This window comes from Haliotis cracherodii, unplaced genomic scaffold (assembly GCF_022045235.1).
Source record: "Haliotis cracherodii isolate W230 unplaced genomic scaffold, xgHalCrac1.p SCAF_4, whole genome shotgun sequence".
In the NCBI taxonomy this organism is placed as follows: Eukaryota; Metazoa; Mollusca; class Gastropoda; order Lepetellida; family Haliotidae; genus Haliotis; species Haliotis cracherodii.
The window spans coordinates 67,817,808-67,961,986 of NW_027266297.1; the positions used below are offsets into that span (position 1 = coordinate 67,817,808).

Below are 144,179 nucleotides of genomic sequence, written 5' to 3' on the forward strand. Positions count from 1 at the left end.
CCGTTGTCAAGCAAGCTTAGATCCTTATACCGGTGTCAAGCAAGCCTTGTTTGACAAGGGTACAATGATCTATACCGAACGCCGCCTTTACGGTAAAATGTGTCTACTTTACCTGAGGTTGTTTGTGGCAGCGTATCCTGGACATTAAATCTCATTTCACTCTTCCTTGACGTCAATATATTTCATATAGTCAACGTAAGAGGCGACTAACGGGATCGGGTGGTCACGCTCGCTGACTTGGTTGATGCATGTCATCGTATCCCAATTGCGTGGATCGATGTTCATGATGTCAATCACTGGATTGTCTGGACCAGACTCGATTATTTACACACTGACGTCATATAGCTGGAATATTGCTGTGTGCGGCGTTAAACAACAAACCAAGAAAATATTTTCAGACTAAGCCTTCATCTATCAACACACTAGAAACTATCTTTGAACAGCGACTCATTTGCTCTATGAAGCTGCTGTTTACTTCCTTTATTCAATCAGTATATAAGAACGATAAATTACTTGTCTAGCTTGGTCTGTGTCAAGTGATTCAATTCACCCTGATGTTCTGTGTGATTAATTATCCAGGGTCTTGGACCTCGCGAGACGCTGACACCTCGGTTTCCTGTTTGGGGTCACGTGGTGCTTTGATAGTATGAACCACAGCCAGCAACAATGGCCGATGTGACGCACACCTATACATATATATCCTTCCACTGAAATTTAAATGTCATGGAAACCTTTCCCCGCCCCCGTACGTGCTGGGTTTTCACTTCTGGAACAACATGCATTGTCCGCTGTCTTCCTCCTTGCGATCCGTGATCTCGCACGCTTGTCAGGTGCAGTATCATTCAGACATGCGCACTGCACGTGGGTTGCCAAGGTCAAGGTTGACGCCGCCCCTCGCGTTGATTGACAGTTCGTGACGTAACAAGTTGCTAGGCATTTCCCCTGCAGATACGACCTACAGAGACACAGGTGGGCATGAGGTGATAGGATTCATACACCCACCCCCTAGGCCAAGCTCTGACAGATCCCCACCCCCCAGGCCAAACGCTGACAGATTGCTGGGGGAGAGGAGACAAGGTTGCCAGTCTTTTCCACCGAGCGATACTTTATAAGTAAACCTGCGCGACTGCATCAATCCATTAATGTTTTACCAAGAACCTCGACAAGCTAGTTATTTTGCGAATAATGATCAAGATATAGACTGCTGTTCGAGCCTCGGTATATTATCATGAAATGTGGAGTAGAGAGGAGGAAATTGTACTGTCAGGCTCTAAATGGGATGTTTAAAATCTTAAATGAGTAGTTCACACAGAATTATTAGTAATACACCCCCACCCCACCCCACCCCTACCCCCCTCTGAGTCTATAGGTGAGTGGATGCGTGTTTCACCATCGCTTTGAGTGATACTTCAGCACATGATGGAGGACCGAGTGGGCTTCAGACATTGTTCTTGTATGGAAGACAGAAACTAGGTCCTGTTGAGTGTCGCTTCATTTTACAATGCTACAACATTCATGACGTGCACAGTACTTCACCATGACGTGTACAATACTTCACCATGACGTGTACAATACTTCACCATGACGTGTACAATATTTCACCATGACGTGTACAATATTTCACCATGGCGTGTAAAATATTTCACCATGACGTGAACAGTTGTTCACCATGACGTGTCTAGTACTTCACCATGACGTGTACAGTACTTCACCATGACGTGCACAGTACTTCACCATGACGCGTACATTACTTCACCATCACATGTTCAATACTTCACCATGACGTGTACAGTACTTCACCATGACGTGTACAATACTTCACCATGGCGTGCACAATACTTCACCATGACGTGTACAATTCTTCACCATGACATGTACAGTACTTCACCATGGCGTGCACAGTACTTCACCATGACGTGCACAGTACTTCACCATGGCGTGCACAGTACTTCACCATGACGTGTACAATACTTAACCATGACGTGCACAGTACTTCACCATGATGTGTACAGTACTTCACCATGACGTGTACAGTACTTCAGCACAATACTTCAGCACATGATGGAGGACCGAGTGGGCTTCAGACATTGTTCTTGTATGGAAGACAGAAACTAGGTCCTGTTGAGTGTCGCTTCATTTTACAATGCTACAACATTCATGACGTGTACAGTACTTCACCATGACGTGTACAGTACTTCACCATGACGTGTACAGTACTTCACCATGACGTGTACAATACTTCACCATGACGTGTATACGATTACGTTACATGTTAGGCTTACAAAATGCGTGGAATCTGTATTAAGTGAAAAAGAAATGTATTAAACACAAACAAGTTAGATATAAGTGAAATGTACACGTTAATAGCGATCTAATGAAATGCACAAGCAAGCAATACCTGCAAAAACACGCTTTCTAAGATGTTATGATGTCCCATTAAGACTTCGTGACAGCTTGAAGCAGAATATAACTGTTTCTTGAGACAATTGTGTAAGGGGCTAACGCGCATTGTGTTCATATATATATATGAACGCAATACGCGTTAGCCACTTAAATAATTTTTATCATATATATATGAACGCAATAACTTTACGCAATGCGCGTTAACAGATATATATATCTGTTAACGCGCATTGCGTAAAGTTATTGCGTTCATATATATATGATAAAAATTATTTAAGTGGCTAACGCGTATTGCGTTCAACACGAGCACCTGCTAGGCATTGCGTTCATATATATATATATATATATATATATATATATATATATATATATATATATGAACGCAATGCCTAGCAGGTGCTCGTGTTGTGCGTCATGGATACAAGACCTTGGCCCTTGTGATGGTCATGCACAGACATTAAGAACATGGTACGTACTCCGGAATTGTTTGCAATATAGAAGCCACGTTACTGGTACAAATCTATCTTTTCATTCGGCGAAAAGTAATTTTAACTGCGAAACCGAACGACCAATTGGAAAAAAGCTATTTCCTTACAACGGTGTTACACAAGTTTTCAATTAAGCCTCGGTTATCGCAATGTAGGTTCCCCAATCAGTCTAATTGATGTGCTGCCGAATGTCACTTGCGAAAAAGTCATCCATATTGATTTGAGGCGACTGTCTACAGTCGACCTACTGCCTGAGGTACAGGTCTCATATATACGGAGCCTGCTGTAGGCGGCGTAGACCGCCCCTGCGTGAGGTCAGTTTCTGAACTTGGATCTATACGTCGTACCCCTGTGGCATGGGGACATGTTTTATTTAATTTCATTACATGTTTTTCATTTTTTTTTTGTGTTTATGTACTACCCCAGAAATTTAAGATACTGCCCCTTTCGAACTTTGTGTACAGGCGTTTAAAGCTGAAAGAACTTAAAACAATCACATTCAGAAATACCCTTTCCCTTTGTTAAAATGCGCGGTGAAGCAAAAAAGATGCTTCTTTCTCATTTAGTATTTCGTGTATACTATTGTATGATGAAGTGCGGCATGACTGTAGATGTTGACATAAGTATACCTTTACCTATATCAATATTTGCACACTTTCCTTAACGCTGACGTATGTTTTTACGTAGCTGAAATATGTTTTGGCTGTCCCTTCAGATGGCGTCATCACAGAATCCTATGTTAGCCAGTTTGAAAATAATATTTGTCTATATGCTTCTAAGGCGTGTGTCACTGAGCACGGCCATACCATAATAAGTGTGATGGATGTATACGTAGTTATGATTGTTTTGTAAAACACATTCTGTCTATGTCAACTGCAGTAACTCGAGTCCACTAATCATATCTCATAACACTTGTACTAGACTACTCCTGTACCATGACTGTGGTTGGTTGGTTTGTTGTTTAACGCCGCACTCAGCAATATGCCAGCTATATGACGGCGGTCTGTAAATAATCGAGTCTGGACCACACAATCCAGTGATTAATATAATGAGCATCGATCCACGCAATTGGGATCAATGACATGCTTCAACAAAGTCAGCGAGCCTTGACCACCCGACCCCGTTAGTCGCCTCTTACGACAAGCATAGTCGCCTTTTACAGCAAGCATGGGTTGCTGAAGACCCATTCTATCCAGGATCTTCACAGGTTCTATGACCGTAGAGTATATGTATTTTATGAAAACAAAACCATATCTATATATACTACTCAAAAGAAGTTAAGGATCACCTGATTCTTTCCAATTACAATAGTTAATCTCTCATGTCATGACAGATTAACTTTACCATTTTGAAAGAATCGGGTGATCCTTAACTTCTTTTGAGTAGTATATATAGATATGGTTTTGTTTTCATGAAATAGATATACTCTACAGTCATAGACCACGGAGGCGGTCACCCAAGGTATGTCATGATATATATGAGTCAAAGTGTATCAAGTGTATCAGGTGTATCAAGTGTATCAAAGTCTCGCGTGTTACTAGATTAAGACTGCTATACGTGTAGTTATACTGAGGTGTGCTGTCACACATCCGCTTATTAGTCAATACAGTGCCTTGCCATTAGTCTTTCATACAGACCCTGAAACAAATATATCCAATACAGCCCATGCAAGTCTTAAATGTTTGGTGAGTCTAGATTATTGCAGTAATGAAGAAAGTCTCTGGGCTCTTTTTTATTATATCTTATAACTATAATTTTACAACCGTTTTTTTTTCTGTAAAATATGTTTATTTCCGAGACTAGATGTTAGTCTACATTTCCCTGGGAATGATATTCTGATTGTGGTGTGGTCCTTTTTATCTCATGGGAACAATATCAAACTTTTAAATCGTTTAATAACTGCTGTAGCTAAGGCTTTGGTTGGTTGGTTTGTTGTTTAACGCCGCACTCAGCAATATTCCAGCTATATGACGGCGGTCTGTAAATAATCGAGCCTGGACCAGACAATCCAGTGATTAATATAATGAGCATCGATCCACGCAATTGGGATCGATGACATGCTTCAACAAAGTCAGCGAGCCTTGACCACCCGATCCCGTTAGTCGCCTTTTACGACAAGCATAGTCGCCTTTTACAGCAAGCATGGGTTGGTGAAGACCTATTCTACCCCGGAATATTTACGAGTCTGTAGCTAAGGCGACAATCATTTTATAGATAATTAACGATCCAGTATAACATCACCCAGAACACACATGTGTGCCGAGGATGATCTCAAATTACGTGTCCCATTGTGTTCCACGTTACAATTTTCCACTCAGTTTTGACATGGATGTATATTTCATGACCTACTGCTGACATATGCATGTCAGTTGGATGTGTCGTGAAATGGGAATCTCCGTATTAATCAATCCCTCTGCATGTTGCACGCACCCGGTCACCTGCATACCGCGACCCGCTCAGCGATTAGTAATGATTAATATTGACTACTCTGGGGGATGCTAATGAACGGTGACCTACATGTTGCCGTGTCGCAATTTGTCACGTGATCAGCTGAGCCGGCAACACACCCTAGCTGTTGTCGGAAGCTGTATGATGTCAGCTGTGTTTGTGATCGTGACGCGGAGCACGACGAAATAAGCATACCCTTCCAAAATCGTATTTTAAGTTTTGTTAGCAAATTGAACCATATGCCTTGAGGGCTTTCGTGTAGTATGTATTAGGGTTTTTTAAACGTTTAGCTCACCTGACCCAGCACCTGAGTCAGTCGACGCTTTTTCGACGTCTTCCCAACACAAGGGCTATGACGTCGATACTGCAACGCCATGCAATAATGAAGGGTCTAAGGCGGTATATAACCACATATATATAAGATGGCCACCACACGGCGGCCATATTGGAAATGTCATTTTCGCTCCATAGTCAGTTATTCGCGTACAACTTTGTTACATCACCGAAATATCCAACGTGGTAGCCACTATAGCATATGTAATGCCGTTTTTTGTATTATTGCGTTTACAGTTTAACCTTGCTTTAACCTTTGATCTATTATTCATAGATGCTCATTTTCGGACATCTCCTGCTTAGTTAGACTAACATATAGTCTCTGAAATGAACATATCGTACAGAAAAAACAGTTGCTCAGTTATCTTAATAAAAATATAATAAAAAGGGAGCCCAGTGATTCTCTTCATTTTCAGATACTGCAGTAATCTAGACTTGCCAAACATTATAGACTTGCATGGGCTGTAGTTGATATATTTGTATCAGGGTCTGTAAGACAGACTACTGCTTAGTGTATGAAGCCGATTCTGTAACATGATAATGATTTACAAACAGAGTGCGTACAGGCCCCCGATCCTATTTTAAAATGCCCGTCGTTTGACTACCATGAACGAATTCTAGTGTCCATAGAGAGAAAACTAAGCTTGGATATTTCTCAAGTTCATAATTTAACACCGACACAGCCACTTCCAAATATGTTTTACTAACGAATGTGACAAATTACACAACTTTCTTTTCCGCTAAGTCTGCCTCATTGGCCTTATTGTACCCCAGATAAGATTTATCTGAGGCTATGTCTGGTCTCGAATATGAGAAATGACACCAGTTCATTTCTAATTTTGCTTCATTGACCCTCTTGTACCGTAGATAAAATTTATCAGATTCAAAGTCTCGCCTGTCTCTTGATTTAGACTGCTACTGGCGTACATTCCCACACACCCGCTTGTTATCCACTTTATTAGTGAGTGAGTGAGTGAGTGAGTACGGTTTTACGCCGCTTTTAGCAATATTCCAGCAATATCACGGCGGGGGACACCAGAAATGGGCTTCACACATTGTACCCATGTCGGGAATCGAACCCGGGTCTTCGGCGTGACGAGCGAACGCTTTAACCACGAGGCTACCCGACCGCCCCTCTTACAGAGTAAAATCGGTAATGACACAAAACAAGGAACCATTTTGGGGGGTTGGGTAGGGGTGTGTATCCTGGGTGTGTGTCCCAATCTCAAGGGTCACACCGTCGACCCGGGTTCGATTCCCCCCACACGCCAGTCTGTGAAGCCCAATGTCTCGCGTGATCACCTGGCTAGACTGTTGTATGACCCCACTCACTCACTCACTCACCCATTCACATCACGGGCGATACATTAGTGATCAAACATGGTTAGGTTCCAATGTGGCCAAGACCGCCCCCGTGGTCTAGTGGTAGAGCGTCCGCCCGGAGAGCGGAAGGTCCGGAGTTCGATCCCCGACCGTGTCATACCAAAAGACGTTAAAAGATGGTACTTGTTGTTACCCTGTCTGGCGCTCGGCATTAAGGGGCTAAAACAAGGACTGGTCGGCTCGGAGTCAGTATACTGTGTCTGAGTGGGGTATTCATGTTAAACTGTGGCATGGTATCTCAGTGAGCTAGCACTATAAATCGGCATCAGTCCGGACTAGTACAAGCAGCCATACAAACACACACACACACACACACACGTGCATGCACGTCGCTATATAAGTGCAATAATCTTGGACGCGACGTTAAACCCCATTTCACCTCACCTCCAATGTGGCCATGTTTATTGGGTGACGGCAACTTCATCTGTTGGCGCCATCTCTCCCCCTATGTTGCTATTTTGGCAGATAATCAGAAACCTGGAATCAGGACGAGCGCGGACTGTTACCTCGGCATATACGGTAAAGAGTAATGTACTATATTATATTACTCATACATAAAATTAATATGCCGTAAAGAATTACATATGAAACCTTGTTCCAGTATTTGTACATTGTGTAGTAAGCCTCATTTAACTGTGCAACTATAGTTATCTGTATCGAATTCTTATACGTCAAGTTTGAATAATCCATGCGTGTAACATGTGAATATACGCCTTTGTCTGCGTTAAAAAAAAATCAGCTCTGCGCGCGCAGCTGTGTATAATGACGAACATTTAACCCAGCTATTTCAATCAATATTCTCCCTCGAAGGCTTGTAACACGGTCGTGTTGCGTGACATTACGTGTCGCGGAGCCCGGAAAACCAACCTCAGCTGCTTGTGTTTACCTGTCAGACGTGGCTTGGCTCAGAGCCAAGACCCACTGACCCACTGACCCAATGCAAGAGTCACGTGACATGCTAACCAAAGTTACGCATTCTTGCTTTGTACAGCTTTGTTTGCGCCGTGACCTTGTTTCAGTGTTAGCTATTAGAATGTGAATTATGTGCATGTTCTGTGCAGAGGCGCTCACTGACTAGACTGACATGTCACGTTATGAGAGGAGGTTCAATAAAATTGATAATTACATAGCATGCATCACCCGGCACATATGCATTCAATCAGATATCAGCGTGTATGCATGCGTGAAACAATGAGTGAGTGAGTGAGTTGGGTTCAACGCCGCTTTTATGAGTGAGTGAGTATGGTTTTACGCCGCTTTTAGCAATATTCCAGCAATATCACGGCGGGGGACACCAAAAATGGGCTTCACACATTGTACCCAAGTGGGGAGTCGAACCCGGGTCTTCGGCGTGACGAGCGGACGCTTTAACCACCAGGCTACACGACCACCCCCACATTGGAAGTGAAATAGGCAACGGTACTCAGTGACTTAGATGTAACTGATTCAAAATATGCCATCAATATAATTAAGGAAATAATTATTCAAGCTTTTTTAGAGCCTTCCCAACTGAGGTTGAGAGACAATATGACATCTAGATAGCGTCATCGGTGCAGTAGTCAGGGAAGTAGACTTTCATAAGTCTCTAATGCAGTAATTATTAGTTTATATCATAATTTTTAGATTATTTATATAATAAGAACAAGTTGTCCATGAAAGAGACTGGAGTCCTTATACTGTCCACACATCTAGACTTGCCTATTAGGAGGATAAAAATACTACACATCCATGGACTTTTGTTTCAGTATAGCCTTGGAGAAAGGCTATCGGGGAAGAGACATTGATACCATGACGTCACGTACACTATATTAAACGTGTGGAAGTATATACAACAGCTGTAGACTTGAACTTATGTATAAATAACATGATATCCAACAATAAACGCAATATACGTGACGTATACGTCGAAATCTACTTTCATATTATATGTCAATTCAGTGGTAGTGTATCTATATGTTAAATACATGGCAGAATATCGATCACACATAAGCGCACTTTAAAATCACCAGAACTATATACATGTATATTGAGTGTATTATTTTTGTACCTACAGTGGCGTCATCACTACAATGCCCTTGGGTTTCAGGGAGGAGTTAATTGTCCACCGATTTCTGTCATATCAGGCGTTGAAGCTGTCACACAGTGACATAACTGAAATACTGTTCAACGTGGCGTAATACACTCAGCTTACTGACCCACTTACCTCGAGTTTCGGATGCAGCGACACACGGATATAAACTGGATCACACATGTCAGGGAATATATACGTGTGTGTGTGTGTGTGCGTGCTTGCGTGCGTGTGTGAGTGTGTGCGTGCGTGCGTGCATGTGTGTGTGTGTGCGCACGCGCGTGTGTGCATGTTTGTGTGTGTGCACATGTGTGCGTACATGTGTGTGTGTGTGTGTTCATGTGTTTGTGTGCGTGCATGTGTGTGTGCGCGCGTGTGTGTGTGCATGTGTGTTTGTGTGGGTGCATGTGTTTGTGTGTGCATGTGTGTGTGTGTGTGCATGTGCAATATATATAGGGTATCCACACACAATGTATGTATGTATGTATGTATGTATGTATGTATGTATGTATGTATGTATGTATGTATGTATGTGTGTATGTATGTATGTGGTCTCTGATAACATCTACATGAAATTGGGGGATTGGACATTTAGGCAAGGACTTGGCATCCCTATTGACACCAATTGTGCCCTCTCCTCACTAACTCCATCTGTTTCTGTAATGGCAAAACTGAAACAAGGGAATTTGGCCAAGATGTTTATCTTTGCATAAAGATTCAGAATGACAAAAAAATCTCCACAAAAGTGAATGAAAAGAGGGATGATTTCAACTTTCCCTTCATGTCGAGCAATATTCTAGCTGCTCCAGCCTTCGGTGTCTAAATTTCACAACTTTTGAGAAACATACGAGCATGCATGCTCTTTCCACGGCGATTTTAAAGAGCCTTATATCACTCTCCTCAAACGGTTTTTTATCAGGGTTACGACATTCAAGGGCTTGGTAAAGTTTTCAAAAAGTTTTATGGTAGACATTTGGAGGACGTTTCCAAATTTGACCCATTTGTGAACAAATTGATGTCCGATGCAATGCCTTATTTTGACTTGGACCATATGTTCGTTCCCCTGTTTTCTCAGGTGAACAATTGACCTGCCATTGCATGTGTTAGTGACGAGTGCCACCGGTGGGTCAGAATAAGGTCATCTTTCCACGAACACGTGGTTTCATCACTATGTGATAGTGATTCATAGACACGTGCTCATAGAAGATGACATCATGGTTTATGATTATGATGATGATAATAACAATAATTATAATAATACTATTTCTTTAAGGCAAAATTCCACATCACCGAGGGACATGTTCCATGCGCAAACACAGCATATGTACATATATACACCAGAGAGTGACAGTAAGATAATAAAATATACACATTCAGTTTTAGCGTTCAAAAAGGTAAGTTATGAGTCCAGGCTTACACACACTGATACTTGGTGCACTTTTGAGGCTGAAGGTAATGGAGTCAGCATGAGAGAAGGATCGAGCACTGAAGGACTTTGGTGTGTATTTTTGTACAGACAGGAGAAGTTGGTCCTTTGATCGCAGATTTCTGGTAGATTGGTAGTGGGGAAACATACCTTGAAGATAGGCAGGACCTGTACTATGAAGAGACTGGTGAGGTTAGGTGAAATGGGGTTTAACGTCGCGTCCAAGATTATTGCTCTTATATAGCGCCGTTCATGGACGTGTGTGTGGCTGCTTGTACTAGTCCGGACTGATGCCGATTTATAGTGCTAGCACACTGAGATACCTTGCCGCAGTTTAACATGAATACCCCACTCAGACACAGTATACTGACTCCGAGCCAACCAGTACTTGTTTTAGCCCCTTAATGCCGAGCGCCAGACATGGTAACAACAAGTACCATCTTAAAATGTCTTTGGGTATGACGCGGCCGGGGATCGAACCCCGGACCTTCCGCTCTCCGGGCGGACGCTCTACCACTAGACCACGGAGGCGGTTGAAGAGACTGGTAGACACGAGAGAGGATACATACTCAACATATTCTGAGGCAAAGACGTGAACATCTCACTACATGTACTAGACTAACACTTAGTCAATGAAAACATTTCTTTCAAACAATTATATATATTTTTCTTCGAAAGAACCTTTCCTCTTCTGCCGTTTTCATATCAAGCAAACTAGACTTGGTTAGTTTGACCTAGACCAGACCCTCGCTTTTAGTAAAGAAAAATACCTAAAAAATATAAATTCCACAGTCATGGCGCAGGACATACATGAATCAACGGTATTATTTCCTGGAAGCAATCAGTCCACATGGAGTTGTGTTGATATCACTGGATGGTAGATGGTGGTTTATAAAGAGTTCAGTGCTAAAAGTCGTGGCTCAAACTTTTGCTTAATATTTTACCGAACTATCGCAATATTTTTACATAAACTGAAAAAAACAATGGCTATGTCGGACCATTCTGGAATCACGGATTTCTTGTCAATATTTTCTCATGCAAGAAGGAAGGAAAACAGAAATAGATTGTCGTGATAGAGAATAATTCGAAATTTATATGTGAAATACAATAATTGAAACAGGATATTATTTGTTAATTTTTGTTTGATGTTTATAGATATTACATAAAATTATTTTTATATCTAGTTAGTGACTCTACTTTATTTTCTCTACTTAGGGACTCAACCCCCAAGAGAACTAGAATATGTACTTTCCTAAGAAAGTGTTATCCAAATATAACATTTGTGACATGTGTTCATGTATTGCGTCGTTAATAGTCACCGACATCGGGGATTGTATAAACCTAAACTGGTTGTTTCTTTGACCTGTGCGACCGTTATGTCGTTTAACCGAGTTACAACACATTCACGCAATGCTAATGCCTAGGTTATTGACATAGGCTTGGTTCCATTCTTTCCTTGAAATACCCGTATGATTCTGGATATATAGTCTAAATAGTTCTAAATAGCAGACAGAGAGAGAGAGAGAGAGAGAGAGAGAGAAGAGGGGGGGTCACATATATTTATTCGTATACAATACCCTGGTTCTGCACCATGACTGTGGAGGGGGTGGGGGGTGGAGTGGGGGGTGCGTCACATATATTTATTCGTATACAATACACTGGTCCTGCACCATGACTGTTGAATTTATATCTTTTAGGTATATTCGTTTTACTAAAAGCCTAGGTAAGTCTATATCACACTAACCAGGTCTAGTTTGCTTGATTCCACACAGAAGAAGAGGAAAGGTTCTTTCGAAAAAGATTTTTTTCATTATTTTAAAGACTTGTTTTCATTGACTAATTTAAGTGTTAGTCTAACAATACACATGTATTAATAATGCAAACCAATATCTATACATTTAGATGCAAATTCCAAAATACAAAACCTTATTTTCATGTTTATAAAAAGGAAGCTTTTACACCATACAACATTGAAAAAGACTTTGCTTTCAAGACAGGTAATCAGCAGAAATTCTATGGTGCTTGGATTCTGTATCATAAACTTTCCGAAAATGAGGAACAGCTTTCATCTTAATTTTAGTTTTGTACTTAAGACTTTAATGTTTGAGACCAAAGTCCTTTCCTGCACTGCAATATGATATTGGTTGGCCCAGTCGTCTAAGGCGCCGCGATTCGCTGTGCAGAGTTGCGTCCCTTGGGCACGCCAGAAACCTATGATTGTGGGTTCGAATCCCGGTTCGCCCCGATTATGTTTCTAGGTTTGTCAGTACCATACCCGTGCTTGTGGGTTTCACCGAAGTGGTAAACGTCTGAGACCTGCATCACTTCGGGCTTTCCTCCCACATTAAGCTGACACGCCGTGACATAACTGGAGTACTGTTAAAAGCGGCGTTAAACCCAACTCACTCACTCACTCACTCTTTTTATTAACAATTAAACAAAATAAAATACACATGAATTAGTAACGCTAACCAAAAACAGGTGGAATTGGGACTTTTATATACTTTTCTACCAGGAATCTGACGAACAGCAAAAGATAAGTGGACAGGTAGTAATTCCTCGCTATCTCATTACATCTTATTTATTTTATTCTTTCTAGTCGTGTCGGGGTTGAAGATCTGATTTGAAAGAGGCTGTAATTCGTCGCTTTAAACAATGGCTGTTCACACATAATGCATTTGTTGAGGCCACGGTGACGTAATAGTGAGAACTGTCGCATGGCATTTATGTGATTGTGTCAACGGTATGGGTATTATATGCCACACTATATGTCGTGAAGAGTGGAAGGATTACACACTATCCATCATTATGGTTCTTTCTTACTCTGTGCCCCCACAGCAATGAATTATAGCTTATGTTGTTTGTTTGTTTGTTTGTTTGTTTGTTGTTTAACGCCGACTCAGCAATATTCCAGCTACGTGATGGCAGTCTGTAAATAATCCAGTCTAGACCAGACAATCCAGTGATTGATATCATGAGCATCGATCCACGCAATTGGGATCGATGGCATGCATCAACCAAGTCAGCAGCCTGACCACCCGATCCCATTAGTCGCCTCCTACGATAAGCATAGTCGCCTTTAACGGCAAGCATGGGTTGCAGAAGACCTTTTCTCCCCGGATCTTCAAGGGTCTATAGCTTATGCAATGAAGTAATAAATATATGAATACATAGTCGCCGGAACACTGCCAGCTTAAGGCCCCCAAATGGAGATATAACACGAGCTTGTGTTTCATACAGATTTTACGAAACGAGTGTCAGAAGTTCCCGAGCGACAGCAAACGTAATACATGAAGTCTTACATGAGCTTCGTAAAATCAGCGACACACGTTTGCGAGGATAATATTTTTTTGTATGACCCATTATTCCATTATCCTTTTGAGCTCCCCCTTAGAAAAATATGCACAATTGTCGAATGACGTCAATAATATTCAGCTATGATGTCGTGTCTAGTGTGCGTCATTCCGACATTACGTCACAATAAGATTTGAATGACTCCGGATGACGTAACAGTATATCGGTGCGAGTGAAGTGATATTTGCACTAGTGCACATACAATTTTTATGAACTCGGTTATTTTTAACCCTATGGGTAATTAACGCAACTATCGAAAAGCCACTTCTTGTTTGTTTAATCTCTCTCTCTCTCTCTCTCTCTCTCTCTCTCTCAAACACACACACACACACACACACGCACTCACACTCCGAATGAGTCCTGAAGTTTCCATATTACTTCCAACAGAGACGGTCAAAGGGAGATAATTCGCGGATGACTTGCAAGCATACTCGCACCTCGTCATGTACATACAGCATATGAGTTGTCCATGAATGCATCGTAACCTGATTCATGTGAACCACAGATGAGATCAGCATAAAGACAATGCATGCGTGTCCAGACCTGGCATTATAATGACCTGACATCACCTGGACAGGATAATAAAACCAGGGAAACATTGATAACCTGCGGGAGACAGACGCCCGTTTATCCATCGTGTGTGTAATCACGTGTTTCTAAACTGCTGTGCAGATGAAACTAGCACTTGCATACATGTTTTGTTTGTTTGTTGTTTACCGCCGCACCCAGCAATATTCCAGCTATATGACGGCGGTCTGTAAATAATCGAGTATAGATCAGACAATCCAGTCCATAAGCATTGATCCATACAATTGGGATACGGTGGCACGCATCAACCAAGTCAACGAGCCTTGACCCCCCAATCCCGTTAGTCGCCTCTTACGACAAGCATAGTCGCCTTTTAAAGCAAGCATGGGTTGCTGAAGACCTATTCCACCCCGTATCTTCACGGGTCCTTACCAATGCTGGCGCTAGTGTTTGATTGGATGGCACTAGTCTCCAGTCCTTTAGTGCTTTTTGGTTTTATTTATTTGAAGAATATCTGTTTAAGTCTAATTAAATGTAACTATACGGAAAGACATGAACTGCCGCAGCAAAGATGTGGTGTATGTTATGAGATGTTCGGGATGCGGCGAAAAATACATCGGTGAAACCGGCATGGAATTAAAAGATAGAGTCACTGTACACAAACAGCAGATTAGAGACCCTGATGTTCGACGCATAGGTGTCAGCAAACACATTGTTGATTGCAGAAACGGGAAATTTACCATTTTTCCGTTTTACAAATTGTATACAAGTAACAAGCAGCTGACACTGGAAAAAGAACAGATAATTATCCAATTGATGAAACCCAAATTGAACTCTAGAATGTATTAATACATTTCTCCTTTCAATCGTAAATGTTACACTGCTACTTTACAAATACTGTATACTTTAATTCAAATGTCTCCCTACAATTAGGAGATAAACATACTGTGTTTTCAATGTAGAGCTAGGTTACCTGTAGATTTAACCCCGCTAAATTGAATTTGGAACCGAACGCGCAGCGTATGTTTATCTCCATTCTACTATGACTAAATAAAACGCGAACTCTTTGGTGTTGGCAAATATACTGAGTGAAGCAGCTTGGGTTGAGTTCTTTGTTTTGGGTGGGTTTTCGATCTAAATTACAGAATCACCCAACAAAATATGGCGCTGTATATACTCAAGCAGTTTGTTTACACCGTAATACTTCACTCGACCATATGACAGGCATTGAAAGCATATAAGCACGGCAACTTGGTAAGCTAACATGAGGTGGGCATCCCTAAAGAAAACAAAGCAAGCTTTGCAAGGCTTTCGCTCTATATCGCGCATCACCATTATGACGTCATATCGCTCATTGTGACGCAAAAGATATGACGTCACAGTCGTATATAGAAAAGCGCCAAAATGTCAAGCTCTCTGTTGTCTCCAAAACGTAAATACATTCCCCTTGTAGATTTCTGTCGTGTTTTTCTGCACGAAATGTATTGCCACACATCCTTTGAATATTGTAGTAACCGTATCTGTGCATTTTGTAACCTGTAATTAGGAGATAAACATACTGTGTTATCAATGTAGAGCTAGGTTACCTGTAGATTTAACCCCGCTAAATTTAACATTTGAAACCTCACGCTGCGCGTTCGGTTCCAAATTCAATTTAGCGGGGTTAAATCTACAGGTAACCTAGCTCTACATTGAAAACACAGTATGTTTATCTCCATTCTACCATGACTAAATAAAACGCGAACTCTTTGGTGTTAGCAAATATACTGAGTGAAGCGGCATGGGTTGAGTTCAGTGTTTTGAGTGGGTTATCGATATGAATTACGGAATCACCGAACAAAATATGGTGCTGTGTATACTCAAGCAGTTTGTTTACACCGTAATACTTCGCTCGAACATATGACAGGCATTGAAAGTATATAATCACGGCAACTTGGTAAGCTAACATGAGGTGGGCATCCCTAAAGAAAACAAAGCAAGCTTCGCAAGGCTTTCGCTCTACATCGCAAGTCACCATTATGACGTCACATCGCTCATTGTGACGCAAAAGATATGACGTCACAGTCGTATATAGAAAAGCGCCAAAATTTCAAGCTCTCTGTTGTCTCCAAAACGTAAATACATTTCCCTTTGTAGATTTCTGTTGTGTTTTTCTGCACGAAATGTATTGCCACACATCCTTTGAATATTGTAGTAACCGCATCTGTGCATTTTGTAACCTGTAATTGTAGATATAATTATTTAAATGTGCCTACCGACAATGACTGAAAATAGTACTATTCTATCAATTTTAGCTTCCGCGGTGATGCGGCCGTCAAAACAGCTGTTTCAATCAGAGGGGGTTTATTGTGATTTAATAGCCTCTGATTGACCAATCAGAATCGAGTAAATTCCAAATTCATGGTAGAATTGTTAAATTACTTGGTGTCGTCGCTGGAGTGTGTAAATACATTATGACGTCACAGTTGTAATTTATGACGTCATAATAAGTATAACGTCATATTATATGTCATTGTCAGTTACACTGAAGAGCTGTCATGAGACAGCGAAAGTACTATGTCTGAAACTGATATAAAGAAGATGATGGACTAACGTGGACTTTATTATTTTATTATATATTACATGTACACCGAGTGAGTAATAATTAAAAAAGTGGAGTAAGATTGAACACAGTTTTAATAGGCTAGCGCTTTCAACTCGTACCACGTACGAGTCTCATCAAGCCATAAAACATGAACATCACTTATATTTTGGAAATTAGGGTGTATTTCGAACAACTTTGACACTGATCTAACGCTTTGACAACAATTCCTCAGCTGCATGCACGAATTTAAACAGGGGCTATGCGGAAGTAATTGTAGCGTTAGTGGGATTCCTAACGTGTTTTCATCTGTTATACTAAGCTCTGTGTTATGGAGCATAAGAAACAACGGGATACCATGAAGTCTTACAAAAAGCCAAGCCACACACATGTGGACGTCCAGTTAGGTCTGAGACAGCATGCTTCAAGGCACCTTGCATCTGATGAACCAGAGAGTGTGATGTAATGTGGCACAAATGGCAATATAACAGTAATAAGCTAAGCTCTCTCTCTGTGTGCGTGCGTGCGTGCTGCGGGGCTCAGTTCGGTAGGGCATCAAGATATAAAACTGTCACCGCAATTGTCAATTATATATCATTTCAAACAGTGACATTTTCCTATTTGAAACAATATTGGATATCACAATAGAAACATGATGTTACATATCTATTATAATATTAGTACACGAAGTACTATCGTGTAGCGCGAAGGGTTATACGCATGGGAAAGGTAGGTCACGTGTGTGTATGAACAACTGACACTGAATCTGTCAGATGGGTGTAGTCTATAGACAAAAACTCAATGCGATGTAGAACCAATCGCTAAAATGGTCAATGTGCAGTCCACATATTTTTGATCAAGAAATGCTTACTGCATTTCGATAACGTGAGAGCTACCAAGAAACACACACACCTAATTGTCTACAGAACAACACGGATAGAGTTATCTCCCTTTAAAATGAATAATAAGGCCCGACAGCGCAGCAAACCCAAGGAATGGGCTGTAAAGCCCAAGTGGTAGCCCAGCTTTTCAACTCAGACAAGTGCACCGCCACAAAGAAACAAAAGCACAACAGATTTACTGGAAGCGTCATTTGACAAATTGTCGGACATGACACTGTCAATCGGCTGTTCTGTTCTGGGCCGTTTCTATCAGCTCGACGCAGATGGAGTTTCAGCTTACTCAAAGACGTATATACGTCCGTGGCTTACTTTAACCCTCAGTCCTTTGTCTTTGATCGTGTATTAACTCACTGAATTGTCAGGTAAACACCACTTGGCAGTGACGGAATTTCTTTCCCCCTATCATACACCGTGATAATGGAACAATTTCATAAAAAACGTTGGTCGCCAGCGGGATTCGAACTCGCAAAGTCCGCACTGAAGACTAACGAATGTAGTCTTCTGACATGACATGACATGACGACATGGGAGAAATTTTTATGAAATTAAAAACTAAATATTTACTTACATCAGGACTTATAGTTTATCCGTTTTTTAACTGCGAAATATATGTTTTATGGAGTACGTTATATGTTCCTCGTTGCATTTTACGTACTTATGATTTGGTAGCTCTTCGTTCAACGAAACAAACACATAGTGCGGAAATTACTATTATCTTGATCAGGGCTACGTTTGCTCATAATAGGCCCGTCAACATGGGCAAGTACTATTAATATAAATGTGCTCGACTTGGTCCAAAATGAATGTACATACAAGTTAGCGCAGATGATTTTTTCAGCCCGCTCAACCCGTAGGAGAACTTCCACTGAGATTGACCAGAGGTTGTCGAGACGCGGGGACCAGTACAGAGCGGGATTGAAGACAGCACTTGAATTCCTCAGTGCAGCTAGTTGACATTGTTAGTCAAGTTATCCTAGTGATTAGGACTTTCGCATGTGGGATCAATTTCGTGACACATGTCATAAGGATATGTATTAAAGTGACAATACATAAACGTTTTTCGTATTCCTCTCAGTGAGACATGTTTTATTAGATATTACATAATATTTGTCTGTCGATAACGTAATAGTAGAACCATAACAATTTCAAATGTTATTGTGACATTTTATATTTGTTACTCAATGTTTGAAAGGGCGACATATGAAAAAAATAAAGAAGTGTGCTGATGTGTTTTGTTTGTGTAGGACCCGTGAAGATCCGGGGTAGAATATAGGTCTTCAGCAACCCATGCTTGCCGTAACGGCGGCTATGCTTGTCGTAAAAGGCGACTAACGGGATCGGGTGGTCAGGCTCGCTGACTTGGTTGAAGCATGTCATCGATCCCAACTGCGTGGATCGATGCTCATGATGTCAATAACTGGATTGTCTGGTCCAGACTCGATTATTTGCAGACCGCCGTCATATAGCTGATTGCGGCGTTAAACAAACAAACAAACTACGTCTCTCTCCCTGTATATAAAAGTGTGTGCGAGCGTGCGCGCGCGTGCGTGCTAGTGTGTGTGTGTGTGTGTGTGTGTGAACCATATATAACTCAGTGTGCATACTAGTTCAAATATACTTTGTTACCATATTGAAGAATCTGTGATAGTGGATGAGGGGTTGCTGTGTGTAGGCTGTGGGGTAGAGACAGGGGTTCCCACTAAACACAACCCACGTCACTTGCGGGAGGCAGGATCACGTTTCCAAATATCGATCAGATTGAACTGGGCATTCGTCCAACCCCTAAATTGTCCGAGGCCCCGTGCGTTCACTTGTCCCGATGTTCGTTGTATGTGCTAAATGCCAAGACATATGCAACCTTTATATATAGTCACAGAACCACGGTATAGTTAGCTTTCATATTCTGCCACCATTGTAGGGAAAGCTCAGTATCGCCAACCCCTGTCACCATGACAACACGATGTGGCGTAGTAGAATAAACTGTTAGCATTGGTTTAATCACCATGTCTGTTAAAACAACTTATGGTGCGCTTTCCAGTTATATTTATGGCACAATGAAGCCTAGTCATGCAGAGCGGTTAGCTGATCAGCCACTGTATTAGACGGCAAGGATTGGGCCTAAAGAAGGTTAAGGCTGTTTACATATTTCGATGGCATGGATAAACATTTTTTTCCTTTTGTGAAATGAACCTTATTCTCTATATATTTTACATTCTCTGACTAACGAAAACGCCGCCCTAGAACCACAGAACTTTGTGATGTATTTTGGAATGCGCGTCTCACGCAGTGGTGAGGGTTTGATAATAACAAAGTCGCTCAAAATGTGCAGAATCAAGAAGTTTTAGACCTGTGAAGATCCGGGTAGAGAATAGGACTTCAGCAACCCATGTTTGTCGTAAAATGAGACTATATGTTTGTCGTAAGAGGCGACTAACGGGATGGGGTGGTCAGGCTCGCTGACATCAACTGAAATACTATTTGAAGCAGCGGTAAACTCTACCCTCAATCGACCCGCAAAAATCCGGCGTAGAATGGGTTTTCAGCAACCCATGCTTGCCATAACAGGCGACTATGCCTGTCGTAAGAGGCGACTAACGGGATCGGGTGGTCAGGCTCGCTGACTTGGTTGATGCATATCATGGTATCCCAGCTGGGAAGATTGATGCTCATAATTTCAATCACTGGATTGTCTGGTCCAGACTCGATTATTTGTTTGTTGGTTAACGCCGCAATCAGCAATATTCCAGCTATATGACAGCGGTCTGTAAATAATCGAGTCTCGACCAGACGACTCGATTAGTAACAGACCGCCGTGATACAGCTAGAATATTGCTGATTGCGGCGTTAAACATCAAACAAACAAACAAACAAATGATGTTTATTGTACAGAACACGTATTCTCATGGGCCAGGGTACAAACGACTTACATTTTGGAGTAAAGTAAGTGAGTTCAAATTTAACGTCACATCGGCATTACTTCAGCCATAAAGCGACGAGACCAAGTTCATATATTCACAAGTTCTGATTCAACAATCCGTGGAATTAATTCGAATTTAGCAAGAATCGGATTTCCATAATGATAATCTTTCTCAAACGGACGGCGACCATAGGGTGAGTGAGTATTGTTTTACGCCGCTTTAGCAGTATTCCAGCAATGGTGGGGGACACATTGTACTCATGTGTGGAATCGAACCGAGGTCATCGGCGTGACAAGCGAACGCTTTACCCACTAGGCTAGCCTAGGCTACTAGGCTACTCCACATTTAATACGAAAACGACAAAATATGCAAATGGAAATCAAACTAAAATAGAACATCATAACCTTCAAAATCACAATCATGCATCCTGTGAAGATCCGGGGTAGAATATATATAGGTCTTCAGCAACCCATGCCTGTTGTAAATGGCGACTATGCTTGTCGTAAGAGGCGACTAACGGGATCAGGTGGTCAGGCTCACTGACTTGGTTGATGCATGTCATCGATCCCAATTGCGTTGATCGATGCTCATGATGTCAAACACTGGATTGTCTGGTCCAGACTCGATTATCTCCATAACACCGTCATATAGCTCGAATGTTGCTGAGTGCGGCGTCCACTTAAACAATGTAACCACACCATACTAAGGGACTGTGTCTTTTAAACAAAATAACTTAATCCTACGCAAAAACCCGAACCCAGAACAAGCATAAAAACTTGTGTAGGAAAGCTCAAACTATGGAACATGAACAATGGAATGGAATAATATAGTTCCGCAGAAGTTTATATTTAGATCTAGCAACATAGAAACAAATATGTGTTGTTGTGTTAAGCACTGGTCTAAATAAGCGTTGCTTGTATGTACGATGTATGTACGTACGCTCGTATGTTGCATAATAAAAATGTTTGAAATAAGGAAATAATCGTAATACCTTTATGTAATGAAACCACACATTGTACCAGAGCATGCTGTGTGACGTCACGCATTTACATCACAATACGGGCTTGGTAGAGTCTAGAAGAATAATCTCTATATTTACTTCTGACACTTATATTTAGAGCAAAAATTAGTTTGTCAGCTTTGGGAACCTGCATGTGCTAATAACTTCTCGATGCAGCTCTTATTTCTACATGTACTTACATTCCTTAACATCTGCTACCCTATCCCAAACTGGAAGAGATTTCCGGCATCTGCTTGTATGTAGGCCATTGTCAAACTCGACTCAAGTAATAGAAAACGACATAGAAATAGCAAACGTGGACTTGTGCGATGTCGAACAATTATCATCAAAGTCTCCATAATGACTACGATACACATGTGCACACATTGTTGCAAGTTTCGGTACATTCAATAGTATTTATGGGAGAGATTTTCTCTGTTCGAAATGAATATTGTTTGTTTTGCTTGTACGTGCCTGTCAGTTGGCAGTTGAAAAACGCTCATTCCCATCACTTCTGTTCATCAGATTGGGTTCAAACTTTACTGACACACGCCACATACATCGAAGTAAACTTAATCTATATCAAAACACAAATAAATCATTCAAAAAGTTGTACATTAATGCAAAACAAGATTTGTTTTTCTCCGACACGAACAGAACAAACCGCCATCTTTCTGATGACCTGACAAACGGGTCACGGGATAAAATTTCTGAAATCTTTAAATCAGCGTAGATTTAAGTTCAACAACTTGCTATATATCGTGACGAATTCATCTTAGAATGCATTTCAATTATTATTTAGGTATATGCTTATGTGATTTTTAATAAAAACGCCAGAAAACATACGCGATCATTTACCATTATAATGAAAATGGCGGCCGAGATTTCCGAGTTTGTGCTTGTTGACTGAAATGTATCTGAAAGTTATTTGTACTCCATTGTCAATTAGCAGTGTTGAATGATAGAATCTGAAAGAAGGATGATTGAATTTCATATTTTAATTGAATTGTTTCTCGTAGGATGCACCAGTTCTTAAATATACGATAAGAAATCCAAGTGTATCAAGATAGCACGCTTCAGTCACTTCAGCTAAAAGTGAAATATCTATTTTATCATTGAATACAATTTTATAATATTTTGCTGTCAATCAGCCTAATATATGCACTATACAAAACAGTTGTTGTCATGAAGATTGTCTGTAAGTCTGAAGAGAAAAATGACTGACAAGTTAAGGTAGGAAGCACATATATTCTGACAGAAGGCAAAGCTTCGCTGTCGGCGGGCGCCTAGTGCGTGTTGTCTTCTCCGACGTCCGCGCGTTGTATTTATAAGCGGCGAGCAGGGTAGTGGCTTCATACTGCAACTGCTCTTGATCGCTGACAGTTTGTCGACGGACCTCTGAAACTCTCACAATGTCTGACGCCGAAGTCGCCGCTGCTCCCGCTCCTGCCGCCCCGGCAAAGAAGGTGCCTAAGAAGAAGGCACCAGCAAAGCAAAAGAAGGCAGCAAGTCACCCTAAATACTGTGACATGATAAAGAAAGCCATATCCTCTCTGAAAGAACGTGGTGGTTCTTCTCGTCAGGCAATCCTCAAGTACATCGTGGCCAACTACAAAGTTGAAAGCAAAGCCGCTCAACTTCACCTCAAGTTTGCTCTCCGCGCTGGTGTAAAGAATGGTAAACTAAAGCAGTCCAAGGGAACCGGTGCCTCTGGATCCTTCAGACTGGGAGACAAGGCCGAGAAGGCAAAACCCAAGGCCAAGAAAGCTGCCAAGCCGAAAGCGGCCGGAGCTAAGCCCAAAGCCAAGAAAGTGAAGAAGCCAAAGGCTGCTGTTGCCAAGAAATCTCCAAAGAAGGCAAAGAAGGCAAAGGCAAAGAAACCAGCTGCTGCAGCCAAGCCAAAGACAGCTAAGGCAAAGTCAGCCAAGCCAAAGACAGCCAAGAAGGCAAAGCCATCCAAGAAGACAAAGCCCGCAAAGAAGTGAAGTGCGAGATGCTAGACTTTATGAGATTAATTCATAGACATTAGAGTGAACTCATCCGTATGTTTCATCGCTACATCATGGGCTAAAATGCCTTTCATCGTAGAAATCATCGACTGAGAGACACTAATCCAGTCCAGTCAACGCCGTGGTCCCAACATCATATGACGCGTTCCCTTCATCGTAGATTCATGCATCGTTCATTCACCATGCTATCACCATCTACATCATCATTCCTGTCCGTCGTGCAAGAGTACCTTCCCTCGGACTGAACAAGTGCCCCGCCCTAGGGGAGTGAAATGTGACAATCGTGCTCTCGGAACTCTTGTCTTCATAGGCAGCCATTATGAGACTGATACAAGTGCTAATGACTGAAAGTATCACGTTCTCGTACCATTATTTATCGTTGCATATTATTCATCTGTAAATACTCATTGAACACCCTTGTCGTTGTAAATAGAATCTCAAAAATTAAAATATTGAAATGTGATTTCTTGTCTGTGATTAAATCATAATATTATTTATTTAAATGGGGTCGGCCATGTTTTTAGAAAAGCAAGTTTGTTCCAGGTTTTTCCCTGGCTATCATGGCTTACCCCATTTTATGACATCCATTGGATTCCCTTGGTGTGTGCAGTCCACTGCACGGGGTCAGGAACTAATTACTTAATGGGTGTCTTGTCAAAGCATTGAATCCGAGAAAAGTGGGAATTGTTATAGTCTAGAGACAACTAATTTGTAAAAATAAAATTCTCGGATTTTAATGTTTTCACAAGGACACCCAATCATCCAAGAGATCAAAGGTGATTCTCAAATAATTCACCTAATGAAGGCGATTCTGACATTGTTATTCCAAACGAGTAAAATATGTCGGGATATTATAATGCATTACACTCGTACGTACATTATGATGCGAGTTTCACAACGCCAACTAACACGTAACAGTTATTTTCAATAGTGAGCAATGTTGTTGGTAGCCGCACTCCGCATTAGTGCTACATATACATCTGTATGCAGATCACGATGCTTGAAAAATACAATTTTGTTGGCACCATTACTTTTTTTCCATTCTAAATAACATTGTCTTAATACATTTCTCGCGGTTCATGCATATTACATGATACGGATTTTGACTATTACCCTAGCCACGAATTCCACAAAACAAGCAACAAAACAAATAATAAATTAATAAAAAGTTAGAAAATGGCGATCCCATGTCAATTTGCGAAATTAGAATTACCTGGCTAAAACAGGTATGTCCTGTAATAAGTAGCCTTATAAAAACCACAAAACAAATAAATACAAAAAAAATAGGAAAAGGCGACACTGAGCTTCACAACCATTGATACGAATATAGCTGAGGTCAATAGCTACACTAATGTCAACGTCAATTTGAGAGATTAGATTACTAGTACATGTATACTTACACTCCCACTGTGGATCATACAATAAATGTGTTAAATTAATTATCATAACAGTTACTTTTATGTAACTAGTTTGTTTGTTGTTTAACGCCGAACTCTGCAATATTCCAGCTCTAGGACGGCGGTCTGTTAATAATCGGGTCAGAGCCTGTTCGGGACCAGAGAATCGACATCACAAGCATCGATCCACGCAATTGGGATACGATGACATGCATGAACCAAGTCAGCGAGTCTGACCACCCGATCCCGTTAGTCGCCTCTTACAACATGCGTGTAACTAGTGCGCTATATATGAATATATGTACATGCAGGCAATCGCACGCATCAGATTTGCTGCAATGGATGGTCTGCATTTTATATTTGGAATGAGCTACAAATAGATATACGATCTTCTAGGTAGAGTTACTTCCCTTAGACCAGTCGCCGTGAAACATGAGCATGACGATTAACTGTGGACTAACATCTAGTCTCTGAAATGAATATATAACAAATGAATATATAAAACATACAGTTGTTAAATTATCTTAATAATATAATAAAAGGGAGCCCAGAGACTCTTAATTTTCAGAAACTGAAACTGCAGTGATCTGGACTTGCCCACTGTTATAGACTTGCCTAGATATATTTGTCTCAGGGACTTTATGGCGGACTAGATTAAGTGATGTCGATAACGGTGTAAATTCCAAGCTTAAGCGCATTTACCTTACATCCAAACTTGGATACACTTATGATAATAGTGCATAATGCACTCTGCGCGTTGATAGTTTCATGATATTCTATAGACTTATCTAATTAACGCTAGGCATGAAAGATTTTTCCAGCTACACCTTAACACGTCGGCTATTATAACCAGTTTTGTGAAAAGTACTATCCAGCCATTCCAACGTCTCTGTATAGCTTGTAGATTATAACAATTTCCCTTTGAACATGATACATCGCCAGACACATATCCAAAATCTTGCTTGTCAAACAGTTGAGCGGCCATGTCCATCACAGACAAGGCACAACCGCTGAACCCAGAGGAGTGTAGATATATTACGCTGAGAACAGAATATTTCTATAAACATTATGTTTATATACATAACTTTACTAATCCCCCACCCACACAAACTAAGAGGTTTTCACTATTCCAACACATTCTATTCAAAAGCAAAAATAAATCTTTTGGATTTTCACATCACATATAGGTTTTGAGTAGTTACCTAAAATTTTATAAACCCCTTTAATTTGTACCCTGAGTGCCTCAAGTGGAGTCATTTAGGGGGGCATGATTTTGTGAATATTCTTAATTTCTAATGTAGTTTTCTCTCATATAGTTATAAAATATAACTAAAGTGTTACCTTTTAATTATTTTTAAAAATACCTAAAAAGACATAAAAACCTATCCCAAATTGTCACTTATTTATCCGAACCTAGATTGATTGGACAGTGATGATGATGTGAGGTGAAATTGGGTTTAACGTCGCGTCCAAGATTATTGCACTTACATAGCGACGTGCATGCACGTGTGTGTGTGTGTGGCTTCTTGTACTAGCCCGGACTGATGCCGATTTATAGTGCTAGCTCACTGAGATAGCATGCCGCAGTTTTAACATGAATACCCCACTCAGACACAGTATGCCGACTCCGAGCCGACAAGTCCTTGTTTTAGCCCCTTGATAGCGCCAGACAGGGTACCATCTTTTGGTATGACGCGGCCGGGGATCGAACCCCGGACCTTCCGCTCTCCGGGCGGACGCTCTACCACTAGACCACGGAGGCGGTCTGTTCCTGATGGGAAGGTATATTGATATACACATGTATTATTCCTGGAAGAATATGCGGGTATATTTGTAAAGATACACAGGCAATCGGACGTATTTCCAGTTGAGCGAGAATAGCGTTTCCTGAAAGACTTGATTAGTTTTGAATTACTATGATGTAGACATACATGTCTCAATTTTATGTATGTCACAAAATGACGAATTCTACCAAAGTGAGAAGTAGATCTTCCAGCACTTGTGTACATCTGTAAAATAATCAGTTAACACCAGTTTAGGAATAATGTCTACATTACCAGTGATGCAAACTGTGTCGCCTTTTAGGGCCATTTGTTTTGTTTTTGTCTTGAAATTTCAAGATATTAAGTTGAAATTTCAAGATACTAACTTGTAATATAAAGATAATAAGTTGAAATTTCAAGTTAGTATCTTGAATCTTCAACTTATGATACTGAGATTTCATGATCATTATCTTTTTTAATTAAATGTTTAACTTATAAAACTTGACATTTCAACTTAGTATCTTGACATTTCAACTTAGTATCTTGTAATTTCAAGATAACATCTTGAAATTTTAAGATACTAACTAAATAAAAATAAAAAAACGACAAAACATATGTCCCTAAAAGGCTTCCGTAATAACATGTCCTGCAAACCATGTTGAGAAGATTATCTATCAATTAGACAAAACATCAAATCGTTAAAAATTAATTAAATTCGAGTTTCGTCTATTCCTGATCCTAGATGTACAGCTCATTCCTGATTCTAGATGAACAGCTCATTCCTGATTCTAGATGTACAGCCTATTCATAATCCTAGATGTACAGCTGATTCCTGATCCTAGATGTACAGCTCATTCCTGATTCTAGATGTACAGCTGATTCCTGATTCTATATGTACAGCTCATTCCTGATTCTAAATGTACAGCTGATTCCTGATTCCAGATGTACAGCTCATTCATAATCCTAGATGTACAGCTCATTCCTGATTCTAGATATACAGCTGATTCCTGATTCTAGATGTACAGCTCATTCCTGATTCTAGATGTACAGCTCATTCCTGAACCTAGATGTAGAGCTCATTCCTGATTCTAGATGTACAGCTGATTCCTGATTCTAGATGAACAGCTGATTCCTGATTCTAGATGTACAGCTCATTCCCGATCCTAGATGTACAGCTCATTCCTGATTCTAGATGTACAGCTCATTCCTGATTCTAGATGTACAGCTGATTCCTGATCCTAGATGTACAGCTGATTCCTGATTCTAGATGTAAAGCTCATTCCTGATTGTAGATGAACAGCTCATTCCTGATTCTAGATGTACAGCCTATTCATAATCCTAGATGTAGAGCTCATTCCTGACCCTAGATGTACAGCTCATTCCTGACCCTAGATGTACAGCTGATTCCTGATTCTAGATGTACAGCTGATTCCTGATTCTAAATGTACAGCTCATTCCTGATTATAGATGTACAGCTGATTCCTGATCCTAGATGTACAGCTCATTCCTGGTCCTACATGGTGAGCTGATTCCTGATTCTAGATGTACAGCCTATTCATAATCCTAGATATACAGCCTATTCATAATCCTAGATGTACAGCTGATTCCTAATCCTAGATGTACAGCTGATTCCTGATTCTAGATGTACAGCTGATTCCTAATCCTAGATGTACAGCTCATTCCTGATCCTAGATGTACAGCTCATTCCTGATTCTAGCTGTACAGCTCATTCCCGATTCTAGATGAACAGCTGATTCCTGATCCTAGATGTACAGCTGATTCCTGATTCTAGATGTACAGCCTATTCATAATCCTAGATATACAGCCTATTCATAATCCTAGATGTACAGCTGATTCCTAATCCTAGATGTACAGCTGATTCCTGATTCTAGATGTACAGCTGATTCCTGATTCTAGATGTACAGCTCATTCCTGATTCTAGATGTACAGCCTATTCATAATCCTATATGTACAGCTGATTCCTGATTCTAGATGTACAGCTCATTCCTGACCCTAGATGTACAGCTGATTCCTGATTCTAGATGTACAGCTCATTCCTGATTCTAGATGTACAGCTGATTCCTGATTCTAGATGTACAGCTGATTCCTGATTCTAGATGTGCAGCTCATTCCTGATTTTAGATGTAGAGCTCATTCCTAATCCTAGATGTACAGCTCATCCATACTCCTAGAGGTACAGCTCATTCATAATCCTAGATGTACAGCTCATTCCTGATCCTAGATGTACAGCTGATTCCTAATTCTAGATGTACAGGTCATTCCTAATCCTAGATGTACAGCTGATTCCTAATTCTAGATGTACAGGTCATTCCTAATCCTAGATGTACAGCTGATTCCTGGTCCTACATGGTGAGCTCATTCCTGATTGTAGATGATCAGCTCATTCCTGATTCTAGATGTACAGCTCATTCCTAATCCTAGATGTACAGCTGATTCCTAATTCTAGATGTACAGGTCATTCCTAATCCTAGATGTACAGCTGATTCCTGGCCCTACATGGTGAGCTCATTCCTGATTGTAGATGAACAGCTCATTCCTGATTCTAGATGTACAGCTCATTCCTAATCCTAGATGTACAGCTCATTCCTGATCCTAGATGTACAGCTCATTCCTGGTCCTACATGGTGAGCTCATTCCTGATTCTAGGTGCACAGCCTATTCGTAATCTAGCTTATTTATTATCCTATTTGCACAGCTTATTTATTATCCTATTTGCACAGCTTACTTATTATTCTAGATGCACAGCTTATTTATTAGTCTAGATTTACAGCTTATTTATTAGCCTGGATGTACAGCTTATTTATTAGTCTAGATGCATAGCTTATTGATTAGTCTAGATGTACAGCTTATTTATTAGCCTGGATGTACAGCTTATTTATTAGTCTAGATGTATAGCTTATTTATTAGCCTGGATGTACAGCTTATTTATTAGTCTAGATGTACAGCTTATTATTAGTCTAGAGGCATAGCTTATTTATTATCCTAAATGTACAGCTTATATTTTATCCTAGATGCACAGCTATTTATTATTCTAGAGATGTACAGCCTATTTATTAGCCTGGATGTACAGCCTATTTATTAGCCTGGATGTACAGCCTATTTTTAGCCTGGATGCACAGCTTATTTATGAGCCTGGATGTAGAGCCTATTTATTAGCCTGGATGTACAGCTTATTTATTAATCTGGATGTAGAGCCTATTTATTAGCCTGGATGTACAGCTTATTTATTGGTCTGGATGTACAGTCTATTTTATAGCCTGGATGCACAGCTTATTTATTAGCCTGGATGTACAAGCTATTTTTTAGCCTGGATGTACAGCTCATTTATTAGTCTAGATGCACAGCTTATTTATTAGCCTGGATGTAGAGCTTATTTATTATCCTAGATGCACAGCTTATTAGCCTGGATGTACAGCTTATTTATTAGTCTAGATTTATAGCTTATTTATCAGCCTGGATGTACAGCTTATTTATTAGTCTAGATTTACAACTTATTTATTAGCCTGGATGTACAGCTTATTTATTAGTCTAGATTTACAGCTTATTTATTAGCCTGGATGTACAGCTTATTTACTAGTCTAGATGCATAGCTGATTTATTATCCTAAATGCACAGCTATTTATTATTCTAAATGCACAGCCCATTTATTAGCCTGGATGTACAGCTTATTTATTAGCCTGGATGTACAGCTTATTTATTAGTCTAGATTTACATCTTATTTATTAGCCTGGATGTACAGCTTATTTATTAGTCTAGATGCACAGCTTAATTTTTGAGCCTGGATGTACAGCTTGTTTATTAGTCTAGATGTACAGCTTATTTATTAGTCTGGATGTACAGCTTATATACTATTCTAGATGTACAGTCTTTCTTTTAGCCTGGATATACAGCCCATTTAAAAGCCTGGATGTACAGCCTATTTATTAGCCTGGATGTAAAGCCCATTTTTTAGCCTGGATGTACAGCTTATTTATTAGCCTGGATGTACAGCTTATTTATTAGTCTGGATGTACAGCCTATTTATTAGCCTGGATGTACAGCCTATTTTATAGCCTGGATGTACAGCTTATTAATTAGTCTGGATGTACAGCTTATTTATTAGCCTGGATGTACAGCTTATTTTTTAGCCTGGATGTACAGCCTATTTATTAGCCTGGATGTAAAGCCTATTTATTAGCCTGGATGTACAGCTTATTTATTAGTCTGGATGTACAGCTTATTTATCATTCTAGATGTACAGCCTATTTTATAGCCTGGATGTACAGCCTATTTATTAGCCTGGATGTACAGCTTATTTATTAGCCTGGATGTACAGCTTATTTTTTAGCCTGGATGTACAGCCTATTTATTAGCCTGGATGTACAGCCTATTTATTAGCCTGGGTGTACAGCTTATTTATTAGCCTGGATGTACAGCCTATTTATTAGCCTGGATGTACAGCCTATTTATTAGTCTGGATGTACAGCTTATTTATTATTCTAGATGTACAGCCTATTTTATAGCCTGGATGTACAGCCTATTTATTAGCCTGGATGTACAGCTTATTTATTAGCCTGGATGTACAGCTTATTTTTTAGCCTGGATGTACAGCCTATTTATTAGCCTGGATGTAAAGCCTATTTATTAGCCTGGATGTACAGCCTATTTATTAGTCTGGATGTACAGCTTATTTATCATTCTAGATGTACAGCCTATTTTATAGCCTGGATGTACAGCCTATTTATTAACCTGGATGTACAGCTGATTTATTAGCCTGGATGTACAGCTTATTTTTTAGCCTGGATGTACAGCCTATTTATTAGCCTGGATGTACAGCCTATTTATTAGCCTGGATGTACAGCCTATTTATTAGCCTGGGTGTACAGCTTATTTATTAGCCTGGATGTACAGCCTATTTATTAGCCTGGATGTACAGCCTATTTATTAGCCTGGATGTACAGCCTATTTATTAGCCTGGATGTACAGCCTATTTATTAGCCTGGATGTACAGCCTATTTATTAGCCTGGATGTACAGCCTATTTATTAGCCTGGATGTACAGCCCATTTTTTAGCCTGGATGTACAGCTTATTTATTAGCCTGGATGTACAGCTTATCTATTAGTCTGGATGTACAGCTTATTTATTATTCTAGATGTACAGCCTATTTTATAGCCTGGATGTACAGCCTATTTATTAGCCTGGATGTACAGCTTATTTATTAGCCTGGATGTACAGCTTATTTTTTAGCCTGGATGTACAGCCTATTTATTAGCCTGGATGTAAAGCCTATTTATTAGCCTGGATGTACAGCTTATTTATTAGTCTGGATGTACAGCTTATTTATCATTCTAGATGTACAGCCTATTTTATAGCCTGGATGTACAGCCTATTTATTAGCCTGGATGTACAGCTTATTTATTAGCCTGGATGTACAGCTTATTTTTTAGTCTGGATTTACAGCCTATTTATTAGCCTGGATGTACAGCCTATTTATTAGCCTGGGTGTACAGCTTATTTATTAGCCTGGATGTACAGCCTATTTTGTAGCCTGGATGTACAGCTTATTTATTAGCCTGGATGTACAGACTATTTTTTTAGCCTGGATGTATAGCCTATTTATTAGTCAGGATGTACAGACTATTGTTTAGCCTGGATGTACAGCCTATTTATTAGCCTGGATGTACAGCCTATTTATTAGTCTGGATGTACAGCCTATTTATTAGTCTAGATGTACAGCCTATTTATTAGTCAGGATGTACAGCCTATTCATTTGTCAGGATGTACAGCTTATTTATTAGCCTGGCCTTTTTCGTTCCGCGGGTCCACAGATTGTTGTTTGTTTCAATATGGCCTGCCTGACAACGGTGGCGACTGCTAGACCGCGTATGACGCGCAGCAGCCCACTGTAGCCTTGTCCTGCATCGGAATGTCATGACAGCCTGTAGCCAGCTGAGTCCCAGCTGACCAGTTCCTGCTCGGTCCAGTGAACATCACAGCCAGAGCATTCCAAGTACGTCGTGTTCCCATACAGACCCGCGTATTAGGGATCGACCATATTATGATGTTCTGGGGTGGAGGTGGGTGGGCAGAGATGTTGAATTGAGACCAGATATAATTTCATGAATACCATCAGTCATACTATAATTTTCTGAAAGACACATTGCAAAAATGTCAGCTTTGTTACCTGACAATTCTTTTTCAATTATTATCCTCTTAGTGTTTATATAAAAGGATGTTTTCGAATGTTTACATTTGAAGCAGATTTCTGGACAGACGGAAAAGTAGTCTGTCACCCAGATTATATCAAAAAAGGAACTCAAGTTTAGAAGAATTGGCAAGTTTAGATTGCCTCTAAATTAAGCATTTTCTGGGCTCCATTTGGATTTCATTTTGCTTATTGTAGATAAATGTAGTTAGATAAGATACTTTTATTTCTGTGACCAAATTTTAATCTAACCGTGTAGAAGACTTAGAGAATAACCTACTGAATATAAGTCCATCTTGAAAATTAATTATGCAAATCCTGCGACTTCCGGAAATCCGGAAATTTACTTGACACTCGACCGTATCCGTAAGTCCGTGTCGCGAATAGGCCTGATTAGATTATATATGTTAGCATACGTGTGTTCTGAACGTAGGAAAATTAGTGATAATTAATTAATGGCAGCGTCTCTATTATGTAAGGAACACCTACATCTAAGGCGCCCCACAGTTGCGTCTCTTGGCCACGCCAGAAACCTATGATTGTGGATTCGAATCTCGGTTCGCCCCGATTATGTTTCTGGGTTTGTCAGCACCATACCCGTGCTCGTGGGTTTCACCAAAGTGTTAAAGACCTGCATCACTTTGTGCCTTCCACAGACATTAAGCTGACACGCCGTGATATAGCTGGAATACTGTTAAAAGCAGCGTTAAACATAACGCACTCACTCACTCACTCACTCACTATATGCCTGCTATATGTATAGACAGTATGGTCCGTGCTATAGACCGTCTCACAGTCCCTGAACCATATTTTTTCCCCTTCAGCTGTAATGTTAGAGCCCTACATGAAGCAAGTCTAGATTTTCCAAGGCTTCTAAATATCCCATCTCACTGGGGCTCCGTTTCAATGGAGTTTTATGTTTCTATCAAAATGGTTTAATGCTAGACAGTAAGCGTTTGCCATGGTCCTTGATGTAAATACTGGAATAAAATCACGCAATTTTCATGTCATCCTCATTGAAAGCCCATATAAACACGTAAACACAGTTTTTTCAGTATAGTATATACTCATCGTACATAAAGAAAGAGACAACGTTTGACGATAATGTTTATTTGGAAGCATATCTTCACGTGGCATAACAATATTATGTAAATATTGAACACTAAACAAAGGGACAACGTAATTGAATTCACGTATAAACTTTATTTTACATAAATATACTCTCAGTTTGTAAAGTGTATTTTTCCTTGTGGCATGCTGTGATAAAATCTAAACATGGGCTTTACTGGGCGAATAAATGAAAGAAGGGTACATTTCAACCCAAACAGTATACGCAGATTAAAGTTGACGTACTTCTATATCAGCCTGGGTGGTTTGACGAACGTATGCTGCACGAAATAATCATTTGAATTGTCTTTCTGTAAGAATATTAATAACAATGGTAATAAAAAATATTTTTGACAGATTACATTATCTGCGAGATTTGCATGAATGTGCGGCCTATATATAGCGTGCCGGCTATAGTTCTGTCAAATGTATTGCCCACATCTCACAAATTAAATTAGTAAGACTGCAAATGAACGTGGTCACGTCATCTGACGTCCCACGAGGCGAGTGTGTATCTCTACTGTTGCTAAAAACGTATTCAGCATGCATGAAGTAGAGTTTGCCTGGACCTGCTTGATCACCTATGAGAAGAAACGAGACTACATGATCCTGCATTGCACAACTATATTAGAACACATTGCAAGTATTGTGCAGCCGTTTGTGACAATAGGCTACTATTCACATTTTGTATCCAACTGATTATTTTGTAACTATCGTTATGAATTACTTTGAGGGATTCATGATATCAGTCTTTTAAACATCACATTGTTTTATCTGACATGGCTGGGATTGAACAGATGACGTCATCAAATCGTAACGACCTGAGAGTATACCTTCACAGCATGATCACTGAAACAGGGTTGCCTCAAATTTAAGTGTTATTGACAAATATCTGTTAAAATAAAGTATAGTTTTATGTTTTCTTTTGGCATAACAGTAAGGTTTTATTTTGACATTTTGCCACGTCCCAATGCTGGATGGGTCGTAGAGAAGGGAACTTGGGTCGAGCTAGGTGAAACGTTTCATTTGGTGAACAAAATACAATATAATGTTCAAAACATGGAATCATCCCCAGAACTAAAACAATAATAATTTGAAGTTTACATTTACAAGAACTTAAAACTACACATAGACGCAATAAATACGAAAAAATTGTATCAACAAATATATGGAACGAGCATTTGTAACACTGGGCGAGTGGAAATTTTCCACATGCTTTATGCACAAAATTCCATGGGTTTTGAGTTAATTTGTTCATACACACGTGACAACATAGCCTGGTGCATGTTTAATACATTTACAAGAGATGTAAGTAATGATAATATTTTAAAAATCCTCTTTTGCGCACTATAAATGTTGGATTCTGTTGTCAACTCCCAATTATATGTCCCGGTGAACGACGCGTAATATTTTAACGGATACACCAGTTTCTGAGTTCTAAAGTATAATGAATTAGTACATATTTTAACCCTGGGTGATATTAAATGTATATGTGAAAGAAATTCTGTTGATTTGTACGTAAATTAAGGAGAAATAGTGTATTTAGTGGAGTGATTTGCGTCCGATATGAAGAAAAATGGCGGCCGAAATTGACAACTTGTGTTTGTTGCTTCGAAAGTTTACATCGATCATGAGATAATTTTTCGATAAATTCAGTATATGATCGTTTTCTTCAAGAGATAAATGATTGAAAAATGGACCAACATCAGATTTTTAGTGCCGAGGCGATGGAGTTTTCTACAAAAGGCATCAAGTTTGGTAGAGCTAGCCATTCGCATATACAGACATCGCTCATTAAAATGAGTTTTCTCAGAAAATAAACAGTGAATATTGTTCAAATTTCACAGTATGATAGCATTTTCATATGACTTTCTATAAATATTGATGCCTATGTGCGTCAGTGTTGGGGTAATAATCTGCAAGCGCTCAAAGAGAATGGAGGAAGCACACTCTTGTGTATAAGCAGTCATAACACTAGCGAAGCCATTGCGAGTTGTTGGTTGTCTTCTCCGACGTCCGCGCGAAGCCAATATATATGGGTCAGCGCTCCGCTGTCAGCATACTCGCTTTCTCGCCGGTAACACGAAGTAGCAGAACTCGCTGTCAAGCAAAACTCTGAAAATGGCCGACGCCGCACAAACAAAATCACCTGCTAAGGCACCAGCAAAGAAGAGGGCATCCAAGCCCAAGAAGCCTTCAAGTCACCCCAAATACTGTGACATGATCGCAAAGGCCATCGCCTATCTGAAAGAACGTGGTGGTTCTTCTCGTCAGGCTATCCTCAAGTACATCTTGGCCAACTTCAAAGTTGATGCTAACTCCGCCAGAAATCACTTGAAGATGGCTCTCCGCGCTGGTGTAAAGAATGGTACCCTGAAGCAGTCCAAGGGAGTCGGTGCCTCCGGATCCTTCAGACTCGGAGACAAGGCCGAGAAGGCAAAGAAGCCAAAGGCCAAGAAGGCCACCAAGCCCAAAGCCGCCGGAGCTAAGAAGGTGAAGAAGCCAAAGGCAGCTGGCGCCAAGAAGTCTCCCGCTAAGGCAAAGAAGCCAAAGGCCAAGAAGTCACCCGCGAAGAAGGCACCTAAACCCAAGGCAGCCAGGAAGTCTCCCGCTAAGAAGGCAGCTAAACCCAAGAAGGCGAAGGCCCCCAAGAAGAAGGCCGCAGCGAAGAAGTAAATACTGATGTTGTGAAACAAACTTGTGTAATTATGTACAAACTTTCACACATAGTGCTATCATCATCATCATCATCATCATCATCATCATCATCACCGCCTCATCAAGTGTCGTACATTAACTCATCCTACCATTGTGTTCACATTCGCTCTGCATCAGGGCATAACTGGACAGGCAGCAGATTGACTTCAGTGTGATGAGAGGATGTTGACATCCCTCATACGGGTCATCGACAGACAGTATCAAAAGTGCTCAGACTTTTTCATTTGTGCAATTTTGTTTATTATTTATTGTTATGCAAAATGCGCACATCATTGCTCATATCATTGATATCGCGATTCATTGTGTATATATTCCATTTCATGATATAAAAGAACAAAGTGAAGCTTGCATTTTTTGTTTTTATTCTCGTATATTATAGAGTGCAGATTTCCGTACTGAAATGGCGACGGTATATGGATGTGGTTAGTGAGTACGTGTAGTTTCGTTGTCGACTAAACAATAAATGCATGTCATTTATCTTCGCCATTTTAGCGTGACGTACTCAATTATTCGGTGTAATTTGATAATAGAATTGCACCAGGGATTATGTGGTTACGTTTAAAACAGTTTGTATTTGTATGTTGATGCTAGGTGGGCACCTAAAGGAGATGTTCATACAGACGCACGCACGCACACAAACACAAAACACATCTGGGCCCACTTGCACAAAGCGATCTTAGCACTAAGACTATTGTAAGCCTATGTTAAAGTATGCGAGTTATGATCATCTTAGCGCTAAGATCGCTTTGTGCAAGTGGGTGCAGGTAAATATAATCTTTATACTACTGTGGTCCATAGATAATACAATAATATGCTTAGGAAATTTTTAGTTCACTGCGTCTTGTGTATCCCCCTACACATGAGGTGCACATATCGCAGCCTCACCGTGTAATATCTGGTCATTCATGGGCCGGGTCGTCGAAATTGTACGTCTACGTCTGTGTGAAAACAGCGTTACTCCTTTAGTATCACAACACGGCGAAGTGGACTACATACTACCCAGGCGATTGATACTCGACAGGCCATCTTTTTTTTATGTTTTTCCATCTCCGACCTCAATCAGCAAGTGGGCGGGCAAGCGAGATAAAAAAAACCCGGGTTTTTTCGTTTAGGAGGTTAAAATTCTTGTATCACACTTTATATAAATTAATTCATGACTTAGATCGTGTGGCTTTACTCCCGATAAACATAGCTGAAGAATTTCTGTGAGTGCGATGGTAGTGTTTTTTGTGTGTTTCATGACATCGGGGCATAATTTTACACGATTGAGATTCGAAAACTTTGTGTTATTCACATCGGAATGAAGTATATTCAGGGCGGATAGGAAATGGGGAAAACCCAGAAAAAATACGGACATCCTAAAAAATGTTATTTTGGCAGTTAAACGTGATATTTATCTCCGGTGTCATTCATGTCGCATTTCCCATCGGAAAATGATGTTTTACGGTAGTATTTGAGGTTCCGAATATCAAGAAATGTCGCCAATATTCTCTTCTAGATTAAATGAAATTAAAAGATACATTCATCTTTCGTAGAACTCTTGAAGGCCATGTTTGTTGAAAGGCATTGTTTCACTATGGATTCAATTTGTAATGTATTGTTTCCCTATTCGGGTAAAGTATCATATATCTTTATGGCCAAGACGGTGAAAACTATTTTTGACGTACGCCATACATTTTTTACTTTCTTTCTGATTTATTATAATAGAATATAGTTTTTAAGGTTCGGGCTTATGTTAATTTTCCCAAGGTTTTATCAGTTTTAGAGGGCATAACAGCGGATACCTTTCAAATTCTCCCAATATAATAACATTTGTGTTCGTCTTTCTTAAAGATGCTGCTTTTAAAACGATTACTTTTGAGTGGGTTGGATTTAACGCCGCTTTTAACAGTATTCCACTGCTATCACGGTGTGTCAGCTTGATGCGGGAGGAAAACCCGAAGTGATGCAGATCTCAGACGTTTAGTACTTTGGCGATAGTCACGAGCACTGGTATGGTGCTGATAACCTAGTATCCTTGCGACCTCTGATTATAGTAACATACAATTAACGCACACGAAGTAGAACTCTTGGATTTTGATAAGGTGTGCCTTGTGCAAGGACTACTTTCACCATTTACATGAGGATTAAAAATACGAAAGACTTAGCTGATGTATTTATAACAAGCTAATCCGGATTATCTACAGAACTGCACAGCTCGTTAGCATCAGCGTATGTAAACTTTCGGTTTTTAATTATAAAAAAAAATCTTTGTCCTAATTTATGAATTAAATAAATGTGACACACAAACCCTTAATTCCACAATCAAAGGTCGATTCAAAACTAATTTCATCTTTAATTATTTAACATTACAATTTACTTAATTGAGAACTCATATTCAGTTCAACATTTCTGTTCTGCGTTTGTTCATATTAACACTATTACTATTTCAAAACGGAGGAGGGGGCACGGGTGGCCCAGTCGTCTTAGCCGCCGCGAATCGCCGTGGGCACGCCAGAAACCTATGATTGTGGGTTCGAATCCCGGTTCGCCCCGATTATGTTTCGAGGTTTGTCAGCACCATACCCGTTCTCGTGGGTTTAACGGAAGTGGTAAAAGTCCGAGACCTGAATCACTTTGGGCTTTCCTCCCACATTAAGCTGACACGCTGTGATATAACTGGAATACTGTTAAAAACGCGTTAAACCCAACTCCCTCCCTCAAAACGGACGTCTTCCTTACAGCTAAAGGTTGTTGACTGTTCATGTCAAATGTCCAATCACTGGGCAGCAGATATGAGACGATATTAGTTGACGAATGCCGCGTCCGATATTTTGATTAGCATAACAATACCCGTGTATTATCAAGACTGGTGTCAACTTCCCGGTTGACTTGAGAACATTTTAACTGTGGTGTTTTTTGGTAGTAAAATGCGTCAGTCGCCCCGTGAACATCCCTGTTAGATTTCGTCTTCAGTATACATGACTAACGAGATCGGGTGGTCAGACGCTGACTTGCTTGATGTATGTCATCGTATTCTAATGTAAATAAATGTTCATGATGTCAAGCACTGAATTGTCTGACCGCATGTCCACACACTGATATTTACAGACCGCCGTAGCTGGGATAGTGCTGAGCGCGGCGTTAAAACAACAAATCTTCCAATTCAAACTTCCTGTCTTTATTTTTTGCGACATGACGTCGTCTTTATGTTTGTTTGTTGTTTAGCGCCACACTCAGCAATTTTGCACCAGCTATATGACGGCGGTCTGTAAATAATCGAGTCTGGACCAGACAATCCAGTGATTGACATCATGAGCATTTATCCACGCAGTTGGGATACGATGACAAGTATGGACGGATACAATCGAAAAAAAATCTTTATTTCTGTATAAATTACCACCAAAGACAATAAATAGATCTTAATTGTACCCCCCCCCCCCCCCCCCCTCTTTTAAAAAAAGCTGTATCCGCCCATGTCAAGTATCAACCAAGTCAGCGAACCTGACCACCCGATCCCATTAGTCGCCTTTTACGGCAAACATGGGTTGCTGGAGATCTGTTCCTTCCCGAATCTTAACGGGTCACGACGTCTTTATAGCAGTCTGCAGTTTCCTCTGTTGATAAGATGAGGATGAGTGGAATATAGTATTATGCATGTATTATTTTAAACCTGTGAAGAATGTTTGCTTTAAAAACGAATGGTATAGTATTTTCCGAAGGTGTATATTATTCGTATGTTTTATTTAAAATTGAATAACTAGATCGTTACCAGCCTTCTTGGCAGTACAATAATACAACATAGGGAATAGTTCCTCAATGTGGGATACAAAACGTGATTCCTTAGAGTTTCAGATATATCCCACTTATGTGAAAATTTTGGCATTCTCAACTAAATTCTTTTGTCAAGTGAATCCTGCTTCTGATTTATAAAACTTTTAGTGCGAGTTACAAAAACAAATTTCAGTGAAAAGGAAGTAAAAACATGCTATCTTATTAAACCTATGATTTAAACTGATGGAGAATTCGGAGTTCCTACAGAAACTTAACGACCAAAACATTTCCTTGTTCATTTCTCATCTAATTCTATTCTATTATTACATTCTATTATTATATGAAAAGATAATTCCTTGTTAATATTCTTATTTTAGCGAGTAAAGGGAAACACACGGTTTTTAAATCTTAAATATATATTTATAATCACCACAAATAGCATCAGCAATGGTTTTTTTAACTTGCCATATTTTTTAAAGCGCAATGTGGGTCCAGTCGGCCATGGCCCGTGGTCACGTGATAAACTTAAAATGACCTCGTTTTCGATACTAAACTCTACTTCCGGGTTGTGAATGTCACTGTTTTTGCGAAGTAGAGAACCACCTATTTCCTTGTTTTGGCAGAACCATGAAGTGATTTCGATAGATGTAGAGACAAATACCAAGTCTCATGTCTGGCGAAGATTCACAGGTAAATGGAGTGTGTATGCCTTTGTTCCATATGTGAAATTGATTGAAACTCTTTTTAGAGGCGAGCCGAAATCAGAAACAACCGAGAAGGAAAAAAATAGGTCACGCCGACAATATGCCGTCTGATTGTTCGCTTTGGTTCTCTAACATTTTGTGAGGGCGACATTTCATAAATCCTCAAAAATACAGTGGTCGGAAGTGGTCATCATCTGTTATTAATGTTTTCATACACGACTTATTACCTTTGGAAAATGGAAAAGAGTTAGATCTAGACCCTGTCTCAGATACGAGATATTCTTGTTGGATCATTCACTATTTCATTGTTTTCATGGATTAGTGTTATTTGCTGGCCGAAAACGTGTTAAATTAACTATCACCAAGGTGTTAAAGGTAGGTGTGCTTACAGTTTAAGCATGTAATCCAAACTAATAGGTAGTGGAGAAATTCAAAATTAGTACAAGTGTACCCTAGCATGGGCGGATACAGAGGGGGGTGCGGGGGTGCCCACCCCCCCTTTTTATTTCGAAAAAAATCTTTATTTCTGTATAAATTGCCACCAAAGACAATAAATAGATCTTAATCGTGCACCCCCCTTTTAAAAAAAGCTGTATCCGCCCATGCCTAGCTGCGGTTACGAGATCCTGTCACTGTTAAAAGTTTGTATGTGTCACCACGCAGTTGGGATACGATGTCATTCATCAACCAAGTCAGCTGCCTGACCACCCAGCAAAACCGTAACATAGTCCATCAGTTTGAGTATATCTACGCCAGTTAGGAAAGGCACAACAACCAAAACACTTCCAATATTTCAACCTGATCTGAAGTGATTATGGCACTGATTGTGATCGTGGCTGAGCTCACTTTTGATTCACTGACTAACTCGGCTACCAACATGAACATAATATGAACTGTATTGCTGTGTCTAACTAACTGGTCACATACTTACAAAAGATAATTTATTCTTTATCATAAAAAAACGAAAACAAAAAACGGTAGTGCTTATGGTTAGTGAACTTCTGGTTATCATTAGCACTATAAAATAACTAACGTATTCGACATAAAATGCGCCCAGTGCGCTCTCAAAATTAGAAATAGGGGACTCTTACTAGAATATCATTTTGTGGATAAACAAAAGTTGAAAGATCGTAAATTTTGTGGTTTATGCTGACAGCCTGAATGTCTGTGCGTATTATACACGACAGATATATTTTTCCAGAATTTAATTGCCCATAATTAAGAGTGCATATAACATGTATAACACACGAGTGATTTTTCATACACGAATAAATAAGTCTTGTGTTAGCAAAATATTGCAGTGGTCAGTTATTAGAGCGGTTGCTTATTACGTCGAATACGGTAATCACAAAGAAAACTTCACTAATGTGAAAACATGGGTTTCATTATCATGTGATCATGTCTGTATATATGGTATATCTAGATGTTTCACCAACATTCATTTCATTCTGTTGTCTACATGGTCTTCAGCAACCCATGTTTATTGTGAGAATCAGCTTAATGTTTCGCTGACATGAATGATTGCATGTCATCATATTCTGACTGCAATGGTTTATAGGCCACTGTCATGTAGGTAAAAAGTTTCTGAGGGCAGCGTTAAACGCTGAATAAAAAACCAAAGAAAGTCATGATTCAGAGTAGGGGGCACGGGTGGCCCTGTCATATATGGTGCCGCAATTCGCAGTGCAGAGTTGCGTCTCTTGGGCACGACCGCAACCTGTGATCGTGGGTTTGAACTCTGGTTTGCCCCGATTATGTTTCTAGGTTTGTCAGCACCATACCCGTGCTCGTGGGTTTCACCAGAGCAGTAAACGTCTAAGACCTGCATCACTTCAGGCTTTCCTCCCACTTTAAGCTGACACACTGTGATATAACTGGAATACTGCTGAATAGGGGTGACTATTGGTCTGATAATCACTATTGCGATAACTATTGATATTGAAAGAAACTATTGCGATAACTATTGTTATTGCAAGCAAGTATTGCGAAACATATTGATAGTTTTCAGTGTATCATTTTAGATGGATTTTAGAGTTGAATTAAACCTTGGAACTGAAGTTTCCTTTGAATGTGATAACCATAACAACAACAAAAAAGCAAAGTTTGAGATATGTCTGATTTGTTTTGTCTTTACCCGAACAATTTAAGAAACTTCCACATTACCATGCATGTGTGAATTACTACCACTCATGATCAAAAGAAAAACAAATTTGACCAGCTTTGCATGTATTTTATTGATATGGTAAATACAATCGAAACTATCGGTATTCCTAACTAAAATCGATACTATTGATCGGAAACTGATTTAACAATCGATTTATTGACTTTAAGTGCTTACCAATAGCAATATATGGATATTTCGATTTATTGTGACACCCCTACTGCTGAGAGCAGTGTTAAACTCATGCACTAACTCTTCCCGGAGTAGTAAACATTAACTGACTAAGGGCAATACTCAGCTCCTGGCCCTAACCTAATGAATGGAAAAAGGCCCCCGGAACCTAGAGTGGCAAGTGTGTGTGAAAATGGTAGCATGTTGTGTCAGTGCTAAGATGAATAATTAACTCTAATTAAGAAAATAAACTTCGCTTGTGGTTCTCTTTTATTGCATGCATGCACTTCTAAGATCAAAGGATGTATTGTGTGAAAAGTTAACTAGTAGAACAATCGTATTTCCGGGACTTGCCGCGGATGTTTTCAAACAGATTTTTAGAACTCCATTCAGCGATAAACGGTTGATTATGCAATAAGAAGCGTTATGTGCAAATGAACAACGAACAACAATACAATCATGTCTGTGTAAAACTCTCAGTATTAAAAGTGTACATAAATTTTGGGAGCCATGCGTTACCGCACGTAGTAATCGAGGTAGCGCTTTATCGAAGAGCCCAATAGCGAGGGATCACTGTATTCTCCAGTCCTTATCACTGCCCTGTGTACCCCAGCATGTACCATATTTTCATGACAATAGTACAACCCAAGTATAATGCCCCTTCCACCAGTGTTGCAGTATTTTAGTAAAAAACTACAAGCAGGAGATAACAAATCTGGTCAATGAAAATGTGAAATTTGTGAAAAAACATCAATAGACATGCTTGACATGGTGATTTGTCATTTCAATTGTATTTCCTGTTGTGGGGTAGTCGGTGGTTAGAGCAGATTCCCCATGTGGGTACAATGTGTGAAGCCCATTTCTGGTGTCGCGTGCTCTGATATTGCTGAAAGCGGTGTTAAAACATATTCACTCACTATGCACAGATTAAAAGTACCATGTATTTTTGTCTGGGAAAAAGTAGGAAATACTAATCAGTTGTACACACATTTTCTCCCAGATCTACAGGGGGCACGGACGGCCCAGTTGTCTAATGTGATTCGCTGTGCAGAGTTGCGTCCCTTGCGTATGCCAGAAACCTATGATTGTGGGTTCGAATCCTGGTTCACCCCGATTATGTTTCTAGGTTTGTCAGCACCATACCCATGCTCGTGGGTTTCACCAAACTTCTGAGACCTGCATCACTTCGGGCTTTCCTCCCACATTAAGCAGACACGCTGTGATATAACTGGAGTAATGTTAAAAGCGGCGTTAAACTCAACTCACTCACTCACTCCCAGATCTACACATGATTCAATCCCAAAATTCCCCTTAATCATGAGAATATATCTTAAGCATGTTAAGAAAAATAGAAATTGCGAATAAAGAACCCAATGCGCTTGAGAATTTCATGACAAGAAGTGTGACAGTGTATGAGATTTAGGATGCAATCTGGGTGTAAAATGTCACTTCAGCATTTGTTCAGTCCTTTATGGTTTACCAGTCTTTGGGTCAGTTTTCATTCTGTTCTCGACAGTAGCAGCTTCAACCTGTTGAAACTCATACCTTCATTCAGTGTCAGTTCCTGTTTAATATGTATGTGTCATTACTATGTGAATATCTCAGTTAGTTTTAAATAAGATTGTGACCTATAAGCTGGTGTGCGATATTTGCCCGTCTGCTAGACCGATGTATCGACGCCATGCACTAAGCATTCCTATCAGAACACTTCATCCGGAATTCCCCCATTACTGTGAACGCATCCTGATCCCATCCTCGTTGCCAATGTGATGTATTTCCTTTAGATTCACATTGAACTATCTCTGTATCTATAACACGAAAAGCTTGAATATGATTATGGGTTTATTTTTTCATCATGGCGTCAGTACGTCGGTCTGTGCTGACATCATCAGCTACGTCATAGCACGAGCTAGCTGGTACTATTTACTATGCACTCATCACAATGACAATACTTTACAAAGAAACTCTGTTCCTGACTGTTTATTGAGTTCAATGAAGTAGGTGCAGTATTGCTGATGGGGCCTTTACACAGCATGGTGACCTTTGTGCCTCCAATGTGCAACCATAAAATTTGCCAGGTTGTTGTGGGAGGCTCAAAGGAGGCAGAATGGTTGTCTAGGTCGTTCCAAGGTGGTACACAGGAGGTTCAGACATCGCCATGGTCGCTGTGAAGTTTTGGACATGTTCAAAACATTCGCACAAAGGTCGCCGAGGAGGCTGGTTGCTCCAAGGTGGCTCAAAGGAGGCAGAATGAAGGCACAGTGGTTGCCCAATGGGCGCCAGGTTATAGATGCGTTCTGCTTTAATATTTTCCCATCAATCTGAGGTATGCTTCTGCCTCCCTTGTACCTCCTTTGGGCGACCAACAGCGTGCATGGAACGATGACTGGAGACCGCCGTGCCTCAATTCGGGGACCACTGTAACCCTTGACACACCATGGCAATGCTTCTGCCTCTTTTCTGCCTCCTTTGAGCTACCTGTAGTTTAGGCGACAATTGAGCGTCCTGGACAGTTTTTGATCACTCAAAGGTGGCACGAAGGTGGCGACCCTGTGTACAGGGGCCTTTATATCATGATATACACGTGTGTGGCAACATTCAACAGTTGTTCATGTTCTGTTGACAGGCCCAAAGTGAGAATGACAACTACATGAAATGGACTGAGCCCGACAAAGGTCTGAAAAAGGCCCAGTGGTACTGGGGCGACATCTCCAGGTAGGTGTCCTGTCTCACACAGTGGGGGCCACATCTCCAGGTAGGTGTCCTGTCTCACACAGTGGAGGCCACATCTCCAGGTAGGTGTACTGTCTCACACAGTGGGGGCCACATCTCCAGGTAGGTGTACTGTCTCACACAGTGGGGGCCACATCTCCAGGTAGGTGTACTGTCTCACACAGTGATACTGGGGCGACATCTCCAGGTAGGTGTCCTGTCTCACACAGTGGGGGCCACATCTCCAGGTAGGTGTACTGTCTCACACAGTGATACTGGGGCGACATCTCCAGGTAGGTGTCCTGTCTCACACAGTGGGGGGCCACATCTCCAGGTAGGTATCCTGTCTCACACAGTGGTACTGAGGCGACATCTCCAGGTAGGTGTCCTGTCTCACACAGTGGTACTGGGGCCACATCTCCAGGTAGGTGTCCTGTCTCACACAGTGGTACTGGGGCGACATCTCCAGGTAGGTGTCCTGTCTCACACAGTGGTACTGGGGCCACATCTCCAGGTAGGTGTCCTGTCTTACACAGTGGTACTGGGACCACATCTCCAGGTAGGTGTCCTGTCTCACACAGTGGTACTGAGGCGACATCTCCAGGTAGGTGTCCTGTCTCACATAGTGGTACTGGGGCCACATCTCCAGGTAGGTGTCCTGTCTCACACAGTGGTACTGGGGCCACATCTCCAGGTAGGTGTCCTGTCTTACACAGTGGTACTGGGACCACATCTCCAGGTAGGTGTCCTGTCTCACACAGTGGTACTGAGGCGACATCTCCAGGTAGGTGTCCTGTCTCACACAGTGGTACTGAGGCCACATCTCCAGGTAGGTGTCCTGTCTCACACAGTGGTACTGGGACCACATCTCCAGGTAGGTGTCCTCTCTCACACAGTGGTACTGGGGCCACATCTCCAGGTAGGTGTCCTGTCTCACACAGTGGTACTGGGGCCACATCTCCAGGTAGGTGTCCTGTCTCACACAGCCAAGTTAAAGCCAGCCTTCTTTCCATCACATCTCCTTGCTGTAAGTGTCAACACAACACCGATGCCAACTTCAGGTTATGTATAATGCAGTGCATAATCATTTACAGGATCGAGGCTGGGGAGAAACTGTTTGACACCGCCGATGGCACTTTCCTAGTGAGAAACTCAACCACTCCAGGGGAATACACACTTGTCCTCAGGTTAGTACATGCTTGTCCTGAGCAGTACACCCTTATCTTCTGTTCAGTACATCTATGTCCTCTGTTCAGTACACCCTTATCTTCTGTTCAGTACATCCATATCCTCTGTTCAGTACATCCCTATACTCTGTTCAGTACATCCCTATCCTCTGTTCAGTACATCAATTTCCTCTGTTCAGTACATCAATTTCCTCTGTTCAGTACATCAATTTCCGCGGTTCTGTACATCCCTGTCCTCTGTTCAGTACATCCCTGTCCTCTGTTTAGTACATCCATGTCCTCTGTTCAGTACATCCCTGTCCTCTCTAAAGTACATCCCTGTCCTCTGTTCACTACAACCATGTCCTCTGTTAAGTACATCCATGTCCTCTGTTCAGTACATCCCTATCCTCTGATCAATAAACTCAAGTCATCCAATCAGTATACTCTAGTCCTCTCATCAGTACACTCTAGTCCTCTCATCAGTACACTCTAGTCCTCTCATCAGTACACTCTAGTCCTCTCATCAGTACACTCTCGTCCTCTCATCAGTACACTCTAGTCCTCTGATCAGTACACTCTAGTCCTCTCATCAGTACACTCTAGACCTCTCATCAGTACACTCTCGTCCTCTCATCAGTACACTCTAGACCTCTGATCAGTACACTCTAGTCCTCTCATCAGTACACTCTAGACCTCTCATCAGTACACTCTCGTCCTCTCATCAGTACACTCTAGACCTCTCATCAGTACACTCTAGTCCTCTCATCAGTACACTCTAGACCTCTCATCAATACACTCTAGTCCTCTCATCAGTACACTCTAGACCTCTCATCAATACTCTCTAGTCCTCTCATCAGTACACTCTAGTCCTCTCATCAGTACGCTCTAGTCCTCTCATCAGTACACTCTAGACCTCTCATCAGTACACTCTCGTCCTCTCATCAGTACACTCTAGACCTCTCATCAGTACGCTCTAGTCCTCTCATCAGTACACTCTAGTCCTCTCATCAGTACACTCTAGTCCTCTCATCAGTACACTCTAGTCCTCTCATCAGTACTCTCTAGTCCTCTCATCAGTACACTCTAGTCCTCTCATCAGTACACTCTCGTCCTCTCATCAGTACACTCTAGACCTCTCATCAGTACACTCTAGTCCTCTCATCAGTACACTCTAGACCTCTCATCAGTACACTCTAGACCTCTCATCAATACACTCTAGACCTCTCATCAGTACGCTCTAGTCCTCTCATCAGTACGCTCTAGTCCTCTCATCAGTACACTCTAGTCCTCTCATCAGTACACTCTAGTCCTCTCATCAGTACACTCTAGTCCTCTCATCAGTACACTCTCGTCCTCTCATCAGTACACTCTAGTCCTCTGATCAGTACACTCTAGTCCTCTCATCAGTACACTCTAGACCTCTCATCAGTACACTCTAGTCCTCTCATCAGTACACTCTCGTCCTCTCATCAGTACACTCTAGACCTCTCATCAGTACGCTCTCGTCCTCTCATCAGTACACTCTAGTCCTCTCATCAGTACACTCTCGTCCTCTCATCAGTACACTCTAGACCTCTCATCAGTACGCTCTAGTCCTCTCATCAGTACACTCTCGTCCTCTCATCAGTACACTCTCGTCCTCTCATCAGTACACTCTAGACCTCTCATCAGTACACTCTAGTCCTCTCATCAGTACACTCTAGACCTCTCATCAGTACACTCTAGACCTCTCATCAATACACTCTAGACCTCTCATCAGTACGCTCTAGTCCTCTCATCAGTACACTCTCGTCCTCTCATCAGTACACTCTAGTCCTCTCATCAGTACACTCTAGTCCTCTCATCAGTACGCTCTCGTCCTCTCATCAGTACGCTCTAGTCCTCTCATCAGTACACTCTAGTCCTCTCATCAGTACACTCTAGACCTCTCATCAGTACGCTCTAGTCCTCTGATCAGTACACTCTCGTCCTCTGATCAGTACACTCTAGTCCTCTCATCAGTACACTCTCGTCCTCTCATCAGTACACTCTAGACCTCTCATCAGTACGCTCTCGTCCTCTCATCAGTACACTCTAGTCCTCTCATCAGTACACTCTCGTCCTCTCATCAGTACACTCTAGACCTCTCATCAGTACGCTCTAGTCCTCTCATCAGTACACTCTAGTCCTCTCATCAGTACACTCTCGTCCTCTCATCAGTACACTCTAGACCTCTCATCAGTACACTCTAGTCCTCTCATCAGTACACTCTAGACCTCTCATCAGTACACTCTAGACCTCTCATCAATACACTCTAGACCTCTCATCAGTACGCTCTAGTCCTCTCATCAGTACGCTCTAGTCCTCTCATCAGTACACTCTAGTCCTCTCATCAGTACACTCTAGTCCTCTCATCAGTACGCTCTAGTCCTCTCATCAGTACGCTCTAGTCCTCTCATCAGTACACTCTAGTCCTCTCATCAGTACACTCTAGTCCTCTCATCAGTACACTCTAGACCTCTCATCAGTACACTCTCGTCCTCTCATCAGTACACTCTAGACCTCTCATCAGTACACTCTAGTCCTCTCATCAGTACACTCTAGTCCTCTCATCAGTACACTCTCGTCCTCTCATCAGTACACTCTAGTCCTCTCATCAGTACACTCTAGACCTCTCATCAGTACACTCTAGTCCTCTCATCAGTACACTCTCGTCCTCTCATCAGTACACTCTAGTCCTCTCATCAGTACACTCTAGTCCTCTCATCAGTACACTCTAGTCCTCTCATCAGTACACTCTAGTCCTCTCATTAGTACACTCTAGTCCTCTCATCAGTACACTCTAGACCTCTCATCAGTACACTCTAGTCCTCTCATCAGTACACTCTAGTCCTCTCATCAGTACACTCTAGACCTCTCATCAGTACACTCTAGTCCTCTCATCAGTACACTCTTCATTTGTGACATCTTGGATGTTCTCCACAGGAAAGATGGCACCAATAAATGTATCAAGATCCTCCGCACGGACAACCTGTTTGGTTTCGCAGAGCCGTGCGAGTTCCCCTCCGTGGTGGAGCTGATAGATAAATACCAGACAACATCACTGAAGATTCACAACCGCAGCCTTGACATCAAACTACTGTATCCATTCACAAGGTTGGAGCATTCCGTGAGTATTTCTTTTCACGCCATATTATCGAAACAGCTCCATTAAAAATCGCTAGAAGTGATGACTGTATGTGTTCCGAGAATCGTGGGTGTGAACTAGGGGTGAAACAATACAGCTAGGTCACGATACGATACGTATCACCATATATACGATACGATACGTATCGCGATACGCATATCTATGCTAAATCACAAGGAAACTTCTTGACTAGAAATATTTCAAGGCAGGTTCAAACGGTAAAGTAAGCTGTACACAATGTTTGTAGTGGCTGTTTTCTTGATAAAATTGCTGGGTGTCATTAAACAAGTAGTAAGTTCTTTAGTAAGTATACATCTTGTATCGATACAGAAAAAAGAGAATTGTGTATCTTATCGTCGCATGAAAACACACAACATACCGGTGTACTATGTATCGTTTCACCCCTAGTGTGTACGCTGTGTTTATCGTGTTGTCAGTGGCTGACGGAGGAGGACGAGGGGGACAACCTGTACGTCAAACTGTCCAAGCTGGTGGAAGTCAATAAGAAGTACCTGGAGAAACACAAGGCCTACAACAACCACCACGACAACTATGACTTTCTTAGTATGGTAGGTGGTGCCTAGATGTATATATAGCCTTCTACAACCACCACGACAACTATGACTATCCCAGTATGGTAGGTGGTGCCTAGATGTATATATAGCCTTCTACAACCACCACGACAACTATGACTATCCCAGTATGGTAGGTGGTGCCTAGATGTATATATAGCCTACAACAACCACCACGACAGCTCCGACTATCCCAGTATGGTAGGTGGTGCCTAGATGTATATATAGCCTTCTACAACCACGACGACAGCTCCGACTATCCCAGTATGGTAGGTGGTGCCTAGATGTATATATAGCCTTCTACAACCACCACGACAACTATGACCATCCCAGTATGGTAGGTGGTGCTTAGATGTATATATAGCCTTCTACAACCCCCACGACAGCTCCGACTATCCCAGTATGGTAGGTGGTGCCTAGATGTATATATAGCCTTCTACAACCACCACGACAGCTCTGACTATCCCAGTATGGTAGGTGGTGCCTAGATGTATATATAGCCTACTACAACCACCACGAAAACTATGACTATCCCAGTATGGTAGGTGGTGCCTAGATGTATATAAAGCCTACTACAACAACCACGACAACTATGACTATCCCAGTATGGTAGGTGGTGCCTAGATGTATATATAGCCTTCTACAACCACCACGACAACTATGACTATCCCAGTATGGTAGGTGGTGCCTAGATGTATATATAGCCTACTACAACCACCACGACAGCTCTGACTATCCCAGTATGGTAGGTGGTGCCTAGATGTATATATAGCCTTCTACAACCACCACGACAGCTCTGACTATCCCAGTATGGTAGGTGGTGCCTAGATGTGTATATATAGCCTACTACAACCACAAAAACTATGACCATCCCATTATGGTAGGTGGTGCCTAGATGTATATATAGCCTACAACCACCACGACAACTATGACCATCCCAGTATGGTAGGTGGTGCCTAGATGTATATATAGCCTTCTACAACCACGACGACAGCTCCGACTATCCCAGTATGGTAGGTGGTGCCTAGATGTATATATAGCCTTCTACAACCACCACGACAGCTCTGACTATCCAAGTATGGTAGGTGGTGCCTAGATGTATATATAGCCTACTACAACCACCACGACAACTATGACTATCCCAGTATGGTAGGTGGTGCCTAGATGTATATATAGCCTTCTACAACCACGACGACAGCTCCGACTATCCCAGTATGGTAGGTGGTGCCTAGATGTATATATAGCCTACTACAACCACCACGAAAACTATGACCATCCCAGTATGGTAGGTGGTGCCTAGATGTATATATAGCCTTCTACAACCACCACAACAGCTCCGACTATCCCAGTATGGTAGGTGGTGCCTAGATGTATATATAGCCTTCTACAACCACAACAACAGCTCCGTCTATCCCAGTATGGTAGGTGGTGCCTAGATGTATATATAGCCTACTACATATAGTGACTGTTTTATTTCTGGTGTCTCCAGGAGATCCAGCGCAGTTACATGTCCCTCGAAGCGATGGTGAAGATGCAGAGCATGATGGAGGAGCAGCAGAAGACGTTGCTACAGCACCAAGGCCAGCTCAGTCAGCATGAGATCCCCATGTATGTCTGCTTAGTGTTTAACTTTCTCGTATCAAGTATGATGTTTTAACTCTTATCACCTGATTAGATATCGATTCCATCTCTCGGTCTTGGCACCTCCATAAAGTCCTCAGTGTAACTACTCAAATATACTGTGCTGAAAAAGTAGGGGATAGTGGCTATCATCGAGACATGTCGCATGATCTATATGGTATTGGCTTATGGAAGTGATCATATCATATGGTCATATCTGCTGGAGACAGGCGATCAGATCTAATGGGTTCTTATTGTTGGTGTGGTGAGTGGGTGTCGCATTAGGTTGTTAAAAAGTTCGGGGGTCTAATTCAATATTTGCATTTTGCAGTCATGTGGTCTGTCAGTGTATGGGGCTGTATTCTGTCAGTGTATGGAGCTATGTTCTGTCAGTGTATGGGACTGTGTTCTGTCAGTGTACGTGGCTGTGTTCTGTCAGTGTATGGGACTGTGTTCTGTCAGTGTACAGGGCTGTGTTCTGTCAGTGTATGGGGCTGTGTTCTGTCAGTGTATGGAGCTGTGTTCTGTCAGTGTATGGAGCTGTGGTCTGTCCGTGTACAGGGCTGTGTTCTGTCAGTGTACGGAGCTGTGTTCTGTCAGTGTACGGGGCTGTGTTCTGTCAGTGTACGGGGCTGTGGTCTGTCAGTGTACGGGGCTGTGGTCTGTCAGTGTATGAAGCTGTGTTCTGTCAGTGTATGAAGCTGTGTTCTGTCAGTGTACGGGGCTGTGTTCTGTCAGTGTACGGGGCTGTGTTCTGTCAGTGTACATGGCTGTGTTCTGTCAGTGTATGAAGCTGTGTTCTGTCAGTGTATGAAGCTGTGTTCTGTCAGTGTATGAAGCTGTGTTCTGTCAGTGTATGAAGCTGTGTTCTGTCAGTGTATGAAGCTGTGTTCTGTCAGTGTATGAAGCTGTGTTCTGTCAGTGTATGAAGCTGTGTTCTGTCAGTGTATGAAGCTGTGTTCTGTCAGTGTATGAAGCTGTGTTCTGTCAGTGTATGAAGCTGTGTTCTGTCAGTGTATGAAGCTGTGTTCTGTCAGTGTATGAAGCTGTGTTCTGTCAGTGTACGGGGCTGTGTTCTGTCAGTGTACGGGGCTGTGTTCTGTCAGTGTACATGGCTGTGTTCTGTCAGTGTACAGGGCTATGTTCTGTCAGTGTATGGAGCTGTGGTCTGTCCGTGTACAGGGCTGTGTTCTGTCAGTGTACAGGGCTGTGTTCTGTCAGTGTACAGGGCTGTGTTGTGTCAGTGTACAGTGCTGTGTTCTGTCAGTGTACAGGGCTGTGTTCTGTCAGTGTACAGTGCTGTGTTTTGTCAGTGTACAGGGCTGTGTTGTGTCAGTGTACAGTGCTGTGTTCTGTCAGTGTACGGGGCTGTGTTCTGTCAGTGTACAGGGCTGTGTTCTGTCAGTGTACGGGGCTGTGTTCTATCAGTGTATGGAGCTATGTTCTGTCAGTGTACAGGGCTGTGTTCTATCAGTGTATGGGGCTGTGTTATGTCAGTGTTCAGGGCTGTGTTCTGTCAGTGTACGGGGCTGTGTTCTGTCAGTGTACAGGGCTGTGTTCTATCAGTGTATAGGGCTGTGGTCTGTCAGTGTACAGGGCTGTGTTCTGTCAGTGTATGGGACTGTGTTCTGTCAGTGTACAGGGCTGTGTTCTGTCAGTGTACAGGGCTGTGTTCTATCAGTGTATGGGGCTGTGTTCTGTCAGTGTACAGGGCTGTGTTCTGTCAGTGTATGGGACTGTGTTCTGTCAGTGTACAGTGCTGTGTTCTGTCAGTGTACGGGGCTGTGTTCTGTCAGTGTACAGGGCTGTGTTCTGTCAGTGTACGGGGCTGTGTTCTATCAGTGTATGGAGCTATGTTCTGTCAGTGTACAGGGCTGTGTTCTATCAGTGTATGGGGCTGTGTTATGTCAGTGTTCAGGGCTGTGTTCTGTCAGTGTACGGGGCTGTGTTCTGTCAGTGTACAGGGCTGTGTTCTATCAGTGTATAGGGCTGTGGTCTGTCAGTGTACAGGGCTGTGTTCTGTCAGTGTATGGGACTGTGTTCTGTCAGTGTACAGGGCTGTGTTCTGTCAGTGTACAGGGCTGTGTTCTATCAGTGTATGGGGCTGTGTTCTGTCAGTGTACGGGGCTGTGTTCTCTCAGTGTATGGGACTGTGTTCTGTCAGTGTACAGGGCTGTGTTCTGTCAGTGAACGGGGCTGTGTTCTGTCAGTGCATAGGGCTGTGTTCTGTCAGTGTATGGGGCTGTGTTATGTCAGTGTACAGTGCTGTGTTCTGTCAGTGTACAGGGCTGTGTTCTGTCAGTGTACAGGGCTGTGTTATGTCAGTGTACAGGGCTGTGTTCTGTCAGTGTACAGTGCTGTGTTCTGTCAGTGTACGGGGCTGTGTTCTGTCAGTGTACAGGGCTGTGGTCTGTCAGTGTACGGGGCTGTGGTCTGTCAGTGTACGGGGCTGTGTTATGTCAGTGTACAGGGCTGTGTTCTGTCAGTGTACAGGGCTGTGTTCTGTCAGTGTACGGGGCTGTGTTCTGTCAGTGTACAGGGCTGTGTTATGTCAGTGTACAGTGCTGTGTTCTGTCAGTGTACAGGGCTGTGTTCTGTCAGTGTACAGGGCTGTGTTATGTCAGTGTACAGGGCTGTGTTCTGTCAGTGTACAGGGCTGTGTTCTGTCAGTGTACAGGGCTGTGTTCTGTCAGTGTACAGGGCTGTGTTCTGTCAGTGTACAGTGCTGTGTTCTGTCAGTGTATAGGGCTGTGTTCTGTCAGTGTACGGGGCTGTGTTCTGTCAGTGTACAGGGCTGTGTTCTATCAGTGTATGGGGCTGTGTTCTGTCAGTGTACGTGGCTGTGTTCTGTCAGTGTATGGAGCTGTGTTCTGTCAGTGTACGGGGCTGTGTTCTGTCAGTGTACGGGACTGTGTTCTGTCAGTGTACGGGGCTGTGTTCTGTCAGTGTATGGAGCTGTGTTCTGTCAGTGTACGGGGCTGTGTTCTGTCAGTGTACAGGGCTGTGTTCTGTCAGTGTACAGGGCTGTGTTATGTCAGTGTACGGGGCTGTGTTCTGTCAGTGTACAGGGCTGTGGTCTGTCAGTGTACAGGGCTGTGTTCTGTCAGTGTACAGGGCTATGTTCTGTCAGTGTACAGGGCTGTGTTCTGTCAGTGTACAGGGCTGTGTTCTGTCAGTGTACAGGGCTGTGTTGTGTCAGTGTACAGTGCTGTGTTCTGTCAGTGTATAGGGCTGTGTTATGTCAGTGTACGGAGCTGTGTTCTGTCAGTGTACGGGGCTGTGTTCTGTCAGTGTACAGGGCTGTGTTCTGTCAGTGTACGGGGCTGTGTTCTATCAGTGTATGGAGCTATGTTCTGTCAGTGTACAGGGCTGTGTTCTATCAGTGTATGGGGCTGTGTTATGTCAGTGTTCAGGGCTGTGTTCTGTCAGTGTACAGGGCTGTGTTCTGTCAGTGTACGGGGCTGTGTTCTGTCAGTGTACGGGGCTGTGTTCTGTCAGTGTACAGGGCTGTGTTCTATCAGTGTACAGGGCTGTGTTCTATCAGTGTATAGGGCTGTGGTGTGTCAGTGTACAGGGCTGTGTTCTGTCAGTGTATGGGACTGTGTTCTGTCAGTGTACAGGGCTGTGTTCTGTCAGTGTACAGGGCTGTGTTCTATCAGTGTATGGGGCTGTGTTCTGTCAGTGTACAGGGCTGTGTTCTGTCAGTGTACAGGGCTGTGTTCTGTCAGTGTATGGGACTGTGTTCTGTCAGTGTACAGGGCTGTGTTCTGTCAGTGAACGGGGCTGTGTTCTGTCAGTGTATAGGGCTGTGTTCTGTCAGTGTATGGGGCTGTGTTATGTCAGTGTACAGGGCTGTGTTCTGTCAGTGTACAGGGCTGTGTTCTGTCAGTGTACATGGCTGTGTTCTGTCAGTGTACATGGCTGTGTTCTGTCAGTGTACGGGGCTGTGTTCTGTCAGGGTACATGGCTGTGTTCTGTCAGTGTACAGGGCTGTGTTCTGTCAGTGTACAGGGCTGTGTTCTGTCAGTGTACATGGCTGTGTTCTGTCAGTGTACATGGCTGTGTTCTGTCAGTGTACGGGGCTGTGTTCTGTCAGTGTACAGGGCTGTGTTCTGTCAGTGTACAGGGCTGTGTTCTGTCAGTGTACGGGGCTGTGTTCTGTCAGTGTATGGAGCTGTGTTATGTCAGTGTACAGGGCTGTGTTCTGTCAGTGTACAGGGCTGTGTTCTGTCAGTGTACATGGCTGTGTTCTGTCAGTGTACATGGCTGTGTTCTGTCAGTGTACGGGGCTGTGTTATGTCAGTGTTCAGGGCTGTGTTCTGTCAGTGTACAGGGCTGTGTTCTGTCAGTGTACAGGGCTGTGTTCTGTCAGTGTACAGGGCTGTGTTCTGTCAGTGTACATGGCTGTGTTCTGTCAGTGTATGGAGCTGTGTTCTGTCAGTGTATGGAGCTGTGTTCTGTCAGTGTACGGGGCTGTGGTCTGTCAGTGTACGGGGCTGTGTTCTGTCAGTGTACAGGGCTGTTGTCTGTCAGTGTACAGGGCTGTGTTCTATCAGTGTATGGGGCTGTGTTATGTCAGTGTACGGGGCTGTGTTCTGTCAGTGTACGGGGCTGTGTTCTGTCAGTGTACGGGACTGTGTTCTGTCAGTGTACAGGGCTGTGTTCTGTCAGTGTACAGGGCTGTGTTCTGTCAGTGTACGGGGCTGTGTTCTGTCAGTGTTCAGGGCTGTGTTATGTCAGTGTACGGGACTGTGTTCTGTCAGTGTACAGGGCTGTGTTCTGTCAGTGTATGAAGCTGTGTTCTGTCAGTGTACAGGGCTGTGTTCTGTCAGTGTACGGGACTGTGTTCTGTCAGTGTATGGGGCTGTGTTCTGTCAGTGTATGGGGCTGTGTTCTGTCAGTGTACGGGGCTGTGTTCTGTCAGTGTACGGGACTGTGTTCTGTCAGTGTATGGGGCTGTGTTCTGTCAGTGTATGGGGCTGTGTTCTGTCAGTGTACAGGGCTATGTTCTGTCAGTGTATAGGGCTGTGTTCTGTCAGTGTATGGGGCTGTGTTCTGTCAGTGTACAGGGCTGTGTTCTATCAGTGTATGGGGCTGTGTTCTGTCAGTGTACGGGACTGTGTTCTGTCAGTGTATGGAGCTGTGTTCTGTCAGTGTATGGAGCTATGTTCTGTCAGTGTACAGGGCTGTGTTCTATCAGTGTATGGGGCTGTGTTCTGTCAGTGTACAGGGCTGTGTTCTGTCAGTGTACGGGACTGTGTTCTGTCAGTGTATGGGGCTGTGTTCTGTCAGTGTATGAAGCTGTGTTCTGTCAGTGTACAGGGCTGTGTTCTGTCAGTGTACGGGGCTGTGTTCTGTCAGTGTACGGGACTGTGTTCTGTCAGTGTACAGGGCTGTGTTCTGTCAGTGTACGGGACTGTGTTCTGTCAGTGTACAGGGCTGTGTTCTGTCAGTGTACGGGGCTGTGTTCTGTCAGTGTACAGGGCTGTGTTCTGTCAGTGTACGGGACTGTGTTCTGTCAGTGAACGTGGCTGTGTTCTGTCAGTGTTCTGTACTTGTGTTCCGTGTTGAGGTTTGAGAGGAACATGAAGCTCCAAGAGAACCGCCTGGTGTCACTGAAAGAGAGCTACGACAAGCAGCGGCGGCTGGCAGAGCAGATGAACACCGACAACAACAAAGCCATCAATGACATGATCAACCTGAGGCCGGAAGTGAAGAGGCTCGGTAATCAGCGTGAAGAAATGAGGAGGTAGGGGCACGTGTTGGTAGTCAGTAGGAAGACATCAGGAGCTAGGGGCACGTGTTGGTAGTCAATGAATAACAAGAATGAGGAGGTAGGGGCACGTGTTGGTAGTCAATAACGAGAATGAGGAGGTAGGGGCACGTGTTGGTAGTCAATGAATAACAAGAATGAGGAGGTAGGGGCACGTGTTGGTAGTCAATGAATAACAAGAATGAGGAGGTAGGGGCACGTGTTGGTAGTCAATAACGAGAATGAGGAGGTAGGGGCACGTGTTGGTAGTCAATGAATAACGAGGATGAGGAGGTAGGGGCACGTGTTGGTAGTCAATGAATAACGAGAATGAGGAGGTAGGGGCACGTGTTGGTAGTCAATGAATAACGAGAATGAGGAGGTAGGGGCATGTGTTGGTAGTCAATGAATAACAAGAATGAGGAGGTAGGGGCACGTGTTGGTAGTCAATGAATAACGAGAATGAGGAGGTAGGGGCACGTGTTGGTAGTCAGTAGGAAGACATCAGGAGCTAGGGGCACGTGTTGGTAGTCAATGAATAACAAGAATGAGGAGGTAGGGGCACGTGTTGGTAGTCAATGAATAATGAGAATGAGGAGCTAGGGGCATGTGTTGGTAGTCAATGAATAACAAGAATGAGGAGCTAGGGGCACGTGTTGGTAGTCAGTAGGAAGACATCAGGAGCTAGGGGCACGTGTTGGTAGTCAATGAATAACGAGGATGAGGAGGTAGGGGCACGTGTTGGTAGTCAATGAATAACGAGAATGAGGAGGTAGGGGCACGTGTTGGTAGTCAATGAATAACGAGGATGAGGAGGTAGGGGCACGTGTTGGTAGTCAATGAATAACAAGAATGAGGAGGTAGGGGCACGTGTTGGTAGTCAATGAATAACGAGGATGAGGAGGTAGGGGCACGTGTTGGTAGTCAGTAGGAAGACATCAGGAGCTAGGGGCACGTGTTGGTAGTCAATGAATAACGAGAATGAGGAGGTAGGGGCACGTGTTGGTAGTCAATGAATAACAAGAATGAGGAGGTAGGGGCACGTGTTGGTAGTCAGTAGGAAGACATCAGGAGCTAGAGGCACGTGTTGGTAGTCAATGAATAACAAGAATGAGGAGGTAGGGGCACGTGTTGGTAGTCAGTAGGAAGACATCAGGAGCTAGGGGCATGTGTTGGTAGTCAATGAATAACAAGAATGAGGAGGTAGGGGCACGTGTTGGTAGTCAATGAATAACGAGGATGAGGAGGTAGGGGCATGTGTTGGTAGTCAATGAATAACAAGAATGAGGAGGTAGGGGCACGTGTTGGTAGTCAATGAATAACGAGGATGAGGAGGTAGGGGCACGTGTTGGTAGTCAATGAATAACGAGAATGAGGAGGTAGGGGCACGTGTTGGTAGTCAATGAATAACGAGGATGAGGAGGTAGGGGCACGTGTTGGTAGTCAATGAATAACAAGAATGAGGAGGTAGGGGCACGTGTTGGTAGTCAATGAATAACGAGGATGAGGAGGTAGGGGCACGTGTTGGTAGTCAGTAGGAAGACATCAGGAGGTAGAGGCACGTGTTGGTAGTCAATGAATAACAAGAATGAGGAGGTAGGGGCATGTGTTGGTAGTCAATGAATAACGAGGATGAGGAGGTAGGGGCATGTGTTGGTAGTCAATGAATAACAAGAATGAGGAGGTAGGGGCACATGTTGGTAGTCAATGAATAACGAGAATGAGGAGGTAGGGGCACGTGTTGGTAGTCGATGAATAACGAGAATGAGGAGGTAGGGGCACGTGTTGGTAGTCAATGAATAACGAGAATGAGGAGGTAGGTAATTATTCAAACACTGCCTATGGCCATGTTAGAAACAATCTGGTTTGATGAGAGGGTTGGAATCCCTGCACCGCTTTGTGACAACTAACAATATGCTTTCTATTAGAAATTGAGCTGCTCCACCGATATTTGATGTCATATGGAAATTAATCCCATACCCTTATCAGTCCTAATTTCCAATGAATTACCAAGACCCAGGTTCCAGTACAATCCTTCTCTTTGATACGGCGACACCTAATACTTCATCCGTCAATCCTGAGTTGAAATGGCTCCTTGTAAATTTATATATTTATATATGTAATGTATCCTGTGGGAAACTAAATACTAAACATGTCAAACATGAGACCAAAGTAGTCCTTTCATCTATCAACCCATTTGATCTCTGGGTCACAAGACTCAGAGATTTACATAAGCAATTAGATTTAAGAACCCAATAGTATTGCACCACTCAGTGTATTTACCCAGTGTATCCTTTACAACGTGTGTACCTGTATAATTATCAAATCTTTATTTACAAGCATCATACATGAACTCTACTGCAGTGAATAATGCAGTCCCGGGCTAGAATAGGTCTTCAGCAACCCATGCTTGCCATAAAAGGCGACTATGCTTGTCGTAAGAGGCGACTAACGGGATCGGGTTGTCAGACTCGCTGACTTGGTTGATGCATGTCATCCCAATTGCGTGGATTGATGCTCATGATGTCAATCACTGGATAGTCTGGTCGAGACACTTTTTACAGACCGCCGTCATATAACTGGAATATTGCTGAGTGTGTGATAAACAACAAAGAAACAATGCAGTCCATCCGTCATGTTTCGTTTCAAGAGCAGAACTGAAAAAACATGCGAGATATCTTAACCAAACTTGGCATATAGATAGGTCTAGTGGTAATCTGGTTATAATTAATTCAACATCATGTTCAATGCCATGACATCATCTCTGAAGTATCTGAGTTTACTTAATTCTACACATCATTCAAACAAAGTTCAGTCACAGTGTTCTCTTTCTTTTTTTTATTCGAGACGAAGCTGCTACAAATATATATTTAACCTCGAAACAAAGCGAAATGTTAATTCCTTGCTCTAAAAATAGACAAGGGGAAACCCTGATGGTAAGACAAGCTGACTATGTTCGGAAAATATACTTATATGAATATCGCTGATGTTTTGTTCAACAACAAAGATGTAAATTTATTGGCAGTCACATGAATGACCAGTCCAAGTCTAGTTTTTACAGTAAATAACTGGCAATTACCGGTAATCGGGAACACTGGAGATACTTGTTTACACAAATGCGTGTGCATGCAACCTCATTTCACCTCAGTACCATCTCGCTATTTGTTTGTTGTATTTGTTTCAGGAATGTCCTGAACGAAGGGTTGAGTCAGGACTTCGTGGACGGGCTCCTTGAGGAGGAGAAGGGTGTGTCACTCTGTCATTACAACCAGGAGAGCTGGTATGTCAACTGTAACCGGCCCGAGGCAGAGGAGCTGCTTGCCAACAAATCCCATGGAACCTTTCTTGTACGCCCCAAATCCGACAAAAACCAGCATGCCCTGTCCGTCATGTAAGTCATCATCACTTCTACGTCTTACTGAGCTTACTGAGATATCCTAAACATAGAAAACAAATTCGTATTAGTGATCGAGGTAAACATTAAAAACAAATCTACATCAGCTATGGTTCTGCCCGGTTCTGGTAATCATGGTAAACACGTCTGTATCAGGTATTGTTGTAAACATGGTAAACAGATTTGTATCAGGTATCGTTGTAAACATTGTAAACAGATATGTATCAGGTATCATTGTAAATATTGTAAACAGATTTGTATCAGGTATCGTTGCAAACATGGTCAACAAATCCGCATTGTTGTGGTGAACAAGTTGTCGTCGTAGATATAGTAGTAAACATGGTAAACATCATATACAGTCAAGTCTCGTTAATCCGAAAATCGTTAATCCAAAAATCGGCTTTATCCGACACTAATCATTGGAACTAATTAAATCAGTGCTATTTAGACCCGTGAATCCGATAGTCTTGCACTCCGACTCCAACACACCTAATTTCCAACCAACTGTTGAAATTACCCATTAATTAGTCTTGTAAATCCAACACAGTGGTCAGCATACTCCGTGGTCATCTGCCCGCAAGAACAGACCTGTGTGGCTAGTAGCTGCAAATTATAATGGCTGCAGAGATAAACTTGCTTAACACTAAACAATTAATGCTTTAAATAAACAAAACAGGATGAATTACATGCTTAGATTACTTCAGTCTCATTAAAATCAGATTCAAGTTCTCACTACTGTTAAGGACATCCCAGTACAGGTCACGTCAGAACAACCTATTGCGAACTTTGACCGACCAATGAACTGACTAACAGGAAGTTGAGATTAGCCACTAAGAAAGCAACCCTTCTTGAGCTTTGCGGCACTAGTTTCAATCTGGCGACTTCCATTCCAGATTATGTTTTTTAAAGTATTTTGAATTAGTCATACAGACCGTAGTTTTGTGTCAAGCGTCACCATTATGACGTCATATCGTTCATTGTGACGCAAAAGATATGACATCACAGTCGTATACAGAAAAGCGCCAAAATTCCAAGCTCTCTGTTGTCTTCAAAACGTAAATACATTCCCTTTGTAGATTTCAATCGTGGTTTCTGCACGAAATCTATTGCCACACATCCTTTGAATATTGTAGTAACCGCATCTGTGCATTTTGTAAGCTGTAATTGTAGATATAATTATTTAAATATGCCTACTATGACTGAAAATAGTACTATTCTATGAATATAAGCTTCGGCAGTGATGCAGAGGGGGTTTATTGTGATTTAATAGCCTCTGATTGACCAATCAGAATCAAGTAAATTCCGAATTCATGGTAGAATGTAACAAAACATTATGAATATTTCATTTTTCGTTTTTTTATTTTGTGTTTGTATTGTCCAATTTTTCGATCACGAACGTTGATACAACCTAATTTCGTTTATCTGACATACACGTTAATCTGACATAATCATCTGCAAATAACAATGTCAGATTAACGGGCATATAGTATAGATATAGAGAATCACACCCAAGTGTCTTTTGATATCAAATATATCGTCACGAGTTGATAATAGTGGAAAAACTCTGAGGCTTGCCGAGGAGTTTTTCCATTTCTATCAACAAGTGTTGATATGTTTGTTATCAAAAGACACAAGGTTGAGATTTATTTATCATCCAACATCATTCTTCCAACTTTTTCAGTTTGTAGACAGTAATAAGCAGTGTCTTAAGTGTAAAAAGTATTGCTAACAGCTTCAGCAGGAGGGCCATTAGTGATGTCAGATGATTGTGACGTCATGGTAACCAATTACATCACAATGGTCTGCAATTTCACTGTAGATATTCCTTGATCTCACTCAAGTGATATCTCCCGTGGGAGCCTGTTTTGGATGATAAATAGTATTAACAAGGTAAATATATTTATGTCACAAAGTTTCAATATCAATTTGTGATAATTCATTAGAGAAGTCATTATGATTAGTTAATGTGTCAGTATCAATGTAGCATGTTTCAAATACATTTTTGAACTCTTTTGCTGTTCAGGTGTCGAGACCACGTCCAACATTGTATCATATTATACGTAAAGGGGCGTGGCTTTGGCTTCACTGAAGATCTCTGTCTGTTTGGAACCCTCAAGGAACTTGTCATCAAGTATCGTCGCATCTCGCTGGCCGAACACAACACTCACGCTGACGTGACGCTCATCTACCCACTACACTACTACCAGCCTGAACACACTCATTGATGGCTTAAGGTGGTGCCATGAAGTATGTAACGTGTCTGTCTACTTGTAGAAAAGCTTGTTAGAAAAATCTTCAAGTATGAGGTAGGAGAAACAGTATTCGTCTTAAGCTTTAGTGTGCTACTGCACAAGGAAATGTCACCAGTCCTTCGTGAAGCCAAATCAGTTAGTGCTAACATAGCATCTTCCTGAGGCAAGGGAGTTAACTGACGATAATAGTCCAGTTTCCACCCTTGCCAAACTAGGCTGGAAGTCTGGAGTTATGTTTTGGCTGGACTAACGAATCTATGCATAGTCCAATTAAATTCGCGTAACCAAGTACACATTCGGTTTGTAAACCACATGGATTTCAATGTGGATTTCGTTGACGACAGGATTTGCAAAGCATGTGTGCCGTCTGCTGGAAGTGGACTGATATTTTTCAAATCTTTTCGTGTTTTTAATCAAGGTAATCACTCCCCGTTTTATTTCAACATAGATCTTAATTATCGATCAGATCGTCTTGACTGGGTGCTGCCATTTTGTTAAAGCAAATGTGATTTGAGAGGTGGAATCTGATTGGTCAGTAGGAGGGACATAGAAGGGACATAACTCATAAGAGCCACCATCGGTGGCTATGATCAAGCCTGGAATTTCCGGCCTAGTTCAGGAAGGATTGAAACTGGAGTTTTATGGTCAGTTAACTCCCTTGCCTCGGGAAGATGCTAACGTCGAGGCCAGACAAGGAGTAGCAGCTCATACATTGATTAGGGCTTCCCTTGGTGGGGAATAAGACAATCTTAGTTGGAGATGTAGTAAACAAATAAGCCTGGGTTCCATGCTGGCCCTCAGGTGACACTCAAATAATGTTTGTCAGGATCTCGTTCATGTGGGAATAAATCCTTTGCTATGTCGGTGTCTCTTGGTAAATAGTAGTCAATGGTTTTAGAGTATAATATTTTTCTATAATCAGTTTTTGAATAAATGACTTCTGTATAATTCGAAACCATATTCTGCATAATATATTTTAGAATGTGATTGCAGGGTTAGAAACTAACAGTTTTCATCCACTAGTCCTTATAATGATAACATATAGCAAAACCCTTAAAAAGGACAAATTTCTACTAGTCCTTATGATACCTTTACCATTGGGCACTTTGGCAAGGACTACAGGACTAGTGCCAATTTCTAACCCTGCATTGTTTAATCAAGATGTCGCGCCAAGTGGAGCGTTAGTGAAAAGGACAGCCAGACTTGTTCAATGGATAGACATTGTTAGTTTGTGATGTATCAAGGTACTAGGTTAATATAACATCTTTGTTTACGATGTATTGCAAATCAAATATGAATACACCGGAGGCAGTGACATAAATGTTTATTTCTTAAGATTTGCAAATTCTTCACGGTCTTAATACCATATTGAACTCATGTACCAGAACAGCCAGGGCATACAGAGTTATCTCCCTTGGAATGTGTACTGCACGTAATTGATTTCTTGACCTGAAATCAGTTGTGAGTTTGAGCTACAATCTATTCAGTACCTGAGCTACAATGTATTCAGTGGCAGTGTTATTGTAGATAGGGTAATATTGTACAATCTGTCCTTCTCAACATGCTACAACATGTTTGTTTTGATCAGCGGTGTGAACTGATTTGGATAGTACATTGTGTACATATTTGATATCCTAGTAGAAAGTGCTTTGTCTGATACTCATTGAATTGTCACACTACAAATAATGTCTGCTGTAACTGGAGATATTTGTGTATACATGTATACAAAAGTATTTTGAAAATTATATCACCGAGTTTTGTGAAACAGATTTTACATCCCAGCAATATATTTATTGCCGCCGCTGAGAGTAACTTATATGAAGTATTTTAGATGCTGATGCTGTGAGGGGGATATTCTTCTCACAAGTATTTGACCATGTTGACGTGAGATATTTTTTTTATTAAAGACATAATATTATTCGGTGTTTATCCGGTTTACGGTAAGACTTATTCCAATGAAAAATATAAACTGGTAATATCAAATAAATAAAGTTTCGTCTGTCTCAGCTAACGTGAACCGGGGATGAGAATCCAATGACGGTGAAAGTCGTAGAGGAGACGTGTTGTACTCACTGTGTGTATCATGAGATGGGATGTATCGTTTAAAGGTCATTACTTTCTCTGAGTTTATGTTTCTGAATGGAGTGTATCAAGTACGACCATGTTTAGCATGAAAGTCATATGCTCTGCAGTAAGTACATGGAACGACTTTACTTTATGTCAGATTTTAAAAGACATCATTTTTCCCGAAGACATGATTACTGTTATTATATTTTCAAACTGAAATTAATATATATATATATATATATAAACAGGTCTGAAATGCTCAAATTGAATTCCATGACAGGTTCGGTGATTGACTCTGGAAAAGCTTAAAAGACGCAGAAACAAGAGGTCCTCTGACTAATTGCATTTTCTAACAATTTCGTACGTAAGCGGGTAAGAATTTGGAAGCTTTGATCAGACCAATTGTTGTTCTTGCCAATAGGTGCAGAATACAGTCTGACACACGTTGTCAGGGTTGATGTGAGGTTAAACTGTGCTGAGACAACTAAAGTGGATGTATAATACATACCATGAGAATTCAGAATCTTATTGTGGAAATATCTGTTAAATTTAAAGCTAGTTGTGCTAATGCCAACAGCAAACATTAAACCACAAACCGTAATGCAACATCGTAGTTGATTGACATGTTGAACATCGTAGTTGACTGACATTATTATGTTGAACATCGTAGATGACTGACATTATTATGTTGAACATCGTAGTTGACTGACATTATGTTGAACATCGTAGTTGACTGACATTATTATGTTGAACATCGTAGTTGACTGACATTATTATGTTGAACATCATAGTTGACCGACATGTTGAATACCATAGTTGACTGACATGTTGAACATTGTAGTTGACTGACATGTTGAACATTGTAGTTGACTGACATGTTGAACATTGTAGTTGACTGATTTTGTTGACTGACATTAATATGTTGAACATCGTAGTTGACTGACATGTTGAACATTGTAGTTGACTGACATGTTGAACATTGTAGTTGACTGATTTTGTTGACTGACATTATTATGTTGAACATCGTAGTTGACAGACATTTTGAACATCTTAGTTGACTGACATGTTGAACATTGTAGTTGACTGACATGTTGAACATTGTAGTTGACTGATTTTGTTGACTGACATTATTATGTTGAACATCGTAGTTGACAGATTTTATTGTGCGAACAAATGGGCCACTTGCAATCTTACAGAACCTAATGTGATCCTCCGATGACACCATGTCAAGTGGTGCCTTGTTATATGATTGACTGAGTCTATCTATATTCTCATGTTTTGTCTATTTTCAATGTTTTGAATGAAACAAATTAGTGTCACTACATTCCATTATCGTGGGTTGAAAGCCAAACCTGCAGCCACCTCCCTCCCCCAATCATGAAATAAAATAGGTGTGGTTCCTATATCAGTTCATCCAAAAGTAGAACACTAATCTAAGTCCTTTTATTTTGGTTGTTTAAAGTTTACTTTTCTTTCAAAAACTGTAACTTGCAGTGTGTCATTTGAAGCCTGATTGCACATGGAGATCGCGACTGGCTTGTCACTTGTGGAGCACTGATGTTTACCATACGAACAAAACCGGGATGCATCAAAATCTATGGTGCTGCTCCAAATTAGGGTTGGATGAAAAACTGGATACACACATCATTTTCTTTTTGCCTGATATATGGGTGCCATCCTTTGTTTTATAATGATGCGCAGTCTCAAGTCCAGTGTAGATTGAGGGCTAGAATATATAGTGTACATTTGTATTTTGGGCAAAGAGGTCTAGTAGAGTTCGGCTTGGGACCGGTTGATTCCCAGTGCACTGCTTATCAATATCAATATGTATGGTTTCATTGTCTGTGTTAGTTACCACACAGAAACCATCTAGTAGGGCTGGGACGAGTCCGAATTTACTACCCGGTTACCCACCCCCTATTACCCGACCCTACCTGGGTATCCGCTGTAGGTCTCAAGAGATAGGTACAAAATGTTCAATTGGGCATTTTTTTACCATAGACCTGGCAAAACATAAATACATGCGTTAAACACTCTGGTCATGCATACACTGAAGTTGACTCAAGTTATATCTTTATTCAAAGATATGAAAAGCCAGAAGGAATGGGTGCATAGTCAAAAAGAAATGCGAACATTTGTGCCTTGTAGTGTAACCAAAGAGTTCTAGATACTTTTTATCATAAAACAATATCATGTGACTAACCAAGGGTCCGGGTAGTCCTGCTCAGTACCCACCCGACCCGGGTATCCGAGTTACCGTCCCAGCCCTACCTTCTAGTACTGATCAAGTTTAAATAATCATATGAGTCATGTGTTAAAATAGCATTGTCAGTCAGTACAGAGTTATTAGAAAAGTGAAAAAAGAAACCTTTATTATTTAGATACAGTATTTCCTGCACTACTTACAACTCAAATGCGTATTTGTCTGGGTGTGAAACATTCACTAGACTTTGTTAGTATGATCTGCTCTATTTTTGTACCATTGGTAGTTTTATATACTCTGTTATCATCTGGCGCTCCATCGTTACAATGGATACCGATTAATGAACCATGTATAATGGGCCGGTGGCCCCTTACAAAATAAAGTCAGTCATTCATTCACTACTTACAACTAAATGCGTATTTGTCTGGGTGTGAAACATTCGCTAGACTTAGTTACCAGGGTCTGAAAGTGCCAAATCTGAAAACTTGTGATTGACATGCAGAGCTACAAATAAGCATATTTGTGTAAAATACCCCCTCAAATATTGAAAACCCAATTACATATACTTTTAATTAACTTGTGTACAGAAATGCATGCATTAAATGAAAAATTCAAATGTATAAAAACACCACGCGTAAATACCCAATGAAGCTTTTTCTGCATGCGTACAAAGGAGCTAATTTCCAAAACACAATTATGAGGTAATTTACTTTCTGGGTTAAGCCTATATGTTTAGAACAATTATACAAATGTACATCTAAAACATTATTTCATTTTTTAAAAATCTTAAAATGTTCCCTAATTTTGGAAAAACCAAAACAATGGAGTGATGAATAGATGAGTTACCCAATGAAAAATGTAATAGGCCAATTAAAATAGAAACCCTAGAGTAAAAACTCAATTGCTCAAAAAGTTATCTGGAGCTCTGGACATGGTGTTTTTAATATATATATGATATTAATAAGTGATATGTCAGATGTAAGGAGTGCTGTTAATGAAGGGATGGCTGATCTGGCAGTAATCTCAAGACAAATCCCTCGAGGAAATAAGAAATGTGTCGACACAACTCACTTGTTTGTCTTGATGCCTATTGTCATGTCAGCCATTACCGTGTATATGTGGGTGTCTCTGTAGGTTCATGAATTCTGGACCAATCACTAGACTATTCCTACATTATTGCATAATGCCAGTTATGTAATGATGTATAAATCAGGGCTACAGTGTCGATGTCGTGGATACTTGCTGTCATCTATGAGGCTAGCCTCTGATCTACAGTGTTTTGTCGCTTGATTTCCTTGCCAATGGTTGATAAGTCATTCAAATGTTTTGTCCGTGATGTGGAGATACAATTACACCGTGACACTGAAAAACCAGCCTTTTACTCTTGGTATCCCAGAAGTTATTCCTGATACAGTTAAAGATAGTATTTACACTAACTGTGACATCTTTCAATACTTTCTAACGTGAATTTGCTGTGAATAGCTGCAAAAATGCTGACACAGCGTAAAGCCATGTTCACCCCCCATAGCAAAATGACTAGATTGAGTGAGCATGGTTTTGCGCCGCCTTTAGCAATATTCCAGCAATACCATGGCAGGGGACACAGAAGTGGGATTCACACATTGTACCCAGGTGAGAATCGAGATTAAGTGAGCTCCTAGGGTGGACATGTGTGACGGAGGACACACTGTGTGTAGTAACCTTGGTAACCACATTAACTTTGCGGACAAAATTTGATTTATTATGTAACATACAATACCTAATATTGAGGGGGAAAAAATCCATTGTCCCAAATCTATATGTTAAAGATAAGATTGAACCTCTGACTACAATGAAGGTTTGAAGACTTGCTTCTGTTTAACTTCCCTTGTCACTGACCTGCTTCTGGGTTGGTTCAAAATTTGTGTCTCCCTTGTGGCTTTTTTGGTTGTCTATTTCACAGCCGAGGAACTTCAAGTGTCTGTCTGTCCATTTGTCCGTCCAACTGTAGTCAACGAACGGCTTGAAATTGCTCATGACACCTTGACCATGTCCAGTTCAACCATTTAGTGTTGCCTGTGCCTCTGTGGCGTTTACACCTTTAGTGCTGCTATTTGTAGTCAGTGTGCTTTCACAGTAGTCTAGATACCTTACTTTTAGATTTAGTCAACATTGTTTGAACATACAGTTTTATTCCAAATATTTAATAAATAATTTTCCATCTATATTTTGTAGTGATGTACAAGTAATGTTTACATTTTCTGTTCTTGCTGGGATGTTGCACGTGCTTATGGTGTTATTGTTGTCACTAGAGGTGCGCCCATTTGAATCACAGCAGTGTTCGCTTCTGGAGGAATAGTCAGGCTTGATGATATGGATGATATCTGAGCGAAGAACTGTAATTTGGAAATTGTGTTGAAATAAAGTCACTAATTTTATTTATAAAGTTACTATTAAAGTTTATTCATGGTGTTTGTTGTATATGAAAATGGGGACCTTGACACTGAAATGATTATGCCGTATGTGTGGTTATTGTGCTTGCTGACATTGCTGCCTTCAGTGAAGGTCTGCAGACTCTTAGAGTGAGTGAGTTTGGTTTAAGGCTGCTTTAAACAGTATTTCAGTTATATCACCCCGTGTCAGCTTAATGTGGGAGGTCTGCTCGTGAGGGAGTCTTACACGTTTGCCACTTTGGTGAGAGCCATGAGCACCAGTATAGTGCTGACTTCCCTGAAGATCAGGTAGAGAACAGGTCTTCAGCAACCCATGCTTGCCGAAGAAGGCGACTAATGGGATCGGGTTGTCAGGCTCGCTGACTTGGTTGATGCATGCATGTCATTGTATCCCAATTGAGTAGATTGATGCTCATGATGTCAACCACGGGATTGTCTGGTCCAGATTCAGTTATGTACAGAGTGCCATCATATAGCTGGAATATTGCTGAGTGGGGCCTTAAACAACAAACAGTGGTGCTGACAGACCAAGAGTCATGATCAGGGTGCATCTTGACCTCCGCCCCTAGACAACCAGGCCCTAGACAACGAGGATCTAGACAACCAGGCCCAGACAACCAGACACCAGACAACCAGACCCTAGACAACCAGGCCCTAGACAACCATGCCCTAGAAAACCAGGCGCAGACAACCAGCCCCTAGACAACCAGGCCCTAGAAAACCAGGCCCAGACAACCAGGCCCTAGACAACCAGGCTCTAGACAACCAGGCCCAGACAACCAGGCCCTAGAAAACCAGGCGCAGACAACCAGCCCCTAGACAACAAGGCCCTAGAAAACCAGGCCCAGACAACCAGGCCCTAGACAACCAGGCTCTAGACAACCAGGCCCAGACAACCAGGCCCTAGACAACCAGGCCCAGACAGCCTCTAGAAGATGGGTATTACATGAGTGTGATATATTCAAACAGGGGATTGTTTGTTTGTTGTTAAACGCTGCGCTCAGCAATATTCAAGGTATATGATGGTGGTCTGTAGATAATCAAGTCTGGACCAGACAATCCAGTGATTGATATCATGTGCATCGATCCACACAATTGGGATACAATGACATGCATCAACCAAGTCAGCAAGCCTGACCACCAATGCCGTTAGTCGCCTCTTACGACAAGCATAGTCCCCTTTCACAGCAAGCATGGTTGCTGAAGACCCCGACCCCGACCCCGACCCCGATCTTCTGGAGGTGTGCAGTTTTGGGAGACAGTTCTTGTGTACTGTGGTGTCTTCAATGTATTTTCTTTCACCTGGTCTCTACTTCACTGAGTCCCACGCAGTGATAGAAATATATAACTGGTATTTAAATATGATGTCAAAAATGTTTGATTAAACACCTGCCCTTTATACAAGAGGCCGTGTAAATGTGTGCACAATGAAGGGGAATTGCAGTGGTTATTAATACCCAAATTGTCAAATCCACCTCGATAATTTCTTGTATGCGCAAAAGGCACAAAAAATGATATTTGAGCAAATCCCCTTGAACCAATACTGAAAGCTTTGAGAGCTTCACTCTTGAAACACAAAATACACAACAAAAGTTGCAAGTTCAACACCTGATGTGTAACATTCTTCGAACACAAACACAACCTTCGCGTCCACAAGAGTCCCACTGTACTTGCCCCCTTGGAAACGCCAAAAATACGAACTTTAAACATTCTTGAAAAGCACAAAGCACTTAACTAGGGTGTCACACGTTATGCCCCGGAACTGAACACATCTTTTATATCTGAGTATCTGCTGGTTCATATCTGACGTAACGACGTGGAGCGAAATTTGAAACATTATATAAATATATTGTATATAACACAAAATATATATACAAAACAAGGCTTGCGTCGAATAAACGCCGATTCAAAGGACCTCTTTCGAAATAAATTCATTGACGACGCTAATTGCTGTAATTCCATCAACACGGCAACAAAACACACTGAACCCTTTTCAATAGTCACTGAAGCATATGTAAAATATACTCAGGAATGTTGTCTAGCGTGCTTGTTAGGAGACATGTTCCCCTCTCATTATAGTGGCGAAATGTCTCAGAAAAGGTGAAATTTTTGGCGCCTTTTAAAACGTACTTTTCGTACATAGTCTCTGTGTAAATAATACACACACACACATCCGTGGCTATATATGTGCAATAATCTTGCACCGACGTCAAACCCCATTTCATTCCAACATCTTGCACGTCTATGATTTCTTTACACTTGCGCTGGGAGGAAGGTTGCATGCAGTGCATTTTATAATACGCTACACGTGAAATAGACACTTCTCTTCAGCTACTGTATTCGCAATCTAAATTTTCTTCTCTTTTTCTCACAAAAGAAACGCGGAGTTACTTCCCTTGGAGAGAATTTCATTTTGCACACGCTTGTTCGTGGGGCACGGGTGGCCCAGTCGTCTAAGGCGCCGCGATTCACTGTGCAGAGTTGCGTCCCTTGGGCACGCCAGAAACCTATGATTGTGGGTTCGAATCCCGGTTCGCCCCAATTATGTTTCTAGGTTTGTCAGCAACATACCCGTGCACGTGGGTTTCACCAAAGTTGTAAACGTCATTGACCTGCATCACTTCGGGCTTTCCTCCCACATTAAGCTGACACGCCGTGATATAACTGGAATACTGTTAAAAGCGGCGTTAAACCCAACTCACTCACTATTTGCGTCCGTAATGTGTGCACGTAAGGAATCAGCCACATGATGACTATGATGATGATAGTCATTGTTTTGACCAAACGCAGTAACAAAAAAAATTCGCCTCTTCACAGCAGTGCGTATCTCACTATGTAACATCCTACAAGGGCTGGGACGAGTCTACATTTTAATTACTACCCGGGTACCCGACCCCCTATTACCCGACCCTACCCGGGTACCCACTGCAGGTCTCAAGAGTTGGGAACACAATGTCTGATTGGGAATTGTTTTACCGCAGTCCTGGCCAAAACTATCTAGATACATGTATCAAACGATCAGGCCATGCGTACACGGTAGTTGACTGAAGCATTGTTTTTACTCAAAACACATGCAAGTCAAAAGGAATGTGTGTATCGTTAGAAAAGAAATGCGAACATTAGCGACATGTAGTGTAACCACTGAGCTTTTGTGAGTTTTTGTCATTAAACAATATATCACATGACTTAACACGGATCCGGGTAGTCCTGTGGGTACCCGGGTTCACTCAGGACCCACCCGACCCGAGTACCCGAGTTACCCGCCCCAGCCTTACATCCTACATATGGCCTGCTGTGCCAATATAGTTTCTCCAGTAATATCAACTCAGACAATAACATTTGTTTTCAGATGTACAAGGTCAGCCAATACATCATGATACATCAACATCCCCATCATAGTTTATACATGACTAACTTTATTTTGTTCTTTCCTTGTGTTTAATGTATGCATATGCGATGTCTTTGTGAAAATGTAAATTGTAGCTGTGTTGTATATTGCATCTGTTCATGGAATGTATTGCAGTATCTTATCTTATGTCATTCATTCCGCCACTCATTATAATATTTACCTTATTATGTGTGGAGTCAAAAAGTGAGACATTTGAAGTAGGGACTGTTTATACGATTCCTCGCTTCTCGCATAGAAGTAGTCTATCTTACAGACCCTGATACAAATATATATCAAATACAGCCCATGCAAGTCTATAATGTTTGGCAAGTCTAGATCACTGCAGCATCATGAAAATGAAGAGAGTCACTGGGCTCCTTTTTATTATATTTTTATTAAGATAACTGAACAACTGTTTTTTTATGTAAGATGTGTTCATTTCAGAGACTAGATGTTAGTCTAGCACAGAAGGCACTGTTTGAAAAATGGTGGCAATTGTCTCGCAGTGATTTTGTTACACTGTCAGAAGCGACATAAAATCTCTCTCATCCCGCCACTCCAAACTGACTATCAGATTTCTATCATCAGCAGGGATGCATGCATATGTCTAGGTTCTTACTCATCTCAAACCTGGGGAAGTCCTACAGGATGGGGTTGCGTGGTAGCCTGGACGTCAAAGCGGTGGCGTCACGTCGAGAGCACTGGTACTATCCTGGGTACGATGTGTGAAGGCCATTCTCGGAGTCGAACTCGCCCCCTTTCTTGATATAGCTGGAATAGTGGTAACTGGGCGTGCAACCTCACTCACCCACTCACCCGCGCACGCACTCTCTATGCTCACGCCCGCCATAACTCGCCTTCTCACTCACTCACTCACTCACTCACTCACTCACTCACTCACCCACTCACCCGCGCACGCACTCACCATGCTGACGCACGCAATAACTCGCCTTCTCACTCACTCACTCACTCACTCACTCACTCACTCACTCACTCACTCACATAGCTCCTTGACAAATTGATGCAATATGAACTTGCCAGAACTCGTGACATTAAAACAATAACAAAAAGGCACACGATTTACTGTTTATACATTTATAGTTTGTCTTGTCTCTGTTGCTACAAGTTTGTTATAATAAACATTAATTGTTGTTACGTCATCCTATTGTTCTTCAGTTTATTTTTCTTGACCTGAACACAAACACCCTGGCAGTCACGTCCACTGTTAAAACAAGTTCGCAGCAGCTATAGACTTGCTCCAGTCTTGCTCTTGGCTCTACCGAAAGAAAAGTCCATTGGTGTGTAGTAATTCTATCCCCCTAATAGGCAAGTCTAGATATGTGGACAGTAAGGACTCCAGTCTCTTATATAGGGACATCTTGTTCTCATTATTTACATAATCTAGAACTTATGATTGAAACTAATAATTATTGCCTTATAGACCTGTGCAAGTCTACAGCAGTTAGTTTCTCTCTGTGTGTGTGTGTTAACACGTATATATACATCCGCGTCTGTTCATTGTTGCAGGGGTGTATATAGTTAGCAGGCTATCCTCAAATGTTAATTATTAATATCACAGAAATGCCACAAAATCATGTCTTCGTGAAAATAATGCATTTATTCCCGACTTCAGGTTGCCTGGTACATACGGCGCACAGTGGCGCAGTGCTGATAACGTTAAAAACGTCCATCATGGCGGGCGGCACAAGGCGCTAGTGTAAAGTCACCGCCGACACTTTCGTTTTCCTGGCTTTTCTTTCCTTCTCGTTAGTTTCAGTTTCGAAATTTCTATTGTGTAAACAAATTATTCTTGATTCTCATTATATTTGGTGTCAGGATATAGTCCTGCATGAAGCTGTTTGTGTATAGTCAAACTATTCAAACAACACGTGTAGGTTCAGACGCAGCTATGACGTAATTGTAAAACGAGGACGATTGAAACGGTTATATTTTTAGCTCACCTGGCCATGCAATCAATGTTGGCCTATGTGATAGATACCATTAACTGTCTGGTAAAAACTTTTCTAAATAGTATTATTAATTGTTCAATATCAAAAGGGCATATATCATGTTTTGAACGCATCCTTATAACAACGTTAAAGTTTCATTTTGAATATATGGATCTAAAATGGCCGCCACTACATTGAGGTTTAGTTTTGAAATTATTCACCGAAAGTATTGGATATTTTATTGTGGGATTTACGAAGGATGTTTATGAGGTCCTCTCGTACTCTGACCCCCTGTAGAACAAAGGGAACTTATCCGGTATATGATTAACGTTACTACATACAAATCGTTGCAAAGGATGTTTATGAGGTCCTCTCGTACTCTGACCTCCTGTATAACAAAGGGAACTTATCCGGTATATGATTAACGTTACTACATACAAATCGTTGCAAAGGATGTTTATGGGGTCCTCTCGTACTCTGACCTCCTGTATAACAAAGGAAACTTATCCGGTATATGATTAACGTTACTACATACAAATCGTTGCAAATTAGGTGTGTCGGAGTTGGAATGCGAGAATGTCGGATAACGGGAATTAAATAGCACTGAATCAATCGGTTCCCATCATTTGTGTCGGATAAAGCCGAGTGTCGGATTAACGAGACTTGACTGTACGAAGTATGTGTGGGAAAGCTAGTGAACGGAGTTACTGGTGACTTTATGGTATGGGAGTTTCACTGAGAATGCACGAGCTCATGGCCGGGGCTGCCTTTGATTGGATTATGGATAACGTGGAATGTCAACGCCACTAGAGGCACAGTTATAAGTCATGGGGGAATCATACAACCAAATGTTCCAGTTCACCTGACTGTAGTGTACTCACCAATTGCTAATACACTGTGTTTGTGCCCTATTGTGTCTGTTGCAAAACGTTGATATATTAATCATTCTGTAGCATTCTGTTGATATATTAATCATTCTGTAACATTCTGTTGATATATTAATCATTCTGTCGCATTCTGTTGATATATTAATCATTCTGTAGCATTCTGTTGATATATCAATCATTCTGTAGCATTCTGTTGATATATTAATCATTCTGTAGCATTCTGTTGATATATCAATCATTCTGTAGCATTCTGTTGATATATCAATCATTCAGTAGCATTATGTCGATATATCAATCATTCTGTAGCATTCTGTTGATATATTAATCATTCTGTAGCATTCTGTTGATATATTAATCATTCTGTAGCATTCTGTTGATATATCAATCATTCTGTAGCATTATGTCGATATATCAATCATTCTGTAGCATTCTGTTGATATAACAATCATTCTGTAGCATTCTGTTGATATATTAATCATTCTGTAGCATTCTGTTGATATATCAATCATTCTGTAGCATTCTGTTGATATATCAATCATTCTGTAGCATTCTGCTGATATACCAATCATTCTGTAGCATTCTGTTGATATATTAATCATTCTGTAGCATTCTATTGATATATTAATCATTCTGTAGCATTCTGTTGATATATTAATCATTCACATAGAGAGGATCAAGTAAGCTCCAAGAAGTGGTCTACAATACAACCCTTTTGATTGTTAATAAAATATGTTTATATACTAGTAAACATGATGTACTGAGACACTATCGTCCCGATTAACGAGGTTTCAGTGTAGAGAGATTGCCTGATGGGGATAAATACATGATGTACTGAGGCAGTGTCGCCAGATTAACGAGGTTTCAGTGTAGAGCGATTGCCGGATGGGGATAAATACATGATGTACTGTGGCAGTGTCGTCCATATTAACGAGGGTTCAGTGTATAGAGATTGCCTGATGGGGATTAATAAATGGTGTACTGAGGCAGTGTCGTCCAGATTAACGAGGTTTCCGTGTATAGAGATTGCCTGAGGAGAATAAATACATGATGTACTGAGGCAGTGTCGTCCAGATTAACGAGGTTTCCGTGTATAGAGATTGCCTGAGGAGGATAAATACATGATGTACTGAGGCAGTGTCGTCCAGATTAACGAGGTTTCCGTTTACATAGATTGCCGGGGGTGGGGGTGGGGTGGTGCGTTGTGTGTTTGAGGATATGGGGTGTGGTGCGTGCGTGTGTGCGTGCATGTGTGCGTGCGTGCGTGCGTGCGTGTGTATACAAGATGTACTGAGCCGAGACCCCAATATATGAAACCACACATGACTATCAACACCCTTGACGCACCGAACAACTGTTTAGCAGTTTTAGCTAATCCCTGTCACAACATGGGCGTATGGTTACTTAATCTACTGATTATGTGATTTTGAAAATTTGCTTTAGCAAAGAGTTTTCCGCCTTTTTCACTTTGTAAGCATAATTTTGCTGAGAAAGTCAAGAATGGGCCCTTATGTTGTTTCTGCTTTGTTTCCGTCGTCAATATGTAACGCCTGAGGCAGGAGGGAGGCAATGTACACCGCCAGTTTGAGTGACAAAACAGATAAACCTTGTTGTTTAAACATGTAACATTTGCCTTACTCTGCTTCTTGGATTTTTGTGTTTGCCGTAACCATGGCTACACACCCGAACACAATCTGCAAACCCAACATTTTTGGTCAGTAAAAACTAAGAAATAAACAAAACAAACTGTCAGTGGTTTTGTAGCTCGTTGTTTATGGTGGTGCAGTTCAGGTAGACTGCCACAACAGCATGTATCACATACTGTACAGTCAGGTAGACTGCCACAACAACATGTATCACATACTGTACAGTCAGGTAGACTGCCACAACAGCATGTATCACATACGGTACAGTCAGGTAGACTGCCACAACGGCTTGCATCACACACTGTACAATCAAGTAGACTGCCACAACAGCATGTATCACACACTGTACAATGAGGTAGACTGCCACAACAGCATGTATCACACACTGTACAGTCAGGTAGACTGCCACAACAGCATGTATCACACACTGTACAGTCAGGTAGACTACCACAACAGCATGTATCACACACTGTACAGTCAGGTAGACTGCCACAACAGCATGTATCACATACTGTACAGTCAGGTAGACTACCACAACAGCATGTATCACATACTGTGCTGTCAGGTAGACTGCCACAACAGCATGTATCACACACTGTACAGTCAGGTAGACTGCCACAACAGCATGTATCACATACTGTACAGTCAGGTAGACTACCACAACAGCATGTATCACATAGAGTATAGTCAGGTAGACTGCCACAACAGCATGTATCACACACTGTACAATCAGGCAGCCTGCCACAACAGCATGTATCACACACTGTACAATGAGGTAGACTGCCACAACAGCATGTATCACACACTGTATAGTCAGGTAGACTGCCACAACAGCATGTATCACATACTGTACAGTCAGGTAGACTGCCACAACAGCATGTATCACACACTGTACAGTCAGGTTGACTACCACAACAGCATGTATCACACACTGTACAGTCAGGTAGACTGCCACAACAGCATGTATCACATAGAGTATAGTCAGGTAGACTGCCACAACAGCATGTATCACACACTGTACAATGAGGTAGACTGCCACAACAGCATGTATCACACACTGTACAAGCAGGTAGACTACCACAACAGCATGTATCACATACTGTACAGTCAGGTAGACTGCCACAACAGCATGTATCACACACTGTACAGTCAGGTAGACTACCACAACAGCATGTATCACACACTGTACAGTCAGGTAGACTGCCACAACAGCATGTATCACATACTGTACAGTCAGGTAGACTGCCACAACAGCATGTATCACATACTGTACAATCAGGGAGACTGCCACAACAGCATGTATCACACATTGTACAGTCAGGTAGACTACCACAACAGCATGTATCACATAGAGAATAGTCAGGTAGACTGCCACAACAGCATGTAACACATACTGTACAATCAGGGAGACTGCCACAACAGCATGTATCACACATTGTACAGTCAGGTAGACTACCACAACAGCATGTATCACACACTGTACAATCAGGTAGACTGCCACAACAGCATGTATCACACACTGTACAGTCAGGTAGACTGCCACAACAGCATGTATCACATACTGTACAGTCAGGTAGACTACCACAACAGCATGTATCACATAGAGTATAGTCAGGTAGACTGCCACAACAGCATGTATCACACACTGTACAGTCAGGTAGACTGCCACAACAGCATGTATCACACACTGTACAGTCAGGTAGACTATCACAACAGCATGTATCACACACTGCACAATGAGGTAGACTGCCACAACAGCATGTATCACATACTGTACAGTCAGGTAGACTATCACAACAGCATGTATCACATAGAGTATAGTCAGGTAGACTGCCACAACAGCGTGTATCACACACTGTACAGTCAGGTAGACTGTCACAACAGCATGTACCACATACTGTACAATCAGGTAGACTGCCACAACAGCATGTATCACACACTGTACAATGAGGTAGACTGCCACAACAGCATGTATCACACACTGTACAATCAGGTAGACTGCTACTATAGCGTGTATGACATATATGGCGAAACCCTGATTGACAGATATAACAGCAGATATAATATATTTACAGCAAAACCTCTACAAATGTAGCACACATTATAAGTGAAGGGTTCACATTTTTTACGATCAGAAACACATTTTGCACGTAGCTTCCAAGAGACAGGCGTCTATCAGATTGAAACAGTGGAATTGAGAAGGCGCTCGCGTTTCATTAAAATGAAACTTTCTATGTAATTAAGCGTGTGGGTAGTGGCCACCGCTAACGGATACTGTTACAAAAAGTACGACGGCAACGTTTATTTGACACACAAACGGTAATATGCACTGAAAGAGCAATTGACTTTCCGTTTTTGCATTGCATACACGAAATAAAATTACGAGAGAGAGAAGGAAAACATTGTCGGGCTGAACGCTGATGTAAAAAAAGTAGACTTGGGAATTGTCCTTAAAAAAAACGACCCACGCAGTTTGCACGGCAAGGTGGATAGACGCACACGAGGTTGGGGGCAGTAAATACCAACCCAGGGCCTCACATCGGGGACTCGCTGTTACAGTTGTTTGTTTGTTGTTTTACGCCGCACTCAGCAATATTCCAGCTATATGGCAGCGGTCTGTAAATAATCGAGTCAGGACCTGACATCAATCAAGTCAGCAAGTCTGACTACCTGATCCCGTTAGTCGCCTCTTACGACAAGCATAGTCGCCTGTTAAGGCAAGCATAAGTTGCTGAGGACCTATTCTATCCAGGATCTTCACGGGTCTCACGGCAAGCATGGGTTTCTGAAGACCTATTCTACCCCGGATCTTCACGGGTCTCACGGCAAGCAAGGGTTTCTGAAGACCTATTCTACCCCGGATCTTCACGGGTCTCACGGCAAGCATGGGTTTCTGAAGACCTATTCTACCCCGGATCTTCACGGGTCTCACGGCAAGCATGGGTTTCTGAAGACCTATTCTACCCCGGATCTTCACGGGTCTCACGGCAAGCAAGGGTTTCTGAAGACCTATTCTACCCCGGATCTTCACGGGTCCCACGGCAAGCATGGGTTTCTGAAGACCTATTCTACCCCGGATCTTCACGGGTCTCACGGCAGGCATGGGTTGCTGAAGACCTATTCTAACCCGGATCTTCACGGGTCTCACGACAAGCATGGGTTGCTGAAGACCTATTCTAACCCGGATCTTCACGGGTCCCACGGCAAGCATGGATTGCTGAAGGCCTATTGTACGCCGGATCTTCACGGGTCTCACGACAAGCAAGGGTTGCTGAAGACCTATTGTACGCCGGATCTTCACGGGTCTCAAGGCAAGCATGGGTTGCTGAAGACTTATTGTACGCCGGATCTTCACGGGTCTCAAGGCAAGCATGGGTTGCTGAAGACTTATTGTACCCCGGATCTTCACGGGTCTCAAGGCAAGCATGGGTTGCTGAAGACTTATTGTACCCCGGATCTTCACGGGTCTCACGGCAAGCAAGGGTTGCTGAAGACCTATTCTATCCCGGATCTTCAGGGGTCCCACGGCAAGCATGGATTGCTGAAGACCTATTCTACCCCGGATCTTCAGGGGTCCCACGGCAAGCATGGTTTGCTGAAGACCTATTCTACCCCGGATCTTCAGGGGTCCCACGGCAAGCATGGATTGCTGAAGACCTATTCTAACCCGGATCTTCAGGTGTCTCACGGCAAGCATGGGTTGCTGAAGACCTATTCTACCCCGGATCTTCACGGGTCTTACAGTTGTGGACTGATGCAGACAAGGGGGCCCCCATGGGTTGGCAATGAATGCTAGTCATGGTCATTGTGGATACAATGTTAGATGTTGAAATTATTACATGGCTATCATGATTTGCTCACCTTATATATCGTTCTTGTTGACGCTAAAACATGTGATAGTATGATATCGTGGTATATATCCACGCGGTGTATTCTGATACTGAGTTGATGGGTATATAAAGGTTATTGCGTTCGTTCATGTAGAAGACCCGGGTTCGATCTTCATATGGTGACATATGTTAACCACGTACTTGGTGTCCCCCTGCCGTGGTATGGCTGCAAAAATGTATTATACCCCTCGTTCAGAAGCCAGGACTATGGGCTCCCTGGCCGGCAGTGTTACAATAGGGACTGGGACTGGTAGTTCCCTGGCCGGCAGTGTTACAATAGGGACTGGGACTGGTAGTTCCCAGGCCGGCAGTGTTACAATAGGGACTAGGACTGGTAGGTTCATGGTCGTCAGTGTTACAATAGGGACTATGACTGGTTGTACCCAGGCCGGCAGTGTTACAATAGGGACTAGGACTGGTAGTTACCTGGTCGGCAGTGTTACAATAGGGACTAGGACTAGTTGTACCAAGGCCGGCAGTGTTACAATAGGGACTAGGACTGGTAGGTTCATGGTTGGCAGTGTTACAATAGGGACTAGGACTGGTAGTTCCCTGGCCGGCAGTGTTACAATAGGGACTAGGACTGGTAGTTCCCAGGTCGGCAGTGTTACAATAGGGACTAGGACTGGTAGTTCCTAGGCCGGCAGTGTTACAATAGGGACTAGGACTGGTAGTTCCCAGGCCGGCTGTGTTACAATAGGGACTAGGACTGGTAGTTCCCTGGTCGGCAGTGTTACAATAGGGACTAGGACCGGTAGTTCCCTGGTCGGCAGAGTTACAATAGGGACTAGGACTGGTAGTTCCCTGGCCGGCAGTGTTAAAATAGGGACTAGGACTGGTAGTTCCCTGGCCGGCAGTGTTACAGTAGGGACTAGGACTGGTAGGTTCATGGTCGGCAGTGTTACAATAGGGACTAGGACTGGTAGTTCCCTGGTCGGCAGTGTTACAATAGGGACTAGGACTGGTAGTTCCCTGGCCGGCAGTGTTACAATAGGGACTAGGACTAGTTGTACCCAGGCCGGCAGTGTTACAATAGGGACTAGGACTGGTTGTACCCAGGCCGGCAGTGTTACAATAGGGACTAGGACTGGTAGGTTTATGGTCGGCAGTGTTACAATAGGGACTAGGACTGGTTGTACCCAGGCCGGCAGTGTTACAATAGGGACTAGGACTGGTAGTTCCCTGTCCGGCAGTGTTACAGTAGGGACTAGGACTGGTAGGTTCATGGTCGGCAGTGTTACAATAGGGACTAGGACTGGTAGTTCCCTGGCCGGCAGTGTTACAATAGGGACTGGGACTGGTTGTACCCAGGCCGGCTGTGTTACAGTAGGGACTAGGACTGGTAGGTTCATGGTCGGCAGTGTTACAATAGGGACTAGGACTGGTAGTTCCCTGTCCTGCAGTGTTACAGTAGGGACTAGGACTGGTAGGTTCATGGTCGGCAGTGTTACAATAGGGACTAGGACTGGTAGTTCCCTGGCCGGCTGTGTTACAATAGGGACTAGGACTGGTAGTTCCCTGGCCAGCAGTGTTACAGTAGGGACTAGGACTGGTAGGTTCATGGTCGGCAGTGTTACAATAGGGACTGGGACTGGTTGTACCCAGGCCGGCAGTGTTACAATAGGGACTAGGACTGGTAGTACCCAGGCCGGCAGTGTTACAATAGGGACTAGGACTGGTTGTACCCAGGCCGGCAGTGTTACAATAGGGACTAGGACTGGTAGGTTCATGGTCGGCAGTGTTACAATAGGGACTAGGACTGGTTGTACCCAGGCCGGCAGTGTTACAATAGGGACTAGGACTGGTAGTTCCCTGTCCGGCAGTGTTACAGTAGGGACTAGGACTGGTAGGTTCATGGTCGGCAGTGTTACAATAGGGACTAGGACTGGTTGTACCCAGGCCGGCAGTGTTACAATAGGGACTAGGACTGGTAGTTCCCTGTCCGGCAGTGTTACAGTAGGGACTAGGACTGGTAGGTTCATGGTCGGCAGTGTTACAATAGGGACTAGGACTGGTTGTACCCAGGTCGGCAGTGTTACAATAGGGACTAGGACTGGTAGTTCCCTGGCCGGCAGTGTTACAGTAGGGACTAGGACTGGTAGGTTCATGGTCGGCAGTGTTACAATAGGGACTAGGACTGGTTGTACCCAGGCCGGCAGTGTTACAATAGGGACTAGGACTGGTAGTTCCCTGTCTGGCAGTGTTACAGTAGGGACTAGGACTGGTAGGTTCATGGTCGGCAGTGTTACAATAGGGACTAGGACTGGTAGTTCCCTGGCCGGCAGTGTTACAATAGGGACTAGGACTGGTAGTTCCCTGTCCGGCAGTGTTACAGTAGGGACTAGGACTGGTAGGTTCATGGTCGGCAGTGTTACAATAGGGACTGGGACTGGTTGTACCCAGGCCGGCAGTGTTACAATAGGGACTAGGACTGGTAGTACCCAGGCCGGCAGTGTTACAATAGGGACTAGGACTGGTTGTACCCAGGCCGGCAGTGTTACAATAGGGACTAGGACTGGTAGGTTCATGGTCGGCAGTGTTACAATAGGGACTAGGACTGGTTGTACCCAGGCCGGCAGTGTTACAATAGGGACTAGGACTGGTAGTTCCCTGTCTGGCAGTGTTACAGTAGGGACTAGGACTGGTAGGTTCATGGTCGGCAGTGTTACAATAGGGACTAGGACTGGTAGGTTCATGGTCGGCAGTGTTACAATAGGGACTAGGACTGGTAGTTCCCTGTCCGGCAGTGTTACAGTAGGGACTAGGACTGGTAGGTTCATGGTCGGCAGTGTTACAATAGGGACTAGGACTGGTTGTACCCAGGCCGGCAGTGTTACAATAGGGACTAGGACTGGTAGTTCCCTGTCCGGCAGTGTTACAGTAGGGACTAGGACTGGTAGGTTCATGGTCGGCAGTGTTACAATAGGGACTAGGACTGGTAGTTCCCTGGCCGGCAGTGTTACAATAGGGACTAGGACTGGTAGTTCCCTGGCCGGCAGTGTTACAGTAGGGACTAGGACTGGTAGGTTCATGGTCGGCAGTGTTACAATAGGGACTAGGACTGGTTGTACCCAGGCCGGCAGTGTTACAATAGGGACTAGGACTGGTAGTACCCAGGCCGGCAGTGTTACAATAGGGACTAGGACTGGTTGTACCCAGGCCGGCAGTGTTACAATAGGGACTAGGACTGGTAGGTTCATGGTCGGCAGTGTTACAATAGGGACTAGGACTGGTAGTTCCTAGGCCGGCAGTGTTACAATAGGGACTAGGACTGGTAGTTCCCTGTCCGGCAGTGTTACAGTAGGGACTAGGACTGGTAGGTTCATGGCGGGCAGTGTTACAGTAGGGACTGGGACTGGTTGTACCCAGGCCGGCTGTGTTACAATAGGGACTAGGACTGGTAGGTTCATGGTCGGCAGTGTTACAATAGGGACTAGGACTGGTTGTACCCAGGCCGGCAGTGTTACAATAGGGACTAGGACTGGTAGTTCCCTGTCCGGCAGTGTTACAGTAGGGACTAGGACTGGTAGGTTCATGGTCGGCAGTGTTACAATAGGGACTAGGACTGGTAGTTCCCTGGCCGGCAGTGTTACAGTAGGGACTAGGACTGGTTGTACCCAGGCTGGCAGTGTTACAATAGGGACTAGGACTGGTAGTTCCCAGGCCGGCAGTGTTACAGTAGGGACTAGGACTGGTAGGTTCATGGTCGGCAGTGTTACAATAGGGACTAGGACTGGTTGTACCCAGGCCGGCAGTGTTACAGTAGGGACTAGGACTGGTAGTTCCCTGGCCGGCAGTGTTAAAATAGGGGTGAGGACTGGTTGTACCCAGGCCGGCAGTGTTACAGTAGGGACTAGGACTGGTAGTTCCCTGGCCGGCGGTTGGTTGTTGTCCATTGAAACGGGAATCGTGAGACATCGCTCTGTACACGGGAACTGGGTGCGGTATTCCACTTTCAGCACATACCTCCAGCCCGAATGGCCCCGTATCAGCGCATGAAACATGAATCTGAACCAGTTTCACCTTAGCTATGTAACCTTGCTAAAAGCAGAAGCTGTGTTTTAAATATAACCCGCAACATGTGCATGTGCTGTATTTTCAGATTAATTCTGACGCTTCCATGAAAACATTAGCCCCTATCTAGCACTTCAGAAAAATGTCCTTCCGAGATTGTTTTCACTGCATACATTAATCAAAACCATTACAGATGGTGAGTGAGTTGAGTACGGTTTTACGCCGCTTTTAGCAATATTCCAGCAATATCACGGCGGGGGACACCACAAATGGGTTTCACACATTGTACCCATGTCGGGAATAGAACCCGGGTCTTCAGCGTGACGAGCGAACGCTTTAACCACTAGGCTACCCGACCGCCCCCTTTACAGACAGATCAAACATGAGAGTAACATGTTTGTGATAAGCGTGATCCCAACATTCGTATTTATGAACTACCTGTGTTTTTCAAAATTGATTTACAGCTTGACTTATGTCGTGTTCCTCTGAAAAGCTTGGTCCATGCCTGTATATACTTATATAAGTTTTGTTTGTTGATTAACGCCGTACTCAACAATATTCCAGTTGTATGACGTCGGCCTGTAAATAATTGAGTCTAGACCAGACAATACTGTAATTGATTTTGTGGGCAACGATTCATGTCGTCGTGACACAATCAACCAAGTCACCATCACCCACACGATTTGGTCGCCTCTTTAAACCAGCATAGGTTGCTAGGGGTCAACTCAAAGCCGGAATCCCACGGGGTCCAGCGTCAAGATGTCGTAGGTCTGCTGTTTGTAAAACCGTTAACGCTGTGACGGTCTCCAGACGAGAGGTGTTATGTCACATATGCCGGCCTCTGAGCGGCTTGGTTCTTCGGGACTGACGTTTGTTTGTTTGTTGTTTTTATATTTAACGCTGCAATCAGCATTATTCCAGATATATGATGGCGGTCTGTAAATAATCGAGTCTGGACCAGACAATCCAATGATTGACATCATGAGCATCGGTCCAAGTAATTGGGATAGGGTGACATACATCACCAAGTCAGCGTGCCTGACCACCCGATCCCGTTAGTCGCCTCTTAGGACAAGCATAGTCGCCTTATACGGTTTTCATGGGTTACTGAAGACCTATTCTAACACGGATCTTCACGGTTCAGGACTGACAACAACACATATTACGGTTTAAGTTTTATTGAGAAAGCTCGCATGATTCAGTGGTATTTACAAATATTGTATAAAGATATAGATGTCCTATACAGCTGTGACTGTTTCCATGGGAACAAGGCACAGGCGGTGAAGATAAGTTGGACAGTCTAGATCAGAACTGAAAATACACGGTGCATGGTTTCCAACAAATAGTTAACAAACAGGTAAATTACGAAAGAAAACTGATTTGCTTTTGATTTCTTATATATAAGACTGTTCGCATCTTGTGTATAATGCTTTCACAATAATAGACGGTCGCAATAACTTTTATCCACGAAGCGCCATTAAATACACAGCACATCCGCACCATGACGACATTACATGTTACAAGGATTATAAGTAGTCGGATGTCACCTGTGTAATACTTAGTAATAATACATCGACTTGTTGAACAAGGGTTAACATCTATTTTTCTCGATTATAAATTCGCAGAATGAAAATGGAATCTTAAGAGTTAACATACTGTACTGCGCATGCCCCATTGAAGTTAACGACCTGACTGAGAGGTCAACACCCCGTAAAGGTTAACAATACCCGATTGAAGGTTCTCCTTCATCGTTATGGAAAAAATACTTCCTTACGTAAGTAACTTAAAAGGTTACATACTACTCAACATTTGCTAAGGATCAAAATCGTCATCTTTTAGTCAAAGAAAATCGTCTTTTAGTCCTCAGAAAATGTGGAGTAGTATACGTTAGGGCACCTCGATGTTATCACAGGTTTGGGTCGACAGCTCCATTGGCTGGGTCGCTAACAAGACGCACATCTCAGAACTTCATGACCACGAAAGGAATGAGGCACTTCGGTGTGAAGGCAAACTACAGTATCTAATACATAACGTCGAGCTGACTGATGACCCCAATGGTCAGTTGGACACAATGCTTGTAAGGTAAAACCATGGACGTATGTTATACTTCCCTGACAACTTACAATATGGACGTAACAAGTCATTAAACATCTTTATGAAAATATATTTTCGACGGAATGTTTAGTCTGTGAATAAAACAAAAAACTGAGCGACACAAAGCCTTGGGTCAATAAATGATCAAAGAAATGATTCAGGATTTAACATATATACTGGAATTGTATGCAATTGTGGTCCCTTATATTGAAAAATATATCATGTCAAATTGTCTCAATTTGGGGATACTTCTTCACGTGACTAGTGATGTCAGCCTATGGTTTTAATGTTTTCAATGAGCTTCAGACACAGCAGGTCATTCTGAAGCACAAGCAGCTCATGCAGGACAAATGCCGTCCAAGGATCAACTGCTTCATACACTACAAGGCCAAGGGACAATGTACAACATGATAAACCACAAACTGCCGTCCCAATAGTAATGACAATACCCTTTTAAAACGTCTAGCAACACTCCCTCTTAACATAGTACAGTGACGGTCTACAGCGACCAAGGATGAGGACACCAGGGATGCGTGGTTCCGGTTACGGATGAAGGTCATATCAAGGTCATATCATTTTGACATTTAGGTTTGAATCCAGCTGAAATGTAGGATAATATGGACCTGTCTACCGATGTATGATGTAATGAAGGAATCGGGCAAAATAGATTCAGATGGCGCTGCCCTTTGGGTTAGGCATCTTAGATTATGACAGACTTAGATTCGGAGGAACCACGGTATGGTGTACTAAAGCACAATCACCTTAAATAGTGACTTACTGCTGTCTTCGGGAACAACCTTGGTTGTTTGTGAAGCATATTTTGGGGATTGTCCCTTATTCTATTGTCAACCTATGTCCCAAAGGGAAGCAAGCACATATTCATAAGCATGAAAACCAATGGCATGTAATATATACACACAAAGCAATCAATGGACAAACCAGTGAATGACGATCTTGTTCTCCTATATACCATTCATCCTTTGATAATGATTATCCACCAATACCTTAAGGATTATCGCGTAAAACACATGCAACGTCTAAATCCGCTTCCTAAAGCTTGGAGGGATAATCCGAGACCATGTCCCTGAAGTGGACGTCATCAACAGCTGATTATTCTCCACACGTCATTATCAAGACGTGTCGTAGTAGTTGTACAATTTGTAATCCTCTACATGTACAATTTATATACAATGGCATCTTATGCCGCTTGGAGATCAAGGTGAAGGTCAGTCGCGGTCAGCATCTGCTGGTGTGGTCCAGAGCTGATAAATACCGTATATTAGTACTGAGATCAAATACACCCGCCGACTAGGTTGGATCGAGGCTGTCACGTGTGTGACTTGTCCGTCTCTCACAGGCTGTGTCACATACTGCTTATGGTGCCTGAAAGTCCTCGGAAAAGTATCACTTAGTCTTGCATAGTTGAAATTCGTCTTCATGCGCCCGAAGAGGAAAAGTTAATGGTTGTCTCTTAATGAAACAACGCGGCCGCCATTATGGTGGCGACCAATATGGATGCCGTTACTTAGGCAACTCAAGAGAGTTCGAAAGCTGGCAGTAAGTCTCGGACGATACTGGGTCATCGCCATGATAGAAGCATATGCGAATTTAACATCTTGGTCTTTAGTAGATGATTGCTCAATATTCCACAACTCAGCGAGGTACAACTAAGGTACAACTAAGGTACAACTTGGTTTCAACATAGGTACAACTTTGTATCCTGGCGAGACATTCGTCGTTGACAGTTGACGGCATTACCAGCAAAATGTTCTGCAGTCCGGCGGCTCTGAACGTGGTTAACTATACCACGTCGTGGAGTTTTTGAATATGAAGACATCACCACACATATGTCCAGTCATCACATCACCAGTAAGGAGAACTTAGCTGTTCCCCGGCTCTACAGTGATCTGTATCAATCCAGCGTGATGTCTTCAGTGAAAGTAGTCCGGCAGTGAGACGGGGGCCTAGCAACACCCTAAATGTCAGCGCCCTCTATATCTACCAGATTCTTGAGCATAGTTTTGGCAAACAACATCCTTTCAATGATTTCCGGGCGGCAGCCATCTTGGATGATATGGACGATGCTAAAGGTCTTGGCAAGTCGTTCCGGGTCAATAAAGGTCACAAGATAATCGTTGTTGTGATAACTTAGGATTATCTTCGTGTGGTCATCGAAAAAGTTCACCTGAAAAATAACAACAATTTTTTTAAAGATTCTAAATGGCACAAAACCACATGAAAAGAGTGTGAAAAAAAATAGTTAAAACAAATATAGGCCAAATTTTTTATCTCAAAATAATTGGAAACATGGGGGGAATGAACTGAAAAATTGAATGCCTGGTGAATATATCATGTGGGTTGTTTTTTTCCGATTCACTGTGTACACATTCATTCGTTTAGACGAACATTTTGAACCATTTATATACTTATATAAGTTTTGTTTGTTGTTTAACGCCACTCTCGGCAATATTCCAGTTATATGACGGCAGTCTGTAAATAATCAAGTCTGGACCAGTGATTGTTATCATTAGTATCGATCCACGCATTGTGTACCTGAAGTGTCCCGTCGCTGAGGTACAGGACGATGGCCTTGGTGGTGCGGAACCACTTCTTGAGGTAGAGACTCCCAGACCAGGAGCGCATGGCCCTCAAGTGGGCGATGTCCCCGCCCTGGATCAGATGCTCGTCCATGTAGCGGGCGAAATACTGCAGTAGTGTAGTCTTCCGCTCCAGGTCCTCTGGAATACACTCCGTGGAGAAGGCCGACAACTTGCCCGTCAGGTCGAAATACTGCACAGCTCTGAAAAGAACGAGACGTTACAGACGCTGCTATTCCACTCTAAAGTTAACTTTTCATCATCCATTCTTAGAAATATCACATCATATTTTTCACATTTAAATAATATATAATTCTATTGTGAGGGAGGACTGAGTGAGTAAGTTGGGTTTAACACAGTATTCCAGTTACATCAGGTAGCGTTTCAGCTTAATGTGGGAGGGAGGCCTGAAGTGATGCAGGTCTCCGACGTTTACTTCTTCGGTGAAACCCACGAGCACGGGTATGGTGCTGACAAACCCAGAAACATAATCGGGGTGACTCGGATTCGAACCGGTTTCATAGGTTTCTGGCTGGCCCAAGGGGCGAACCGCATCCACGTATAACGGGTGGGGCCCGAACCGCATCCACGTATAACGGGTGGGGCCCGAACCGCATCCACGTGACGCGGGGACCCGCCAACTACAATTCTGCCCACTGGCAGTGACTTTCGTGGAGTGTATTCACTGCATATATTGCTGAAAACATTCACATGCGCATTATCTTTGCCACGTGGTAATTCATAGATTTGAAAATGGAGGCATGTTCGATCGACTTCATTGAGGTAGTGCATGGGACTGCACCTTACAGGCTAAACCCACAAGTTTCAGTGTATTTACATTACCGTATTCAACGTAATACGCACCCTAATACGCGCCTAATTTTACCTGCTGATTACCGGTACTTCCTGTATTTACGATCTTTCAATTCTGTTTGTTTTTACCAAATAATATTTTAATAAGCGCCACCTATTTCTAACTTTAAGAGCGCTCTGGGCGCTTATTAACGGTATGTAAAATTTCTACAAAAGCACATTTTCAGTTAAATCGCGGTATATAAAGATCCTAGTTATTTCCCGATGCGCGTTACGTTTCTATTGGTATAGTTTACACAGGAGCAGTCAGGAGTGAAGATTTGCTGCAGAGTATTGACATCATAAGAGAGAGATATGTTTACCGCGGCTTATATCAACACAAAGACGATTTCATTTTGACGGATAAGAGGCCATCCATCGATCATTACATGTGAAACACCTGAACAGGTAGCGTTCTTCATGGGTCATTAAGGACAGGCGACACCATGCTAGAATAAACGAGCGTGGGTCGGGTGATCAAAGGATAATGGCGCGCCTGACTAAACGTTCTACTACATTAATGCGGGAATGATCATAACTCGGCCACAGGGTAGATGCACGAAGTGACACTGCGCGGAGACTTCACGCGAGATTTCTTCGCCTCGAGACAACAAATTGTGACGTCATATGACATTCCCCAGCGCTGTTTGTACAATCAAAGCGGACAAACAAAAAGGTTTAATTTGTAGACTTAATTGAAATATACGACCAGAGCATTTGCATCAATAATGCCAAAAACTGTATATCTTAACACAATCGGTCTAGATATGCCTGTGTTGCGCGTGGACGTTGCAGCTCATTCAGTGTTCAATACGAATAGTAGATACATTTCATGAGGACATGATTTATCATGATCTATATTATTTACAGAAGTGTTTGTTTCCATGACAACGCACCTGCCATCCGGTGCCAAGAGGATGCGGGAGGTGTCGTTGAAGAGTACTCCGATGGCGTCGTTTGAAAGCTGGAAGCCGAAGCCGTACTTGTTGCTGTAGTCCACCCACTTGGTCACCCACATGACGTCGGTGTCGGGGAGGGAGGTGGGGTTCCGGTCAACTTCTGCTGGGAGGGGAGAGAAGAAACAACTGAATGGCGGCATCGAGGTACATGGTGAACAATGTTGAACAACCTCTTTCACTGACAGTTAGTGAGTGAGTGAGTGAGTGAGTGAGTGAGTATGGTTTTACACCGCTTTTAGCAATATTGCAGCAATATCACGGCGGGGACACCAGAAATGGGCTTCACACATTGTACCCATGTCAGGATTCGAACCCGGGTCTTCGGCGTGGCGAGCGAACGCTTTAAACACTAGGCTACCCGACCGCCCCTTCCACTGGCTCAGACAAAGTGGTTTTAAAAGCCGCATCAAGGGTATTTCCGTTGTATCACGGCCGTCAGGTTAAAGTGTGTTGTTAAACGCCGCACACAGCAACATTCCGGGTATATGACGGCGGCATGTAAAAAGGTCGAGCCTGGGCCAGATAATCCAGTGATTGATGTTGTGAGTAACGATTCATCGGGGTATACGATGACACACAATCAATCAAGTCAACGACCTTGAGCACACCTTCCATTTCGTCTAGTATGACAACCATTGGAATCCATATGGGCGTCAGTTTTATTTCTTTGTGTCTTTGTTTGTTTGCTGTTTAACGCCGCACTCAGCAATATTCCAGCTATATGAGAGCGGAGACCAGACAATCCAGTGATTGATATCATGAGCATCAATTCACGCAATTGGGATACGATGACATGCATCAACCAAGTCAAACAACCTGACCACCCGATCCCGTTAGTCACCTCTTACGACAAGCATGGGTTGCATCTACTCTACCTAGGATCTTCACGATCGCGTCAGTCTTAATGTTTGTTTGTTTGTTTGTTTGTCGTTTAACGCCACATTCAGCAATATTCCAGCTATATGATGACGGTTTGTAAATAATCGAGTCTGGACCAGACAATCCAATGTTTGACATCATGAGCATCGTTCAACGCAATTGGGATACGATGACATGCATGAACCAAGTCAGCGAGCCTGACCACCCGATCCCGGTAGTCACCTTTTACGACAAGCACAGTCGCCTTTTACGGCAAGCATGGGTTGCTGAGGAACTATTCTAACCCGGATGTTCACGGATTGGGAAGATGTACGGTCCATTTGTCAACTGTATATATTATTATATGTAAATTTTAACGAACAGATAAAGGATGTCCTGCAAAAGTTTATGCATATTATAATTACTTTTTTGATTTTGTTTATTGTAATCCGTGTGTTTGACGTCACTACCTTTTGGCATATGTTCGAGACAGGTGTTGATGACGTCGAGCAGAGTGACTGCAGAGCGAGGATTAGGGGATGGAGCTGAAAAAAACCCAGTGTGACGTCAACATAGTATAGACAAACGTGACCAGTATAGACACAATTTAATATTTTACAAATTTGATGGATTTTAAGGGCGATTTCATTGATACTGTTATATTTCGATTTGTTTACTTTGTGTTCAAGATTCGTGGGATTTTTTTCTTATCGTGGTATTCACCTCGGTGTTGTGGCGGCGAATCAGAGCGGTCCATGGAGATGACGTCAACTATGACTTCCTTCACTGCCGTCTTCACTGCGGGACTAACATCAGTCACCATGTGTTGTTCGCGACCTGCAGTCAGTGGCTGACGGTCGTAACACACCTGATGAAGGAACAATTGGTTGTTATTTTTCAAATTATTAACCGATTTTTACGAAAAAAACATGTTTGATATAATTTCTAATTATTTTTGACAAGATCAGATTGACATGTACACTGGTATTGAGAGGCCTGGGGATGTTTATGTGTACTGGTCTGTCGACACAACAGTCTAAGTAAATGTCAGCCAGCTTGAGTTATATCACCCCACGGGTGATAAATGTCGTGATGAGCTGTGGGCAGACCATCCCCGGACTTTTCCATACACCACCGTGACAGTACTTAACTTAATTAAATCAAATAAAGTTTATTTAGGTTTTTTTAACCTTTCTTAAATTTCTGACCGGACCAAGTGGCGAGAGGCCTTGTATCATGAAATGCCAAACAACGATATTTACACAGGACACACACACGCCAGTTATTTGCCCGAAGATTTAGAAAATGCGTTAATTGTACAAATAGAGTGCTACGTGAGGGTGCTGAAGGTTTGTTTGGGTCTGCAACTACGGCGAGGCGAGTATCGGAGATCTGGTCCCCTTGTTTACTGTCATCACAGCCAGGGACAGACGCTTGGTGCGACATACACTGTTTTGTCCAGTCTCAACACGTAGCGCAATGAGTTGAGGCCTGCTTACAGCGGAGCAGGGGGACAGCAAGGAGCTGCTCTCTGCCCTCTTCTATTTGTTCTAACTTTTGCACATGCACTAGAAATATGCCAACTGCAGGTTAGACCCATTGATCAGAATAAGCTCAAAGAGACATTATGTCATGAGGAATGTTGCACCAAGGCATCAAGGTTAGGGCATCTGTATTTAGAGGTTGATGAGGCTTTTGTATTAAAGGAATACTTGCCTCGCCCTCCTTATCGGGGATGATTGTTTCTGACGTTCCCTTCAGCTGGATCTGACTCAAGGCATTGCCAAGTTTACCCATGGCATCGTTCTTGGTATCGGGAACTGCATAGGACAGGGGTCTGAAGAAAAAACACGTGTGGTCAGAAATAAACAGATTGCATAAGGTCAAGGACGAGTTTATGGAAATAGCACTTCAGTGTCAACGTCACCTCAATGTGGCTATGGGGCATTTGTAGATGGGCTACTGCACGTAAAACAATAACACCAGAACATTTGTCCCGTGAAGGTTCCGGGTTAGAACTGGTCTTCAGCAACCCATACTTGTCGTAAGTGGCGACTAAGCGATAGGGTGGTCAGGCTCGCTAACTTGGTTGATACATGTCACCATATCCCTATTGCGTTGATCGATGTTCGTGATGTGAATCACTGGATTGTCTGATCCAGACTCGATTATTTACAGTGCGCCGTCATATAGCTGGAATATTGCTGAGTGTGGCGTTAAACAACAAACAAACAAACAAAAATATATTCAATATACATATACTGTGTCAAAACCAAGGAAACCAACATAAAATATACACATACAATTATTTCATTATTTACACTTTCACGTTTACAGAATCGTGACTATGGTATTATTCCTAAATTGTTGTAGCCTGGAGAATACACAGGGTCATTGAAGCTCTGACAGATGTGAAGCAAATATTCTACTCTGACAGACGGGGGTCAGATGGGGTAGCTCTTTCCCACCGATCTTAATGCAAAGAAAGATGCACAACAGATTCTGGCAGACTGCACAATAGCTGCACAATAGCCACACAGTCCTGATTGTGCGGACACAATAGAGGACCCTAATCGGGCAGGCTGGCCCCGTGGGGACGCGATGAACCCTAGCCCTCTTATCCTTGTGTGCATTGGTCAGGTCATGTAGCCTTGTCCCCATGTCATGCTTGTCGTTCTTATTTATCATGGGAAAATGTAGCCTATGGTTCGTCCTATTTGAGAACCTTCTTCAGGATAAATCCAGGCATTGTGTTCTGGCCGCTGATCACTGGGGCCCTCTTTGATTAAATGGTTCGAGGCAAGATTGAATCTTTAATAGATGCGACATTTGTAAACCTAAAGAAGGTCTATAATTTGGGATCTCACAAAAAGATCTTAGTTGATATTAATAATATGGGACAGGGGCATTCCTGTCACTTGGGTTTAGATATTGATATTGTAGAAATATTAATAATAGTTATTTTATATTTCCAACTAATAATAATTACAAAGACCTAATAACTACTGACGTATACTAACTCGTAAAGCTCACGCATTTTGACGTTTGACATATTAGTGTTAATATTAATATTGATTTATCATTATGATTTTGTTTGTTGTTCGTCAACGTCAGGTCTAGAAGGTCTAGTGCAAACAATACAGGAACAGTTTGTGTATATTCATGGCAATCATGTACTGTAAATTAATGATCAGGTCAGTATGTACTAATTAACTACGATATCGACTTGCACGTCCGGCCCAGACAGTACAGTATGTAAATCTGATCAAGAAGTGATATGACAGCACGGTAAATCAATGGCTTCATTAAACCCTGCCATCCTTCTGTCTGAGCTCCTCTGCAGGGCTGTGCGAGTTCTCCCTCAACAAACACTGTCCACTGTCAATATTTGATACAAGGCATCACACATCCACACTGGTGTATAGCACTTCCCTGTGCAGTGGTAGGGCATTACTGATATTCAGTTCTATTTCGGTCTACAGGTCTAGTTCTGTCCTTAACCATTTCTACCAAATCATAGCCTATCTCATTTCTGTGAAGTTGAAGTAATGGTATCTCAGACATTGATGGACAACATTCTACTCCGGATATGACGAACACCTTGAGGCCGAATAAACATTTTTATATATCCGAAGTTCGTTATTCACATGTAATGATATTATCTCCACCCTCAGCAGGTAAATATTGAGTTAGTAATACCCCACAGTTCGCCATACCCAACTTCGTCATAACAGGAGTTATTCGACATAACAAGAGTTGGCTTGCCTACTTGTTTCATGTCTTGACTAAAAAGCAAGAATTGTATGCTACCCATGTTATAGGGTAAATCCCCACCTATTGAATTTCGTGTAGACTGGGAACTTTGGCACGGTAGAGCAAGCGGTTGGCGTAAGGGTACGGGGCATGTAACCACAAGTGAAGTATTCATCCGCCAGAAGGTCGTCCAGCGTGGGGCGCCTGGCAGGGTCGGGTGACAGACACTTGCGGATTAAGTTTTTGGCGGAGTTGGAAAGACTGTTGGGTAGTGTGTACGAATTCTCCGTGATCCTCAGGTACGTCTCCTTCAACGTGGACGTCTCGAACGGCGGTCTCCCCACCAGCAAAGCGTACCTGCGCGACACACCACAGACGTTAAATGGGAAGGTAGTTCGTGAAAAAAACTGCATTTGCAACAAAATGTATCCTCATAAAGCAACTATATTATAAATGTTAAAAATTGACATATTATCAAATATGCTCGGAGTTAAAGGGATATCATTAACAAAAATAGCCAGACATGTGACATTCGATATCCAGTATCAGCATAGCTGATGCATATCTATGGGATGAATAAGTCAGTGGTATGCATACATTATACATCCAACTGCCCAGATGTCGGCTTCAAAACTGTGGCCTTTCTTCTGGAGGACCTCGGGAGCAATGTAGTTGGGCGTGCCGCACACTGTCCTGCAGAACAAGGAACAAGAACATGAACAAGTGAAAGTGAGTGAGTGAGTGAGTGAGGGAGTATGGTTTCATGCCGCTTTTAGCAATGTCCCAGCAATATCACGGCAGGGGACACCGACAAATGAGCTTCACATATCCCCATGCGGGGATTCGAACCCGGGTCTTCGACGTGACGAGCCAACGCTCTAACCACTATGCTACCCTACCGCCCACAAGTGAAATATTGCCTGATACATGAATTAGGAATTGTGGGTTCAAATGCCTGATGAGAGACCACCCAAAAAGTACTTTAATTTGTAAGTAAGCATAAACTCAAAATACAACATATGTTGCATTATTGAATTAAATCTGGAATATTAAAACAATAAGAACACAAAGTTCAATACAATTATACTGGGTGACAAGAAGAGGTTCCTGTCAATGGTTGTAAGGACGAGAAACCGGAAGTGACATGCGAGGTGAAGGTTGACTCGGTACGTACATTTTCTTTTCTCCAGCAAAGTCGACCCTTGTGGCCAGGCCGAAGTCGGCTATCTTGAGTTCCATGCTCTCGTTAAGTAGCATGTTGCCCAGCTTCAGATCACGGTGGATGATATTTTTGTCATGGATGTACGTGGCGCCCTCAACGATGTGCTTCAAGTAATAGCGCACTTCCGGTTCTGTCAACGTCTTCCTATGCTTGAGCACGTGCACCAGTGACTGAGGAACAGAAATATAGATATACAGTACAGGAACGATTGTCTTGCACAGAACCTATAGACAACAAACGTAATACTTAGACCGTAAACTAAAGCTCACCGAGTTAAATTGCACAGTTCGTATATAATTAACATTCAATAATAATAATAATGCTTACATAAGCGCTAAACTGAGCGCACATAATGCACATTTTGTATTGAAACGATTAGGTGTGCGTGTGTGTTGGGGAGGGGGCGAGAAACACCAAGAATGGACTTCAAACATTTAATACAATTTAGGATTTGAACCCAGGTCTTCGGCGTGACAAGCACACGAGTGAGCCACCCTACCGCCACCTTAAGCATCAAAACATCTGGTTCTCCCACTTTGCACAGTCTGGTGTCAAGGGCAACCAGCGTTCTAGCATGATCGCGGCTTACTTTGAAGACATATGATGGGTAGACACGTCAAGGCTGGTGGTAAATGTTAAGTTTTGACTGTCGGGAGAACACAGGCCTCTGATGTAGGTATTACCTGCTGTGTCATAGGTCACTTGCAAAGGTCACAGTCGGGTGCAGGTGCTGGTCTGACCTCTCAGTGACCCTACAACCCCGCCCTCCGTGCAATGTTACGAAACGTGACCTTTGTCCCGACGTGGGTAAGTACAGACTATGTTGGCGCGGTGTGGTTTTTATGGCGTCTCAACCAGCAGTTGCAGCAGATGGGTAGACTCGGGGAGACTCGGGAAGACTCAGTGAGGACTCGGTGAGGACGGGAAGACTTGGTCAAGCCTGCCTCATCCACGCGATAGCGCATGCCGGCTGACGAGGCGGTTAGGTTTAATGGCGTTCAAGATTATTGTACTTATATAGCGACGTGCATGCACGGATATGTGTGTGTGGCTGCTTGTACTAGTCCGGACTAAAGCCGATTTTAAAGTGTAAGGCCTCTGAGATACCATGTCGCAGTTAACCATGAATATCCCACTCAGACAAAGTATACTGACTTTGAGCCGACAAATCCTTGTTTTTGTCCCTTAATGCCGAGCGCCTGCCAGGGTAACAAGAATCACCTCTTAACGTCTTTTGGTATGACGCGGTCGGGGATTGAACCCCGGACCTTCCGCTCTCCGGGTGGACGCTCTACCACTGGCAAAAAAGAAACGGTCGCCGGTTGATGAACATTTCGAATGGGTTAAAAACACGAGCGTACCGTGTCGTTCCTGTATGTCACGCTAATAGCTTCTTTTGCATTTATTTCGTAAGAAATAATGAGAAGTGACCTATCGATTGTCGTTCTGTTGTTCGTTGAGATGGGCAGTTCAAATGGTGGTTAGGGGCGATGTTTCTGTTGGTCCGTCTGTCCAATCTTTCATTGGCACACTGCGCGTGAGCATCACACTGGATTACACATTTCTGCTTCAAAAATACTTCATCCCAAATATTTCTATCCCCATTTATTTGAGAAGTCTGAACTCAAACAGATAAGGATGGCATAAAAACAAAATGAAGAGAAGGCAAACAATAACTGCCCGAATGACGCCTTTAGCAGCGCCATGCTGTCAGCTCGGAGGGGGGCTGTGGCACGATCAAGAGGAACTATTTGTTCATGTTTGCGGAAGAAGACAAGATGGGCTTTGTTCCGGCAGAAACAGCAAGTTTGCTCACTGATTCCAGGAATTCCTTCGCCGTAGACAATCTGACCTTACGACTTGGACCACAACCGAAGAGGGGGTGTAGGTGGTCGCCTCAAGGTCAGAAGAGGAGGAGTCCGAATGGCTAAAATAGTTTTGCTCTTAACGCAAACTGAAGTTGCAGAAGTGGGATTATTGTGTGAACTGGTTGGGCCTTTTGTCTACAACAGATGGTCTCTGAAGACAGGTGACAGGAACCGTCATCAACCTTGTCCTCCAAAACACACGTGCTACTTAGCTATGCTGCCATGCAATGTGACATGGAGTATCCCACATTGTGAGTAAGTGAGTGAGTATGGTTTTACGCCGTTTTTAGCAATATTCCAGCAATACCACGGCGGGGGACACCAGAATGGGCTTCACACATTGTACCCATGTGGGGAACCGAACCCGGGTTATCGGCGTGACGAGCGAACGCTTAAACCACTACGCTACCCCACCAGCCGTAGCCATGATTGGAATACTATGTATACTATTTTTTGAAACCCAAACCAGTCTATATTATTACAAAGCAAGTCTAGCCAGCTCCATTAAACAGCATCAGGCAAAAAAAAACTGGGGAGAAAATTGTTATGTGTAGTAATATATTTCATGGACCATATACTTAAAGACTCTCTATAGCAACATATGACGCCCCTGTGACACTCTATAGATGACAGTTTTCGGTTCGCTTAACACACTATGATTTGGTTATGTGTGCCGGTTAACGATACGATGTAAAACATTATATATTTTTCTGAAACTGAATTCCCGGGACTACAATACTAGGATTGAAATATAATGAGTCACAACCGTGAGAATTTCCGTAAATGTACCCTTAATAAACCAGTCCCTTTCCCACAGTATATAATGTTATCTGCCAACAGAAGCGGCGCTCGTACACCTACTCACCACGCCGACAGACGAATAGGGAGAAAATACTAACTATTTGATGACTCATGACGTAATTATCCACACGCCTGTAAAATAAAACCTATCATACACATATTTTGTTGGCAGATAGTATCTCACTAAATTACAGAAAATTCCGCCACGCTATCCAAATCGTATCGCATGGTCCAAAAATAGACATTATTCAACGCAACGCCGTTCATTCAGCGTCGCGGCTTTGTCTCCGGTCACGTGACCAAAAAATGTCCCACGCAGGACAAGCTCCCACCGTGGAGGCAGCTGTCATTGATGGCATTCCTAGCGTTGTTTTAATTCACCAAAGGTTCCTTTAACTGTCTCGAGGCTACATACTGCAACCCCAGGCCATATTCTGTGATACTTTATGGACATTATGTACAGGTTAATCGTCACCACTCCCGATACCAAATTATGCATGGCCTCGTTCGTTTAAGACAACTGATACGCAGTGTTCATTGGGTAGTGTGGTTCGACAGCACCAAGGAGGTGAGGTGAAATGGGGTTTAACGTCGCGTCCAAGATTATTACACTTATATAGCGACGTGCATGTACGTGTGTGTGTTTGTGTGGCTGCTTGTACTAGTCCGGACTGATGCCGATTTATAGCGCTAGCACACTGAGATACCATGCCGCAGTTTAACATGAATACCCCACTCAGACACAGTATACTAGTCTGTCTTACAGACCCTGATACAAATATATCAACTACAGCCCATGCAAGTCTATAATGTTTGGCAAGTCTAGATTACTGCAGTATGAAAATGAAGAGAATCACTGGGCTCCCTTTTTATTATATTTTTATTAAGATAACTGAACAACTGTTTTTTTTGTACGATATGTTCATTTCAGAGACTATATGTTAGTCTAACAGTATACTGACTCCGAGCCGACCAGTCCTTGTTTTAACCCCTTAATGTCGAGCGCCAGACAGGGTAACAACAAGTACCACCTTTTAACGTATTTTGGTATGACGCGTCCGGGGATCGAACCCCGGACCTTCTGCTCTCCGGGCGGACGCTCTACCATTAGACCACGGAGGCGGTCGCAGCACCAAGGACAAACTCAACAGTTGCAGAAGGTATTACATTCAAAACGTATATATGTACCGGGATATGTCACAACTGGAGGTGTGTGTTGAGTGGGTGGTAACACTTGGTTTGTTGTTTAACACCCGCACTTAGCAATATTCCAGCTATTTGACGGCGGTTGGTAAATAAAGGAGTCAGGACCAGACAACCCATTGATTGATATTGTGAACAACGCTCCATGTTGTGGGGGTACGATTGTGACACACCTCCTTGTCCATCCCTGTTGTCGCCTCTTACGACCAGCATGGCTTGCTAGTGGCCTATTCTAACCCGGAAGCACCACGGGGTGGGAGGTTAGGGTGTGTCATGTATCGGATCGTTACAGCCCTACGGAGAGACAGATGAGTGTCCATCTCCCAGACCCTGGAGAATAAATTGATATTGAATTCTAAATAATATGGCAAGTCCGTATTGCCTAAGCCCAGAAATTGTTCTGGGATCCATTTGGTTTTACTCTTTTTTTCTTTGGATAGATATTTTTTTAAATAAATAAATATTATTTCTGGAACTATATGTTATACTAACAGGAGAGGCGAAATGGTGATTGGCGTCGCGTTCAAAATTATTACACTTCTATAGCGAAGTGTGGCCCTAGATAAATTTATAGTACGATATGAGGATGGTTGATTTTGTTGTAAACAAAGACACAAAAGAACACATCTTTGCACAAAACGACCACTACTCAATATACATAAATTGACATGTCATGTTTCATATATCAAGCGGGCGGCCACGTTAACCCAATGCTTGTAAAGCCGAGATGTGTGGGAATAGTGGGGTCACTGTGTTGTGATATTTCTATTGCCGAACAACATAAATCCAGGAAATCAACCTAAACACCAACCGCCTACCCTGATTGTTTGATAGACGCTCATTCAAAATGCAGCAGACGCTAATGTGCTACCCGGGTAGTGCCAGACACGGGAAGACCCGGGGCGACCCGAGGCTGGGAACTTAGCGGCTCGGATGAGCGCATAAGTCGCAGATTTTTCAAGCAAAGCCGTGCCGCATCCTCTGATGGAAGCTGAGCGGGGGCAGGGGGCCCTGGTGCCAGTCAGCTGATGACAGCCCCGGGGGTACCAGGGCATGTCGGGCTCGGGTAGTTGAGCGGGTACCTTATACATCCTTTATATTCCCAAAACGCTGGAATGCAGGGTATAATACACAACTTGGTACTTGTGATTGCCCCAGTGCGCAAGATAAACCTCTCAATTGGTGCAAAATTAAACCACAAAAGTGAATGTAGCAAATTTTCACCTGAGTTGCTGGGAAAACTTAACTTCCCATGCAGACGAATGGGTTGCTGAAGCTTGTAAGCAACAGGGCGCACATTGTGGTTTGCTGTGTGAGATTTGTTGACTTTATGGGGCATTGTTGTGATTTGCTGCGTTTGTGACTAAAGGGGTAGCTAGGTGTCTTGTTCTGATATGCGGGTATCTTGTAGATTATCATAACTAGGCGACAGTAAAACAGACCAAGAATCAGACAAGAAAATACACAGAGCTTGTCAAGCAAGAATTCATAAAATATAAAATTAATTAAGAAAATTAAAAATAGAAATTCTTGAAACCTATATATGGACAGAGTTGAAATTCGGTGCCTTGAAAAAGCTCGGGGGGGGGGGGGGGGGGGGGGGGGGAGAGGGGGGTTAATACTAGAACGCCAAGGGCATTTGGTTCCTGGGGTCATTGCACCACTAGGTATTTACATATACAGATAACGATTGTAAATGATACTTAGCCATGGCAGCTGTTCACAGTCGGGTATTGTATTGGAAGTAAATTACTTTTAGAAACATCATTCCGCTTTAATTACATTGGTGTTGCGGCACTAGACCAGAACATTTCCACTCCGGTCGTTCATATCGACTGATGAAAACAATGTGACCCCTGCGTCTGGGGATTAGCTGAAACATGTACGTTCCTCGTTTAATAAACGTGTATATTGTGTTATTGAAAGCGCAGTCATTGACATTTGTAAGGTTGTTTACCATATCCATCTTAAAATGTGTCGTCTGCTCCCAACACGTGTTGTCGTTCGACGCCACCATGCAATGTTGACATTCTACAGCCCAAAACTGCTGATGACGCAAATGTAGATAGACGAGGGTCGCAGAAACCCAGTTTAAAAGCCACTGCGAGAGCCCAGTCATTGCAGGGATGACGGTTGTGTCCCCCATCCCCATCACAAAACTCATGTGCAGCATGCAGCTGAGCAAACCATGTGATCTCGCGTGTAGCTTCCCCGAAACTTAACACCTCCCATGTGTTTGCTAAACCAGGACAGGACGACATGACGCAAACACGCTGGTGATACACGGGCCTCTCCGTAAGGAAATCTCAGATACCTGTTTCCTTAAACAATACATGAAGATTTCCCCTTCAAATCAAACCAATATCAAGTATGCCAAGTCCTACAAAGCGGAGCTTATGCATGTCCGATCCTTGATGATCTGTTCGCCAGGTCACGCGACACCCCGTTTATGCTGCTGGCGATCGCGAGATTTGAGCAATCCACGAGAAATCGCTCTTTGAGGCAATGTGAGGGGTTGCGAGTTCTCTCAAGTCTACATCCGACGTGGAAGTGCCATAATGTACGGATAATAGCCGGACTGATCTACACAAACACCGAGAGCATTATATCCTTAGCAAAATGATGGCAGCGTGTGTCTGAGGATTGATGGACCAAGGGTTACCTTGCCACCACGTGTTATGGAATCTGGGTTATACGACAATCCAAGAACTTCGCGAAGTTGACTTCCTCACTGAACCTCAAAATTCCTCAACACGTGGGCCTTGTTTAGTAGCTTCATTCACCTGTGAGTGACATAATCTAAAGGCGTCCCGTGACGACGCGGATGGGGCATTCCATGCTAGTCATAGAACGTTCTTCCGCCATCGATGGTAATTGGGTTGACTGTGACGTCTTGTCTTGCAGGAACTTCCATAAACTTTGGGGCACCTGTTCTGATCGATCTTGAAGTCCCTTGAATAGTTTCGATTTTAGGGTACTTTTGGTCTGATCGATCATTGGGAACGTTGGGTCTTACCGGTTTTGATTTATTGTGTTTCTTTGGTTGTTGTTTAACGCCACACTTAGCAATATTCCACTGTATGACGGCGGTCTGTAAATATTCGAGTCTTGACCAGACAATCCAGTGACTGATATCATGAGCTTCGATCCACGGAATTGGGATACGATGACATGCATCAACCAAGTCAGCGAGCCTGACCACCCGATCCTGTTAGTCGTCTCTTACGACAAGCATAGGTTTCTGAAGACCTATTCTAATCCGGATCTTTACGGGTCTGGTTTTGGGGTAATGATTGTCAGGTCACGTGCACAGAAGAGACCAATCAGAATTCAGGTGGCTGTTGGTCTGAACCAATTAGCAGGGGGTCTAGGGAAGCAGGAACGTATAGTGTCTGTGTATTGAAACCCTTTGATGTGACGCGATAATGGTCTCACCTTCCGGCTGCAGTTCTCCAAGATGATGTACACATTTTCGTTATCCTCGAAGTAGCTGTGGAACTCCACCACGTGCTTGTGCTTCAGGTCCTTCTGGAGCTCCACCTCGCGGACAATCTGAAAACAGGAGCAGACAATAACACGGTGCTCTCACCACACAACAACACAGCACTACATCATACATAATTACCAACAACTGCATTACAATCCTACACGTTAAATCAGTGTGACTGTACAACTTAGAACCTGGCTCCAGAATCACCGGCTAGTTGTTGCGTTCGTGAGGCTTTATGGCGGTTGAGCCAGTTTGTGGACACATTATGACCTGGAAGAATGCGATAGGATGTAACACCTATGCTGCCAAACCAGCTGGGATGAACAAACGCTGGGTCGCGTGTTCTATTTTTAACAAATGATGTCCCAATACCACTGTTGGATATATTTTAACAAATACAAAAAAATCCAAACATTTAATTTCAAACCGTATAATTGATGTAGAGTTACAGGGTGATAATGTGATACGTCGGACAATGAATAGTTAATGGTCCAGGAAGGATCACTTTCCCATCTTATAACTCTGTTTTCTATGATAAATCAGAAACATCTAGATGATGTTATCAATCATTGAAATATTCCATGGGCAAGGCTGTGGTGACTGACTACGTAAGTATCTGTTCACCGAGTGACCGACCAAATAATGACATTCTTCATTCTAATGATGTGAAAGTGATTAAACATTTATTGGCCATTCGTGAACCGTTGTTGATAAAGGACCGTAATTACTTCCATTTTACAGGAGCTATTAATTAGGCATTATTTCCAGCATACCAAAGATGATTTCGAGGCCCAGAGTCGTTGATATTATTTATTTATCATTGCAATGATGGTAATACACAAGACCTGTATTTGCAGGGAGGGCCACTTTCAATATCCACCATCACAGATGAACAATCCCTATTTTGAAATGACCAGGAATCCCTAATATGTTTTTATTGACACAGCTTTTGCCTGATCCATAGCTAAATCATAGACCTGTTTTCTGCCGGATCGAATGCTGTGAATAACCCAACACTGATCCCCTGTTTCAATGTGACCTTCAATCCACGCATGTGCAATGTCGCCCCTATAACCCACACATTAATCTGAGGCTGTCGACAACCCTGACCTTGGTGGCTCCGTGGCGACACACACATCAATGTGCAGTTGGCAACACGGAGCCCTAACATGCATGTGATAGTGTCACACAACCAAGGGCAGATACCTGAAGCAAACTTGACAAACACTGGCGCCACATAAACAAATACACGAATTGGTGGTTGTTGGGACAAGGTCTCCTCGTCTTGTAGCAGATTCTTGGTGTTTGTCCACGCAATATGACGGCTCAACAGGAGGTGATTTTAGTCGTCAAACAAACAACGACATGAAGACATTAAATACAGTCCCATACCGACACAGAATAAAACTGGCATCTCGACATAGTATCATATTGTTGGTTGACTTTGCGATCAATCTGGTGTTCACGAAGACCTGAGACAAAGACATCCAGGAGACTAGCTCGGGATAGGATGACAATCCAGCAATGTCCTCGATATGATTGTTTATTGTTATTGTTTGCATGTATGAATGGTCAAAGGCAGCCGACAGGGAAATGTTTACTGGCTGGAAAACATGGTCGTAAATTTGTCAAGTATGTATCGAAAATCTCCATAGGTATAGGAGTGACCTTGCGCGTAAATCCATTACTCCCATATATATACACACAACACATTCAATATAACGCCTAAGTGCCTACAAATAATTCGTTTGCCAGTTTTTATGACAAATTTAACAAATATGCTTCCTTTCACCAACAACTCTGAACGTCTTGGTCGGTGTAGCAGGGAGAAAGCCATGTTATAGCACACAATGCTCGCTCTATTTGTGTCGGGATAATATACATTCGCTTCAGGTCGAAGGACCTTTAAACTCCCTGCGAATACATTAATGGCCTCCATTAGTGAGGTCACACGCCACTTGCACTGACGACGATGCCTGAAGCAGTGTTCACATTACAGATGATGCAGTCACAATAGCATTTTATTACATCGAAAATGGTCACAAAACATAACTTCTTCAAAAAGTCAACAGATGAAATATGTTTACAGTGGAATGTACACCACGTGTTCATACTCAGAAACATGGGCAAGCTTTCACAAGTCTCTAAAGCAATAATTATTAGTTTAAATCATATTTTCTAGATATTGTAAATAATAACAAGTTGCCCCTATAAGAGATTTGAGTCCTTACTGTCCACGTATCTAGATTTGCCTATTACGAGGATAGAATTACTATACATCCATGGACTTTTCTTTCAGTACAGCCTTGGAGCAAGGCTAGCAGCCGAGGGGACAACGTGTTTTGTGGGTGCCGTAATTTGACTCGTTTCCATGACCGGTTGTGTCACTGCGGTAAAGAAAGGTATGCTGATGAAATAGCATCTTTGTCTCTACATAGTGGATCCTCACCAACAGACCGCTGAATCAGCACAATCTCCTTCGTTACCAGATTCCATCTACATGGCACTGTCCACATATCTGAACTACGAGCAAAGCATGTGTCTTCAGGAGATTAACCTGCCTATAACCATATACCCCTGGCCTGTCACTTCAGAAAGCTTTGTGGGAATACTTTAAGATGTATATATCTCGACCATGGATATCGGGCTGTTGGCCAGAGGTCAGATCAGGTCACCCCTGGTCCTTCAAGGTCAACTCGTTAAAGCTGGACATGCACACCTGAAGCGTTAACGTAAATCTGCCACGCTGGATTACCGCCTCTCACCTGTAGCTAGGCGACAACTGACAGATTGGACCACCATGGCCAGACAAGCATCTGATACTAATCCAGTGTCGTATAGCCCTAAATTATTGATTTAAACATTTTCAGTTCATTTGAAAGCGGAAACATATCGCCCCAGTAACACTACCGCATACAAATGAACATATGGCAAACTGATGTTTGTAGGTCATTAAAAAAAAAAAAAATTCTGTCCAGAAAACGAGAAAAATGATTCGTTAGTTTCCGCGTTTACTAGACACTCTTTGAAGCGCACCGCTTGACTTCCGTTATCGTACTTAAACTTAAGAGTATTTCCTCGAAATGAGGCTAAATTGATAAAGTTATCAGTTTGTTGCTCCCGAGTACAGATGGCTGCGATAGCTATATACAAAGTAGTGTTCGTCAGCTTAGTTTCCGACTTTAAACTGGGAGGAATGTGCCGTTAGAAACAGGTGCGTGGGGCTAGATGCCAGTGACTTGGACACCTTCTCGTCTCCTAGAACTGGTGTCTATACCAAGTTACGACGCTAAATGTTCCATGGCCATAATTCGAACTTATTCTCGTGTAATAAAGGCCTTTTTGTGGTAAGATGGGAATATGTTTAAAGCTAAACGAAGGTGATAAAATACGAAATAAAGCAGTCAATCTGAAACTCCATTAATGTTTTGATCATCTAAAGGGCGGAGTTTATTGCAAAGAGGATCAGAGCTGATTGCTCCGGGGATTACGGGAAAACACATCATGGTGGCATTCACAACGGAGAGCATAGTTCTGCGCATGACTAGCTTGTCCAGGCAGATGTGGTGTGTCTCTTTTTGCCTCTTTATTTCTTCAATGATCCACAAACGTGGACAAAATTTAGGCTTAAGAATATTTTCCTCGCCGATCTTTCCTTTCCTAACAATATCTTTCAGAAGTAGGCCAAAGTAGGCATATTTGATGCGGACAGGGAACTAGCGCTTTCAAAGAAACGCTTCCAAGCAGCTGAATTTCTCTCGTCCTGACTTGTTTTTTACGGTTATATTCTCAGGAGAAAACCTACAAAACATATCTTTGTAAATGTTATTTTTCGTACGCATGGCACATGCTTTTGAAACAAAAATTCTGTCAAACATAACTAGAGCTTACAACTCATACACGCGTCTCCCGTCTTCTAACATCAAGGATCTAACAACTAGCACTACTTAAAACTGATATCTAATTCACATACAGTCTACTGAAGCAGAACGTGTGTCTGCAATATTAAGGCTAGCCTTGCTCCAAGGTTTAACTGAAAGAAAAGTCCATTGAATTGAAGTAACTCTATTCTCCTAATAGGCAAGTCTAGATCTGTGGACAGTACAGCCTCCAAGGACTCCAGTCTCTTATTGGGAAATCTCGTTCTTGTTATTAAAATAATCTAGAAATTATGATTTAAACTAATAAGTATCGCTTCAGAGACTTGTGCAAGTCTACATTAAGGTTTGCACTCGTACGGAGCAGTCGGGATGTCATGGCGCTCTCGTTGCTGTTGACTGAAGCTATTGCGTCGGAATAAAGTCTGGTCTGTTTTTGTCGATATCGTTGACGAGGATGTGATACAATGGCGTAACAGTTCCCTGTTGACACAGACGTCGGATCTGTGAGACTCGCGACTGTCGACGTGGTGTTCTCCCACGATGTCGGGTACAAAATGAGATACACGTGACACGCATGTACTTTAACACGGGTGTCGATGCATCCCGCTCGCTCTGATATTGAAAGGCTCTGGTCAAACACGGTCATGAGAACGCCACAAGAACACGACATGTATAGCGTGTTACAACACCCGTCACAACAAGCAACATGGAAATTGGATGAATGCAGTTTTTTGTGTGTAAAAACATAATATTTAATTGCTTGTCATCGCGTTCACCTAATATCTTACGCAAGGAGCATTTGAGTACCAAACGTCTGACATGAAAAACGAGAGGTTTGCGTCACAGCGTGTATAGCATTAATCTAAATTAGTACAGAAAAAAATCACATCCCTCTATATAAATATAAACTATATGTAAATAGAGGGGTGTGATTTCTTTCTATACGAATATTATGTTAAACGCGATGTCATCGAGTTCCTGTGGTTCGTATCGGAGTAAAAGATCTGCTTTTATTTAGATTGATAAAACATGTTATATTTCTATCAAGTCTTTGTCAATTGTCTGTGCATGTTCGAGCGGTTGGTTCGTATAACATTTGACATTCCTTGTATGACGCTTTCTCTTTGTAGTAGTGACATTTACGGTAGGCAATCATTTGTGTACCGCCAATATTATACACTCATTTACTCGTTACTATGACAAGAACTATTGTTACGCCTGACCTTTCAATGGCTGGGCAGCGTCTGTGACAAGTTGTGTGTCGCATGCTGATTGAAACTCGGTTAAAACAATGTCCAGGATTATACTATACTTCTCAACTTTTGATAAGGATAGTCAGATGTCTGATATAGTTGAATATACACTTGACATGTATTGATATTCATTTTTGTTTCATAAAAAGTGAGAGGGGGGGGGTAATGGGGGTTTAAAGTCGCGTGCAAGATTATTGCACTTATATAGCGACGTGCATGTGCGTGTGTGTGTTTGTGTGGCTGCTTGTACTAGTCCGGACTGATGCCGATTTATAGTGCTAGCTCACTGAGATAGCATGCCGCAGTTTAACATGAATGCCCCACTCAGACACAGTATATAGACTCCGTACCGACCAGTCCTTGTTTTAGCCCCTTAATGCCGAGCGCCAGACAGGTTAACAACAAGTACCATCTTTTAACGTCTTTTGGTATGACGTGGTCGGGGATCGTACCCCGGACCTTCCGCTCTCCGGGCGGACGCTCTACCACTAGACCACGGAGGTGGTCTGTTTAATAAAAAAATATCTCTCAAAAGTCGCGTAGTATATCTTACGATTACGAATATTCTTTGGAAGTATGCAACTCTTTTTTTAGTCATGTAAGTCTTTGTCTGTGTTGATAGATTAATAAGAGTGTGGATTTCAATGTTTGTGTGTTCTTTAAAGCCGTTTTATGACGGCGGTCTGTAAATATTCCGAATCATATAATCCAGTGATTGATATTGTGAGCAACGATCAATGTCGTCGGGGTGGATGACACTCAATCAACCAAGCCACTGAGCCTGACCCTCCGATCCATTTGGTCGCCTCTTACGGCCACCATAGAATCCTGGGCACCTTTTCTCAGCTGGCATCACGGGGTGGGGATGGGGGTGGGGATGGTGATGGTGATGGTGATGGGGTTGGTGGTGGTGATGGTGATGGGGTTGGTGGTGATGGGGTTGGTGGTGGTGGTGGTGGTGGTGATAGTGATGGTGATGGAGGTGGGGATGGTGATGGGGGTGGTGATGGTGATGGTGATGAGGGTTGGGATGGTGATGGGGGTGGTGATGGGGATGGGGGTGGTGGGGATGGTGGTGGTGATGGTGATGAGGGTGGGGATGGTGATGGTGATGGTGATGGGGGTGGTGATGGGGATGGTGATGGTGGTGGGGGTGGGGATGGTGATGGTGGTAGTGATGGTGATGGGGTTGGTGGTGGTGATGGTGATGGGGTTGGTGGTGGTGATGGTGATGGTGGTGGTGGTGGTGATAGTGATGGTGATGATGACGGAGGTGGGGATGGTGATGGGGGTGGTGATGGTGATGGTGGTGATGAAGGTGGGGATGGTGATGGGGGTGGGGGTGGGGATGGGGATGGTGGTGGTGATGGTGATGAGGGTGGGGATGGTGATGGTGATGGGGGTGGTGATGGGGATGGTGATGGTGGTGGGGGTGGGGATGGTGATGGTGGTAGTGATGGTGATGGGGTTGGTGGTGGTGATGGTGATGGGGTTGGTGGTGGTGATGGTGATGGTGATGGTGATGGTGATGGTGATATTCTGTTTCTTTGGTTGTTGTTTAACGCCACACTCAGCAATATTCCAGCTATAGGACGGCGGTCTGGAAATAATCGAGTCTAGACCAGACAATCCAGTGATTGACATCATGAGCATCGATCAACGCAATTGGGATACGATGACATGCATCAACCAAATCAGCGAGCCTGACCACCCGATCCCGTTAGTCGCCTCTTACGACAAGCATAGTCGCCTTTTACGGTAAGCATGGGTTTCTGAAGACCTATTCTACCCCGGATCTTCGCGTGTCGGGATGGTGGTGTGGATGTATGGGATGTGGGTTAGGGTAGGGGACTGTGGGCTGTGGAAAAGAATTGATTTACCAACAGCATAATCTCAACTCCAAATTAGAATCCAGCGCGGCAAATTGGTCAAAACGATTGCTGATAAAGTCAATAGTGTTTTCATCAAGAACGCGATATGCTGTCGGCAGATAGAATACCTTGATCGGGTAGCTCCACAATACACTCGCACAATGCGCTGGGGAGACACATGTAACATGCACGATAAAATCAATATCACCCTGTGCGGGAAACTTTAATTGAAGTCTCGTCAAGTTCACACGATTAACTCCATGTGAGTGCGAGAGCCGAGGTCAGAGTTCGCGGGGAGGGCTCAAGTGTAGATCTATATATCATAAAATCTACACACAATAAGCGTATCAAACTGATTTTAATTAAATATTTACAATATTCTATATCGCGACGGAAATGATGTACGAGACCTTAAGAGAGTATTTTGGTACCTGGAGTTTACGTAACGTGTTTGACTTTATAAATGGCTACTCTCTTTATCGTTCATAGTAGAGAGGTTTAATGACGTGTATGACTAACACTTCACACAATATGTCAAAAGTTGTTTAAATGTTCTCTTCCAACGACTAACAGTGTGATATTGACGCACGCGCCGTACACATTAACCTCTTATTTCTTTAGTCATGTTATAAATTCTGCAAATCATAATCAGCAGCAAATTTCATCTCCGCACGGAATACACATTGCTCTTTGATTGGCTGACACGAAGGCAGTGTCGACAAGGTGACCTGACTGAGTGCAAGATGTGCACGCTATAAGGCGAGTAATGATCCTCTCCACCGACAGCTGCCCCAGAAAGTGAAATTTGACTATTTTGGTAAGCGATTAGAACAGATGTTTGAAAACAGAAATAGCTTGGCTAAATGCACATCCCGTTATATTGGGTATATCGGAGAACGTCGCAATTTATCACTGTCCGTATCCATCCTACGTGCGCGGACTCAATATTGTTTTTACGCCGTGGACAAGAGCTTCAGTATTAATTTAAAAATATTTTATTAAAAAAGGGTGAATGGGATTGGGTACAAGTTCTATAACTTAGGACGCCTTTTCCCAGCTTTAGTGAGTGAGTGAGTGAGTTTGATTTTACGCCGCTTTGAGCATGCAGAAAACATGGTAAGAGACCTTATCAGATGAAAGTCCTGACAGGGGCAGTGTGCCTGCCAGTTGGTTTCCCAGGGAAACTAATTCCACCGTTCACGGTCTTTAACCAAGAGGCTCCCCCCCCCCCCCCCCCCCCCCCCCCCCACACACACACACACCTTTACCAGTTTTAGTATTCAGCAACTGCTGTAAAGTTGGACGGACAACCTTTTTAACACAAAAAAGGCTACAACAGTTGCAAATATCACCTGTGTTAATATCCCGTTATAATCCCACCGAGCAGATACAGTAATGTCAAAACGCATAACACTTGATTCAGAAGCTGGCTTTAAGTTCAGGTCGCTGTCACTGATCACAGAACTCTGCAAGATGATGACTTTTCCTTTACCTGCCAGATTTGTTTCTAGCTTAACGCAACTTTCGGCTCATGAAAGTGTCAGATTGTCACATGGACGAGCGTTCGTTTTGTTAAATATTTTTCTCTTTATACAAACAAAGCAAACACCGGTACGAGGACAGTTTCTCTTGTGTATTTTAACACGGAGCATTGTGAATGTGTGTTTCGTCAGCTGTAAATATAGTTTCCACATTGTTGACAAAGTCATTAGCTCGTCAACAAACGGAGAGTCAGGTCCCAGGCTGCCTCTGGTCAGGCGTGACACCAGATGTCACTTACATTGAACTTACGCACTGACCGTTGTTCGCGGGGACTGACCATTGAATGTACGGAATGACCATTGCATATTCGCACTGAACACTGAACTTACGCACTGACGATTGTTCGTACGGGCTGACCATTGAATGTACAGAGTGACCACTAAATATTCGCACTGATCACTGATCACTGAACTTACGCACTGACCATTGCTCGTACGAACTGACCACCGAACCATCCGACTGACCACTAGCACTGACCTGAGCATTTAGCGTGCGGACTGGCGATGGAGCCCAAGAACTGACCACTGCATCCAAGGACTTAGTCCTGCGCCATGACTGTGGAATTTATATTTTTAGGCATTTTTTTCACTAAAAGTCTAGTCAAGTCTAGATCAAAATAACCAAGTCTAATTTGCTTGATTCCAAATGAAAACAGCAGAAGAGTAAAGGCTGTTTCGAAAATAAAATTGTTATAATTTTAAAGACACGTTTTTATAAACTAAGTGTTAGTCTACCAAGGACTGACTTAGAGGAAGACGCACTGAGCACTTTCTGAACGGAGCCGTGAACATCCGGGGTAGAATGGGTCTTCAGCAACCCATGCTTGCCGAAAAAGGCGACTATGCCTGTCGTAAGAGGCGATCAACGGGATCGGGTGGTCAGGCTTGCTGACTTGGTAGATGCATGTCATCGATCCCAATTGCGTGGATCGATGCTCATGATATTAATCACTGGATTGTCTGGTCCAGAGTTGATTATTTATAGACCGCCGTCATATAGCTGGAATATTGCTGCGGCGTTAAACATCAAACAAACAAACAAACAACTTTCTGAACGTACAGACGGAACTCTGTACACAAATGCGTGATTAGATTAAAAGTCGAATAGGTGAACACACTCGTCCGCTTTACAAACATCTGTCAGGACACACCGTCAGAGCTGTCTCCCGTAGATAATAACGTTCCTGTCTAGACAATCAGATAAGTGACGTCTTTGACAAGAACTCTTCATTTCATAGATTAACTCATCAGCTGGCTTCCGCACATGTGGTTCCTTCGATCCAGTACGGGCCCGGGTCATACACAGTGACAGTGACATGCCCCTACAGGTTTTCTCCCCGTACGAATTGATGATATTTCCCATTCTGAGTTCTTTACCCACACGGGGCTGATAGATGTCATCTCTACCCCAACTACTGCCTTATTGTAAAAACTATGTAGGTAAATACAGCTTACAAATAGAGATCCACCCCCACTTCCCCTCTTCCTACCCCTGGATTACCTCTGCCACCCCCTATGACTATTGTTGGGAGTTGGTCAAGGAGATCCGTCACAGATGTTCATCCAGCCCGCACCCAAAAACCTCGTTAATTTAGCTCATTCACTTGGATTAAGTCCCTATCACTGACTCAACCTTCTGTGGGCTGTCACAATGACTATCACTTTCTATGAAAGGTGCAGTCGCTCCTAGAAACAGTTTCTAGTCCATCAAAGGCTATCAATGGCCGACTTAGACACAAATGGGTTCACTCAGAGCATCATCTATTCATCCTAACATGGCGGCGTAACCTCCGGATTGGCTTTCGTGTCGACGGAGCGGGTATTCACGCAATCATTAGCAACATAGTGTCTGTCTTCCTCATGGGGCGGGTTACGACGAGTGTCATGTCTTGTGTTGACACGGGGATTACAGACGGATATGTAACTGGAACATTCTATACAATAAAAGCTGTCGTCTGCCCGACCTCACTTCAAAGGAGAGCAGAAGTGTACACAGAAATACATTGAATATTTGGTGGAATTACGACCACGTCAGCCGTGCTGATGTTTCTGGTTGTCGAGGGTGACGCTGTTCATCCCCGTTCACGTCTCAGTCACACGTTTCTCTCACGTCACGTGAAACTCGCGTTTAGACGATATCCACGTCAAAGACACTTCACTCCGTTCTGTTAAGACAACCTTCTTCAAAAAGTTATCAAATCGCTGACAACTTCCTATTAGATAAATCATAGAAAGAGGGGCTAGATAAAGATTCGTAAGGTCTCTTGACGAATATCAAAATGTTGCGTTTTTGTTTAGAGAATCTTGACCGACTAATGTCATGTGACCGACAGGCAAGGCGAGACGTCTGATCAATGGCCGACATGCTGAAAAGTCCAGTCTAAACGCCCCGATACGTCATGTCCCCACTTACACTCAAATCCCTTTATCCTGATATGACACTACACCTGCCTTTCGCCAAACACTCGATCCCGTTAAATATCAACACAGACCGCTTACCCTGTGGACATGGAACGAAAGCAAACACCGTACAAAGCGATTACCTCCCCTTCAGACCTCTTCAATCGGAGAGGTCCAAATTAACGCATTAAGAGTATATTGTGTTACTGTATAGGGGTGGGATGCTGGATATATTCTTCCCACACAAGCCATGGCTGGACCATGTAAATGATGGCCAGGTACTCACGGCACATGACCAGCTTAATGGGGGCCTGATCTCACTGGAAGTAAACATACGCACTTTATCGTGAGGCACGTATCGTCTGCTCGAAATGTGTGGGGCGGTCATCCCCGGGGCACGAGCTGTTTGTGCTCGTCGTAAGCCGGAGTTTGCCGAGGATCCGATGACCACCGAAGTAGCTCCGATCACAGACGACTGGACTGGAGGGGCTGGACATCCGGGGCTGCTGGACAATGTGTTCGTCCTTCATGTCCAAAACACACATACACAGAGGAGGCCCCATGGGGGGGCGGACTAGACTAACATTTGATAAAGCTAAACATCCAATTTGGTCTCCATTATTCCGATGGACAACCCAATTACAGTGGAAATAGAGCTTGCATTTGCTGACATATTTGTGGGCCGGACATGTTCTGAAGTCACTACGGTGGATGCAAGGCTGGTCAAGGCATAGAGTGACCGCGAAGCAGGGTGAAGGGTCTCAATTTCACATCAAATAGTCTCAAATTAAGAAACTGACACAGGCAAGACCTTTTGCCACCAAACCCTATAATGCCTATTCAATAGGTCTAATTGCAATAGCTATTGCACGGAGTACATTTGCACTATGTACAGCTTCGTAAGATAACCTCATTTCGTGTGTGGGGTTTGGGGTGGTTGTGTGTGTGTGTGTGTGGTGTGGGAGAAACATGTGCGTAGAAACAATGGCGTATATAACAGACCATTAATTAAATAATGAGATAATCCACGTACGTCAATATAAGGTTTGAATGAGGTGTTGCAGATCCCAAAACCGTGAAGAGTGAGTTGGGTTTAACGCCGCTTTTAACAGTATTCCAGTTATATCACGGCGTGTCAGCTTAATGTTGGAGGAAAGCCCGGAGTGATGCAGGTCTCGGACGTTTACTACTTCGGCGAAACTCGCGAGCACGGGTATGGTGCTGACAAACCTAGAACCGGGACCAAACCGTGAAGATCTTGGTTAGAACTGGTCTTCAGCAACTCATGCTTGTCGTAAGAAGCGACTAACGGGATCGGGTGTTCAGGCTCGCTGGCTCGCTATCCCAATTGTGTAAATCGATGCTCGTGGTGTCAATCACGAGATTGTTTTGTCCATCCTCGATTTTTACCTGAATTCTTAATATTGTATATAGTAACTGAACTAAACCGGTCTATTGTCATAGGATTGTTTGTCTCAAAACGTAAGGAAATACATTTTTCATCCGACATCGAACTTTTGAAGTGTTCCCTTACAGACCACCGACATATGGCTGGAATATTGCTGAGCACGGTGTTATTTAACAATCAATCAATCAACAAACATTGCATTTCCCAACAACCTCCCAGACAAATCAGACATGCCCCGGAGTTATCTCCCCCTGCAGACAGCTCATCACCGCCCTCGAGACAGATGAGACTCTGCCCTGGAGTTGTGTAGTTATCTCCACCTGCAGACAGCCGCCGGAAGATAGCCCTGATGTATGTTGGCGATACAATCAGCATGAGGCTTCCATATATACTCCGTCAGATGCACGTCAATAACTCATCCAGGCATGTATCTTAATCCAACCACCTTCAAGAGCCTGTCACGGTTCAGCTGTCAAAGCAACTGTTGTACTTTTGGCCTCAAACGTGAACTAGGAGTGGTCAGAGCAACCACAGATGCAGACGACAATAGTTGCCATCTTGTCAAGCGAAAGGCGCGAGATCCCAATGGGCCAGAAGGAAGTACCACTCCCTTGATTTAAAGTAACGCCGGCCGCTGAGGCAGGTAATCCACCCTGTGATATATGGCGTCCCTATGAATGGCGATAAACCAAAGGCTGTGAACCCTCAACCCGCTAGCGTTGTCCAGTAAGGGGCCAGTCTTTGTGTGTTTCACTTCCACACTTCCTCTGGGCTCGTTCTCTTCAGTTTCGCAAAAAACTGTTGTCGCATAAATCCATAAAATCTGTCAGTTGAATGATATCTGTAGTCATAATACGAGGAAAGAATCATGGCCTTTGGCAGAACTATTGAATCAGATAATGACATGTAGAACTGCCCGACACCTGTCCTCAAGGAAACCATGCCGAAAGCATCATCCAGTCACGAGGAAGATACAAACTAGCAGTGGGGTTATATCAAGGAAATATCAATCCGATTCGTCGTGGTCTCAGTTGCAAGTTACTTTTAAATTATCGAATTTCGGTCGCGCGAAAGGTTCAAATTATTTTAGAGGACCAACAAACGGTACGTGGGTTTCACCGTCCTGTTTGGGACGAATATATTCATGATTAATCCTTTCGGTTTCCCTCTATTAGGAAGACTTGCACAAGTCTCTACGGCAATAATTATTAGATTAAATCCTAACTTGTAGAGTATGTAAATAACAAGAACAAGGTGTCCCTATAAGAGACTGGAGTCTGTCCACATATCTTACCTTGCCTATGAGATGGATAGAATTACCACACATTCTTAGACTTTTCTTCCAGTACTTTGGGGCAAGGCTAAGGGAATGCCTTCTATCCCCTATTCCAACATGTACATGTGTGCAGACATGTCGGCAGGGCGTCTTTACTCACTATCAAGTATCGATCTGCTCCCGTACCCCCCCACCCCTCCCCCACCACCACCAGATACTACATTACCCCACTGTGCGACACCCATAATTAAGCAGGTCTACTGTAGGCACGACCCAGGTAGGCGCCGACACACCCTGGGGTGGGGGTTTCTCAGAGGGGGTCATGCCGGGGGTGGGGTTGAGGAGGGATAAACAAGAGGTGGAGGGTCAACTATCAAGATAAAGGCTGCATGACCCAAGTTTTACACCTAAACTGTCACTCGTGATATCAGGGGAATAAGTGTTGATAACCTCCTATAACTGAATATATATTTGCCAACCGGAAATTCACTGTTTGGGGATGTGTGTTTTTCAGGGCACATTAATGTAATGTCAGTGGGCAAATTTTAGCCTTGCTCCAAGGCTGTACTGAAAGATAGGTCCATGGATGAGTGGTAGTTTTATCGTCCTAATAGGCAAGTCTAGATGTGATTCCAGTCTCTTATAGGGACAACTTGTCATTATTATTACTTACACAATCTAGAAATGATTTTAACTAATAGTTATTGTCTTAGAGACTTGTGCAAGTCTAGGCAAATTCAGGAGACAAAGTATATGAAGAGGTAAAATCATTTACATCTTGTTTCTTTGATGGTCGTAAAGGAAACAATGAACAAGGCTGGTTTGGCCCTTGATAATATATTTTATGTATTCCTCCTATGGCGTTAACCACTCGCGAGCTGTTGATGTTTGCCCCAGTTTAACAGAGGAACCTCTATTACTATTGCAATTTAGCCATGAAGTCGGACAGACGCTGTCAATGGAAGCTAATGTTTCATTTGCATGTAATTCAAACTAACAAAGCTTGCGCAACGGGAAATTGTCCTTTCGTTCTCAACACACCTCCAACCTTTGACCTTCAAAAGTGGGTCGGGAGGGACGCTAGTCCGGAAGTGAGTCATCGACTTATAAGACCCCCCACCCCAATCCCAACACGTGGGGCCTGGGTCAAGGTATATACCCCCAAATACAATCATCTCCCCCTATGCAATAAGGCCCTCCCAGGAGAAGAAAACCAGGAAGATCTTGAGAGTGTGACCCGTTAGGTGGCGCCACCTAGCGAACTTGTCGATCAATATATCACCCGGAGATAATATTGATATGTCACATTTTGCATGTTGTTTTGACACACTAAATCCACCCTGATCCGACATCCATAAAACCTATCATACCTCTGAGCCCCATGCAATATGGCTGTCATGAACCTACATTACATATTTTGACAAGGTCGTGAAAAAGTACAGTTTATGCCGCTGGCTGTATTACAAGGCAATAACAATTTGTAACAAGGAAATAATTTCGTCTCATCAAAACCTCCTTCCATCTGTGTAGGCCTAGCGACCTGTACATGGCCAGTTTAGCGTCTGCGTGACTGAGTCAGTCTAGATTGTTGTGTCCGGCAATAACTAACCGGTTTCCGATCCTAATGGGCCACTTTTGGTGGTCAGCCTGGACCTCTGACCGTATTGTCCGTGTGTGTCCAGCTAAGACTCCAGTAACGAGAGCTTTTCACTGTTTGTTTACGAGGCCACTGATATAGGTATTGGTAAACAAGGGCGAAAGTTAGTAAACAAATCTTGACCCGCGAATTACCCCCGTGTATGCCGTATAACCACCTAATCCAATGACCGTTACAATGGTTCAAACACAAGCGACTGAATTCTTTTGTTGAAGCAGGTATACCATGTACAGCAATGCAATATACCCACTAGCTTACCTGTATTTATATTTCAATAATCCTATTTATACGTCTCTTCACACTCTCAATATAGATGTCGCAGTAAAAATACACAATGGAATATTGTTATATTGAAACACACCTTATATCCCACCATATAATCAAATGCTACCACCTATATCAGAGTGCTCAAATTCTTAAACTATTTGTGAAATGTTGAAACGTTCATGGGTCTATTCATGAATATCAGTGAAAGTGTGTAGGTTATACATTGTCTGAACGCCCACAACGATCTGACATCACCACTGTATTAAGTACCTTGTCGTCACACGAGAGACTCGCACGTGATATACGGGGGTGTACGACAAGCTAGGCTATACTTTAGTCTATAGTATGCGACGTGATAACGATATGCGCTGTGTGTCACGTTACATGTCGGCAAAAAAATCATTGTGAAAGTGTGAACATATATAATTCAACAATGTCAACAAACTCCAAATTTCCCTTTTATATATCATACAGATCTTTATATTAAATCATGTATCAGATGGTCCCACAAGATAACCATAAACTTATCCACCTGGAATAAAGATTTGATTGGCACAAATGCCGTCCAACTGTATAAGACGCCATATCATGAAAACACTATTTGGAAGAAGGGATAGGGGGATATTTTACCCGGCCAAAGATTAATGTCTTTTCACAATGCATCGACAATCCCAAAACAAAAAGCCTTGGGGATCATTTGTGCGTGATAATATGTCATGTGGAAAGTAGTTTTAGAAGACGTCCAATCACAAGGCTCACGCTGACGGGCCTCATTCCAGGTTCTTGAAGACAGATTATATCTCTAATCAACATTTTTCTTACCTTCTGCCGCTGGTGGGGCTTCGCAATCCTGGTTTTAGATATTATTTTCCCGGCGTATATTTTATTGGAGTTTAGATCCAGTAGTTCATAACAACGTGCAAAGCCTCCCTGAAACAAAATACAAATCACCATAAGAACAGATTGAATATTTTTTAATTCCACGACGAGTAAATATAAGCTGGTTAGCTGAAATTATTATAATAAAATAGAAAATACGTACATGGGCTAATTTGGGTTGACATCTATTTCCGGAACACACGTAGAATAAAATTCGATAGATTTTATATCTCGTTAATATTAGCTGTTATTTACATGCATACTATAATAGTAAATACATGCATAGGATATTTTGGGTTTCCATATTTCTTATCCGGAATAAATGTACAGACAGATTTAAGATAAACGAATCCCCACAAATGCCAACATGGATGGTCAACGCTGAGGGCACTGTGTCCTGATAAGCCAGCCAGGTGTAACACGCTGATAACCCCCAATCCAAAATTTTATCATGCTGATTGGAATCGAGTTTCCCAAAGGTGTTTCCGGTCGGAAATAACCCTACTACCTCATATCATCTTTTTCAAGCGCGCACGCACACACGCACGCACGCGCATAACGTACATTTCCGAACAGAATAGTTTTGCTCAACAGTTGAACACGATTGTGGGTTTTGAATTTTAAACCAAGGATGTGTCATAACAGGTTGTCTACCAGGATCTATACTCATAGTTTCTTTCACGAACATAGCATTCAATGATTGAATATTTCTATGAACTTAATTTAAGTACAGTAAACTACGGTTATAACGAACTCAAAGGGACCACTAACTTTAGTTTGTTATAACCGCAGTTCGTTATAAGCATATTTACAGTATAACAATAGCAAATAGTCGGGACAAAAATATCAGTTCGTTATATCCGTCAGTTCGTTATAAGAGTGTTCGTTATAAACGTACTTTACTGTATGTGTTACTCAACTCAACTGATATTTGGAAGGAGATAATCTCTATTTGATGCCAAATAACCATTGATGGCATTCTATGGCAAACTCTGACAAATCAGCCTATACATGTACAAAACATAAACACCGAGTGTAAAGCTTCGAATTAGTCGACATTTATGTCTGCAGGTTCACTAAAACGTAGTCAACAGCTGTGACCTCGCGGTTACCTCTATGCCACGCGGACATACATCAGATGGTCAGATCAGATTCATGCATATGCATCAATACAGATTCCCATTTATTGGGAGATGTTTGGGTGACACCATGTTATGCAACAGACACGTGACCGGTCAGTCCCACCATCAAAGAAAGCGTGTGTCGTCTGCTCACGAACCTATCAGTATCGTCTGCTGCTGCTGTCGTCTGCCCGAGGCCCTGATGAAATCTGGGTCTCAGTAAGTGTTGTGGCGGGGGATCAATAGGTACCATCTATCTGCCTGTATCACCTTACTAAATATTTACCCGCACATTTAATCTTATCCAACTCAGCTGATCTAACCTCAATGTGACATCGTATCTCTACGATCTGACCACTTTTTGCCATGTGACCTTTTGCCCTAAGTCAATAAATGTTAAACAAACTATTTATCACCGCAAAGGAAGAGAAAAGCGAACTATCAAAAACGGGATCTAGAAAAATGTCAGTTGTGTTCATGATACACAGTCTGAATGTTTTCTCGAGTGAAGTAGGAACTAGACCAAGAGTCCGTGCAGATCGCGACACGTAAGTGTATATCATCTAAATGGAGGCAACAGGCTGACCATGCCGCGCACCTGACAAGGAAACAAGTCCTTGACGATGACCAACAACTGTGTCGTATAAACCCCCACCTGCCCCAAGGCCATACACAATTGTTTGCACTCGTCCACTTGGCATGAGGATGCACTCGAAAGGTGTAAGGTGTTCAATGTTATTGAGATTTGGACATCTTGTGCGTAACAGATATTAATGTCGAGACACTGCAACAGCTCTGTAGGTATGCACCCACTACCAGATTATGTGCAGATACAGTCGCTCTTTAATACATCTTTTGTTTTCGACCACTCTACTAGAGACTGCAAGGCTATCAGATCAATGCCCCTGGGACGTCCCGGGTCAGCAATACCCCTCGCCCCAAGGCACACAACACTTGAGTTTGGAGAGTCTACTACCTCTCCCCAAAGCCTTAGAAGAGTGTCGACCCATGGGTCGCAAGACATGGCTACCATCTGTTTGTGTGAGGGCGGGTCACGTCCGGGCTTACACGATATAAAGACCTATATCCTGTCGCTCTGCTCTCCCATCATACATCCAGACAACGCCAAGCACTTCCACTCGAAGGGGCACTGTCTTACTTATGCGACTCCTGAACCAAGTTAGGAGGTGGCCATGTTAGACTTCCTCGCGCAGCTGCTGCTCATATATGTAAAACAAAATGGAGTACATTGTTTTTTTCTATTTTCCCCTGGGAATGTCGCTCAAGAAAACATTATCTTATTTCATTAAGCCTTGCACTGTGTTTTCCTTGTAAAATACGTTCCGGTGTACAAATGAAAAACAATTACACGAACTCGAAAAGAAAACTCATGCCTAAATGGGACTTTTAAAAATCAAAACATATCTTTTACTTTAAAGGCTAGTCGGCTAGTCGGCTCGTCTCATTACAGGCCGTCGTGGTACGAAGTTGACTATCTAGATCCCAGAATCTCTCGCGAAATGGCGTCACTCCATGTTTGTGACAGACATAAAATATTAATGAATGCGATGCAGAGGGATTCTCTGTACGCGTTCTTCAGTCGAGGCTGGACGTTGTCTATCCTACATACATGGACGACTAAATACACACTCGGATATGAACACCCTGTGATACCGTTTCCTGTTTGGGGCCTGTGGGAATAAGGGTGGTATGCCGCCTTTAAATGAGTGTATCAATCGGTTACTGTGTATAAATCAACCGCACAAATCAATATTGTTTGTTTGCTTGATGCTTAACGCCACACAAAGCAATATTCCAGCTATATGATATCGGTCTATAAATAATCGAGTCTGGGTCAGACGATCCAGTGACTGACATCATGAGCATAGATACACGCAACTGGGATAGGAAGACATGCATCATCCGAGTCAGCGAACATGACCACCAGATCCTGTAAGTCGCCTCTTACAGCAACAATGGGTTGCTGAAGACCTATATTTACCCCGGATCTTCACGGGTCCACAAATCACTAAGGGACAGCGGTGATCAAGTGGGACAACTGAAAAAGTTGCTTCCCTAACCTGCGATCACTTGCTCGCGTGGGTTCGGATTCAAGATCCATTCAGATTATGATCATTGGTTTGTCCACACCACGACCGTGCTCGTAGGTTTCGCAAAAATTGCAAACGTCTGAGAAAGAGTTGGGTTCAACGCCGCTTTTAACAGTATTCCAGTTATATCACGGCGTGTCAGCTTAATGTGGGAGGAAAGCTCGAAGTGATGCAGGTCTCAGACGTTTACCACTTCGGTGAAACCCACGAGCACGGGTATGGTGCTGACAAACCTAGAAACATAATTGGGGCGAACCGGGATTCGAACCCACAATCATAGATTTCTGGTGTGCCCAAGGGAAGCAACTCTGCAAAGCGAATCGCGGCTCCTTGGACGACTGGGCCACCCGTGCCACCGCAAACGTCTGAGACCTCTGTCCCTTAGCTTTCTTCCCACAAACCTTTCACTTTGAAGATAGTTGTAATAATGTTTCAAGCGGCCTCAGACCTCAACTCAGCAAGAATACCAATGAAGCTGAAGAATGTTTAGTACAAACAGTAACACTTGTATCTCAAGGGAAGGAAGGTTGCAAACTTGACGCAATACGTGTTGGCTTGCCAACTCAGTTTGTCTGAAACCAACACCACCTTGTAACCATAACGACGTTTAATTTCTTGGACCAGGCTCCATTTTGATGAGCAAGCCCAGAGAAGAAACTCCTCAGCTGCCATCTTGGTAATGACGTTACACGATATCCGTGAAACCGACCCACTGTGATCTGAGCTGCCCTGGGACTTAACGCGACATTGCTCCAATGTGACGAGACCCTTGCAGCACACACCAGCTGACCTCGCACACCATCCCGCCATGTGCAACTCGACCATAACCAAGCCTTCTTTCTGTGTTTTTTTGTGTGTAGAAGTACACTTTAACAGCTTTTGTTTCTCCTGCATGAACCGACTTGCTCTAAATTCATTACCCTCAACTCGCCCCTGCTTCCACTTTCTCATTTAGCCCGTGATAAACCGAAATGATAGACCGCTCTCCAGTCGAATGTATTTGAATAGCGTGGAGCACCTCCCTCACTGTGAGACATGTTATTCTGTAATTAACTACTTATTTATAGTGCATAATCATATTTCCTTCTTCCATATGCGATGTGAATAAATTATTGACAAAACAAAATAAAGTAATTTCCTGATGTTCAACTGTACAAAAAGACGTAAATGATTATTCATTTTTTGTATATTAAACGTGAACTGCTGTGCTACAACCTCTGTACCGCTAGTCATCCTCCCGACTGCAACTGGGTGTGCTACAACCTCTATAGACCCGTGAAGATTCGCGGTAGAATAGGTCTTCAGCAACCCATGCTTGTCGTAAAAAACCGACTATGCTTGTCGTGAGAGGCAACTAACGGGATCGGGTGGTCAGGCTCGCTGACTTGGTTCATGCATGTCATCGTATCCCAATTACGTGGATCGATGCTCATGATGTCAATCACTAGATTGTCTGGCCCAGACTCGATTATTTACAGACCGCCGTCATACAGCTGGAATATCGCTGAGTGCGGCGTTAAACAAAAAACAAAAAAACAAAACAAACTCTATACTGCTAACCATCCTGCCGACTACAACTGGTATGCTACATGCTCTATACCGCTAGTCATCCTGCCGACTTCAGTCGGGTGTGATGCAACCTCTGTAACGCTAACCACCCTGCCCACATCTACAACAGTTGTCAGGGAGAGAAAGTATGGAAATACCACAGTGCACATTCACCAGTGTTTACCGAGGCAGGTAAAAACACCGCGTTTAGGTCGCACTGACCCTAACGTATTGCCTAACAATAGATCAGCTCATCAGCCTCTACCGCCGACGTCGTCGTCCCCAGTGAAGTCACAGCGTCTGATTGATGGCACAATCAGTCACACAGGGATCCAGTCCTGTCTGATCTGTCTTCATCTACGACGGACTCAGGACACAATGACCAGAGCCACAACTAACCATGCCGTCCAACGTCCATCCTCTTTACCTGTCGTGTCATTTATCGTCTAGAAAATATGGCACTTGGAGATCAAAGAATACCATGCGCAATTCCATTGATTCTCTTTAACGCCATCAATTATTTCTCTAGCTGTTCCTCGTGTTACATCATTTTGTGATACGCACAAAGAGAGTCAGAGTACCCTTTGTTGGATTTGAAACTAATCAGTTTAAAATATTTTATAAGGCTATAAACATTCAGAGAAACTATAACGCATTAATAGGCTGTATTCGTCCTGGTGCTGGCATATGTAGGCACGGGTATCTGCGCCAGAATATTAAGCATTGTAGTGTATGTTTTGTGTTGATGTCATTTTAGCACCATTTGCTTTTAATGCATACTTTTTGTGTTTATATTTGAGTCCCATAGGCCATGTTGGCCGGACTGTGTACTGTATTGTATTCACTACTGCATCTCCGTGATTGGGCACTGTGCGACACATAAATAAACTAGACCCGTGAAGATCCGGCGCACGTTAAATCTCCAAAGTAAGTTAGTAAGATCCGGGGTAGAATAGGTCATCAGCAATCCATGGTTGCCGTTAAAGGCGACTATGCTTATCGTAAGAAGGTCGTAAGACTAACGGGATCGGGTGGTCAGGCTCGCTGACTTGGTTGATGCATGTCATCGTATCCCAGTTACATAGATCGATGCTCATGAAGTCAATCACTGGATTGTCGGGTCCAGACTAGATAATTTACAGACCGTCATAAAGCTGGAATATTGCTAAGTGCGCCGTTAAACAACAAACAGAAATAAACTAAGTTTCTTCTTCATAACAGAAATGCGCAAACGCCTGTGTCTCTACCCCCAACTGGGCCAAGCAGTAATGCAGGTGTGGTCAGCTCCCAATCAAGAAGAGACAGAAGTCAAAGTGTGATAATATACGCGTCCAGCACACGCGATGTCAGGAGCTACTTATCTTCCCGCCGTTTTAGGCAACGGCTGATACGACAAGGTTCTGCCGTACACCCATAACATTTACATGTTTAATCGATATTAACATGAAGCTTCCCTAATGATGTAACACATACTGAAACACTGTTCATCAATTGTTATCAAATATAAATAGTGCCCGCCATGATTACCCCTCTAACAGCCCTGCTTTAACACCTGATATCACGTGCTGTATTAGAATTGCCCTTCATGCCGGAAGTTGTTTCCCGTCATCAGATAAGAAATATCATGCAACGAGACTGCTGGGGACGATATGACATGATCAATGGGAGGAAATTCAATAGCCCAATAATGTGATAAAATCGATCTGAGCAATGAAAAATTAATGATTTGCTGAGCGCCTGCATTTGTTCCGAATATTCCCGTATAGGCCGTGTGCTATTAAGAGCATATAGGCTGATCCCAGTCTGGGACGTTTGGTTTGTACCCATCCCGCACCAAAAGCAGGCCAGCGACAAACTGTCAGCGTCCCATTGTAACCGGAAAATGGGCTGATCTATTGCGGAAACATTTCTTGTTTGAAAAAAGGCTTCACAATAAAAACACCGGATTTTCAAAAGATACATACTAAAAGCAGTTTATCTGATTTCCCCTTTGTCATGAAACTCGCGTGTTCGTTTTGAGGTCTTAAACCGGTTTCATTACAAGGGGACGTCTTCCCGTCTATTCCTCTCAATGTATGGGCTAAATCCTAAACTTAACATTATCAATGTACATTAATATTTCTTTCAGACAACGTGGAATACGCCTGAAGTTTAATATGGTGTCGCAGCAGTATATGTTAAATGGTTGCGATGAGCCATATACGCCATGGCTGTTAAATGGATATGTCAACACACCAGCGATAGAGTGGTGAATACATGTGTATTAGGGTCTCCTCGTGGGGTCTCTGGTGTATGAACACAGGACACACGCCTTCACCTACACACAATGTGACACTGTGAGCGTAGCAAATCAGGGCAATACTCTGGATCATTATTGAGAGGCGACTCAAAATTGGACTGACACATTTCAAATGGTCTCTTCAAATTACAGACCACCGATTAAAATATACAGGTCAAACTGTCCCAGTGACCTACTTAGTAAGTGTGGAAGTCAAATGTGAACATAAATTTGAATAGGACGTGACAATCGTGGGCAATATTTCACATCTGTACAACCTTAATACAAAATCCTTTCATGGCGTCTCTGTCAGACAAAACACGGCGTGAAAGGATTCAACCCAGGTTTATGACGTACTGCACTCAGTCAACCCGAGAAGACCCAGGGTTGAATAGGTCTTCAGCAACCCAAGCTAGTCGTAAAGGGCGACTATGCTTGTAGTAAGAGGCGACTAACGGGATCTGGTGGTCAGACTCGCTGACTTGGTTGATGCATGAGATCGTATCCCAATTGCGTGGAGTGCGGCGTAAACAAGGGGAGAGCCCCTGAGATCTTTGATAGACCTGAGTTCATATAGGTATCGGGTAACTCAGCACAGTGCATCGTTCTGAAATATACACAGAAGATAAAACTCTCGGCAGGGATGAGGGTGCACTGAGACTGTGACCCACCCAGACGACCCTGTCAAAGAGTTTTACAGTGCACGTCTATCAGTTACATGTACAATATTTGTGTCTCGCTCCCTCTCCTTGCACTCCCTGGACCCACATAATCCGATCCCTTATGTCGCAGACAGAGCAAAGCAAAAAGAAAAAACCTTTGGAAAGTATCCAGTTTCTCCTTCCTGTGTGAATGCATTTTTTCTTTCATATCACTGGCAAAGGCTTTACAGTTTATAAGCTTCACTCCCTGACAAAGGCATTCGGTGCTGGTTAGCCCAATCGAACCAACCACCATATAGATAACGATAACAATGTACTACCTGGTCACGTAACGAGACAACGTTTTTATTTATAAGAAACAAGATGGCTGCCAATGTCGTCTGCTCGTGAACTCAACTACCTGCACGCCAGGATCTCGGACTTCTGGCCAAATGGCTCATTCATTGAAGCTACAGATCTCCTTTAAACTTCCTGTATTTGGCAGAATCTTTGAGGCGATCAAGACCTTCTGGCACACTGGCTTCACCGATGCCTTGGGATTTCAAAAACAAAATAGATCTTAACCGAGTCATCAAGCTCTCACAAGCATCATACGGCCTGTTACAATGGACTAAGAAAATTAAGATATCGTGACCATCTCTCGGGACAGTATATGATAATATTGAACGTTCAATAAACAAGGATTTTATCAGGATTAAGCTCAACTACACTGAAACGTTTTAAACAATTCCCCTTTCTATATAGCGTTGGAAAATATTGCATTGTATATCTAGACCCCAACTAGATACTTTAATGCAGAGGTTTAGTCAATGGGGTGGAAACCAAGAGAGGGTTCACAGCGTGTGCCCATGTCGAAAATAGGCCGCGTCGTCAGTGTCATCAGCGATCACTTTAGCCACTAAGCCATGACCCCTGACCCCCACAAGCACACGATTGAATCAAGGCGGTTGTGCAACATATTTTCAAACGGGCAATTTGTTCGTTAACAATACCTCTTGTGCAACACTTCCTCTTGTGGAACACTGCAACCGTCTACGAATGCAGCTGAGACTGCGGAGGGTTTAGACGCAGGAACTCGACGACAGCGTGTATAGCATATGTACCCGTATAGAAAAAAATCACACCACTCTATTCATATATGTAAAGAGGGGTGTGATTTTTTTTCTATACGAATATATTATGCTATACACGCTATCGTCGAGTTCCTGTGGGTGTAGACTCTATTAATTGTACGTTCCAGAAGATATAGACAATACCGCGTGTTACAGGCCATTGATCGTGAACTGACAGAAGGTTGTAGGAAGGCGTAGTCCTGGTACAGGTGATCCGACTGATCGTTATCAGATAAATATACCACCAGTAGAACCAGACACTTTGCCGCAGGCAGCGATTATCAAAGTAATAATTTCCTGACAACAACTCTTAACTGGGAACTCATAATTTCCTAACAACTACTAACAGGTCTACCATGTTGACAAAGACGGGAACCAGCTGGGTATTGTCAGCTTCAGCCACGTCTCGCATACTCGTGAAAATTATCACAAGCAGAATTATACCAGGAACAAAAGCATGGGCCAGGTAGGATTACTAGAAAAATGAAAGGTAATCTCCAAAACTATACAGACCTCTCAGCTTTGCGTGAAAAACGTCTTTAAAGAGGAAAGTACCCAGCGATAAGGGGCGGGTGTGGTTTACAACGAGCCTTTACTGGGTGAGAGGTAAAATGTCACAATATATATGCCCCACCCGACATGTTGTTACAAATACAGCACATGACACCGGTCTTGCTTCCATGACATCCTTACAACCGATATCAGTTTCAATGTTGGAACCAGTCGATTAAATATTTAATTGAAATATTAAATTGAAATAAATCCGAGGTATTTAATAATTCTCGTTATTGGTGCGTTCTAAAACATGGACTCGAAATTTCACATTCTGTTGATAAACTGACGTGTGTTTTTTTTCTTGTATTACATTTGATCATAATAAGCCTGTGTGTACTGGACTGTCGACAGCGGCTCGCAACCCGTCCTTGTGATTGTTTTCGTATACAAACAAACCACGACAACGAAAAGCTCACACAATGTTTGTGTATACAAACAAACCACGAGAACACAAAGCTAACTAAAAATATTAATTTCACCGTCTTCTCCTACCACATAAACTTGTAGTTTACGAGCTAATATTAAACACGCAAGACCGAAATATATCTTCATTATTTATTCGACCGCAGTGGCTGTGACGAGCCTGGTACATTCTCCAGTGTTTTTGCGGCGTTTCACCGATTGAGAACACAGTAATATTTATCCGTGTTACGGTTACTTCAGTCCAATACACGAGGGGAAGTCTGATAAGGTTACGGCACGACCTACATCCTCTATCAGTACCTTAAACAGATGTACAGCAACAAAGATAAAACTTCCTCAAGAAGAGCCAGCCACGCAAACCTCACGTCGAAGGCGTCTTCAGATTCGAGAAGTCGCCACCATAATCTTTTTTATGGCGTTCCTACCAAATCGGCCATCAACCGTCAGCATGGGTCATCGTCAACTTGGCGAGATGACAACTTTATACACAGGGGTCCAGATTGTGCAAGTCTTGTGGAAAGTCCAAGTCCTACAACCCAAGTCCTACAACCCAAGCCCTTGTGGGGCGTGGACTATGTTGTAAATATCGATTTGGTTTCAATGTTAGCGCATAGTTCACGGAGGTTATGTGTATAAGGATGTGTCAAATACTATGGGGAGAACAGTATCCGTTCCCACTCACATTTCATGGACTTTCGGAACAAAAAAATCATCTCCAAGAATGTTGAGACTTAACAGGAGATTTAGATTTCCTGAACGAAAATATGAACATTTCAGAAATGTCTCTCGCGGAGAAAAGATATGTTTGAGGTCAAACCAAAACATTCATTCCATAGTTCCTGCAGCAAGGGACGATAGAGAAAAACGTCAGTAGGAAATAACAAAAGGTTAACAACAGACTGTTGCTGGTCAATTTAGGTGTAAAAAATGTCAGAATAGGGGGCGTGATTGGCATTTACAACATATCTCAGTTAAATGTCTCGTCGGACAAATTACAGAGGCCTGGTTCAGAACTTTTGACGTTTTAATGGCTACCTGATGAGATGGTTCACGTCAGCAAATGACCTTGCAGTGTCTGGCTGCCACCTAGCGGTCAGTACTGATGGTCCACAATGAGGTAATGATACCCCCAGACAAACGCCCCCAACAGTGATGGCACCCGGGCGACCTGTATAGAAGCAGGTGCTCAAGCTAAACTGGTTCCCTGAACTGTCAACGCCTCCCGCTGGTCCGCGACACACCTGAAGACGTCATCCAGACCGTTTGGCAATTACATGCCAACATGCCGCCTATTATTAGCGCGAGTAATCTGTGTTATTTTTAAATTGATGGGAAGCGCAACTATAAAAAAATGGGCAGTGTTGCATTCTACAAAATGTCAAAGTAGTATGTAAGTGATCTAGCTCTTGGGACTGTGGAGAGACACGATAGGGACTTCAGTCGTACAGGAGATGGATAGATTAGATGTCAACACAGGCAATCAATACCAAAGACAACTGGGTGTCGTCGTTACAGGTTGTCTGATCCGAAGCCATTGGTATGACAGGACTTTCAATAAGAAAGCAGATCCTTCCCCGCAGATCACAACAAGAAGCCTCGTTAAAGCACAATGGTCAATTATGGGGCTTCATAAACTGCCTATGGTGGCCAAACTGGTATTAATGAAGTCGCAGCAAGGTCAAGCTACTACTAAACGAATAGGATTGACTTAATATACCAGGCAATGGTGGGTTATTGTGTAATTGACTAGAGAAGCCAGGGTCAACAAGAACTATGGTGCAGTGGTTCACTAATGACGTTAAAACCATGACAAAAGTATCGTTAGTAATCGCCACTGTCCACTGCTGAACAGTGAGAGCTCGTTGGTGAGTGAGTGAGTGAGTTGGGTTTAACGCCGTCTCAGACGTTTACCACTTCGGTGAAACCCACGAGCACGGGTATGGTGCTGACAAACCTAGAAACATAATTGGGGCGAACCAGGATTCGAACCCACAATCATAGGTTTCTGGCGTGCCCAAGTGACTCAACTCTGCACAGCGAATCGCGGCGCCTTAGACGACTGGGCCAGCCGTGCCCCTGAGCTCGTTGGTGGCAAGGTACAGTAGTTTTGATCGGAATATTTACTCCCTCCGGTAGTAAATAGGGATTTAACTTACAGTTACATTATATAGTCAGGTAGTCTAACACTCGTAGGACTTACCAGTTACAGTACAAAGCAGTCAGATTGTCACTCACTCGTGGACTCACGTATCATGTTTTTGTTTGTTTGTTGTTTAACGTTGCACTCAGCAATATTCCAGCCATATGACGGCGGTCTGTAAATAATCGAGTCTTGACCAGACAATCCAGTGATTGACATCATGCTCATCGCAATTGGGATACGATGACACGCATCAACCATGTCAGCGAGTCTGACAACCCGATCCCGTTAGTCACCTCTAACGACAAGCAAGGGGAGCATGCCTAAATAAGGGTTTCAGACGTAGTAGTGTGTTGAAGACCTATTCTACCCCGGATCTTCACGGGTAGTATCATGTTTTTTACAAGACTCCATGTACCAGATGTCTACAGTCTATGCCCATGCGCGGCGCAAGCTACCGCCATACTGCGGGATGACACAAGTTGCTGCACAGCCGTCGTGTGGTCACCAGGGTCAAGCCACAAATCAATATCACAAATCACAAATCAATATATGTAGCCTTCACCTGCACAGGTAGATACTGTTTACAGAACACAGGTGTGTTGGCTGCGTGACTAAACCTGACATTCACAGGACGCTGTCATTTCCTCTCAATCATAAAACATAACCCAAACACCATCAGTGGATATAGTCAGATATTCTCCAGGAATACTCGCCACCAAGTCTTTACTTGTGTTGTCCAATATAACAACACTAGCATCACGTGACCCGTCCTGGACTGGTTGTCAGAGAGCATGCGTGTCTGTTGTATCATGTCTGGTGGTAACCCGGATGTGTGTTAATCTTCTTCAGATTAGGGTATTTGGCCATGACCATTTAACAGTGTAATGATAACCCGACAGAACTCTATGTTTGGGAACACGACAACACAGGTAGCTTAAAGTTTCCTTTGTTAACGAAATAATTCCACATCTCCTGTTGTATGAACCTATTTATCTATGGCACTTCTGATGTGTTCAAAACTCGTACATATTGAAGTCTTTTCAATTTCATTAGACTAACATATAGTCTCTGAAATGAACATATACAGAAAAAAACAGTTGTTCAGTTATCTTAATAAAAATCTAATAAAAAGGGAGCCCAGTGATTCTCTTCATTTACAGATTTCCTGATACTGCAGTAATCTAGACTTGCCAAACATTATAGACTTGCATGGGCTGTAGTTGATATAAATGTATCAGGGTCTGTAAGACAGACTACAATTTCATCAACAGTGGTAGTTTACAGATGAGTGAGTGAGTATGGTTTTACGCCGCTTTTAGCAATATTCCAGCAATATCACGGCGGGCGCACCTGAAATGGGCTTCACACATTGTACCCTTGTCGGGAATCGAACCCGGTCTTCGGCCTGACGAGCGAATGCTTTAACCACTAGGCTACCCGAACGCCCTAGATGAGAAACGATGTTTTTGGTGCACTGAACTTAATTAAAACCAACGTTATGAGAATAATAATGAGTGAGTGAGTATGGTTTTACGCCGCTTTTAGCAATATCCCAGCAATATCACGACAGGGGACACCAGAAATGGGCTTCACACAATGTACCAATGTCGGGAATCGAACCCGGGTCTTCGGCGTGACAAGCGAACGCTTTAACCACTAGGCTACCCGACCACCCCGAATGATAATGTGATTTCCTTGAATGGAAATTAATTAAGACTTTATTTACTACAACTTAAGTATCATTTACTCAAGAAGATCATAAGGTTTTGGGTGTTCGTGACGACATCACTTTTTCCTGAAGCCAAATCCACACAAGTTTTGCAATGAGGTGCAGAAACATGGCGGCGAGGTGGGCCCGAGCTGCATGTCAATTAGTAAGCCAATCACACTGAACCTGGTACATAACTTGTCGTCCCAGCTACGTCGTCTGTTGTGTAAGCAACTGGAATTAATTGAAATGTCAGAGCAACCTGCCTTCTCCCTCCGCTTCAAACGTCGTCTGACAACCCGGTCAAGATTAGCGCGTGAAGCATGTGTTTCGCTGTCGTTCTTGCCCCCGCCGTCATACCTGCATTACATAACAACCTAGTCAGCTGTACCCGGCGGGGTCCCCTATGTCTTAACGCTGTTTGCTCCGAGGCGAGGGTACCTGTCACACTCCGAACCCATTCGTGACCAACTCGTTTTATTCCGAGACAAGCCGAAAAGCGACTCGTGCCCCTCTCGTTGCCATTTTAGCGACTGGGTTCCGTCTCAGCGCAAACGGGAAAAGCTAAAAGAATTGTCACTTGTTGCGTAAAGATTAACGTATATTTCCCCCATATATCGTCTATATTTCAGATGCTATTGAAAACACATCGGGGTTTTCAGTATGATTGAACACATTTAACTGTATCTTGGCATTCGTGACCCACTCGTGTTATTACGGGACAAACTGAATTGCGACTCGTGCCCCTGTCGTGGCCATTTTTGCGACCGGGTTCTGTCTAAGCGTTAACGCGCATAGATAAAAGAATTGTCAACTCGTTGCGTCATGATTAACGTAAATTCCCCATACATTATACATATTTCAGAAGCAATTTAAAGCACATCGGGACATGTGGTATTATACAGTATGATTGAACACGTTTAACTGTATCTTGGGTAAGACATATATAAAATCAAAAATTATTCCTGAGGGGCTCTTTGATCGAAGAACTTGAAGTCATACGCGTATTCTGATTGGTTTGTCGTATTTTCGCCCATAAGATTCATCGAAAGGGGGCGGGTCCTCTTTCAGGTTACGGAAAGGGGCGAGTGGTGACGAATGACACTCCGAACCAACGTGCTAAGAATCGGCTGGTCCATCACAGCATCAGAGCGGTCCTCTTTGACAAGAATGTGTGCCCAGGGCGTAATGACGTTGAAACCAATCGCAGCTTGCATGGCGTAACTAAGTCGGTGGAAACTGTGATAGGGCCATGTAATGGCGGTTATTTACAGATGTCTGCTGATAACTCCTTGATTGTTGTGTAATAATACAGAAGGGTGTCGAGATGTATGATTTTAATGTGGCGTCGTCAAACTTCAAAGCCGATTCAAGCGAAATGTTTCAAATGCAAAAGTTGTTAAAGAATTAACACGTCAGCTGTTTAAGTTGTGTTCCTACCCGTGCAATATTGATAGTTATTATAAAAAAACACCATATCCGCTTTTATCTTATTTCTAATATTGCCCTTTCCTCCCAAATCAAGCTGACGCGCCGTAATATAAATGAAATACTTTTAAAAGCGGCGTTAAACCCAACTCACCCACTCTAACATTGTCAATTAACAGACGACAGATCCACCTCAAATGAAACCGTCTTGTAAATGTTGATAATATTGACACAACTGACACTCCGACAGACAACATCATCACTTTTAGTTGTTAAAAAGTAGCTTTAACAAACGAAGAGTAATAAATATGGAATACCAAGGTCAACAAATCTAAGCAGACAAAATGGTTCTTATTGCAGGAGCCATATTGGTTATCTGTTCCCCCCAACCTTTAAGAGGTAGGCCACGGGGAACACTTGGAACACAAGGAACATAATCTGCCTCTGGCAATCCGTCCGACACAAATATCTCACTGCTAATCCAGTCAAAGAACTGCAAAGGCCAAAGCTTAAACAATAGGGTCGTTCAATTGATCTGCGGGATTAGTGTTGAGGGAATAAATGCTGTTGGTTACGTCACACACACCAGGTGATGTTAGGTGGGGTCCAGTTCGTGTTAAATCATATACACAGATGTATTTTATGTCATTTTTTTGTTCTTGGTTTCAAACCCGTGTAATCAATGTGACAGATGAAACAAACATAATAAAGTGTCCTGTGAAAAAAGCAGCCACGAAGGTATACAAACAGGGTTCATTATGATTAAGTTTGTTTAACGCCTCACTCATCATTATTCCAGCTATCTGAGGTCTGTTTTTGAGGAAGTAACTCGTGTAAGGTCAGTCATCAATAAAACGATATAGTACAAGTGTTCACCGCTAATCAAGTAACCCTGGTGTGTTAAAGTAGAAATAAAACACATTAAGTACCGAGTTCACTGAGAATTAAGTAACCCTAGCGCGTTCAACCCGCAATAACACACACATACAACAGAGTTCACTGTGAGTTAAGTACCCCTAGTGCGTTCAATCAGAATTAAAACATCATGTTATCAGACAAATGTACTTCAAGGAATAAGCCTCTTTGACAACCGGAAGATCCTTCCCGGGGTATTAAACCGAATTCACTTTGTAATCAGGCACACAACTTAAACTGTACTTAAATAGAGACAGAACTTTACCATGGAGGCCAAGAACGGGCCAATCCAGCTAATACCGATCCAACGTATTTGGGAGATTAGACAGAAAAAGGGATAAGTTCGGGGGACGGTAATGGGGAGAGTAACACAGTTGAGCCTCTTATGCAAGCTCTTGGCAGAAGCTGAACAGGTTGTCTCTCTCACTTACATAGAGCGAGTCACATCCAGTTAACAACAAACAAAGTAAGGTAATACAAACCGCCACAGGGATTCCGCACAAGGCCAATATTTGAACAGGTCTAGGGGTATACAAGATGCGACAGGGTACCGACTTCCCCTTCTACACAACACACCTCGTCAAACGGATGGTCATTACAAACTTTCCTTTCCACTCTGAACAAGTTAGTTGGGTTTGATGCTGCTCTGAACAGCATTAATGTCATCGTCGATCGTCCATCTTATATATCTTCATTCTATTTTCATAAATATCCATGCATCGTCATTGCTTCGTTTTGAGCCTGATTCCAATGACAAGACGCTAAAAATAGCCCTCCAATCAAATCACTCTCAGGAGCGCGAGAAATTCTGTGCTAAGTTAGCGTTAGGAATGATGGAGGTAGTGACCTTACTTCCCAAACGTTGCCATGACCCTTTGGGTCCAGGGTAATTATCAAAATAGAATGAGAAAATTAACTGTATAATCGAGATTAGCATGACGTGTAAGAAATTATATTAAAGAAACTAGTGTGTGAGGTTGTGACACCCAAGAACACGGGTATGGTGCCGATACACCAAAGCTCATAGATTCGAACCTATGACAAGCGACGCAACTCTTTTCATGAAATTGGATTGGCATTTTGCTCACAATTAGCTTTAGAGCTTTAGCCACTGAGCTAACGCTTGCCCAAAATTCTGATAATAGTAATGTTTGCTTATAGGGGTTGTTAGTATTAATATTATTGTTAGTAAAAGATAATTCGATTATTCCACTTTAATTCAGATGAGAAATGACTCTCATCCTGTGTTTGGAAAATGAAACACGCTATCGCAGTGTAAGTTACACTTAGTCCGAAGGGCATTGTCCTGAAATAATACTGGTTTTTCTGGTCGGCGCGTAGGGGAGTATTCGCTGACGCTGCTGATCACCTATACCTATGCACGCTCACCCTACACATTAATCTTGCTGGTGGTTGTCTCGCAACGTTTTATAACTGAATAAAGCTTCATATTATACCATTAAGGTCTCCAATTCAACTACGACAATATTTACTCGCCCCGATTCGCAGCTAACAGTTCAATACCGAATGTAATCAACACAAAAGCACAACCAAAGACCGGAAGCGACCTTTGCCATCAACAAGAGCGGTCTTTGATTGGCACTTGAATGTTTACGCGACTCTATATCACGTGGTAATACTGATAACACGCCACGAATAGTACACTGAAACTGAAAGGCAAAGTGTGCTGACAAGCTACGGGCACTGCCCTCTCGCCATGTTTATGTTCGGGGTCTGCTTGGGTCACGTGAGTTAGACACGGGACTTCCGGTGAGTGGCCTGCCACATTGAGGCCTGGTAACTATAGTGAACAAGGAAACATTTAGCAAATGACCATCACACATACTGCTCAGCTTTTGTGAGGAATATTGATATGTGGGAAGCTTTTCGGCCAACATACACATTACAAGTAATCTGGCCAACATACACATTACAAGTAATCTGGCCAACATACACATTACAAGTAATCTGGCCAACATATACACATTACAAGTAATCTGGTCAACATACACATTACAAGTAATCTGGCCAACATGCACATTACAAGTAATCTGGCCAACATACACATTACAAGTATTCTGGCCAACATACACATTACAAGTAATCTGGCCAACATACACATTAAAAGTAATCTGGCCAACATACACATTAAAAGTAATCTGGCTGCATAATCAGTTTTGTAAAGTGAATGAGTATGGTTTTACGCCGCTTTTAGCAATATTCCAGCAATATGACGGCGGGGGACACAAGAAACGGGCTTCACACCAATCGGGAATCGAAACCAGGTCTTCGGCGATACGAGCGAATGCTTAAACCACTAGGCTACCCCACCGTCCCAGTTAGGTAGAGTAGATATTTTCTTCCTTGAGAGGTATTTATAAGTTGGAGTACTAAGTAAGGATAAGATCTTTGTATGAACAACTGCTTTATTACAATTAGGAACAATTGTAATAAAGAAGTTGTTCATCCATACATCTTATCCTTACATATTACAGTTTGCTAAATATCAAGAATATGCTCATTAAACGTATAGTATAGACAACACGTTGTTAGCCTGAGAATGCAGAACGTTGAAATACATTAATAGTTTCAAGGAAGGTGGTATTAGTTATCATATCCTTGTTCTGGTGTAGCTTTTGAGGAAATCTCATGATGTGGCGTATAGGGAACAGGGTGGGCAATCGATTATTGTTATACAAACTCAGATAAAAAAAAAAACAATCACAATGTCCCGGCCAGGAAATGGGTAATGGCTATTCCACTGCTCTAAACATAACTTCACAGTTGAGTTGACCGCTAGCATAATAAGGAAAATAAATATAGTGGGAGTGGTTTATTTAAGTCAACATCCAGCTGTCGAGACGATGGGTAAACTGATACGTGTTGTCAACAACTAGCTACATACACTATTTGCACAGGCAGCATTCTCATGACCGTTGAAGGAGACCCCAACATGTATCTGGATGAAGTTACAAACAACTGCAGTTGTAAATCATCATTTAATATGAGGAACGGAGTTAATAAATTAGTTAATAAATCGGCGACACTATAATCTTAATATTATTCAACCCTGTGACAGTGGCCTTGGAGAGATATAACTTATTCCAGATATATAATCTATGGAAGCTGTCGTCATCTATTGGAGTCATCGTGTAATATGTTATTATGGACATCGTGGATATCATCCAATGACATATTTACTACTGCTCGTGTGCTCGTGAAGGCCCGGTCTGACAGTGTTGTTGCAACACGCAGCTAGCACGTTACATCCTCACAGCGTGATAGGAGATATATTCACCATGATTTATAGGACAAGCTGCACAGATGCTGTCTCCCAATATGAGATATGGCACAGGATTGGCAGCAGATGTCAGTATATACATCGAGAAATAACCCAGGACAAGAGTGGCTCTACCACTCTCCCGCCCCCGACTCTAGATAATACTTAGAAATAGTATCACATTTTAGAGATGCGTTTTACCATGGCACAGTCTTCGTGGGTTATTGCACACAATAATTCTAGATAACATCGAAAGTAAATAGACTTGTTTGCGAACAAGCAATATACCTCAGCGGTTAATTGAATCTACATGACCATAATACCTTTCTGTGTGAGAAATCTTATCTCGATACTTCCATCATACGTCTGGTGCCGCCATTACAAGAATGTCGGGCCAGCATGAACTGCGACATTTCCCAGATTCCGACCACGAAAAGACCATTTCGAAACCTTCCCTTACCATTATTTCTCCTGCTGGGTCGTGCCAGACATATGTACCAGATTTCATATTCAGGGAACTATTTTAATGGGAAATGCTCGCACATAATTGAAGGCTATTATCACAAACGTCAGATCTGAGCTGATGGCGTCCACAATCAGCTGTTCGCTCCTTATCACACCTGTAGGTAAATGAGGCCGGTACATGTTTCACCACCACTGCGAAACTTTGCACCTATCCTTCATATACAATGTACTCGGTTTCCGCCTCTAAAACAAAAGGGCGTGAAGATGAACATAATTGAGTCTGGACAAGACAACCCAGTGATTGACATCATGCTCATCGATCCACGCAATTGGGATACGATGACAATCATCAACCAAGTCAGCGAGCCTGACCACCCGATCCCGTTAGTCGCCTCTTACGACAAGCATGGTTGCTGAAGACTAATTCTACCCGGAATTTCACGCGTCGGGGCTCTGTGAGACGATGACCTGTACGACAAAGGTAGGCTGTGGTGAGATGACGGGTGAGTCAAGCAGGAAACGTCCCGATCGTCATCCCACACCTACGGCTGGATTCATCCATCCACAGCGGGGTGACACTCCCGGCGTTCACTGAACACATCTCTATGCCATGAATTATACTAAAGGTGCAATCATCACAACCAAAACAGCTGGCGCTCCATTGTGCTTTGTTTATCAAACTTATATCTGATGAAATTATATGTATTAATTCCTTATATTTCAAGCCATACCCATCAACACGCTCTAAAACAATTACACCGGTCTATCAACGAGCGATCCCCTTTAAGACAATTTCACGTATCAATAATTCCGAACTCTTAACTATTCCGAATATTAAAGGCCACTTTACAAGCATTATTCAGCATAAGCGAATGAAAGGGTTTGCAAAGATTCACATATGTACCAGTTTTCAACAACTTTCTCATTTGCAATTCGCCAGGATGGTGTATATTGAGAACTGAATTAGCAGCATATGTAACATCTCCCGTCAATGTGTAACAGCATTGAGCCACGCAATGGATGCTGACAGAGAATGTCATGTTCCCGGATTGGGTAAACGTACTGTCATCTATGTCAAATGGTAAGTTAATTGCAGTTTCTAATTACACTGGAGATTAATTACAACGGCACAATTACAACCAGGGCGCGAACAACCCAGTTAGCACATATCATTAATCACCAGTTCACAATTAGCCTGCTCTGGGGACTAATGGCTGAACGCCACTCGGCCGAGCCCCGAGTTGGGAGCGTTCACAGCACCGTAACAGCAGGAGGCACAGCGAGGCCATTATGAGGAATACTTTAACCATGACAACAGTTCCTTTCAGCTAACTCCCGATCCCGCGACGCACACTTTGTGCCATTAAGG

General features: G+C 42.8%; 5 protein-coding genes across 9 annotated transcripts in view; 3 read left to right on the forward strand and 2 right to left on the reverse strand.

Moving 5' to 3' along the window:
* Positions 1-23,200: 23,200 nt before the first annotated feature.
* Positions 23,201-24,304, forward strand: LOC139479784 (histone H1-delta-like). The gene has a single exon (XM_071262654.1). The coding sequence runs from the start codon at positions 23,245-23,247 to the stop codon at positions 23,815-23,817; it is 573 nt and encodes a 190-aa protein (XP_071118755.1). The 5' UTR covers positions 23,201-23,244; the 3' UTR covers positions 23,818-24,304.
* Positions 24,305-36,385: 12,081 nt separating this feature from the next.
* LOC139479732 (histone H1-delta-like) lies at positions 36,386-37,375 on the forward strand. Its single transcript, XM_071262588.1, has one exon. It carries the CDS (start codon positions 36,436-36,438, stop codon positions 36,988-36,990), a length of 555 nt encoding a protein of 184 aa, XP_071118689.1. The 5' UTR covers positions 36,386-36,435; the 3' UTR covers positions 36,991-37,375.
* Positions 37,376-41,359: 3,984 nt separating this feature from the next.
* On the forward strand, positions 41,360-65,185 carry LOC139478518 (phosphatidylinositol 3-kinase regulatory subunit gamma-like). The gene is made up of 9 exons (XM_071261009.1): positions 41,360-41,475; positions 46,448-46,536; positions 47,628-47,720; positions 50,667-50,850; positions 51,306-51,437; positions 52,930-53,048; positions 58,633-58,809; positions 61,997-62,203; positions 64,230-65,185. Exons 1-9 carry the CDS (start codon positions 41,455-41,457, stop codon positions 64,429-64,431), a joined length of 1,224 nt encoding a protein of 407 aa, XP_071117110.1. The 5' UTR covers positions 41,360-41,454; the 3' UTR covers positions 64,432-65,185.
* Positions 65,186-83,109: 17,924 nt separating this feature from the next.
* Positions 83,110-86,835, reverse strand: LOC139479621 (mucin-4-like). Its single transcript, XM_071262461.1, has one exon. The coding sequence runs from the start codon at positions 86,833-86,835 to the stop codon at positions 83,110-83,112; it is 3,726 nt and encodes a 1,241-aa protein (XP_071118562.1).
* Positions 86,836-88,093: 1,258 nt separating this feature from the next.
* The window catches only part of LOC139478682 (serine/threonine-protein kinase PLK1-like), a 59,408-nt gene continuing 3,322 nt past the window's right edge, over positions 88,094-144,179 (reverse strand). For 2 of the 5 annotated variants that reach the window (XM_071261251.1, XM_071261250.1), the window contains exons 3-13: positions 123,005-123,112; positions 106,574-106,690; positions 99,219-99,436; positions 98,642-98,737; positions 98,126-98,401; positions 96,008-96,128; positions 95,015-95,159; positions 94,717-94,836; positions 93,371-93,536; positions 91,579-91,825; positions 88,094-91,210 (exon numbers count right to left, since the gene is read on the reverse strand). In XM_071261251.1, the coding sequence (XP_071117352.1) occupies positions 91,001-91,210; positions 91,579-91,825; positions 93,371-93,536; positions 94,717-94,836; positions 95,015-95,159; positions 96,008-96,128; positions 98,126-98,401; positions 98,642-98,737; positions 99,219-99,436; positions 106,574-106,690; positions 123,005-123,112 (1,824 nt within the window). In that variant the 3' untranslated portion in view covers positions 88,094-91,000. The remainder of the gene's footprint in view (positions 91,211-91,578; positions 91,826-93,370; positions 93,537-94,716; positions 94,837-95,014; positions 95,160-96,007; positions 96,129-98,125; positions 98,402-98,641; positions 98,738-99,218; positions 99,437-106,573; positions 106,691-123,004; positions 123,113-144,179) is intronic. The other 3 variants (XM_071261254.1, XM_071261253.1, XM_071261252.1) reach the window with 3 other exon arrangements.

What these genes read in the sequence shown, in the direction of transcription:
- LOC139479784 (XM_071262654.1), top strand. Translation starts at nt 23,245, where the DNA reads ATGTCTGACGCCGAAGTCGCCGCTGCTCCCGCTCCTGCCGCCCCGGCA.
- LOC139479732 (XM_071262588.1), top strand. Translation starts at nt 36,436, where the DNA reads ATGGCCGACGCCGCACAAACAAAATCACCTGCTAAGGCACCAGCAAAG.
- LOC139478518 (XM_071261009.1), top strand. Translation starts at nt 41,455, where the DNA reads ATGTCTGGCGAAGATTCACAG. An exon ending in TCACAAGGTTGGAGCATTCC is followed by an intron (nt 50,851 to 51,305) that starts GTGAGTATTTCT and finishes TCGTGTTGTCAG; the next exon opens with TGGCTGACGGAGGAGGACGA. An exon ending in CAGCGTGAAGAAATGAGGAG is followed by an intron (nt 58,810 to 61,996) that starts GTAGGGGCACGT and finishes TATTTGTTTCAG; the next exon opens with GAATGTCCTGAACGAAGGGT.
- LOC139479621 (XM_071262461.1), bottom strand. Translation starts at nt 86,835, where the DNA reads ATGTCTCACGATTCCCGTTTCAATGGACAACAACCAACCGCCGGCCAG.